Source organism: Monodelphis domestica, chromosome 2 (assembly GCF_027887165.1).
Source record: "Monodelphis domestica isolate mMonDom1 chromosome 2, mMonDom1.pri, whole genome shotgun sequence".
NCBI classification, from domain to species: domain Eukaryota; kingdom Metazoa; phylum Chordata; class Mammalia; order Didelphimorphia; family Didelphidae; genus Monodelphis; species Monodelphis domestica.
In genome coordinates, this window is record NC_077228.1 from 477555632 (window position 1) to 477699810 (window position 144179).

Below are 144179 nucleotides of genomic sequence, written 5' to 3' on the forward strand. Positions count from 1 at the left end.
AGTTCTGTTCAGTGAGTTCAAATTACTGGGGCCTGAATGAGTTACAATTCAGGGTAAAGAAAGAACTAGTGAGTATAATTGCTGAGTCATTGTCAGTGATAATGGAAAGTGGAGAATATGGAATTCATTTACCTACCAGTTATGTGATCTGAAATAGGTCATATAATCTCTCTCTCATTTGTTTCCTCATTTCATTCCATTTTATAAATGGAAATAAAAGCACCTACCTCACAAAGTTGTTGTAAAACTCAAATGAGGAAACACATAAAATACTTTTCAAAATAAAAATGCTAGCTCTTGTTGTTACTGATATTCCATAAAAGGAATCCATAGAATGACAAAAGGACCATTTACCAAAGAAAAGGAATGCCAAAGAAAATATTAATTGCCAGAAGAGAATAGAGAGAAATGGGCAGCTGTTGCAGCTGATGACTGTATTAGAGGGTTAATTTGGGTATAATGGAGAAAGAGTTGATGATCCCAAAAGTAGAAGGAGGGTGAGATGGATTCCTCCTCTTCAGTCTTCTTCAAATGTCTCTCCACTAACTCTGCCTTTACTCTCCTCTAATAACTGATTTAATGAGTGAACCTTTTCCCTTGGGGAAAGAGAGAGAAATCTGCTCTCTCCCCCTTCAATATGACAAGGAAGTCAATTTCTGATAACTGACAACTTTATTCTAACCAATGGTGGTTAGGGGGTAAGGTAAGAAAGATGTCTGCAGTTTGGAGTCTGTAGGAAAGAGGGGAAAGGAAGTCCTTGTCTGTCTAAAATATCTTTCCCTCCCTCCAGAATTGAGGGAATCAGGCTTGCCAGCCTGGTCTCCAAAAGGTTCAGGGTTTGTGACCCTGGTCTATCACAGCAGAGCCAATGTCCAGTCCCAGGGTGTCACAGGAGCTGTGTGAGATCTTGTTAGTTGCTTCTTATTCTTCTCAGGTTCTGCCACAATTCTTGGTATCTTTGGGGGGAAATGGTTAGGTTCAATGAGGGATTTTGAATAGCTTAGGAGAGAAATCTCTGATATGACTGTTACCTTAGCTGTTTCAAGATTGAGAGAGCAACTGCCTCTCCTTGGAATCTCCTCTTCCCTCAAGACTCCAAGCCTCCTCAACCATCCCCCACTGTGGATGGAAACCTTTGCATGTCTTCCAGGCTCTGTCCCTCAAAGTCTCTGGGTCATTCCTCTATCACATGACAAAGACCAGAGTCTGTGAGAAAATAACATTTAGAAAGTATTGAACAATTTAGAGAAACTACAACCTGGAATATCTTTAAAATTTGATTCAGATTGTTAAATTATCCAAAAATATACAAAGCTACCAATTCCCCTAAAGTCTATTTTGGAGTGAATGAACTCGAGGGTCATAAGACAAAAACTAGAGTATTATGTTTAGTTTGGGGCATGACCTTTTGTGAAGTATATGGTCAAATTGCAGAGTATCCAGATGAGAATGACCAAGGTGGTAAGATTGAACACAATTTCACAGGACAATCAAGTCAAGAACAAGCATTTTTAAGGATTTAATATGTTTTAGTCATTGTGCTAAGCACTGGAGATACAGACACAGATACAGATAAAAAAAGAGGAAAAAAAAGAGTCCCTGACCTCAAGGAGTTTACATTCTAACTCGGGAAAACAACATATAAAAAGATGTTGAGAACTAGAGGAACTGGGGAAAGAGAGAAGTAACCGGTGGGGCAATGGTGGCAAAATCTGGAGAATGAAGGGTGCTTGGCCTGGGCCCTTCTCCAAAATGGAAAGTCCAGAAATAACTCACCTTTGGGAAAAGGATCCTGCCAGAGCAGAGGCATGGTGGCAAAATCTGGAGAAATCTATCAAAGGAAAGCAGGATTTTTTACATTGAAGAATAGAAGACAGTGCAGATATGATTGGTATTTTTAAGAAGTTAAGGAATAGGAGCAGCTAGGTAGAGAGTCAGACTGGGAGATAGAAGGTCCTAGGGTCAAATCTGGCTTCAGATTTGAACTAGCTATGCAACTCTGGGCAAGTTATTTAACTTCCATTGCCTAGCCTAACATTCTTCTGCCTTGGGACTGATGATAAGTATTGATTTTAAGATGGAAGGTAATAGTTTAAAAGAAGGAAAAAAATAAGTTAAGGAATATTCATATGAAGGATTCAATATATGTATCAGGGGAAGATTGCAAAGAAACCTTTGAGATAGTATAGTCCAACCTCCTCATTGTACAGATGATGAAACTGAGGTCTAGAGAAGAGAAAATGTCTCTTTCCCAGAGTCACACATTTAGTAAGTAACAGAGCAGTAATTTAATCTCAGGTCTTCTGATAGCATATTTAGAAGCTCTTTTGATCATATCACCATTCCATATGATTTATTCTGCTTGGTCCAAGATGGTAGAATCAGAAGTAATGTGGAGAAAGTTACAGAGCAGCAGATTTCAGTTTTGTATAAAAAGAAACTTCTTAATTAGTAGAGCCATCCAAAGGCAGAATGATTTTCTTCAGAAGGTGGTAGGCTCCCCATCACCAGTGGTATTCAAATAGAGACTGAATGACTACCTGATGGTAATGTCAGAGACAGCTAGGTGACATGGTGGTTAGAGCATCTGATTTGGAATAAGAAAGCCTTGAGGTAAAATCCAGTCTCAGACACTAACTTTATGTGTGATTCTCCTTGTCTGTTCCTTTTGGGAGGGGCAAGTCACTTAATTTCTTTGCCTCAGTTTCCTCATTTATAGGGTGAAAATTTTAATAGCTCCCAGTTTCCAGGATTATTGTGAGAACAAAATGAAATAATATTCATAAGTGCTTTCCAAAAGATAAAGCATTATATAAATGTTAGTTATGATATCATTGTTATTGTAGATATACCCATTTGTGGGTTATGGACTAACTTAGATGGCAACCTGAGATCCTTTCCAAATCTATATTTCCACAATTCTTTGAATTATCTATTCATAAGTTTCCTTTATTCTTCTTTCTACTTTGTTTATAATGATAAATAATATTGATTACAATGTGCTCAACAGGGCCAAATTAGTACCAGTTTCTGGAGTATATCTCAAGTTTCTGGGGTTTTTCTCAAGATTCTGAATAGGGGTTCAAAACCATAATTCTGTCATGCCCAATTCTTTATGACACTGTGAACCTAACTGTCCACTGGGTTTTCTTGGCAAAGATCCTGGAGTGGTTCGCCATTTCCTTCTCCAGTGGATTAAGTCAGAGGTTGAATACTTGCCTAAGGTCAAAGAGTTAGGAAGTGTCTAAGGCTAGATTTGAACTCAAGTATTCCTGATTGCAGGTCCAGAGCTCTATGCACTGAGCCACATAAGTAAAGCGAACCCCAGTGATGCCATAGGTTGCCTCAGCATGAAGGAATGAATCATTCTGTTAAAATGTCTTTATTTCAGTGTTTGTAGTTTCATGTGTGGTTCTCTTCTTTTCCTTTCTTTTTTTTCCTATTTCAAAATGCTTGTTTTGGGGGGGATTGGTTAAGTTTATAATAACAAAAAAATTAAAACCATTAAAAAAATGGGTCACAAGAGTCTTCAAGGTCTTTCCTTCAAAGCAAGATTATACTTAAAACAGTTGTCTACCCTACTTTTATGTCAGACTTCAGTTACACTAGTTATGTCATCATCTACCCATATAGCAATGAGGGAAGTTGTTTTTTACTACCATCATTTCTTTGAAGAGAAATTATAAAGTTTTTATTAGGTTGAGAAAATTCTTACTTAAACTCCTCCTGTCGTTCCCTTGTAACTATTTATTACTACTTAATTCGAGGTAACAATTTGAATTAATCATATACTACTTAATCTGTCTAAAAAATATGTAGAGACTCCCAGTTAGAATAAACTGAACAAAAGGTCACCAATTTTTAGGAGTTTCAAAATAGTGAAATAGAATTTTTTTCAAATATGCAGCATTTTCCCCCTCAGGAAAACAGTTTCATGCATGCCATTCTCAGATTAATTTTCCTAAAATGCTACTTTAATCATATCCTTCTGTCGATGGTGTAGTTGATAGAGCACTGGGCCTAGAGTCAAGAAGACCTGAGTTCAAATTTGGCCTCAGATACCTACTAGCTATGTTACCCTGGGCAAGTCATTTAACATCTTTTTACCTCATTTTCCTCTTCTGTAAAAATGGGGATAATAGCACCTACTTCCCCTGATTATTGTGAGGATCAAACAAGATAATAATTGTAAAGCTCTTAACACAATGCCTAGTACAGAATAAACATTATATTATTGTTAATTATTATTACGATGGTTCAATATTGCCCACTACTAACACTCAAGCTCCTCTTTTTTATGCTTAAGGATCTCTACAATCATTTCCTGTTAACCCTATCCAAACTTATTTCCTACTACTCTACTTACACAAATCTCTACTTTGATGTAATAGACACATATTCAAATAAAATTACATTGGCCAAGAGGCTGAGGATTACCAGAGTGAATTTGATGAAGTGTCCAGAATTTCCAGTGGGATCGTATATCTATAATTCAGAGTGATTTCATCATAAGAGCCAACTGAGATAGCAAGGAAGAAGTAAACAGTGGAAATGTCAAAGGGTCTCGGCTCTTAGAATTGATCAAGAATGGAGTTGTGCCTTCTGGGCTGAGCAGAAATATTCCAGCAAAACCATGGAAATTGCTAGTCAGTCAATAAACATTTGTTAAGTACTAACTACATACTAAGCATTTAGCTAAATGGATAGGATATAATATGGGAAAGAAAGATAGTTCTTGCCCTCAAGAAGCTTATGATCTAATTGGTGAAAACATAAAGAGAGCTGAAATCCAACCGTCCCTCAGACATCATTTCCTTATCTATAAAATGGGAATAATAATAGCACCTACCTCCCAGGATTGTCATAAGAATAATATGAGATCATATTTGTAAGTGTTTTCCAAACCTTAACGCATAATATAAGTGTTAGCTATTATGTTGTTTAGAAAAATCCAAAAGAATGTAGCTGGATGAGATATGGCTTAGCTGGATGAGATATGGCTTTGCTGGTCACCTTCTTAAATGGAGGCTTTGGGAGGAGCTCATGGCTCTACCTTCTAATCAGAGGGACAGATAGTACTGATGAGGGCTGAGTTCTAAGAGATTCATCTTGCAGGATGATGAGCCTACAGATGATGAGGCTTCTGGGAGCATGATGGAGGTTAAAGAGGAGAGAGCAAAGGAATGCAGAGAGTGTGGGGAGAAAGTGATGACCAAGTGGACAATTATTCAAGAATGCTGAGATTTTATCTGGTTTGCAGGAAGGAACTTGGAATGGGAGAAGCTTCTTTCCCAAACTATGTTGGGAAAGAGAGGAGTCTAGGAGAATACTTGCAAACATCTGTTGTTTTACACATTTCTATTTCTGTTGCCATTAAATGTTTCTTATTGATTTAATGCTGCCATTTGGATTTCTGTTATCATGATGCTGTTATTCAACAAACTGTATATCAAGATCTGAGCCAAATGAGGTATGTTTTACCAGAAAATACCACCAACAATGTAAATCGAAGTGTATGAGATGGCTAATACACAGTCATCACAAGTCAAGCTCCCCTAACTGCTCCCTTATAGGACAGCTCATTCCCTGCTCAGTGTCTATTCATACTGATTCACTCTACTTCACAACACCCTTCTTCCTTTTCCTACCAATCTACATACTATTTTCATAATGGCAAATCAAGTCTCACCTCTCTGAAAAGCATTCCCTCACCACTCTCATGGACACTGACCTCACCCTTCTTTGGACTATTACAATCATATTAAACATCACAAAGTTGAGCATCTAGGATTTATTTTTCTCCCTGGAATCTAAAAGTTAAGTGGAAGGAAGGAAACAAGGATTTAATAGGCACTTACTATACTGTCATTCTTCAGTTTGTTTCCTATTCTTTTTTCTCTATTTTTATGTACATTATTTTAACTCTCCTAGTAGAATTATGTCTCTCTGTTCCCTTAAATATTATTGGTCTAGGGAGTATAATCAGATTCTAACTAACTTTTGATTGCTTTGTTATATAGATAATGAGGGGACTTGAAATTCTATATCCAATGAACACACCTAGAGAATAACAAAGAAACTCAATTATCCAACTGATAGCAAAACAGAAATCAGAGAAGGTATACAACTGAGTATACCAGACCCAAAATGAAGAGATCTCTCCCACTAGGATTGAGGTAACTCAGCTCAAGCAAGAGAGACAGAAAGAATTCTTGATCTCACCCAAAGAAAACTCTACAAAGTCTCTGAAGTAGCAAACTGGGGACTGAACCATAATGGAGACTGCCTGCTCCTCTCATGTCTTCTGAGTTGTTTTCTTCAGCAACCTTAAGTAAGGTTGGCCTCTTATATCTTCTCTTTCAAAAGGAGAAAACTCCTTCTTGAAGAGTCCCAGAAGAGGGACTGGCTGAAAAGTAAAGCTATCAACTCTCAGCTCTCACTAACTCTGCCCCTCCCCCCTTTCTCTCCACCAATAAGAAGTGTGTGTGTGTGTGTGTGTGTGTGTGTGTGTGTATACAAATGGACTTTGGAACAGATGTTACACCAAAAATCTGGGCATATTTATACAAATGGACTTTGGAACAGATGTTACACCAAAAATCTGGGCTTTGGCATCTCTCAATTTTTTTAAAAACCTTAAATCTATTCTATGAGATGAAAAGATGAAGCAAAACATGGTGTCAAAATCAAGACCAAGGACTTGGATCATTGTGTCAGCTACTGGTCCATGAGAATTCCTAAATCCATCATATAGAAATGAGGCCAATTAAAAACTGAAGAGGGCTTTGTCCTATATTTTTCCAAATCAATCAGACTAGTCAATCAGGACATAGTCCTCTAAGCATGTAGAATTTGCTCAGCTTGGTGCAAACTCAAGAAGGGATTAGGGAACCTGCTCCTGGAAATGTGTGATGGTTCATTTGTAATGTAGGGCCTCTCTCTACTTTAGAGCATGTATAGGTATTCTAGACTATTTCTTACTATTTTACTCTGTGATCAGTTAATGAATATTTATTAAGCACCTCCTGTGGTCCAGATCCTTGGGAATGCAAAGAAAGATAAAAGATGGACCACAAGGAGCTCACAATTTAATCACAAGATGCAAATTACTTTGTACAAATGAGCTATGTATAAGATAAATTGGAGGTAATCTCAGAGGGGAAGAACTAGTATGGGTGGTTGGTTTTTGTCCTTCATATTTGAAGAGGATCAAAATGACATTACTATGTTGGGGTCAATGTACCAGTAGCATATCTGAATGTGGTTGATCAGACCAATATGGGCTTGGAGATTACATAAACATTTGGGACGAAGATGTCCAAATTTGCATAACTCATGTTTCTTTTGAGTACCTGCAGTGCTGCTTTGCTCAGAGTATACCTTCTTTGATGCCAGTGTTTCTCATGTCTCATAATCCACACCAAAGTTCTTCAGAAAGACTTTTAAAGTGTCCTTTTATTGCTTCTTCTTCCATGTGAGTGCATGCCTTGTGTGAGTTCTCCCTAAATAGTCTTTTAAGAGATATTGGTTCCTGTAGAAGGTGGGAGCTAAGCTGGAACCTGAAGGAAGCCAGAGAAAGCAGTAAGTGAAGATGAGGAGTCATAAGTTTGGAAAAGTCATCACAGGTCCAGCAAAAGCAGACCATAGTAGAGTTTGCCACCGAGCTGAGCCTGCACAACCTTAAGGAGCCATCTCCTTGACTAGACTCATAACAGAGATATTGTGTTCTGCCAGCAAGGGAGCAACTTTTTCATCTGCTCATCTATATAGTATATATAGATGAGAACTAGATGAAAGGAATGCTTTGTAGCTGCCATATAAGATTTGTTATTGCTGTTTTTTAACACTTACTTTCCATCTTAGAATTAATACTGTGTATGGGTTCCAGGGTGGAAGGACTATAGGGGCTAGGCAACTGGTGTTAAGTGATTTGCCCAGGATCACACAACTAGGAAGTATCTGGGGTCATATTTGAACCCAGGACCTCCTGTCTTTGGACCTGGTTCTCAATCCACTAAGACACCTAGCCACCCCCTGTAATTTAAGTTTCATTCCACTCTCTCCAGAAACCAGGTAGCAGAGGAACTGTTGTCATCAGTCAATTGTGTCTGACTCTTTGTGAGCCTATTTGGGATTTTCTTGGCAAAGACATGGAGTAGTTTGCCATTTCCTCTAGCTCATTTGAAAGATGAGGAAACTGAAGCAGGGTTAAGTGACTTGGCCAGGGTCACAATTAGTTGTCTGAGGTCAGATATGAACTCAGAAAGCTGAGTCTTATTTGACTCTAAGCCCATCACTCTATCCACTGTGCCACCTAGCTGCCATATGCCTTGCATACAGTCAATGCTTAATAAATGCTCTATCTCTATATATTTCTTTCTCCATAAAATAAATGCTTTAAATTACAAAATACTCATAAGCAATGATAAATTTCTGTTTAAGGTGAAAAAAATGAAAGTGGAATTGCTTGAACAGACATCTTAGTTTCTCCCCAGAGATGTCACAAGAGCTGTCAAATTCCCAACAGCAAGTTACTCTAGAACTGGGCTGGCATCTTTCCAACCTTGGCACAGCACACTGAAGGCTGCCCTCTCCAATGCTATGTAGGTGCATGATCTCACACAGTATGGGGACAAAGAATCAGAGGCAACAAACAGCAGGTTATAGAAGTACAAGCTGCAAATTCAAAACAAAAGCTGGTTTCAGCCTAGAACAGTATGGCTTTGGAATTTAATAGTTCTATTAGTCAGTCTAAATATAATTCCTAAAGCTAGCATCCTTTAATACATAAGATGGAGAGGCAATATGTAAATGTGATCATTGGTTTTTTTTTCTTTTCCTTTCTTTTCTTTCTTTCTTTTCTTTCTTTCTTTTTTTTTTTTTGGCCCAAAGGACAGAAAACTGAGTGTTATTGAGAAATCTTGGAAATCTCTTTGCCTACTAAAATGTAACTTTAGTGAGCATCTCTTCTACATCATGTGGCAAAGTCAGAGTAAGAGGATGCCCCTCCCATGCCCCCATCTTAAGAGTTTTCTCCTGCCTGTTTTGTATTTGGAGACTGGTACACAAATTAGTCATGCAGTGTGTGTGGTACAATAGAAAGAGCTTGGGCTCTGGTGTCAGACGGCTGGTTTCTACTCTTTTGCTTCTGTTACACCCATGTGTATCTTGGGGAAATCATCTTAAAAAGAAAAGATTAGGCTCCATAGCTTCTGAGATTTTCTCCTAGCTTGTCCTCTCTCTCTCTCTCTCTCTCTCTCCTCGTCTGTGTCTGTCTCCTTTTTTCCTCCATTCTCTCTACCTCGTTTGTTACCCATCTCTGTCTTCTTTATCTCTTTCTCACCTGTCTCTTTCTCTCTCCTTTTCTCTCTGTCACTGCCTCACTCCCCAATGTTTCTGTTTTCTCCGACTCTATCTTCTTTGCCTTTCAGTCTCTTTTTTTCTGCCTCTCCTTTTTGTCTTTCTGCTCTGTCTCTTTCCTGTCTTTTGCTCTCCGTCTCCTCTGTATTTCTCTCCTCTCTCTTCTATCCTCTGTCTCTCCTTTTTGTGTTTCTCTCTATCTCTGTCTCTGTCTCACTCGTGACTCCTGGATTTTCTTTCCAAGTCCAGGGCGCTCCCAGGAACAGATGAGTGCAGGCGAGGGTGGGGACCAGGAACAGCACCAACAGAAAATGAAAAGCCAAAGGCAAAAAAAGGAAGTGGTTACAGAGGAAGCTTTTCTTTGGTTCCCCCTGCTATTTTTTTTTTTTATGTTCTATTATAACCCAAAGAGAGGCACGACACGCGACGTACAGAGTTACGGAAGGTTATTTTTCCCCAATCTAGGAGTCCGCCTGCGCCCAATTCCCTCTCTGCCCTTCCCCCTTCAACTCCCCCTCCCTCCTACCCTGGCCCGGCCCCGCCCCGTCCCGCCCCCGTGGCGTTGTCCCCTGCGGCCGCTTGGGGGCGTTGTCCGGGCCCAGTGAGAGGCGGCGGCGGCGGCGGCGGCTGAGGCTGAGGCGGCCAAAGAGCTGCACCAGCCTCGCTGTCCGCCCGCCTCCTTCTTTCCCTCTCTCCCTTCCTGCTCCGGGTGGCCGCGGCGGCGGCAGTTATTGGCGCTCGGAACGAGAGTCTGCACGCACACACGGGCAGGGTGGCCGTGGCCGCGCCGCGGGAACTCGGGGCGCCAGCTCGGCCCCTTTCCGCCGGAGCCCCGGGGCCAGGCGGAGTACCCCCTACGGGTGGGCGCCTCCCCGGGGCCCGTCCGCCCCGAGCGCCTCCGCAGCTCCAGCGGCCCGGGAGGCGGAGGCGAGGGGCGGCCGCTCCTCCTCCAGCCCCACTCCGGGCTCGAGGAGCTGGCAACCATGGGTCGGGGCTGAGAGGAGGATCCCGGGCGCTGAGGGGGCGCCTGAGCCGCCCCTGGCGCGCCCCCTCCCCGCCGACACCCCGCCTGGCTTCCCGGCGAATGGCTTTCATGATGATGAAGAAGAAGAAGTTCAAGTTTAAGGTGGACTTTGAGCTGGAGGAGCTCTCCTCGGTGCCCTTTGTCAACGGAATCCTCTTCTGCAAGATGCGGCTGCTGGACGGGGGCAGCTTCTGCGCCGAGTCTTCCAGGTGACCCCTCCCTTCCTCCCTGCTCCCACCCTTCATCCTCTCCTTCCTTTACTTCTTCCTTCCTTCCTTCCTTCTTTCCTTCCTTCCTTCCTTCTTTCCTTACTCCTTCCCTTCCTTGCTTGCTTGCTTCCCTCCCCTCCTTCGTTCCTTTCCTCCTTCCATCCCCCTCCTTCATTCCTCCCTTTCTCCTTCCGTTCTTTTCTTCCCTGATCCTTTTTCCTTTCCTTCCTTCCTTTTGTGGTTCTTTCCTCTCTCCTCCCTACCTTTCTCTTTTCCTACCTCCCGCTTCCCTCCTTGCTTCCTCTTCCCCTTCCTTTGCTCCTTCTTTCTTCCCTCCCTCTTTTCTTTCCTTTTTCCCTTCCTTCCATTCTTCCCTTTTCTGTTTTCCTTTCTTTCCTTCTCTTCTTTCCTGACTTCCTCCTTCCCTTCCTTTTTCTCCCTTCCTTTCTCTCTATCTTTCCTCCCTGATCCCTACCCTTTTTCCTTTCCTCCCTAACCTCTCTGCTTTCCTCCCACTCTTTCTTCTTGCTCTTTTCCCCTCCTTTCTCTCTCTGCTCCCTTCCTCACCCAATCTCCAGAGAGCCTCCTTCTCCCTTAGAAGCTGTTTTTATACACTTTTTTTGCTCCTTTTTTTCCAAGTCCTTTTCCAAGCTTATGCTCTCTCCTTTACAAGCAGCTACTTGTACTACCAAGAGAGATGCTTGTTATCCTTCTTCTTTCCTTGTCCTTCACCCAAGAGAGTTACATGATACAAAATCTCAATTACTGACCCTGGTGGTGGAATGGAAAACTGTTCCCGGAGTCAGGAGGACTTGAGTTCAAATATAGCCTCAGACCTTGACATTCAGACAGTGTGACCCTTGGCAAGTCACTTAATATTTGTTTGCCTCAATTTCCTGTAAAATGGGAATAATAACACACCTAACTGACATGAGAAAATATTTGGTGAAACACTGGACTTAGTGCCTGGCTGAAAGTAGGCACCATTTAAATGCTTATTACTTTCCCACCCACTCCACTTCTGTCAAAAGCACTCAGCAACTGAAATTCCCCTTTCCCTGGAGACCAGCTTGACATGAGTAGGTAGTCAATTTACCCAAGGCCCATGGAGTACATGGCATGTTTATGCATTATGTAGTAAAGTCAAAGCATGGTTCCCAACTTGATGGGGCTTGTAATGCTGTTTTCTGTTCCCCCTGCTTTAAAGTCTGCCTGGAAATCCAAAGGCCTGTCTAAACTTTGACCACTGGTAATAATCATAATTGAATTTTTGTGTTGTGTGTGTTTGGGTGGTATTGTGGATTTGTAAGCTCAGGAAATGTGAAAAACCCAGTCTATGTTTGAGTCAAAGATATCCTCACAGAAGTGGCAACAATTTTTATTGCATTCTTTTATCCTACAGCTACTTTTTAAATTATTCACTAATACTGATCAACTTTGAAAGGCTTTGAAAGGTTTATTAATAGAACTCTTTGAGTCTTTAGTCCTTTACAGTTCTGAATTTTCTATTTCCTAGACTTGTTGCATAGTGAGCCTAATCCTGTTGTGTGCTTTTAGAGAATGAACCATTATTATTTGATTGTGGGGTGGAGTGAAGCAATATGCTTTTAAAAGTCTGAAGAATTTCCAGATTTGAAAGAGATAGAGAAGCACCTAGTTGATAAATCAACCAACTGCCTAGGTGAGGTTTCTTTATTAGAAAACACTGTACTAAAGAATGAATCTTTGTTCTTCAGCTTGGGAAGAACAATTAACAGCAACTGTTTATTTTTCTTTAAACACTAGTCTTTTAAAGTCTTACTTTCTGTCTTAGAATCCATTGACTCTAAGGCAAAAGAGTGGTAAGGGCTATGTAATTGGGGTCAGGTGATTTGCCCTAGGTCACAGAGCTTAGAAGTTTCCAGGCCAGATTTAAACCCAAGTCTTCCTCACTGGCTCTCTATTCACTGTGCTACGTAGCAGAACACTGGGTTTGGTCCAAAAAGATTTAGTTTTCCTTTACTTGTAAAAATTTGTAGAATGGATGAAGAGCTGAACTTGAAGCTATGTAAGACCTGTATTTAAGTGCTCCTCACACATACTTATTGTGACTCTGGGCAAATCAATTAACCTCACAGTGTTCTAAGACTGAAGTATCTGACATGTGGCACTCTATACTTCCTCCTGCTACCCACATCCATCCAAGATACCTCTCTCTCTCCCTCTCCCCACCCCCCTCCCCTTTCATCCAGCTAGAAGAATAGGCTGTGCTGCCACCTTCTGGCTAAAGCTTGACAGTTTTAAACACACTTTCTTCCTAATCAGCTTATTTTTTTATGTTTACTACCCATATGACCTTGGGCAAGTCATTTGTCTACATTTGAATCATTAATAAAATGAAGGAATCAAATTAGATGTCATCTGAGATCTCTTCCAGTTCTAGATATATTATCTTTTATGATTATGCCTAGACACACACCCTCTCCATTTTTCCTTTGTGTGTTCTATTTTTAATTTGTCTTCAAAGATCAGTTTTTATTTTAACCTTAAGCAATCTCCTCTTCATGGAGGAAAACATATCTTCTTTCTATAGTGGAAAGAGGTCATGGTTTGGAGTCAGGACCTAGATTTAAATCTTGGTTCTGGTGTTTTGCTGCCTATGTGACCTGATGTAAGTCATCTGACTGTTGTCCAATTTTTAGTTTCCATATGTGCAAAATGGGTATTAAATAACAGAAGTATTTCTATTTGAATTCTATTAAGCAGTGGTCTCCTCTCCTAATTTTTGTCATGTTATCTTGAGAAAATATGATTTCTTTACCCCCTTTTAGAATTATTACAGAATAATTCCTAATTAAACCTGGTTTCCTAAAAAAAAAAGTACTGAAGTTAAGTCAAATATTTCTTATTTTATATTGTTCATTTTCTATTTCCTAGTGCTGCAACAAAATCATTTTTCTACTAATTTTAATTGCTAATATATAGTATTTCAGCTTTATCATAGATTAAATAGAATTTAAACTGGACTAGTCTAGAACCAAATCTTCATTTTTAGAATGATTTCTTTGGGGAAATGCTTTCAAAACTCTAAACAACCAATTTATAAGTGAATTTTTGAACATGGGTGTTGTACAATCACTGTACTCTGTACCTATCTTTGCATTTATAAAATTATTTTCTTTTTTTAATTTATGTAGAATATTTTTCTATGTTTACAAGATTCATGATTATCGCCCCCTTCTTCCCTCTCCTCCCAGAGCTGACAAGCAATTCCACTGTATCATTGTTAAAAAACTATTTCCATGTTATTCATATTTGCAGTAGAATGATCTTTTAAAGCCAATATCCCAATCTTATCCCCATCAAACCATGTGACCAACCATATGCTTTTCTTCTGCATTTCTACCCCCACAGTTCTTTCTCTGGATGTGGATAGTGTCTTGGGATTATCCTGGGTCATTGCATTGCTCCTGGTAGGAAAACCTGTTGCATTTGATTGTACCATAATGTATCAGTCTCTGTGTACAATGCTCTCCTGGTTCTATTTCTTTCGCTCTGTATCAATTCCTGGAGGTCTTTCCAGTTTACATGGAATTCCTCCAGTTCATCATTCTTTTTAGCATAATTAGTATTCCATCACCATCAGATACCACAATCTGTTCAGCCATTCCCCAATCAATAGACACCCCCTCATTTTCCAATTTTTTGCCACCACAAAGAATGTGGCTATGAATATTTTTATACAAGTCTTTTCCCTTATTATCTCTTTGTAGTACAAACCTAGCAGTGGTATGACTGGATCAATTGGCAGGTAGTCAAAAGACTTTTTAAAAAAGCCCTGTGGGCATAGTTCCAAATTGTCCTCCAGAATGATTGGATCATTTCACAACTCCACCAGCAATGCGTTAGTATCCCATTGCTGTCATATTAGCCAATCTGCTAGGTATGAGATGGTACCTCAGAGTTGTTTTAATTTGCATTCCTCTAATCAGGAGGGATTTAGAACACTTTTTCATGTTTTTGTTGATAGTTTTGATTTTTTCATGTGAAAACTGCCTATTCATATCCCTTGACCTTTTGTCAATTGGGGAATGGTTTAATTTTTTGTAAATTTGACTTAGTTCCTTATATATTTGGGAAATTAAACCTTTGTCAGAGAGTTTTGTTATAAAAAATTTTTCCAAGTTTGTTGCTTTCCTTCTAATTTTTGTTTGCATTGGTTTTGTTTGTACAAAACCTTTTTAATTTATGTAAACAAATCATTAATTTTACATTTTGTAAGTTCTTTATCTCTCACTTGGTCTTAAATTCCTTCCTTTCCCACAGATCTGACAGGTATACTAATCTATGTTCCCTAATTTATTTATGATTTCACTCTTTATATTTAAGTCATTTACCCATTTTGGATTTATCTTGGTATAAGGTGTGTAAGATGTTGATCTAAACCTATTTTTTTCCCATACTGTTTTCCAATTTTCCCAGCAGTTTTTGTCAAATGGTGAGTTCTTGTCCCAAAAGCTGAGATCTTTGGGTTTATCAAACACTTGCTTGCTGAGGTCATTTACAAGTCTATTCCATTGGTCCATCCTTCTGTCTCTTAGTCAGTACCATATTGTTTTGATGACCACTGCTTTATAGTATAGTTTAAGATCTGGTACTGCTAGACCCCCATCCTTCACTTTTTTTTTTCATTATTTCCCTTGATAGTCTCGGTCTTCTGTTCTTAGAACATTGTTTTCTACAAAGTATTGCAAGCAGGATAATTATCAGAAGTTTTTGATAAAATCAACAAATACTTATTAAGAATTGATTATATTCCAGGTACTTCTCTAAGAACTAGGGATACAGATAAAAGCAAAACCAGTTCCTGTCCTCCTAGAACCTACCTTCTAATCAGAGAGACAACATTTACATAATTATATATAATAGGATGCATTCCTAGAAGCTGGAAATTTAAGAGACAACTGTGCAGGGGTACCTCTTGAACTGATTCTTAAAGATAGCCCAGGATTTGAGGAGCCAATGATTATAATGGGGAGCATGGGGGACTGACAGTGCAAAGGCCTGGAAATGAGAGAAAAGGTGTTGTGTGTGACAAATAACAAGCAGGCCAGAGTCATGTTAAAAAATTAGAAATATACAATGGTGCCAGGTTGTGAAGGGATTTAAATGAGCAACAGAAGAATTTATATTTTCTCTAGTGGTAGCAGGTACACATTGAACTTTGATTGGGAGGTTGACATGATTAAGCCTAGGCTTAAGTGAATTTTCACTTTGGCAATGGAATGGATGAGTTGGAATGATGTGAGACTTGAGAAATTCCCAATTAGAAGACTATTGCAGTAGGCCACTCAAGAGGTGATGACTAGGTAAATAAAGAGAAGAGGATGAATACAAGAGATGTTGTAGAAAAAGAAATGAAAAGGTTTGGCAACTGAATGGAAATGTGGGATGATCTAGGGTGAGGATTTGAGGATGATAAGTGTGTTGGGACCCTGGATGAATGAAAAGATGGTGGTACCCTTCATAGGAATAGGTAAGTTTAGAAGAGAGGTGGTTTGGGAGAAAAGATTCTGTTTTGGAGTTTGAGATCCCTATGGAAAATCCACTTTGATAGAATGATAAAATACTTTTTAGAAACCAGCAAACAAAACATTTACTACACTCAGAAACTTAAATTTTTAATGGGGGAGGACAAAATAAGAGAGAGGAGCAGATTTTAAAAAGAGAGATTGGAAGAGGGATGACCAAAGTGTACTCACTTGGGAGCCTGTTGAAGGGATTTGGAGAAGATACCTGTAGGGATTGGCCCCTATAAAATAGGGCAAAAAGCTCAACTTTCCAATTTGGGTGGGGGGTGAAAGGAGGTTGATGGCCCACAGAGAGATTCTAAGACTGGTGAAATGAGGAGTAGGGACTATTACTCTTATGGGTGGCTAGAACTAGATAAATAGATGCAGTCATCTGCATAGACTACTAATCATCTGCCTAAAGATGATAGTTGTGCTTATAATCACTAGCAGGAGGGTTTAGCTGGAAAACTGAGGAGGGCCAGGGGGATTGGGAAACCCTGTCGATGAGAATGATATGAGCAGATACTTAGCAAAGAGGCTGGTAGAAGAACCACAAGGAACAGTGTCAGGAGAACTCAATGAGGAAAAAATACCTAGGAAGGAAGTGTGGTATTGCTGTAAAGTCAAGAAGGACAAGGACTGAGAAATGGCCATTTGGTTTGGCAGGTATGACAGTATTGGGTCACTTTGGAAAAAACAGTTTCATTTGAGGTCAGAAATATTGCAGAGGGTTTTGAAGAGTGAGCAGAAAGGAAGTAAAAGCATTGGGGTGTAGCTTACTCTTTCCAGTTTAGCTGAGAAAGGAAGGACAGCTACACAATAGTGGCTAGCAGACATGGTACTAATCTGGAATGAGCATTTTTTAAGGATAGGAGAGATGGTGGCATATTTAAGCAGCAGGAAAGGAAAGAGGAGATAGAGGACAGGGTTAATAATGGTGGAGACCATCTGCTGGGGAAGATAAAAAGCCAGAGGTACATGAAGAGGGCTGGACCAGAATAAAAGAGACTGTGGGGAGTGATGTCAGTGAAGTATTAGAGGAGAACACAAAAGGGCCATCTCAGGAAATGTCCTCCACCTTTTAGTGAAGTTCTAGAATGCATACAAACTGCTGTGTGAGGAGTTCACTCTCACCCCAGAATTTTGTCATATGAGCTCTATTCATCTCAGGCAAAGCTTTTACTGGAGTTATCAGGGAGAGGTGGCCTGAGCTGATGGAAGTGGAGCTGCCTTCCCTGGAGTACTGGGGGATAGGATATATATGTGTGTGTGTGTGTGTGTGTGTGTGTGTGTATATATTTTTTTTTATTTTAAACCCTTACCTTTTGGCTTAGAATCAATACTATGTATTGGTTCCAGGGCAGAAGAGTGTAAGGACTAGACGATGGGGTTACTTGCCCAGGGTCACACTAGGAAGTGTCTGAGGATTTGAACCTAGGACCTCCCATCTCTAGGCCCAACTCCCAATCCACTGAGCCACCCAACTGCCCCTGGATAGGATATTTATAGAGAAAAAGTCAAGGTCTACACAGGCAAGAACTAATGGAATTTCCCTGATGGCTGTTCATTGGAGGGAGCCAGGTGTCCAGAGAAGTACTGCTGGCCTTGGACTGGGCCTCAGGCCAATGTCATTTGGTGCCTGACTCTTGGTCCCAGCCCCCATAAAAACCAGCACTATGTAATTTCCCAGCTTGTGGGAATTACACAGTACTTTTAGTAAGCCTCAGTTTCCCCCTCAGTAAAATATGGCTAGTAATACTTCCTACTTTACAATGTTGTAGTGAGGAAAGTGCTTTACAAAACTTTAAAATGTTCTACATACTGGGGGCAGCTGGGTGGCTCAGTGGATTGAGAGTCAGACCGAAATGGGAGGTCCTGGGTTCAAATTTGACCTCAGACACTTCCTAGCTGTGTGACCCTGGGCAAGTCACTTAACCCCCATTGCCTAGCCCTTACCACTCTTCTGCCTTAGAACCAATACCCAGTATTGATTCTAAGATGGAAGGTGAAGGTTTAAAAAAAAAAAAAGAAAATGTTATACATACAAGTAGTAATTCTCCTTGTGTCACATTGTAGAGTCTGTAGTTCTATACATCCATCTGGGCTCTGAAACCCTAGTTCGAAAACTGAGAAAGCTTCTTTGGAATGGGCAGCAAGTGAATGGGGCTGCGCCAAAAGTTGTCAAAGCCATTCCTGTTGAAGTAGAGAATATTGGAGATGGAGGTGGATGAGGAAGGATTGGGGTTCTCTCTGAACCACTTCTGTCTCTTAAGCATGCCCTCCCCTGATCTCTGCCTGGTGGTAGTTGTAGATTTCAGCCTACTGAATATTTGAGTAGATCATTAAGTAGTACATTTCTAGGGGAGTTTCCTTGATTAAAATTACCTTGCAAGTATTTCCTTGATCCATGTAATGAATATTAGGTAATGCTAACTAATTTCAGAGGGTTATTTTTCTCCTAAAAAGATATATTTTCAAATATTATTAAGTATTAGTTCATATGAAAAATAAAGACGGAAAGGCATTTGTGATTTGGGGATTGATTTTTTTTTATAAGACTTATGATTTCATTGTTTTAAAGGGCCCCAGGTAAGGGAATTCCCTTTATTAATGCAGATCAACATCTGTTCTACAACTGAAATCCTAGAGAACTTCCTGAAAACATTGAAAAGTTACTCTAAGCAGTGCCCTTTTTAATGTCTCCTGGATTCAGGAAAAAGCAGGTGCAGTTAATTCATTTTTTCATGTTGATAACATATAGTTGAAAGGAAGCTTATAAGTAATTAATAGAAAGATGGCCTTGAAGAAAGGAATGCCAAGTCTCAAGTCCTGCCTCTAGTACATAATGGCTGATGGTGACCCATATCACCACCCAGTGCTCAAGACCAAGGGTATCAAATACCAAGAGAAAAGAAGGGGTACTTAATCTTACATAAGGATCCCTGGGGGTACTGTAACCTAGAAAAAATATTAATATGATCTGTTTATGCTCTGTTATATGTTTTATTTTGTTAAATATTTCTGAATTACATTTCACTCTGTTATGGGTGGGCCCTATGCTTGACACTTCTACTCTGGACCATTTTAGACCAGTGATGGTGAACCTTTTAGATATGAAGTGCCAGGCCCTTCCCCCACCTTACCACCACCACCCACTGAGTGCCATGCTGGGGGTCCCCAAGAGACCACATGCTATGCCCCCCCTTTATCCCACACAGGGGAGAGAGGAAGTACTCCCACTGGGCTGCTGGGAGGAGGAGTGGGGGATGTGAAAAAATTGTCATTAGGCATTATGGAGATGGGTAGGAAAGTAGTTCTGCCCAAGTCCTTCTCCCTTTCTAGTAACAAACCAGATTGGGGGGGGAGGTTAGCCATGTGCCCACAGAGAGTGCTCTGTCTGCCATCCTTGGCACCTGTGCCATAGGTTCACCATCACTGCTCTAGACTATAATTGCAAAGAAGGTTCTCTCCTTCATTGGTAGAAGTTTCCTCATCCTGGACATTCTTTATACCAATGAAATCATAAGTTTACCTCCTATCCTCTAACTTGCAATTATATAATCTAATAATTATGAGATTATATACGAATATAATTTAATGATCTTTCTCTTTTTTGCTCTTTTTATTTTATTTTATTTTTTGTTTTGTTTATTTTATTTTTATTTTACTTTTTTTGGTTACAGTACTCACTTTATTTCCCTCCCTCCCTCCCTTCCACCCACCCTTCTCGCAGCCGACGCATAATTTCATTGAGTATTACTTGTGTCCTTGATCAGACCCTATTTCATTCAATGATGTTGTTTGCACTAGGATGTTCATTTAGAGTCTACATCCCCAACCATATCCCTTCGACCCAGGTATTCAAGCAGTTGTTTTTCTTCCGTGCTTTTACTCCCACAGTGTTTCCTCTAAATGTGGATAGTGGTCCCTCTCTTAGATTCCTCCAGGTTGTTTAGGATCACTGCATTGCCACCAATGGAGAAGTCCATCACATTCGGCTGTACCACAGTGTATCAGTCTCTGTGTACAATGTTCCCCTGGCTCCGCTCCTCTCACCCTGCACCAATTCTTGGAGGCCGTTCCAGTCCCCATGGAACTACTCCACTGCACTATTCCTTTGAGCACAATAGTATTCCATCACCAACATATACCACAATTTGCTCAGCCATTCCCCAATTGAAGGGCAGCCCCTCATTTTCCAATTTTTTGCCACCACAAAGAGCACAGCTATGAACACTTCTCTACATGTCCTTTTCCTTATCCCAGCAGTGTTATGGCTGGATCAAAGGGCAGACAGTCTTTTAGTGTCCTTTGGGCATAGTTCCAAATTGCCCTCCAGAATGGTTGGATCAATTCACAACTCCACCAGCAATGAATTAATGTCCCAACTTTGCCACATCCCCTCCAGCATTCATTACTTTCCTTTGCTGTCATGTTAGCCAATCTGCTAGGTGTGAGGTGATACCTCAGAGTTGTTTTGATTTGTATTTCTCTGATTATTAGAGATTTAGAGCACTTTTTCATGTGCTTATTAATAGTTTTGATTTCTTTAACTGAAAATTGCCTATTCATGTGCCTTGCCCATTTATCAATTGGAGAATGGCTTGGTTTTTTGTACAACTGGTTTAGCTCTTTATAAATTTGAGTAATTAGACCTTTGTCAGAGGTTTTTGTAATCGAAGATTGTTTCCCAGTTTGTTATTTCCCTTCTGCATTAGTTTTTTGATGATCTTTCTAATAAATGGAAACATTATGTTAACCAACTATCTTCAGAGACAGTTTTTTAAAACCCCCACCTTCTGTCTTAGAATTGACACAAGTGTTGTTTCCAAGGCAGAAGAACAGTAAGTACTTGGCAATTAGGGTTAAATGATTTGCCCAGGGTCACACAGGAAGTGTTTGAATCTAGATTTGAACTCAGTTCCTCCCAACTCCAGGTCTGGCTTTCTTTCTACTGTGCTACCTAGCTGCCCCCAGATGTTTCTTTCTAAGTTTATTTATACTAGTTGAGGCTGTGGTTTGAAAAAAACATTTCACATTCATTTCTCTACCAGATTAATTGACGAATATCTCCATGGCCATTTTATGGGTCCCTGAGTTTTATGTAGCTTAGGGAAATGATGTCACACATATAGCTCCCAAGAAATCCACCTTATCCAGTCATAGTTGGACTAACAGATGGCCCACAGATGTAAAGGGTTGTATTGTTTCATACCGAGGTAAACAAAAGGAACTAGAACTTCTTATATTCATGCCAATCTAAAAAAGTAAGTAGGCCTCAGATTTCTTGGAATATATAGTCATGAATAGATGAGATAAAGTGTGAGCTGATTAATATTTAACAATCAGCTGGGGAAGAAGGAAAGAAGTCAAGAACACCTTTTTAAGTTTAATCTTCACTATTAACATTTTCTTCATTACTTTACATTTAGACAGTCAACAAATCAACAATAAATCAATTATTAATAAATCAAGCCCTGATTTGTAGTGCTTGACAATTTCCAGTGCTCATCTTGGAAAAATTAACTAGTAGCTCCAGCCAAAGTCTAAAACCGGCCAAAGACAAACTCTAGCACAACACTGAGAAAGTTAAATGAAAAAATGGGTAGTTGAATTGAATTTAGAGTTAAGAGCTATACTTAACAAATATTCATCAGTTACCCTAGGTTTCTCTATCTAGATATCCTCCCTCCTGAGTGTAGGGGCCTGATTAGAGATACTTTAGTGAGAGTTTTAGGAGTTATGTATTTTTTCAGGATCCCCTATTTGGGGGTTAAATTTTTGGTTTTTGTATTTTTGGTCTATTTATTTGCTAATGGTTAAAATATAATTCTTTTTAGCTTTCACGTGTAGCTGTGGTTAAGTACATGTGAGTTTGGGGAGTGTCCAGGAAGCTAATGTGCACATCTGTTTATTAGATCTTTTACTTTGTAAACAAGCTGTGGACCCTTTTCTTCTCCCTTCAGTGTTTTCCTTGTGAGGTTTTAACTCTGAATATTAAATGTTTTTAAAACTGTCTTCTAAGAGATGAACAGTAGGCAGATGTCAGCCATTTATGCCAAATACCTTCTGTTCATGCTACCATAGTTCTTTAGTAATCATATAAGAAATTAAAAATCCACAATTCATACTATCCTCTTCTAGCATAATAATATGTAAAAATGGCATACTTTTCTAAATGATACTCTATGAGAATTGGTTCAGATGAAATTATGTAATACAGTTGACTAGTTCTACAAAACTGATCTCTTTAGATTTACCCAGAGCCATTAGGTGTTAAAGCATATATGTACATATAAGGTGCATTAAATACATTAAACAGATGGTGACAAATTAATATCATTTATTTATGGTCACTTTAAAAGTGTTGGGGTTTTTTTGTTGTTGTTGTTTTTAATTTTGCTGAGTAACTTTAGTGGACTCCAAGGCTCCTTGCTCACAGATTGGAAGATTTTCTTGTTCGACCTCATCTTTTCTCTTTACTTAAAAGAAATAAACTTTCTTGATATCACATTCATTTATGAATATCTTTTTTCTCCATCACCAAATAAGCCCTTGAAACAAAGAATGACAGTAAGCAAAACCAATGAACACAGGACTACAACAATGTATGTAACATCTGTACTTTTAACCCTCCTCACCCCTTTACTGAAAGAAAAAGAGTTCCTCTCTCAACTCTTTTCTACAACTAAGCTGTTAAAGCAAGTTCTCTCATTTTACAGACATGGAAATTGTTTTATAGAGGACAAAACCAAATCTTAGAAAGGTAAAGTGAAGGGGCTTGCCCAAAGTCTTACAGTTAATTAGTAATTGGCAGGGCCAGGGCTTGGCTCACCTTTTATCAGAAATAGAGTACATCTTAAAGTTCTAGTCCATCTTTACATATTATTATGCTAGAACCTATAAAACTGCATTTTCCACTACTTAATTGAATTTGTTGTAGTTAACTAGCATAATGAGATCATGTGTTTTCTACATTATTATTCAGTCAGTTGTATAATTATGAATTGTGTATTTATATTCCTTTCTCTGTGTGTGCCTCATGATGGTCTTTATAGTGTTTCCTAGCCATCCTATCCAAGACCCAAGTCCAAATTAGCCATATTGGATATTAATTTCTCAGAAGCATATACCACCCAAAGGAGGTACTAATGTACTTTCAAATCATAACAGCATTGTAATAATAAATGTGATTAGCATATATTACATATTTGGTAAAACATTATATTGAATTAAATCAAAGAATTTTTTCAACATCAGTATTTTGAATAGGGCCAGCCTGGCTTTACTGAAAAAGAACACTTAGTACTGAAGTTAGTTATAATAGTCATAATCATCCTTATGATTGAATTTATCTTTTTCAATTTCTGGAGTAGTGATCCAGAAGAAGTAGCTTTTTATAATTAGATGAGTCTCCTTAATTATATCACTTGAATTGAACAGGAATTATAAAGTACCACTAAAACTAAACCAAGTGCACTTTCTATTATTTCCCAATTATGAATTGCATATAAGTTAAAGAACTGTAATTGTGAACTCTACTAGCAAAAATCTAAAAAAAAAAACAATGAACACAAAGAAAATAATTTCCATATACAAAAGTAGAATAGAAATAAGATATATGAAACCATAAATCTCTTATGTAAAATTTTCTTTTTTAAGTATTATAAATTCAATATGTCACTTTTTCAAACTGTCCTACTTTTTCAAACTGTCCTACTTGTATCCTACTGGCCTTCTGTTCTCTTCATCTTCATTTTTCAAAATGCTTCAGTAGCCCTTTTTTTGTTTCTTCTTTTTGGCAAAGACTGTCACTAGCTTTCCTCTCCCTTCCTATCCTCCCCCATGTAAAAAAATAAAAGAATAACTCCTCATAATAAATAAATATAATTAAACAAAACATATCCATAGATGTCCCATATTCAAAAATATGTCTTATTCTACATCATGAGTTGAGTATCCCTCTCTCAGTGAGTGAGTGACCTGCTTCTTTATTGGTCCTTTGGAATTGTGGTTAGTCATTGCATTGACCAGAATTCTTTAAGTCTTTCAAAGTTGTTTTTCTCTCTAATATAATAGTCATTGTATAAATTGCTCTCCTAGTTCTGCTCACTGATCAGTTCTTCCAAGTCTTCCTGGTTTTATCTGAAACTGTCCTTTTTGTTGTTTCTTATTGTGCAATAATATTCTATTTGGATACCATCATTCTTTTAGTTATTCCCTAACTGATGGGCACCCCTTTGTTTTCCTTTTTTTTCCCCTACATCAAAAATAGTTACTAGAAATATTTTTGTGTTTGTGGGTCTTTTTTCACTTTCTTTCATTTTTGGATTACAGAATGAGTAGTGGTATTATTGCTGGGGCAAAGAGTATGCACAGTTTAGTGACTTTCGCATCATAAAATTTTAAATTGTTATCCAGAATGGCTGTACAAATTATAACAAATAGTGTTGTGTACTTGTGTTCCAATAACCCTTTCAGTGTCATTTTCTCCTTTATCTTTCCCAATGATAGCTCTGAGATAGGACTCAGAGTTTTTGTGTTTCTTTAATGAGTGATTTGGAACATTATGACTATTGATAGTTTGAATTTCTTTCTTTGAGACTTAACCATTCATAACCTTTGATCATTAATATGGTAACAGTTAATTCTTAAAGGATCTTTCTTTGGATAGGAAATATGTCTTAGATTTTTCCCCCTTTCTATGACTTCTAAAGGCACATTTCCTAAGAAAACGGTGCATTTTTATATCAAAATGTTTTTTTAATCCTATATATATATGAGATCCTACTTGCTTTATGTCTTATTTTTCATATCACTTAATAAAAATTTAATGCATTCTCTTTCTGTATTTAAATCTAATACTTGGCTGCTTTGAAAAAATGGTCAGCTATTCAATTGCTACTTTTAAACAATGTCCCTTACAAAATGGCTTATATCCAAGAGTTATTTTGTCTTAATGAAAAGGATAATAAACCTGTAATACTGATTTTTGGACTTTAACATACTCATTTAATTTCATTTAACTGACTCATTACTGGAATATCTTCTAATTAAAATTTCATAATTTTCTTAGTTCAAAGGCAATCCATTTTAGAGTGAACTAGTGAATTCTGTAGCAATTTGAAAGGATTCCAAATTTTATGTTTTATTTATACTTTTTTTCTAGGCAAGCCCAGCCCTAGCTGAGTATGGTTTTACACTCTTCCCCCAGCTCCCTCTTTATTCTGCCTTCAAATATGTTTAGTAACCTATGGTCTAAAATTTCTATCTTTTGTCATTATTTAGGCAATACATTACTTCTGGAAAACACTTAAAATATTACCCTAGGACTTCATGATGGCTTCACTATTGTTTCTGACCTGGGGAGATAGGACCAAGAAAAAAAAAATCCTAAAAAAAATAAGTCCTGGTAGGACATTGGGAAAGACTGAGAAGAAATTTATCCTAGGGTTTGTTTAAATACACATTGACTTTTTGAATCAAATTGGTCAGCTGTTTAATTAAATTAACTCTGGTTAATTTGTCCAAGGTCACCCTAATTCTTATTGTGCCTTTCTCCACTTCATGTGAACTAATTATAGTCTATAAATTTTCTTAGAACTGCCCAGGGGACAGTCAGTAGATTCTGATTTGTCACCCATTTTCAGTACATGTGGGCTATAGACCTCCCCCTTTCAAGTGTAAATGGGGTATATATACTCTTCTGGTGATTTGTTAATCCCATCTTCACAATATATAGCTATAGCCATTAATAATAATGCCCAGCTCCCTTCCAGTTAGGATTATGCCAAAACTGACCTCTCCAGCAGGATTCCCTTACCAGAAGAAACCTTCCCTAAATTCCCAAGGAGACTTTTAAGATGACTATGAGATGCTCGCTATAGATGAGTTATCTTTCTAGTAGAATGTAAGGTCCTTGAGGGCAGGAACTGTGTCACTTTTGTGATCATATTCCTAGTACCTGGCAAGTAGTGATTGTTCTCTTCAAGTGTGTTTTAAAATATTTTTTAAAGTGAATGAGTTTAATCTTGAAGCAGGGTTTTGAAAAAATATTCTAGAAACCTGCCCCTTGAAGAGGATCATCCTAATAAGTATGCAAGTAATTGCATTTTCAAAGCAGCCAAAGGGAGCAGAAACCCTGTAGAAAAGGAGAGTCATAAGGTATTCACTCCCATAGTATGCCCTAATCTGTCTGTTTTGGCCAATAGAGCTAGATGACTAAGAAATGGAAATCACAGGGGAAAAAGAAATAGTTCTTTCTCTTGCAAATAAAGTTGTTTTGATCTTACTGGTTAATAGGATATAGTTACATATTTAATTCTTTAGTAGAGCAATTAGATCTAGGAAAACAATACATTAGAAGGAAATAGTTTACTTGTATTCTGGCTCCTTTTTTTTTTATTACCTATAGATAACATCCAAGTCTTATCCTTTAAAAGCCCTCACTATATTGCACTACCTCTTCTAATTATCTTCCCATATCTCCCCTCCCCCCATTCCCCTTTCTCAGCCAAACTTGTGTTTTATTTTGTTTTTTAATCCATACCTTATATCTTTCTGATACTACTTAGCGGTTTCAAGGCAGAAGAGCAATAAGGGCTATGCAATTGGAGTTAAGTGACTTGCACAGGATCACATAGGAAGTATATGAGACCAGATTTGAACCTGTGACCTCCCATCTCCAGGTCTGGCTTTCTATCAGCCAAACTCTTATGAAAAAGCTGTCCTCATTTGGTGCCTCTACTTCTCTTCCTTTCTTTTTAACTCCCTGCTGTTTGCTTTCTTTCCTCAATACTCAACTGAAACTGCTCTCCCCAAAGTTACCAGTGATCTCTGCATTGCCAGTTCTAATGGTCTCATCTCAGTTTTCATCCTTCTTGACCCTTCTGAAGCATTTGATCGTATTGGCCACCTCCTCCTAGTCTTTCTCTTCTTTGAGTGTTTGCAACATTGCTCTCTTGGCATTTCTCCTTTCCACATAACTGCCTCTCAGTCCCATTTGATGGTTGATCCTCACAATCCCAACATTGAGGATACCCATAGTTCCATGCTAGGCCTTATTCACTTTTCTCTACACATTCTCACTCTGGGCCCTCATTAACTAATTGGATTCAATTATGTTCTTTGTGCATATGACTCTCATATCCCTTTATCCAGCACTAGTATCTCTCCTGAGCAACATTGTTAACTTCCTGTTAAATATTTCAAAGTGGGCATGTTGTTGGTATCTCAAGCTGAACATGTCTCAAATTGTCATCTTTTCACACCCAAACTCACCCTTCTTCCATATTACTTCCTTATTACTTCAGCAAGCATCCCCAGACAGGTCACAACCTCAGTATCTGCCAGTGACTCTGCACTTCCAAACCCCCCCCCCCCAAATGTATTCAATTGAGCCTCCAAATCTTGCTTTTTTTCTTAATATCTCTCGCCTCAACTTCTTCTTCACTCACATAGCCACCACCTTAGTTTAGATGCTTATCCCTCTAACTATAACCACCTCCTTTTTGGTCTCCCTTACCTCAGGCATCTCTCCACCCCAAACATCCTCCACACATCCACACATCACAAAAGTGATTTTTTTAAAAACATAGATCTGATTATACACATATTTCTCTCTCCTCCTTCTCAATAGCCTCCATTAGCTCCCTGTTAGCCTCAAGAACAAATGTAAACTTTTAATCTTCTCACCAATATATCTCCAGTCCACGAGAGATATGGAAAGCATGCTTATTAAATTTGAAGGTGACAAGCTAGTAGTATAGGTTGCAACCACCAGATTCTGCCTTGCTGAGCTACAATAATGGATGAAATGTAATGAGAGTTAAAAGACAAATTTTACAAGTGCAAGATGATAAAGGACATTTCTCCACACAGCTATCAAAGTGATTTTCCTAGTGTGTAGGTCTGACCATGTCACTCCACTACTCAGTAAACTGTGATGACTCACTATTACCTCTAGGATCAAATATGTACACTCGCCTGTTTGGGATTTAAAGCCCCTCACCACCTAACTCCATCCTACTTTTCCATACTAATTACATATTAGTTCTTTTCATATATACTACAGTAAAGTCTAACTGATCTTCTGGCCACCCTTAAATGTGGCAGTCCATCTCCTGATCTTCCTGAAATACATTCTTTCCTCACTTAAGCCTCTGAGAATCCCTAGTTTCTTAAGACTCAGCGACAAAGTCTTTGTGATAACCCCTACCCGCCTCCTGTCACTCCCTCACCCCTAACTGCTAGCACCTTCTTCCAAAACTAAATGAATTTGCAAATTAGTATCTACTTCGAACTTTTAAAACATTATATAAATGCTAGCTATCATATGCATGTGTACATATGTTTACACATACTTTTTTTTAACCCTTACCTTCTGTCTTAGAATAGATACTGAGTATCAGTTCCAAGTCAGAAGAGCAGTAAAGACTAGGCAATTGAGATTAAGTGACTTGCCCAGAGTCACACAGCTAGAGGTCACATTTGAACCCAGGACCTCTCATCTTCAAGCTTGGCTGGCTGTCCACTGAACCCTCCCATATTTTTTATGTGTCCTCCAGTTAGAATGAAAGTTATTTGTGGGCTATTTGTTTTATCTTCATAGCTCCAGCAATTAGTACAGTGCCTGACACATAGTAGAAGCTTAATACATTCTTATTGATGAGGTAAAAATCTGTATCAAAACCAAATTTGCAGGAAAGAGTCCAGTATAAGACAATAGTGTATGTCTAAACTGGTATATGATATGGTAGCCTGCATTATTGGAGCCCAGTGACTAAAGAAGGAAGGTGATAGAGCATTTTTTTTTTAAACCCTTACCTTCTGTCTTAGAGTCAATACTGTGTTTGGCTCCAAGGCAGAAGAGTGGTAAGGGCTAGGCAATGGGGGTCAAGTGACTTGCCCAGGGTCACACAGCTGGGAAGTGTCTGAGGCCAGATTTGAACCCAGGACCTCCTGTCTCTAGGCCTGGCTCTCAATTCACTGAGCCACCCAGCTACTCCTGTGATAGAGAAGTTTTACTCTGCCCTGGCTATACTACATAAAGTGTATTTTGTTCAGTTCTGGGACTTACATTTTAGGAAGGCCATTTCCAAGATGGATTCCATCCTGGAGAGGAGAACTAGGATTAGTAATCTGACCAGGACATACAGTGGTGGGTTAAAGGAATGGAAAATCTTTAAACTAGAGAAAGTTATGTAAAGTTATGTGTTCAGATATCAGTGAAGTGGTTAGTGATTAGAAGAGTTAGAGATAGAGGACCAAATGAGGGAAAATTATTTTCCTGCCCACTCTGATATTCAGTGATTCAAATTAAGCATTTGCTAAGTGCCAGATTGTGCTAAGCACTGAGGAAATACAAAGAAAGGAATCGTATTTTTCTGCCCTCAACAGTTCACCATTTAAGGAGGGGAATAGCATGCAGATAAATTATATCAGGAAAGGCCTCTTGGAAAAGAGGGGATTTGAACTGTATGCTGAAGTAAGGAGGCAGAGGTAGGGAAGGAGAGTATTCTGGCACAGTGGGATACCCAACAACAAGAGACAGGAGGTGTAATATCATGTGGAAAGAGCAATAAGCAGGTCAGCCTCACTAGATTGTATAGTCTGTGAAGGAGAGTAAAGTTTAAGCCTGGAAAGGGAGGGAGGGAAAGAGGCTGTGGAGGACTTTCAGAGTCAAAGAAAGGGTTTTCTAGTTGATTTTGGAGTTATTGGGGACCTGCTGGACTTTGTCAAATAGGAAGGTGGCCTGGCCCTTTAGGAAGATCACTTTGGCAGTTTAGTGGAGGGTGGATTAAAAGAGAGATTGAGGCAGGGAAAAACTATTGCAAAAGTCTATGTTGTGAAGTGATAGAGACTTCCCCCAGGGTGATGGCCATGTCAGAGGAGAGAAATAACATGCTGGAGATGTTACAAAGAGAAAAGTGCTGACCTGGACCACAGATTGGATCTAGGGAGTGAAAGAGAGTGAGGAGTTGAAAACAATACCTAGATTATGAGCCTAGGTGACTGGGAAGGGGGCCAAACCCTCAACAGAAATAGGAAGGTTGGAAAGGGGAATATTTAAGATGGGAAAGATGATGAGTTCAATTTTGGAGTTTGAGATACTTCAAGGGCATTCAGTTCAAGAAGGGTAAAGACATTTTGTGACAGGGATCTGAAGCCCAGGAGAGAGATTAGGGCTTGATATATAGACCTGGTTAATAATTGAATCCACCGGGGCTGCGAGCAAGCAAGCTAATTTAGAGGAAGAAGAATAGGCCCAAGACAGACTTTTGGAATATATCTATGGTTAATGGACATGATCTGTGTCAAAAACCTAGAGGAAAGAATATCTAGAAAGAGAAGTGATGACAGTGGCTAAGGCTGAAAAGTGATTAAGAAGATCAAAGATTGAGAAAAGGGCACTAAATTTGTCAATTAAAAGATCAGTGGTAACTGGATAGAGAGAAGTTTTGGTAGAATGAGTCAGAAGCTGGGTTACAGAGTTCAGAAGCAATTAAGAATGAATCCTCTAATCCAGTACTCTTTCCACTACACTTCTTGCCTCTCTGACTTCAGCAATTAAATCTCAAAAAATTTAAAATAGAAAGTTTTTTTTACTGAAAGGAAAATTGGGTTCTAGACTGTTTTTTTAAAAAATCTTAATTCTTGACAGTCATGTTATTTTTAAAAGGTTGCACTACCTATTGAAATATAGTTATTGTTTTTTTCTTTATTCCAAGCTCTCATTGAAAAATATATTTTCACCAAGCTAACTATAAAATTACTTAGGAGTATTTTTTATGAAATTGCTCATTAGAACAATCCCTGTTTTGTTAGATTTTTTTTTGTTAAAATGTAGTTAGAATCCTAGATCAATAAACTACATATATTGAGACCTCAACTTAAAAAAGCTGAAAATGAAGAGATACTTTTTAAAAGGTCTGAAGGGGGTGGGGGGCACTGTGGGAGGGGATCCACAAATACTGTGGTAATGATAGAAGGGGGGAAGTATATATGCCTATTAGATTCTCATTTGACCTTTAAATCCTGATATTCTATAATGATTAGATTGTGAAACCCTGAGCTAAGCTTATGTCAAGTTGATTACCTAAATTATTCACCAAAAAATTGTGAATGAAGATATTCTTGGTTCCCAGACTTACACTGTGGACTACTCGGAGACCAAGGATTCACATGAACAAAAATAAAAAACATCCAATAAACCTGGGTCAAAGTAATATACAAGAAGGTAAAAAATATTGCAGCACTCTTCCAGGAGGTTCCCTGAAGTTTCAAGAATTCCCTAATAATCTCCTAAAGCTGTCTTTTATAGCCTCCTTGTACAAAGGGTCAACACCTGGTGACAAAGTTTAATCAAACCTAGGTCTGGTCAGATGCTTTTCATTTCACCATAGCCACTCGTTAAGCATGGGGCTGAATTTAAGCCTCTCTAGATATCAACGTCTCCTATATGTCCTTTCTCTTCACTCACAAAGCTTCCACCTATAATGGTTATTATTGTTGGAATTTTGACTAAGTAAGAGAGTTATTTAGAAAAAAAAAAGTGGTAGCCAACTATTTTCCCTAAGTCCGGAAAACTGTTAGCAGCTTTTAACAATTTTGTTTAATTGGAATGTTAGTAAAAAGAAGGAAATATGGAAGGGAAAGAGTTAAGGAGACTACCTAGCCTACCCTAAATGCTGATCTGGTGAAATGAAGCTGCTCCCAACAGAGCAACAGAGTTCCAATCTCCACGTGGGAATCCTAGTCACTCACTAGCAATCTGGGCAGGATCCAGGCAAGGTCTCAATGAAGAAAAACCCTCATGAGCTAAGCTCCCCAGGCAGCAGTGAACCCAACAAGAAAGTCCCTGATCCCAAGAAGCTCCAAAGCCAAAAGTCAAAGTCCCAAAATAAAAAACTACAGTTGAAAGGCCCAAAACTCCAAGTTGAAGTTGAAGTCCAAAAGCCCAAGGAACCATCCCCAAAAGAAGAATTCTAAAGGAGAAGTCCCTTGGACAGGGAGTTCAGGACTTTTTATAGTCCTTTTTCTGTGTCACTTCCTGCCCCTTCCTCACTTTATGGGAACCAATCACAGTCTTTCAATTTGCCTAGCACTGCTGGGGGAAGGGAGAGCACTGACCTCTGGAGTTGTCACCCACTCTAGCAAGTGACTTGCGAATTCCCATACTTAGTGACTGGTAAGGTACTAAGTAGGGGTACTTAAGTTTTTGGTTGATTAACTTAAAAGTTACTGATTAATAGACAAAGAGAGTTTGATTCACTCTTCACACACCTTAGTTCTGACTCTCATCACCTCTCACGTGAATTGATGTAATAGCCACCTCATTGTGGTTTCTTTGCTTCAAGTCTTGCCCCACTCATATCATTCATCCTCTCCACAGATGCCAAAGTATTTTCCTAAAGTGTAGGTTTAACTGTATCAGCCCTTTTACTCAGTCAACTCCAGTGGCTTGTTGTTGACTATAATTTCTATTTTTACACATAAGTAATACACAAATTATGAATAAATTAGTATACCCTTATTAGAAGTTGCATTTTCAAACTTTTTTACTAGTAAGACCATGCAATCACAAAAGTATGGATATTGTAGAGAGAAAACCAACCTCAGGGCCAAAAAGACCTGGGATCAGGTCCCACCTTTAGCAGACTAGCTGTGTAATTCTGGACAAGTCACTTTAGAGAGGCTTCAGTGATCTCTTTCCTAATTCAGAGGTGCAGAAAAGGTCCCCATCTGCACTAGCACAAAAGGTATCTCATCTGGGGTTCTGTACACCAATGTAATCACAAATATCAATGGGGGGAGCCTAAAATATTAGTAATATTTATATCACCTGGATAAATCAGAACACTTTTTATTCATCCATGTTCAAAACAAAAAGAGTTCAGGTTCAAGTAATTGTTTCAGCATCCTGTATCTCATGGCTAGTATATTACCAATCTATTCTTATTCATGTAAAATAAGATGAATCCCTGTAAAGTGAGTTTCTTTTCCATTCATATTAAGAACCATCTAGTTCTTAAAAATAAAATGTAGGTCAGCCAAGTCATTAATAAGCAAGTCTTTACATCTTTTTCATTTTCAGGGAAGGTATATTTTAAATTGGAAAATTTAACAAAGATATATCTTGTAAATTAATTATCTGAAACCTTTTTTAAAATGCAGTTATATTATCTTTACTTCGGAGTATAAATTGTAGGACCTTGCATTGATTTATTTAGAATACTTTTTAAAATTATCCACCAAATATGAAATTTTTCAGAAGTAATTTTTTGCTATAAATTTGTTTCACCTTTACTAATAACATTAGAAAAATTTCATATATGAAAATGGGTCTTGATCAATGACACATGTAAAACCCAGTGGAATTGGCTAAGGGAGAGGGGTAGAAGGAGAGGAGAGAAAGAACATAAATCATGTAACCATGGAAAATATTCAAAATTAATTGATTAAATAAAATTTTTTAAGAATAAAAAACATGAAAAATTTAAGTTTATTTTAACTTAAATAGCTCTCAAAGTACTTTGGCATAAGGAGGCAAGAGCTTTTCAGAATAATATAGAACTACCCTGTCCTGGCCCCATTTCATCTTACCTCTCAATTTCTTCATCTTTGAACTGTTAATAATATCTGACTCACAGGATTATGGTGAGGATAATGTGAAATTAAAGTTTGCAAAAAAATTTGCAAATCATAAAATTCTACATTAATTTTAAAATGGAAACTAATTAAATATTATTATTTTTAGCTACCAATACAGCACTTCAACTTTGCTCTTTTTTTAAAAAACTCTTACCTTCCACCTTAGAATCAATACTGTGTATTGGTTCTAAGGCAGAAGAACAGTAAGGATTAGGCAATGGGGGTTAAGTGACTTGCCCAGGGTCACACAGCTAGAAAATGTCTGAGGCCAGATTTAAACCCAGGACCTCCCATCTCTGGGTCTGGCTCTCAATCCACTGATCTGCTCATTTTTTTGTCTTGTACTTGCTTTATGGCCAACAGTCTACCGTTTTGCAGTCAAACATTCTTAATAATGTCTTGTATATTATAAAAGCTAATTGTAATATTAGCATTTTTTTAATTAGGAAAATAGATCTTAAAACAAATTGAATTCCATAGTGAGTGACAAGAGTAGGGGGAGGAGGAGAGAAAGAGAGAAAGGGAAAGGATGAGGAGAAGAAAAAAAGAGAGTGCATGATCAAGAGAGCTGGGAGGAATCTCAGAGTCCATCTAGTCACCCAGCCCTCTCATTTTATAGATGTAGAATTTGGAGCCCAAGGGGGATTGTGACATCTTCATCATCATGATCATTATCATCATCTTCATCAAATTGTGATTAAATCACAACCTCCCTCAGGTCCTAGTTTCCTCATCTAAAAATAATAATTATCATCATCATTATTCCAGTTGGCATTCACAGAATTTTAAGGTTTGCAAAGCACTTTACAAACCTCATTTGGCCCTCATAACAACTCTGTAAGGTAGGTGCCACTATTATCTTCATTTCACAGATGAGAAAACTGAGACTCTGGAGAGGTCTTGCCTAGGGTCATACAGCTAGTAAAGTATCTGAGTTGATATTTGAATCATGTCTTCTGACTCCAAGTCCAGCACTCTAGCCATTGTATCACATACTAAGCAGCAGAAATAGAATTTGAACCTAGGTGTTTTGACTCCAGAAATGTACATATGTCTGTATTTTTCAACTTTCCATTTAACATTTCCATTATAGGATAATGGTCCATATGATTTAGACCTGAAAGCAACCTTAGAAATCCTCTAGTCCAAACCTCTCATCTTATGAATGGGGAACCATAGCCCAGAGAGGGGAGAAGTACCTAGCCCAAGGTCATCCAGGTAGCTCTAAAATTTAATCATTCATCATAATAATGCTTTGAAATCAGTGATTTCCCGATTCCTGACCAGGCAGAACTAGATGTGTCAATCATGAGGACCAGCCTACTTAAGTTAGAGAAGGTTAACTTTAAGACAATGACATTTTAGGCAGCAACAGGTTAAAGCAAAGGCCATCTGCTTTGGTAAATGAAGCACCTACCCCAACAAAATCCAGATGACTGTAGTTAGCAAAAAAAATGATCTGGTTTTAGTAACAGGCTTGGCTACCAAGGCCTAATAAAGTACTAATAAATGTTGAACAGCCAACTATTCCACGCCCCCCCCCAAAATATATGTGACATTTTAAAAAATTTAATCTATATTGTTTAACATTTTCTCCATCACTTTCTTAAATCTAGACATTCAAAAGAATAATAAACCAAGACCTGACAATAGCATTTGCCAATTTCCAGGGTGCAGATGCTTACATTAAACATTTAGTAGTCTTCTTCTCAAAGGTACAAGTATCTATATAAAGAGGTGTTAAATCACTACCATACCATCAAATTATACTCCTTTCTATACTACCTTTATATACTATATATACTATATATATACTTTATATACTACTATACTAAACTACCATCAAATTATACTTCCCTAACTACCTTTTTTAAATTTTATATTCTTAGATTAGTAGAAAAGTCCCATTAAGGAATATTAACTTTGGAGCATATTTTGGTTCCAGAACATCAATATTAAACTAGAATTTTTGCCATTTATTTTTCTTAAATAATTTTCTACCACATATTTTAGGTTAGCTATAACAGATATGTCAGTTGCACATAGAACAAAATAGAAATATTTGTCAGGTCATTGAAGGATATTTCTTAGTGGTATGGCTAAAAGTATAATTCCATGGTTTCAGCGTATATATTCAATGCTGAATTATTTTTAGCTCTTTTTCTTGTGTTTCTTAAGAGATCCAGTTCCCCAAACCACATTTTTTTTATAAAAAGAAATCTATATTAACTGTGAAGAAAATAGAGCTTATTTAAATATCTAAATTGTCTCACTTTGTTAAAGGTTAAATTGAACTGGAATCATAAATTCTTGGTAAAGCATTAGAATTCATAAAAGCAGTTCTTTAATTAGGTCTGTTTTAAAAAAAAACCAATTCCTATTATCATCTGTATACTTAGATTATAATTTAAAATTCTGTTCCTTAATGAGATTGAGCATATTGCAAATTCATTGAATTCCCTGGAAATAATGACTCCATAAATGCCAGTCATCATTATTGTTGTTCAATGGTGAAATTACATTGGGATATCAAAATGTCCTTTCCAGAAGACTAGCTATTCACTGCTTACCAGACCCCACCACTCCATGCATTTTCACAAACTATGCCTGAAAGGTTTTCTTCCTTCCCCTCTGCCTCTTGGAATTGTGAGCCTTCTTCTAAATTGGCTCAGATACCACCTCCTACAATAAGCCCTTGCTGATCACCCATCTACAAATTTATTATGTATGTACATTGTATATAATTTGCATTGATTCATTTGCGTACTTGTTTCTCCCTGGAGAGCAGAAGGCAGTGATTAGTTTATATTTGTCTTTGTATTCCCACTGCCTTCACACAATGCCAGGCAGAGAGAGGGCATTTAAATGGTTATTGAATTGCTCATAACTAAACACAATACTTGGGGGGAAGGGGGCTGGATGATCTTTGAGGGCCCTTCCAGTACTCAATTGTCTGATCCTATACTGACCAGAGCAGAACAATTTCACAAAGTTGATCTCTAATTTAATTAGAATTCTTATGTTTATTTCACATTTACCATTAATTTGCAAACTTTGTAACAGTTTGTTTTATTGGTTGGTTACCATGGAAACAAACTCAGAAAAAGTATTTGGCAGCTGTGATCAAAGTCACATTAGTGCTTTCCCTTCTGTGACTCATCAGCTTCCTTTGAGTTTCAGTCACTTAACCACTTAAAAGAAACAAAGCAACAGAAAAAAAAAAGATTTAATAATGATAAAGGCAAGTGTTCCTAAAACAAATAGAATGATGTAGTTCTAGTACATCTACATCTAGTAGATGTAGTCCAAATGCCATATGCACTGAATACATTAGAAGGGGTCAATACTACTTCAGTCATTGTTCAAAGTACCAAAGATATCTCCCCAGCCTTTATTTTACATTATTTCACTTTTCCTTTTTAATGGGCTAGTTTTCATCTGCTTATGTTAATTACAGTACCAGAATATTGCTTTGCTGAATAGTCCATTGCTAAGATAAGAATATGAAAAAAAAAAATCAAAGAGAGTTGGATTTGGTGTTAAAAGACTAGGACTTCAGTTCCCTTACTTTTAAAATAAGGGAATCAGGTTAGAAAACCTTGATATTTTAAGCAGACAGGATCACTTATTTTATTTTCTCCATTCATCTCTTGTCTTATCCTTTCTAGTAGAGTTGTGAATGAGAAGAAATGGCTAAAAGGCCATTGGAAAAATATCTCTACATACAGAATAAATCCAAGGGACAATATCAGATATTGGTTTAAAACATTCTTCTTAAACTCTTTATCAGTTTAAAATTGGAGTGGATAGGCTAGAGTGCTAGACTTGGTATGAAGGGAATATCATCAACTTAACTTAATATCATCAACCTAAACTGGTAAATTTAGGGCATGATCTTGTGGTTAGCTTGTGAAATAATAGAGAAATCACTAAATTAAGAGTAGGAAACCTGGAATCTTCTCTATTTGGTTAATATTAATTTGTATGTACAGTACTATAGCATAATACATACATTTAAGTTTATGAATTCTGCTATAAGATCTAGCACAGAATCATGATTACCCTGGCACACAGACTGTCAACACAATGACTATTTCTTCCTTTCTCCCCCTCCCTCCCCCCCACAATCACCATGGTTGTTGAGCCAAACTTGATATAAAAATTTAAGTTCTGGAATCCAGGGCATCTGTGAAAATTTCTGGGACTTTCTATGTCCTTGTCCTGTTCTTTTTCTTAACAACCTTCTACCTTATCCCTATTCTCTATCTCTCAATCTTTTGCATAGCCCCTGCCACACACTAGAGAGAGGTTCCACAAAAAACTATGATATATCCCGTTATTCAGCTTTGGTAGTGTGAGAAGTATGTTCAGTCTGAGCACTGGTGAACCAGGTCCTGTACATGTAGAAGAAGATGGCAGGAGCATAAAGTAGGAGTGCTACTTGTTTTGAATTTCAGCTTTGGAAAAAAAAAAGTTGTTTACAAAATTTTACTTCTCATTCAGATTTTCAGTCTTCCTAACTTTGGCATTTGGATTTGGATGAGGACTTTCCCTCTTAAATTAGAAGATATTTGAGTACAATGGAATGGATAGAGTAGAATGCTGGACTTGGTATCAAGAGAACCTAGGTTTGAGTCTTGCCTCAGACACTTAATAGCACTGTGACTCTGGCAAGCCAGTTAACTGGTATTAGTCCTAGTTTCCTCATCTGTAAAGTAAGGATAATGATAACATTTATTTCATGGGATTGTTGTGAGGATCAAAATGATATTATAAATCTTCATATATACCAAAGTATCTTCACTTTTCCTTATAGCACAGAATCAGAAACAAAGTAGATGCCCATCCATTGGACAAAGGATAAACAAATTGTGGTAAATGAATGTAATGAAATGTTACTAGGCTGTAAGAAATTATGTGTGTGATGAATACTGAGATTTGTAAACTGGACCTAAAGCATCTGGTTTTTGTCCCAACACTGAACCTGAATAGGGTGCCGCATTAGGTTGCCCCTAATATAGGTTTGCTTAACTAAGTGGTATTTGAGCCCAAGTTTCTCTGTCACTGACACAGTACTATGTCATGCTGCCTTTTATCTATAACTTATAGTCTATAGTTAGACAGGTGACTGGGTACTGAGGTTGAGTATTTGCCCATGGTCATAGAGACAATAGGGTTAGAGGCAGGACTTGACTCCAGCCCTGACTCAGTTCCTTAGAAAAACACATCTGGTCAGTAGCACAGGGTATGAGTGACTCACATGGTCTTGGGCATTCACCAAGTCTGAAAGACCCAGGCTCCATTTATGTGGGACTTTGTTTGCCTTTAGTGACTAACTGCATCAAAGGAAAGATTCTTAGACTGACTTATGCTGCTGGTGGCCCTACTATACTTTCAGAAGCAAACCTAGATGTAGTAAAAATATACTATTTACAAACTGTGCCTCCTTCCATATTCCAAGGAGAATTCTAAAAGTCTTCCACAAACCTTGATAGGACCACTCACATCAAGGTGTCTCATTTGATAAAATGGTCCCAGAGTTTCTAGGGGAATGGAATGGAGGAGGGGACAGAATATAACTAAATTTATTTCAGTAAATCATAACTATATATGAAGTAACTATGTATACAAATTGGGGTATTTAACTGTATCCTTTTTTTTCCTTTGGATAGTAAAAATATTTCAATGGAAATAAATTTCCAAAACAGAATTTTTGGAACAAGAACATTAATTTGTATTTTTTTCCTTTTCCATTATTTTCTAAAAACCTTAGTTGCCTATTCAGTATCACTTATCAGATTAAAGTACAAGGGTACAATTTTTTTTAAAACACATATCATTTATAGTAATTAACTGGTTCTTTTGTCTCTTCCCCCTTCCCCAGAGAGGTGGTGCAAGCAAACTGTGTTCACTGGAGAAAGAAGTTCTCATTTATGTGCAAAATGAGTGCGAGTGCTGCTACAGGCATTCTGGATCCTTGCATCTACAGGGTCTCTGTGAGGAAGGTAAAAATAGCACACAATTTATCCCTTTTACAGGTCATAATTATTTCCGTAGTAATTGTCTTTGTACAGTTATTGCTATGCTTTTTCTCTTTTGTTATACCTATGATGTAATTGGGCTTCTCGTGATTGTAATTATAATTTGCTACAGAAATACAGTAAATTTGAAGAAAAATGAAAAAGTGAGAAATGTAAGCACAAGGCAAGAACCCTGTCTCATTAGCATGTATATCTTATTACTAATGATATTGCATTATATTGGGAATTAAACAAAAGATAAGCTGGAAATATACATAAAGAATATATAAATATATGCACATAATGTAAATATTTGCTATTATAATAGTACTTTTCAGAAGACCAAAAAAAAAAAAACCCAGATTCATCTAATTAAGCCTTAAATTAGCTAGGATGCTCTACTCTTTTATGTTAGATCAAGAGAGATGCATTTTAGCCTTCTTAATTAGTCTTTTGAATAAAGGCAGCATTCATTTTCTTTCACTCAGGGAACCAAATTTTCTTTTTAAAACAAGATAACTGGAAAGTCAGAAGATCAGTATTCAGGGCCTGCTTCTACTAGTTACTAGCTATGTAAAGCTATGACATCATTCATCTATCCTAAGACTCAGTTACCTCATCTGTAAAATTAGGGGAATATTTCCTTCCATAACTAATTCATGGTATTGTGGAGAGGATCAAATGAGATAATTTGTGTGAAAACACTTTGTAAATTTTAAGTATTATATTCTTTTTGATAGTCATATTTTAGTACTAGATCAAAAGTGCAGTTTCAACCAGTAAAATTAGGGTTTTATAAACCCATTATTGAAATCAGACTTAAAATAATCTCTCCTTCTTGAAATGAATAATTATTTACCTAACTGTTGTTTAAGCATTTTTTAAAAATAGAATTTTAAGCAAACTTTTAAAGAGGTGCTGGGCATCTCCCCCCCAAAAAACCCAAAACCTCACAAATAGGAAAACTATCATTAAAGTATAGGCAGAAGATGAGGAACTTGCATATGCTCTTAGATTCAGTCATTATGTTGATAGGTTTTCTTGTTATTTCTTAAAAGGAAAGAGTTATTTAAGAGGAATATCCTCTCTACCATGTTATACTGTGTTTACTTAATTTATTCTGTGTTAAGATACAGTGCATTATAGTTTTAGTTGTAGGGCAAGTGCAGGAGAAAGAGGTCAGATTTTCCTGTGCATAAAGATTTACCCAAATACACAGAGGAATCATTCTAAATTATCTAAATCATGAATCATCCAGTAGATGGTTTGTAGTCACTGCTTTGTGTTGTATTCATTATTTTGTTTGGTGTTTGCTTTAAGTTTAGTTCAACAAACATTTGTTAACAATAACTTGTAACCTTGCTCTATTCTTTTTATGTACAGCATATACATTTCTATAAACCCTCTTACAAAGGCCTACAGTGGATTTTTTAAAATGTCCTTAAATAATTACCTTAATTTTCAGGGGTTCATCAGACCCTTTCCAACTGCTTATCTTCAAGTGGTTATGTTTCCAACTAGGCTATGAAGACTACACACAATGAAACCTTAATTGACAAAAATAGCCAAAGAGGAATGTTACAGTTAATGATTAACCAGAAACCCCTTTTTTGTTGTAACCTTTGTCATAGAACTTTTAAAAAATGCATTAGTACTTTTTTGCTTATTTTAAAAAGTAGACTATAACAAACATGGTTTTTTTCCTTGCATATTCCTACAAGGGTCTAGAAAATCTCATTATACTTCTTTCTTTGATTAAGCCCTTACTTTCAGTTTTTCCATGGTATTTTCATCTTTCTCATTCAAGTTGAATCCTGGGGAAATTCTGGTTAACTAAGGTTCACATACCACAAATGGACACCCACATTTTATTCATGTGATTGCCATCTTCATTCCCCATACACCCACAGAAACCCCTGCTGCATGTGGCATTTGTACTCTCAAATATTTTGTTTGCAAATAAAGCCCAGGATGGTGTTTGGTAATTGTATTATGAAATATGAATACAAATGACAGTGATTTCTTTGACATATATCTTACAGCTTTAATAAACAATTACTTTATGGTTGTATTTTGTGTCTTTGGCAGGAATTAAAAGGTGGAAAGGCTTATGCAAAGGTAAACATATATTCTCTAAAGTAACATTTTTTTTAATTGTTTATTCCTTATTGCTGGTTGTAGACCTGAAATTTAAGTAATTCAGGATGCAATTTATATCAACTACTTATGCCACTTGCTGATTGAAGACTCAGACATAATAGCATAAACGAATGGAGTCATAAAGAAATTAAATACAAGAGAGTTCCATAAATATAGATGAAATTGGTTGAAATCTAATAACTTTCATGAGAGCAATGTGGATCTATCACATGGATACTCTGTACATGAACTTTAAAGTGAAATATTCAGCCTTCCCCGTTGTAAGGCCCATTTTCTTGAAACTCCAGCTTCTGGAACCTGGCTAGTTCTGGTATATGTAATGCAAACAAATCTAGTCCTGTGTTAGCATGCCTCCAATGGATACATGTAATCATCTGTGAATCCTTGAGCTGTGGGAATGATAACATGATTATCATGCACATAACTCCCTCAGACCTCAAACATTTCTGGAGCCCTACACCAGATCCCAGAAGTGCAATGGGTTTAGCCTTTGGTAATCCCCTTTGAGTGATATCACAGTGTAACATGATTCAAAGATAGATTATGCCTATAATTTAATGTGTGAAACCAAAGGAGAATATATCACCCTCTCAAGTTATTCTTTATCTTTCCTCCCCCTTTCAGGTAGATACCTAGAAAGAGTTATCTGTGCTTATTGTTCTCACTTCCTGTCCTCTCACTACTTTCTCAACCCTTTGTAGTCTAGTTTCCACCCTCTGCTCCACTGAAACTGCTCTCTCCAAAGTGAACAGTGGTTTCTCAATTGCAAACTTAGTGGCCTTTTCTGTCCTCATTCTTGATCTCCTTGCAACAGTTAATGCTGTTTATCACACTTTTTCTTTTCTGGGTTTTCCTGTCATTGATTCTCTTCATTCTCTTTCTGCTTAGCTAAGCATTCTTTTTTAGGTTCCTTTGCTGTAATATTTTCCATATCATTTTTTCCACATATTCTTCCCCCTCCCCACAACTAAGTATACTTCAGTACTCTGCCCTAGGCCCTCTTCTGTTTTCTTTCTACTCTATTTTGTGATCTCATCAACTCCTGTTGGTTTAATTATTATTTATAGGTAGATGATTATCTGTATCTATATCTAGCCCTAGTCTCTCTCCTGGGTTCTATTCCCACATCACCAAGTGGCTAACCCATAGCCATTTCAAGCTCTCACATGTAATGTTGATAAAGATAAATTGATTATCTTTCCCCCTTCTGAATTTCCCTTTTACTCTTGTGGTATTGCTGCTTTACAGGTTTATAACCTCAGTTTCCTCACTGCCCCATACCTGATACATCTTATCATTTCTGCGTACACAATATCTATCACATCTGTCCTTTTTTCACTCAAATAACCTTGACCATTGTTTAGACCCTGTCACCTCTCATGTGGACTATTGCAGTAGTCTCTTAGCTGGTCTTTCTGTATATCTCAGTCCTTCCTCCAGACAGCTGCCAAGGTGATTTCCTTAACATAAGTTTGACCACATCCCTCTTCTACTTAATAAATTTCAGCTTCTTCCCATTTTGCCTTGAGGACTAACTGCAGACTCCTCTGTTTGGCATTTAGTGCTGCTGCCACCTGGCACAAACCTACTTTTCTAGCCTTATTACACATTACTCCCTTTCCCATAATTTATAGTCTAGCCAGATTGGCCTGATCACTGTTCCTCATACATGAGATTCTAACTCCTTTTTCCATGCCTTTGCATTGACTGTCCCTTGGGCTTAGAGTCCATTCTCTCCTTTTCTCTAACACTCAATCTCTAGTCTTTTCAAGTTAAGACGACATGAAGCCTTTCTTCATCCTTTCAACTGCTGATGCCTTACAAAATCACCTTGTATATATTTTGCACACTTGTGTATGTTGTCTATGTTGTCTCCCCATATAGAATGTAAACTCCTTGTGGTAGACTTTGTCATTGTTTCCTTAGTCCCTAGCATAGTGTCTGGAACATAGTATAGTTTTAAATAAATGGTTATTGATTAATCACGTACTGTGACCAAAGTTCCATATAGCCTGAAAGCTTATTTTGTCCTTTGCTGGACCAGTTTTGTACCACCAAGGGGCCACTAAAACAATACTTCACTTTGTAAATGGAATCTTACTACTATTTTTAATGGTTCACGTGTCTTAAAATAGTAATACTGGTGAAAATGTATATTAATAATAGATGTTAGTTTGTATTCTTAATTTTTCTTAAACATTCTAATTATAACAAGTGTTTAACTTTTGAGGATGCAATATTTTCACTATAAGAAGTCAACTTTTGTGGGACAGCCAGGTGGCTCAATAGATTGAGAGCCAGGCCCAGAGATGGGAGGTCCTGGGTTCAAATCTGACCTCAGATATTTCTTGGCTTTGTGACCCTGGGCAAGTCACTTAACCCCCATTGCCTAGCCTTTACCTTTCTTCTGCCTTGGAACCAATAGATAGTATTGATTCTAAGGCAGAAGGTAAGGGTTTTTGTTTTGTTTTGAAGATAAACTTTTATGTCTTTTGACATAAAACCACAACAGCAGAGAAAAATATTATGTGGGCTAGATAATGATTACAACAGAGAAGAAGGAGTATAGTCTAGGAACAAAATGAGAGAAAGCAAAGTTGGAGTGAGTTTCTGGTTGACAGCAGAGACTGAGTATGAGACCAAACCAATCTATCAGGGACTTTGTAGAAGGAACAGGGGTGCTTTCAACTGCTGTAAACTGAGAGGGAACTGGGAAGATTGTCAGAATAACACATCTTATAGTTGGTGACAGTAGAGAAGTCGTACCAGGTAAACTATATGCACCACTTGAATGGTCACGGTTCCTAAGTGGAAGGTGATCACTGTGCCATCTCAAGCTGGGCACCAACAGGCAATGGTAAAATGTGAAATTCACATGGAACAGAGATCAGGAAATATTGGGGGGGAAATCAGTTTGTGTCTGCCTGGGATTAATTAACTTTCCGGACTGGAAAGTAAGAGTGTATAAAGGCAAAAGCAACAGTCTAAGAGTCAGGAGGCCTAGGGTCTGGGCCTATCTTCAATCATTTACTAGTCATGTGGAGTAGGGATAGTAACTGGGCCTATGAAAATATTGGCATGGAGAAATCCCTCAACTTTCTCTGCATCATCAGCTTAGAGAGTTGCTTAGAGAGTTACTTAGAGGACTGAGAAGCTAAGACCTTTGTGACCGCTTTGTCATTCAGCTGGCCTTGGGGCCAACTCTTTATCTGCTCTGCCATTTGCTCTCTTTCTCTGACTTTGGCAAATCACTTCTCTGCTCTATGCCTCTGGAATGTCATTTAAAAATTAGGATGTGGAAGGTCTTCAAAAGTTATATAAAATGGTTTCTATACAAGCATAACTTCTTTCACAAACAAATTCATTCATTAGCAAAATATTATGGTAAACAAATAGAGTAGTGCTTCTAAATATTCTACTAATATTTTCCCTTTTTCTTCATAGCTGGGCTTTGCAGATCTAAACCTAGCAGAGTTTGCTGGATCAGGAAATACCACTCGTCGCTGTTTACTAGAAGGTTATGATACCAAAAATACAAGACAAGATAATTCTATTCTTAAAGTAAGCAAATTTCTTCAAATGGAAATGAATGTAGTTTTTAACCTTTTTAGTAAGTGTAAGTGATGCTTTCAAGTAATAGCCAACATCAAGGTAAAAAGAAGGGTAGTCAGTGGCCTTCATAATCCAAGATATAGCTTGACTTCCACAATGCCACACTACTACTTCTTTGAGGGTTTTAGGAGTGAGACATAGCCAAAGAAAAACTCACAGAACCAAGACAAAACAAAAAAGAAAATCTAGTCAACTATTGAAGCATTTACCAGTTCTGGATTTCTAAGAAAAGATAGAAGCTGGCACAAAGATAATGGAAAAACCTAGAACAAGTCACTGATGTAGACAGAAGCAACTAATGTTCACTTAGTGAACCTCATGTTCCTCATTTGGTACCATAACTATATGGAAAGAGATCATTACCACTTAAAAGATCACTTCTGGGAATGGTGGAGATATTACCACTGGCCATTCCAAAGTGCCTACAGCCCCTTAAGGGTTAATTATTTAGCATCTATAATAGACATATAAATGAGGTTATCTATTTTGAATTATCCTCATGAGGTCCATGTGCTTTAATAGATATCATAGTGGCATATAGAAGTAATCTAATTTCCTTTCTATTGTTGACAAGCACTTCTAGGAGCCTGGTAGTCATACAATCCATAAACATTTTGCCAAGGAACTGAAGACCTATACAAAGTAATTGAGGAGACTTGAGTGATTTCAGTAAAACCGTCTCCAATTGGTCCATGCCACATTAGCTTTCACCAGGTAAACATTATACCCCTGAAGTCTCAGGGTTATCTGTCTGCATAGTGCCTCCACGTTAATAAGTGGCATTTTCTTTGTGCCAGCTTCTGCCTTTTCTTAGAAATCCAGAAAGGCCAAACACTTTGTAAAGAGACCAGCTGTCTCTTAGAATGTAGGAAACCTCTGTACTTGCAAACTTAAGTGGAGGAACATACAGAAATACTCATCTTGTAAATAAATGTTCATATTTTATGAAAATAGAGTAACAAATGTTGATTAATGTCACAATAAAAACATAAGCAAGCTTAATGGGAAATTTTATCTATGAAGGAGCTAAACATTTTGGTCAAAATATCTTCAATTTTTATTAAAACTGAAAAAAAAAAGATCAAGAGTAATATCTGAAGGAGAAATGTTATGGGGAAAAGAATCAAAGAAGTCCAGCCTACTTCCCAGTGGATGAATCCCCTCTACAGCATCCCTGAAATGAAAGCTAAGCTTTGCTTAAATATCTCCAACGACAGGAACTCCCTAACACACAAAGACCATTTAATTTAAAGGGAAAGAGAGTGGGATTTTGACTAATGTGAGAAAGTTCCAGTGTGAAATTTCCTTTATTTATGTGGGTTGACAGTTCATCCGTAACCATTTTAAAGGGTTGCTTTAGGCACAGAAAAGTTAATTAACTTTACCTGTGGTCACACAACTAATATATCAGAGGCAGCACTTGAACCCAGGATTTCCTGAACCCAAGTCCAATGCTTTTTAATTAATTTAATTACATTTTTCATTTCATTTTTTAAATTTTATTTAATCAATTTAGAATATGTTTCCTTGGTTACAAGAGTCATGTTCTTTTCCTCCCCTCCCCCCAGCCCTTCCCATAGCCAACATGCAATTCCACTGGGTTTTTACATGTGTCCTTGATCAAAACCTATTTCCATATTGTTATGTTTGCACTAGGATGATCATTTAGAGTCTATATCCCCAATTCATTTCATTTTTAATGGATATAATTGTCCTTAATTTTGAACCAAAAAGTGATCCTTCATACCTACTACTCTTTAGCTTCAAGAGGTAAAACGAGGAACACAAAAAATTGGTTTACTGTTATCTGACAGATTTTCAAGTAGTTGCAAAATAGCTATCAGGTCTTCTCTTTTCTAGGCTAAACTTCCTAACTTTCTTCAATCGTTTCTTATGTGGCATGATTAACATAGTTTTCTCGGAAGGACTATGTTAGACATCTTTCATTTTATCCATTCCCTTCTTACAATATGTAACCAGAACTGAAGATGATATTTGTCAGTAGAAAGTTACCTATTGTTATTCAGTCATTTTTCAATCGTGTCCAACTCTTCATGATCCCTTTTGGGGTTTTCTTGTCAAAGATACTGGAATGGTTTGCTGTTTTCTCCTCCAGCTCATTTACAGATGAAGAACCTGAGGCAAGCAGGGTTAAGTGACTTGGCCACAGTCATAGTGCCTGAGATGTATTTGAACTAAGGAAGATGAGTCTAACTGACTGCAGACCCAGCACTTCATCCACTGTGCCACCATGCTACCTAATTTCCTATAGCCTCCATCTATCCGTATACACTTTTAGATTGTAAACTCTCTGAGGACAGAGATTATCTTTGTTTTTATTTGTATCCCTAGTGAATAGCACAGTGCCTAGTACTAGTTTCTTAAGAAATGTTTATCGGCCAATGGATAAACAGAAGCTGTAGTCAACATACCAGCTTCAATGCTAACCTTAAATTCCTCCAATTAGGGTTGATAGAAAAGTCCAAAAGCAGTGTAACTGGAGGGAAATAAGGAGAAAATTGTGCTGGATCAACTTCCTCAATAAAGATCCTGGAGACTGGTCCTGCCCTTCAGTTAGAGGGGCATATGTGAGAGTTTGGCAGGAGGATATTTCCCAATGAGTTTCCTCCAGGTTAGGAAGGCATGATGAAGAGGCACAAAGAAGTTCAAAAGTGGCATATCTGGTAGGAAATGGGGAGGAGTGGTGCCAAGTCCCCTCCTTAAACAGAGGCCTAGAGCCCATGACCCTAACTTCTAATCAGACTTTTTGTTTTTGGTTTGTCTGATAGCATGATTACAACTGCTACTTTTTTTTTTTCACCTGATCAAAGAGCAAATTTTGTTCCAGCTTCTCATTTTTATTCTGTGTATGACTTTACATTTTAGATGTGTTTCTTAGAAACAATCAGTTATGAAGTTTTGTTTTCTTATCTAATGTTTAAGGCATGTACTTACAAATGAAAGCATTGACTCAGCTAGATCACTGAAAGATTTACTGATGAATTACCTGTCTTTGTATTTTCCTCTCCACTCCATTCTCTAGATCTGTTAGCCTTTTAACATTAAATTTCATATTTATCAATACTAGAATATAAAAGCATTAATTTAAATTGGCTTAGTGTCATGAACATAATTTAGTGAAGCTCTCTGCATATTATACTTTTTTAAGATTTATTTTTTTTTCATTCTTAGGTCTTGATAAGCATGCAGCTCATGTCTGGTGATCCCTGTTTTAAAACGTAAGTTTATGCATAATACGTGCTTTGGGATTTCTGTTGAATGATGAATGGTATATCTAAAGTTAATACTTCAATTTTTATCATGTATACAGCTCAGAAAAATTTAAGGAATATTTAAAATCTTCCTGGAAACTCACTTTAAAAAATAATTTTATTTATTGCTCTCAATTTCCCCCAAATTATATTGAGCTGATTGGTCTTTTTTTTTTTCTTTTCAAAATGTTTTCCTTTGAGTCTTCATTCTTTTGATGAAGTTTTTTTTTTTTTTTTTTAACCCTTCCTAAGTACAGAAGAGTGGCAAGGGCTAGGCATTTAGGGTTAAATGACTTGCTCAGAGTCACACAGCTAAGAAGTATCTGAGGCCAGATTTGAACCTATCTCCCATTTCCAGGCCACTAAGCCACCTTGCTGCCCCTTGATGAAGTTTTTCAATCTAAACATGGATATGAATCCCAGAGGACCTTATAATTGGTTTTCAAATATTTAGTAATGTGACCAAAGGAATTAGATTTTACATTTAGTTCTGTAGGAGAGTACTAGGACCAGTGAAAGTATTTACATTGTATCTCTGAAATATATTTTATAGATCCATATACTGTTTAATGTTTGAAAGATGATTCTGATAATAAGAGCTATTTGAAAGTGAAATGGACTGCTTTGTGAATAAATGTGATAGTTGACACATAAGAATGCATGAAACTAAATTAAATTCATCCATTTTTTTAAGCACTTACTGTATAACAGGCATTGTGCTAAACACCAGAGATAGAAAGACTGCCCTTGTCCTCTAGGAGCTTACATTCTAATAGAAGACAACAAATACAAAACGAAATGCACAGGGTTACAAAGGAAATTAATTATATTGAAATGCAGTTAATTCACAGACCTCAGGTGAAGAGGCCCTGGTTCTGGGCAAACTCATGAGGAAATGATGGCCAGGAAGGAGCCTAAAGCAATGCACAATGACTGAAATCACTGAGCAAATTGCCACTGCCTTTCTAAGAATGGTGATTGATGTCAGTTTAAAGATGTCTTTTGAATTGAGTGGTCTTTCTTTACCCATCAGTGGGAGTTTTGAAGCAGAGACTGAGTTGCTATTTTTGGAAGGGATTCCTAAGTGAAGTAGCAAGTTAAACTAGGTAATTTCTGAGGTCCATTTCAAATAGGTGTGGGTTCCATCTGTAGATCCAGACCAAGGGGTTTTAACCTTTTTTGGGTCATGGAACCCTTAGCAGTCTGGTGAGACCAATGGACTCCATCTTATAGTAATGTTTTAAAGTACTTAAAATACAAAGGCCAACAAAAGAAGCCAATTTTATAGAAATATAGTTATTGGAATATTACTGTAAAAAACAAGTCCTAAGAACCCCTGGTCTAGACATATGCTTCTCTATACACTTAGTTACTTAAATTTTAAAGAAGTTAATATGATTCCAAGATAAGAGAAATGTTTACTTAGGAATGCTTATAGTATATATTTAAAGAGATAGTATAGTCAAGTGTATAAAGAGCCTCTTTTAAAGCCTAGAAGACCTAGCTTGAAGTCCTGTATCTAATACTACTAAGTGACCTGGTCAGGACAAGTAGTTTTTTAAGCTCTCGATGCCCCCTACCAACTCTCTTAAGTGTATAAGTTGTAGAAGAGTTATTGTTTGACAGGGATAGTTTCTTCATTGAAATTTCTCTTCCCTTACCAATGAAATCCCAGATCTGGACTTTCCACCATTCCACCCAATCCCAGGCAAAATGTATACTACATAGCTTTCCTATACTTTGATTGAGTTGTGATTTCATTGATAAAATAATAATAGTAGTAGTAAATATTTGTATAGTGCCTACTTTGTGCCAGGTACTATGCTAAATGGCAGGCAAGTGTTATCTCATTTTATTCTCATAACCCTGAGAGATAGGTGCTGTTCTTCCCATTTTACAGATGAGTAAACTGTCAGACCGCCAGTAAGATGCTTCTACCAGTACAAATCATAACCATATTTATTCAGTACAGTTCTTGAATCACATTTCTTTATGTCTTCCATAGAGGATAATAGTGCTAGAGACCTTTTTGGATCCAAATATAGCACTAAAGATGTCCATCCCTTATGCCTCACCGCATGACCAGACCAGCTTTTTTTTTCAATCATACATGTTCTCATTGAGATATCTTCCATTACTACTTAATGCATGTCTTACTATTTAAAAACTGATAGTTATTTGTCTACGTATTTTATCTTCTTGCTGGAATTATAAGATCCATGAGGGTCATACTTTGACTTACTTAAATTTTATTTTACCCTGCTTCTGTTATAGTGCTCTGTACACCACAGGAGTCTAATACATACATCAGTTGCCTTGTGTGAGAATTTGTACATCAGAGTCTTAAAAATCTGTTTCTTTTTATCTCCATTTATTTTGTTTGAATTCACAATTAACCAATTTAGTCCTAATTTCCAGGCACCTGAGTTCATAACATCGTAAGCACTGTTGTCTCCTGCCTCTCCTGTACCCTGTGCTTCGTTTTGATTCCCAGCTCTTGTCCATTCCCCCAATACTGTCCTGTGCATCCCTCCTCATCTGTCTGCTTCTCTGAGTAAATGGCATTTTTTTCCTTTCTCCACTAGAATTTATGCTCCTTCAGTACAGGAGCTGCTTTTTTTTCTCTTTGTCTCTGCATTCCCATTGCTTGCACCTATTAAGTTATTTTGATTGAATTCAACTCATATTTATTAAGCAATTTTTTCAAACATTTCCCAGTCTAAAGATCATTCTCTTTGGCAGACAAAAAGCAGTTGAATAGTTCTGAGCCTTAGAGCTATAATCAGGAAAAACTTAGGTTCCTATTTTCCCTCTGATACCTACCAGTGCCATGTAAGGCTCTGGACACCTGACTCAGTGTTATTGTGAAAATCAAATGAAAGCAATGTATGGAAAATGATTTGCACACTTTAATTCTTTGCATAAAGGCTAATTGTTATCATCATCCCATCTACCCTGAAAGTTTATACTTTCTTTGATCTTCAGCTTGCTCCCAACATGATTTTTTATAACCCTTCTTCATTATCCTTAGCATTTATCACAACCCTTGACTGACATTTTTATAGCACCCATTCACTTTTATATAGTTATATAGCCACCTTTACTTAATTGCTTTTGCTTTCATCATCTGTGTATGCCTAAAAAAAAACACCCTACCTTCTATCTTAGAAGTGATACTAAATATTGGTTCCAAGGCAGAAGAGTTGTATGAGCTAGGCAATTAGAGTTAAATGACTTGCCCAGGGTCACTTAGCTAGAAAGTATCTGAGGTCACATTTGAACACAGGACCTCCTGGCTCTAAGCCTGGCTCTGAGCCACTGAGCTGCTTCTTGGGTATGCCTTTTTAGAAACAAATTTGTCAGTGAAATCCCTTTTGAAGCCCTTAGTTCCTCCTTATTATCCAGAATCCATATGACCAAAGTCCCCCTCATTGCAGTCACTTTTCAAATAGATAAGGGGAGGTTGAGGGAGAGGGAGAGAAGAAAAAATGAAAAGGAAAGAGTGGAGGAGAGATGAAGACAAGAGAAGTCCAGAGGAGAGGGGAAGGGAAGAGAGAAGAAAAAAGAAAACAAACCATGGAAGATTAGGAGTTGTCAGAATATTGTTTTAGGGTTAAACAAAAACCTCTGCAACCTAACTTTTCCCCACTTTCAGCTTTCTGGGAAGTAGAAAAAAAGGATAGATGGTTAAGTAATATTTAGATATAGGGTTAATAGAAACATTTATAAAATTGAAGGCAGGGAAGATTTGGAACCCTGAAATGGAGACTGAAAGAAAACCAGTGGCAGTTGAGGAGCAAGGACTTCTGGAAGGAAAAACTGGACCAGAGAAAGTTCTGAGGAGCCTCTTCTCTTCTGGACTGAGACTTGGGCTTATGAGGACTTGGTTTGGGGTGCTGAAAAATCACCAAAACCACCTGAGAAGATCCTGCTTCTTCCTTCAAACCTATACCTGATCTCCCTCCAAACACATTTCTCCTACTTCCCTCAACCTGAAGAAAGGACATCTCAGAACCCTGAAAGGGGCTGTGGACTCTCACAGAAGAGCATATCCCCCTTGCCTTTCCTTGCCTTCTTGAACTTATTTCTTTGTAGTACTCTTAGGCCAAGGGACAAATAAGTTAATAGCAAAGGTTATTTTAGCTGGGAAGGGACAGAGATGTCTGAGCAGTATTGCCTGTCTTTCAGATCACAGACCATGTAGGATCCTAACAGGGCTGCCCATTCTCTCTCTCCTCATCCTGTTTACCTGAAATCCAACAATATGTACTTTAAAGCAGTCAGATACCCATTTTAGCCTCTCAACAATATTGGAAAGATGACTTCAAGAAACTAGTGTCAGGTCTCACAAAGAGTGCCCGAGGCCTTTCCCTCAGAGAGCCCTGCCTGGGGCTTGCCTCTAAAGCCTTTGTGAGGGGAAGGCACTGAAATGGTCCACAAAGGTAGCTGACAGGGAGCTTGTCACTAAATCCCCTTCAGCCACTTCCTTTGGGGAAAGCCTGTGGTAACACAGGGAAAAGGGAGGGAGGCAGTAGATTCACTCTTATTAGCTTGGGCTCCCTCCACCTGTTCCTGTTTCTATAACCCTCTCAGTGAAGTGAACCCTTTATTACCATTCAAGACATATCCATTTTTACAGTAGCATAAGAGTTAGTATTGCAGAAAAGCTTCATCACATCCAAATTGTTTCTACCACTTAGTTTCTCTTTCCTGTCAAATAAGCTTTTTCAGATACTCTGCAAAACCTAATTCACAGAATTTCTACTTTGTACTTTTATATACATGTTCATTTTCAAGAGGAAAGTTTTCATTTAAACATTTATTAACCACCCACCTATGTGCAGAATGTCATGCTAAGTTTTTCAGCCCTGACGAGTATTCAGAATTTACTGGCAGGTTCCTGCCTTCATTTAGAGTTTAAAAGGATATATAATAACATAAATGTATATAATATAAAATAATATCTAACAAGTGCCTAAGAAGGGTAGAAGATACTGTTGAAGTCCAAAGTGGGGTAGGTTGGAAACTACTAGGGACATCAGGAAATTCTATTCAATTCGACAAAATTTTTAACCACTTACTATTTACAGTTCTCTGTACTACTAGAAGCTAATAAGACTTTATATGGGAGGTTACATTGAAGAACAATAGCTTTCTAACAAGTTTGTTTCATAGGGGAATTCCAGTATTTGAGAATGCTGTGAATAAAGGTAAATAGTCAAAGCAAGTATGGGGTGTGTAGTATGAGGCCAAGTACTAGTTTGGCTTGCAGCTCAGATAAGTATGTGGACTGAGTACAATGTTAGATAAAGCCAGAACCAGACCAGAGAAGAGAGGGTATTAAAGGTTTTAAGTTTGTTTATCTTCCTTTTTTCTTCCCTTCTCTTCTCTAAAATATATAAAGAATACTACTAAGTGATGAATGGTGTTAAGATTCTCTTAGTTAATAATAATTAGGAATTACACCATGCATTAAGATATGCAAAACATTTTACAGGTGTTCCCATTTAATCCTGAAAATAACCCTATGAGGGGCAGGTAGGTGGCTCAGTGAATAGAGAGACAAGCCTGGAGTCAGGAAGACCTGAGTTCAAATGTGACCCCAGATGCTTATTAGCTATGTGACCCTGTTTCAGTTTCCATCTGAAAAATGAAGATAGTAATAGCACCTACCTACCTAAGATGTGAGAATCAAGTAATAGTCATTATAAAGTGCTTAGCACAGTGCTTGGCATATAGTAAGTGCTATATAAATGTTAACTATTATGATTATGATGTTTGGGGTGCTATTGTTCCCATTTTACAGATGGAAGAAACCAAGTCACCCAGTTTTTCAAAGCCTCAGTTTTCTCAGTTATTGAATAGAAATAATGCTATTTAGCTGACAAAACTGATAGGAGAATCAAAAAAATAGTGTGTGTGAAAGCAACATACAAACTTTAAAGTATTACCACCAATGTAAATAAGATATCCTTATCACATAGCACTGTTTTCCTCCTTTAAAATTCTATTCTCTTGAAAAGATCTCAGCTTCTAAAAAGTTTAGAATCAGAAAACTCAAATTAAGCTTTTTCTTTCAAATTATGTTTGATCTAAAATTGTTTTGCCACCATATTGGCAATCTAAGCAAACTTCCCTTTTTTCTCTGAAGCTAGATTTACTTTGTTGATGGGATATGGGTCACCCTCTTCTATTTATCAATTATAGATTTGACCCTCAGAAACCAAGTCTGGTTTGGTTTAGTTTGATTTTGTTGAGGAGAGAAAGGAAAGATGGGATTCTTTCTCCTAGTTCCTGCACTGCTGTGGTTACTCTTTAACTAGTTGTAAGATGAGGTGTTGTCTGTCAAGTAGTTGTGAGGAGGCAAATGGTTCCAGGGCTATGGCCATACAAAGAACACCAGATAGCCACAATTGTTAATATTCTTATCCCATCTCCCTTTAGCAAAGTAGAAATTGATGATGTATGTCATATAAAAACTATTTTTCTTATGTTGCATTCTTACTTTCCCACTTTTGACATAGATAAACTTGAGGATTTCCATATCAGATATGCTTCAACTCCATTTAAAATAGAAATAAACATTAGTTAGCTGAGCTTTATATTATTTCAGTAATATTCTTAAGATTATAGTAAGTTGGTTTGCAGTAATTAGAATGAAAATATTTTATAAAAAATATGAAAAAAGAAGTGAATTTTTTTCTAAAGTAAATTTGTTGGAGCTACTAACTGTACTTCAAGGAGCCATACATACATAATTCTAATCTTTAAAAGTAATGGTAAGCATGAGCCTCGTGCATGAAAGAACAGACTGCATTTAGAAATAGTAGTAAATAGAATCATTGCTAAAAATTGTGTCTATAATTAAGGTAATGTTTTTGGCACCAACTACAGGTATAATTTGCTACTTGCCACATAATACATAAATGTTAGTATAATGAAATACTATTGTTTAATATACTATTTGGAGCATAGACATTTACTAGTGTAAAAATCACTAGTCTATAGTGAAATGTCTCATTTTGTTCTCTCTGTAAATTTGCTGTAGATTTTAGAGAATTTGAAATAAGACAAAAATTTGTATTCTATACTTGGATGGACCTGTGACTTCATCAGTGTGGGTACTCCCTCATTTCAATACAGATCTCTTAGTTCATCCTATGTGATTTGTCCTCCTTTAAACCTTTCATGGTGGTTGTCCTGATGTGCTGAAGATCTTTCTGTCTCTTGACATTGTAAGGATACCAGATGGTGTGGATGTCCTTAAGTTACCTCTAATTGCATATCTAGCCAGGGTTTTTCCCAATCATACATGTTTATAATGGCATTCTTTATTCTGATCAGATATATAACTTGCCCATTTTAATCAGTATTAAGAACAGAGATTTTAAAATCAAATTCTTTTATAAACTATTTTTTATTTTCTACAGAATCGTTCTACAAATATATGACTATAATTATACCTTATGTTTTACTGTTTCTTATTCTACTGAGTGATAATTTGCCAAGTCAATCCCTCAATTCCTGTTACCACTCAAAATCTCAGTATGTTGTGATTTCAATAGTTGTAATCGATAATATTTTGAGGGTATATTTTGATGGATACTAGATAATGAATGGATCAGGTAGTTATCTTCTTTTTGCCTAACCTCCTCCCTTCTGTACCTCCCTCTTCAGAAGCCTTTCATCCTCCTCTCCCGCCTTCTTCAGTCTCCTTCAAGTCACTCAGTGTGAGCTGTGAGGTTTCAGTGAAATAGTTCTTAATCTTCTTTGTCAAACAAGGGGTTTATTTGGGGAAGACAGGACAAGGGTGGAGGATAGAGCTAAGAGGGGTAGGATATCCCTATTCTCTACAATGAGTGTTAGGTTGGAGGATATTGAGAGAAATAGCAGTTCAGTCATTAGCATGAAACAGAGCCAGTCAGAGAGAGATATAAGGACTATTGTCCTTTTCTTCTGCCTTCAAATCAGCCAAGCTTGATTATCCCAAGTCCCAGAGATAAAACCAGCTTCTTCCTTCACATCAGCCAGAAAGCCCAAAGACCTTCCAAAACCAAGTCCAGAAAAAAATAGTCAAGCCGTTGGCTCTTGCCTCCAACTGTTTCCCAGTCACATTCCAAAAGGAACCTTCCTTTGATTGACAGATGACCCATCTCCAGCTTCTGTCCTTTGCATGCATGCCTCTTCCACATAGTAGGTTATGTTTTATTCTCATAGTTCCATGTTATCAAATATCTCAGTGTTATTTTGTTTCCAAAAATAATGAAGTGGACTTTCTCTTTGTAACCTTTTTGTTTCAGTGCTTATATGTTTCTAGGTACTAAAATGTTAAGAACCAAAAAAAGAGAATTAAAAATAAACATCTTAGAAAGGGTATCATAAGATATATACGAAAAAATTAATAACTCATTCAAATTCAGGACCAAAGACTGAATTAAACTCTGTCTTCAATTAATAGATTCATACATCAAAGTGCCACATTTTTTCCTACTTAGTTTCTTTATGGATTCCTGTTGGTTTTTGAGTGATTTTATTAGTGATGAGCTAGCTTTGTGTAGTTCAAGAATCTAGGAAATTTTCTTGAAGGATTTATAATCAGTCATTGTTAAAACTGGGATTAGATCCCAAGTTTTCTGACTGTCAGCTCTGATATTCTCTGTAAAATCATGCTGCCTCACTGAAAATGTTTTCTTTTCCTATTTTGATCTTGAAAATAATGAATAGAGCAATTTGGTGACTGCCATTTTATATGTCATTTTCTGAAAGACTGATAGGGAAATAAAATTTCCCTTTCCATGAATTGGAAAATAAAAATATTTTATCTATACTATGCTTGATGCCTAGGAAAACAAAACAAAATAAAAAGAATTATTAAAATGCCTATCAAAGATACTATGAATCATGGTACCTGCATGCCATGAGTAGTCAAGAATGTAGTTTTCTGTAATGAAAAGTGATTCGTTTACATAATCTTTGGAAACACATGATCTCAAGAGACGTCAGGCAGTTGAATTATATTCTGGAAACTCATGAGGTTTTTTTTTTTTGAGTCATAAGATTTATTGATATGCCTTTTATATTGATAACAGTGAGCAATTCCAGAGGCTTTCTAAATGAGTCAAAATTTATTCCAACTCTTTTTTTGCCATCTCTTAACACAGGATTCATTCAAATCAAGTTCCCCACTAGATCTGACATAGATTTCCATGACTTTTCAGACCTAGTGTCTGGTTCTTTTTTTGGAAGAGACCCTTTCTGTCTTTTGGACAGATTTGGCCTAGATTTGAATGTAAATCTCACCTGTCTCCACATCCAGCACTATGTACGATTTTTAATAATAGTCAAAAGAGAGGGGAAAGAAAATAGGTTCAGTCAAGTGAGCAGAGCAAAGAGAGACAGAGACTCACACGTGCAGCACTTTACCAAAAGCACAAGCTCCAAAAAGAGCCCCACATTGTGGGTCTCAGCCAAATTTATCTCCTAAGCATTCTTATGTAAAATGAGGTCATAGCTTAAAAGGATGCTGGGAATGTAGCTCAGGTGTTGCAAATTTTCCATCTGCACAACTACTAGACCACAACCTATTCCTTTTATAGAATAAGAAACTTGAACCCACAAAGCCACTTGACTTGTCTAAAGTCATACAGGTATTAGGTAGCAGAGCTGGGATGTTAATTCAGGCCCTTTGACTCTGCCTTATACCGTACACTGCTGCCAGATGTGTTCTATTGATCTAAAGTGGAGCCACCAGCACTCTGAGACAGAGAATGTCTTGAACAGTTCCTCCCAATAGACTCATTTGGCAAAACCACAGCATTACCCCTTGAGCTTCCCAAGACAGGGAAGTGTAACTTTGATCAGAGAGAGCAAGACTATCTAAAACCCTGTTACTACCTCTGTTTAACCCATAGAAGTATGTAGCTAGGCTAATCAGGCATTTTCTTTTTTTCTAATCAAATATTATTTTTTTTCAATTACACATAGAAACAATTTTTGATAATTCTTTTCTGACATTTTGTGGCACAGATTCAGAGCGAGATAGTAGCATACCTAAGCATTTATCTAGTCCAAGAAATTAAGAAGCTGAGGCCCAAAGAGGTAAAGTGATTCATCCATGGCCTCAGACAGTGAACAAAACTCAACCCAGTGGTTGTCCACCATCGTGCTACTTGTTTTCAGATGTTTTAAATATTTGTAAACCTTCATTCTATGCATCACTATAAGGGAGAGCTACAGCCAAGAGATGAGAGTCAAAAGATGGAAGATGTCAGCCTGTCATGAGATAGATTTTCCAATGATTGGCCTCCACATACTTGATATGTTATTGATAAAGTAGACTATTCTGTGACCACACACTGGATTTTCCAACCTCTTTGCCTTTGTTGAGCCCATTACCTATGCTTAGAATGGCTTCCTTCCCCCTCTTCATTGACTGAATTCCTATCCATCCTTTAAAACCCAACTCAGACACCACCTGTTTAATGAACAGCCTTTGTTAATTCCCTCAGTCAACCCATGTGGTGTTTTGGTTTGTAACTCTTTAATATACTTTTTATGTAATATTATATATTATAACTGTGTTTTATACCTTGTAAGAATACAAACTCCATAAAAGCAGACGCCATTTCTCATCTGACTTTAGTGCCTCCCTTATCACCCAACACAGTGCTTTGCATACAGTTTTAAGGAATTAAAGTATGGGTTTGACTAAAATATGAGAATTTTAAGATAATGCTATGGTCGCCATTTTTAAATTAATGCAGCCCAAGTCAAAATGACTTTTAGCAGCTTTTATTTACAAAAAAGGTAGAGAGAGTGAAAGTAGAGAAATTAAAGAGAGGGTAGAGTAAGAAGTCTAGTTTATCACCCTAAATGTTGCTCTGGTCCTCTGCTCAACCCACACTGGGCTGGTTAAACCCTCAGCCAGAGGACTTGGTATTGAATTAAGCAAGGGTTCAACCCATGAGGCCTCCAAGAAGGAGAGGCCTCTACAGAACTAATCTCTCCAGAAGCCAAGAAAGGAAGGTCATCTTTTCACTCACCAGGAAAAGATCCAAAAGGAGAGGATCCAGGAGCAGTCTTACCAGAAGCAGTTCAAGAGCTACAATCCCAGTACAAGTTCTTCCAACCTGAAAATTCAGGACAAAGACCTCTTGCACAGGAAGTTCATCATCTTTTATAGTCTTTTTTTACATTACTTCCTGTCCCTTCTTCCACTTTATGAGCACCAATTTCAGTCTTTAAATTTGCTTAGCACTGCCCAAGGGGTGGTCAGTCTGCTTCTAGAGTTGTCACCCACTTTAGTAAATGGTTTGGGGACCTCCCCTACTTAGTGTTAAATAAGGGTGCCTACCTTTTGGTTTGATTAAATTTAAAAGTAGGCCAGGGGAGAGCTAGTCCCATCTTCACAAATAGGTAGTTACACTTTTGTGTGTGGTATTAGAGTTACTGAAAACTAGACCAAACTCTTTTAAAGACTCCAAAGTGCCCAAGTACTTAATTTACTACTTGATTCTGTATTAGGAACATAGTAGAAGGGATTTCTGCATTGGCTGGGAAGTGAAATAAAATGGCTAGTAAGTTCTCTCCAAATTCGCAGTTTCTATAGTTTCAAAAGATAGTTGAAGACTCAATTTTAATACATACAAAACTGAAACAAGCATCCTCCCTAAAAAACCCAGTTTCCCCAATTTCCCTGGCCTTTTGCAAAATTTACTATAGTCATTTTAATGAGTTTTGCAAGTTCATTATTCAGGCAATGTTTTATTTCCTCTTGCATACTTTACTTGTAATTAGGTCCTAGTACTGGGCACTGGATCTTATCTTCTCCCATCTTCTCTAGTAGATTGAAACTTTAATAATCTCTACCTCATGCCTTCAATTTCTCCTTAATCTTATTTACTGTCTTCTTCAAACACACCCAGGACATCCTTACCCTTAAAAAAAATCTTACCTTGTTCTTGACCTTACTGTCCCATAAAGTTTTCATCCTACAATCTCTCTTCCCTTTCTAAGCCAAACCTCCCACCTCTGCAACACTTGGTATTAACACTAGCAACTCATTGCCTATTCTCATACATTGCCGAAAATGGCTTAGACTTATTTCCCCTAATAAAGCATAATCTCCTTGAAAGCCAGAACCATGTCTTTTTTTTTTCATATCCCCCCTTTGTCCCTCAAGAACAATGTTAGATGTATAGTATATTTGTCTATATACTTGCTCTGTAGCCACAGCCTTAGGAGGCTCAGGTCAGTTTTGGAGATGACTGTCATTTTGACAAGTATTTAGCAGCCATTTGTTTAATACTTGCTATGTACCACCCCACTGTGGTGAATTAAAAAAAAACAAACACGACACTGTGTCATCAAAAAAGGTCACAGTGTAGTTAGATAGATAAGAACATGAGGACAAATACACCCGTCAGCACAAAGAAGTACAGAAATACCAAGTGAGTGGCACAAGGAATAAGTTCTCTAGTTCAGGGAGGGAGGCAACTTTCAGATGGCATGATGAGAGAAGGGTTTAAGGAGAAACAGGTACATAAGTTGGGTTTTGAAAGATAGAAATGATTTAAATAGAAAGGAGAAGGTGAGCATATTGAGAGGGAAACTCCTTGTTTAGAGGCAGGAAGGAAAATGGTATTACTAAGAAACAATGAATGAGCCAACACAGCTGGAATGGATGTTGCGTGTAAGAAAATAGTGGAAAATAACATTGGAAAGGTAAGTTGGATCCAGACTGTAGATGGATTTCAATGTAAGCCTAAGAAATTTAGATACTTTTTTTGGTAAGCAATGGGGGAGGGGGGGGGGCTTAAGCAATACGTTTTAGATCAGAGGAGCAGAAGGGAATAATGACAGTATTAGAGTTGTGTATGTTACAGTTGGACATGTACAGTGGAGGCCTGGAGAGATCAAGCCTAGAGATATTAATTTGGGATTTATCCTCAAAAGACATTGATATTTGAAGGAATGGGTTAGATTTATCACAGAGAGAGCACTGAGAGAAATGGGGGGCAAGCAGAAGAAGATGAATCCATGATGAAGAAAGTGTTGAAATGGGGGAGCAAATGACAATACTGATAGCACACATTTACTTAGTATTTTAAGGTTTGTGAAGAGTTTGGCTCACAACAACCCTATAAGGTAAAAATATATATTTTTCCATTTTACAGATAAGAAAATTTGTGGGACAGAGATTAAATAGTTGGCCCATGATCAACTAACTAATAAATCTCAAAGATGAGATTCAAACTCAGGTTTCCTGACTCTACTTTCAATATTCTGATTTTCTAATAATGGAAGACATTTTACATATGTGTATATATATATGATGTTTATATATAAACATATGGTAATTTCCATGTGTAAAGAGACATTTTTATATTCACATACCTAGTATTTTATGAAGTTCTTAACATGCATAATTCATTTAATCTGCACAGCAACCCTGAATGGTAAAATATACCCATTTTAAATGCAAAGGATATAATATCAATAATGAGAGAAACAAAATAGTGATTGTCATGGAAAACAAAAAAGAAAAAAGTTTTAACAAGCAGAGGTTAGTCAATGATATCTGTTATAGAGAGTCTCAGGATAATGAATATTGAGACAAAGTCACTTATTTTGAAAGTAGGAGGCCAATGGTCTTAACAAAACAAGTTCAGTACTATGGTAGAAGTGGAAGAAAGATTATAGGATATTAAGGAAAGAATTGTTTGTTTTTGAAGCAAAGTGAGCAGAAGTAGACCACATACAGAAAGGTTAGTAATACAAGGAAAGAGAAGTCAGACTGTAGTTATAGGGGATCATTTCCAGTGAATATCTGTTGGAGAATAAGAACCACAGAATGAATGAAAAAGCATTTTATTAATAAGTTAATATGTGCCTGAGAGAGAGGCTGATCTTGAAGTCAAATATATGTAAGAATAAAATGAGAATTCATGTCTGACTTAGATCTTCTTGGTGAAACATGAGGCCAAAATATTTGCCAAGAAAATTGAAGACCAATGGAGGAAAGTATGCCGGAGACTGAAGTATGCTGCTAAATCGTCAGCAAAATATTACTAATACTAAGGCATCTTAATTTTCTATCAGTCAAATAACAGAATAAGGTTGCCCTTTCATTTGGAAGGGGGGAAAAGCCTCTAATATGTTATATCTGAAAGAGATTATAAGGAACCTATTGGTCCAATAAAACTAATTGTTGGAGAAGATCTCAGAGGCCATTCAATCCAAGCTATATCTAAACAGGAATCCCCTCTAAAGAGATTCAACAAGTATCTATTCATCCAGTCAGCAAGTAAGCTCTTAATTTGTATCAAGTATTGTGCTAAGAACTGGGGTGACAAAAAGCAAAAACAGCCCCTTACATTCCAATGGGGAGCCAAAAGACCTAAAAACAAAATATGTACATAGGGTGGATATAAAGTAGCTTAGAAGAGGATTGAGAAAGATTTACTGCAGAAGGTGATTTTTGAGCTGAGTCTTAAAGGAAATCTGGGATTCTAAAAGGCAAAGGTGAGTAGAGGAAACATTTCAAGTATTGATGGCAGTAGAAAGACAGACATACAGGAGCACCCTGAGTAAAGAACAGCAATTTAGACCAATGTTGTTGGATCCTAGATTATATGGAGGGAAGGAATGTGCAGAGCTGCTGTGAAGAGCTAAAGGGACAAGTTTATTTTTAGGGTTACAGAGAGCCATTAGAATTTACTAAATAGAGGAGTAACATGGCAAGACCTGAAAATCACTTTGCCATTAGTTTGGAAAATAAGTTGAAATGCATAGAGATTTGATGAAGACAGTTGTAATTAAAGAGGTAATAAGGGCCTAAACTACATGGTGGTCGTGAGAGTAAAGAGAAGGGGACAATTGGAGAGATGCTATAGAAATAAAAACAAGAATTTGGCAATCAGATGTGTAGGGTAAATGAGAGTGAAGAGCTAATGATGGCACTAACATTACAAAGTTGATGGTACCTTCAACAGTAATAGGGAAATGCAGAAGGGTGATAGATTGAATGAGTTCTGTTTTAGACATGTTTAGTTTGCAGTGCCCATGGGATTTGGTGATGTTCCAAGCAAATAGAAAAGAAACTAAGGCAAATAAAACTAAAATTCTTCTTACAGTATCAGAGGAATATTAAACAGACAATAGTAAATATTAGGGGAAAAGTTAGAATTAGCCAATGCTTCTAGGTTGGGGAGAACATTTGGAAAAGACATATGATCTAAAATAATATTCCAGGCTCATATATAAATATTGAGCCTATGAATGTTTATTTACAGACCTCCATCCACATCTATGTATATACCGATTGCTGGTGAATCTGAATCTCTACATGAGGATCGGAAGGGTGGAGAGACTCTCAAAATCCATCTTGGGTTGTCAGGTATGGCTTTAACTTCCTATAGTCTCTTTTTTTGTATTATTGTTCTATTTGATTCTCCTACCCCTTCCAAATTATTTCATTTTTTACCCCATATATATTCTCTCTTCTAAAAAATATAAAAGTCAAAGCAGAATAAGTCAAATATAAACTTTGGGCATATAAGAAAATTTGTAATTAATTCCATACCACTAGTCTATCATTTCTCTCCTAAGATACAGAAGGCATGTTTAACCTTATATTTCTCAAATCAGACCATTGGAATTCTGAAGTCATTCAGTGTTGAGGGGTTTTCTACATAATTGTGGTCATTGTTCAGTTCATATAAGTCCTCTTAAGTTTCCCAAAGTCATTTATAGTTATAATTTCTTTTGGTATGATAATATTCTATTAATTTATAATATTCATATTATCTTATAGCATTTATAATATAATTTATAATATTCTACTAATATATCACAATTTTTTCAGCTATTCCCCAATCTATGGGTGCTCAGTTTATTTATAGTTTTTTTGCTATTACAGAAAGCACCGCTATAAAATAGTTTTGCATGTATAAGACTTTTCTTTCTGTATTTGGTCTTTTGGGAAGTATATGCCTAATAATGCTATCATTGAATCAAGAGTATGTATGGTTTCTTTCTATAAAACATTATTACTTCAGGTTATAATAAATAGCTTTAAATGGATGGTATCCTTTAAATGAATTAACAAAATACAATAGAATTCTTATTAAGCAAAGCTCTGTAAGTCAAAGTTTCATTTTCTCCCATATTTCCTGTTATAAACTTTTCATTGCTGATTCAAATCTAGAAAAGATTATCAGTTTTTAAAAAATAGGATTAGCTGGGAAGAAGGAAAAGGGGAGAATCTACTTGACTAAGAGGAAAAAAAGGAGGGAAGATATAAATACCTAGATGAAAGCAAGAGAGAACTAATAAAACTCTAAAAGGAAAGGAGTAACAAGAAGAAAGAACTAAAGTTAGATAAGGCAAAGAGAGTCAGTGATAACAGGACAACCTTTAAAAAAAGAGTAATATAATAATATTAGTATATAATATAATATAATATAATATAAAAATAATAATAAGAGTAATAATACTGTTTTTACACACCTCATGTTTGGGAACTTTTTCAACATATTTATCAATTTTTGCTGAATTTTTTTCCACTCTAAAAAATACTATTTGTCATATGAGATGGTTCTCTGAGATTGAAAGAGAACTATGTGGGATGCTATGGTGATGTAAGAAACAGAAAATATTTCCCAATTGGCAAATGGTCAAAAAATATGAACAGGGGGGCAGCTGAGTAACTCAGTGGATTGAGAGCCAGGCCTAGAGATGGGAGGTCCTGGGTTCAAATCTGGCCTCAGACACTTCCCAGCTGTGTGATCCTGGGCAAGTCACTTGACCCCCATTGCCTAGCCCTTACCACTCTTCTGCCTTGGAGCCAATACACAGTATTGACTCCAAGATGGAAGGTAAGGGTTTTTATTATTAAAAATATATATATATATATATATATGAACAGGCAGTTTTTGACTGAAGAAATCAAAGCCATATGTAGGCATATGAAAAAATTCTCTAAATCAAACTGATTAGAGAAATTCAGATTAAAATAGTTTTGAGGTATCATCTCATGGCTATCAGACTGGCTAAAATGATAAAAGAGCAAAATGACAAATGTTGGAAGGGATGTGGAAAAATGGGGACACTAATACATTGTTGGTGGAACTGTGAACTAACCGATCCAACCATTTTGGAGAACAATTTGGAATTATGCCCAGAGTCATAAAACACTATATTCACTTAGACCCAGCAATACCACTTTTGGGTCTGGTTTCCCAAGATGATCAAGAAAAAAGGAAAAGAACTTATATGTTCCAAAATATTTATAGCAGCTATCTTTGTGGTGACAAAGAACTGAAAATGAGAGAATACCCATCAACTGGGGAATAGCTGAACTAATTGTAATATATGATTGCAATGGAATACTACTACACTGTAAGAAATGGTGAGCAGGTTAATTTTTTTTTAACTTGGAAATACTTACATGAAATAATGGTGTGACATGAGTAGAACCAAAAGAACATTATATACAGCTACAGAATTAATATTTGAAGAGAAACCTTTGAATGTTCACATTCAGAAAAAGAACTGATCGATAGAAACACAAAAGACATAATGTATATACATATTGTTTTTATCAGTTGAAATTATAAGAGTAAAAAAATGATGTAGTCATTATTTAGAAGTTAACCCTTAAGTCACAAGATAATAGCTCTAATAGCTTTATTATAGTAAGATAAAGATAGTAAGAAAGGGAAATATAGAAAGGAGGTAAAGAATTATCCCATAGTCTATGTCAGAATCTCAGCCTCAGAAACAACCCCACCCCCACTTCGTGCCAAGTCTCACTTTATATGCTGTTCCCTTCACCCACCAGCTCTCCTATATCAGCCCCCAGGAACCAATCACAATTCCTCAATTAGCCTGGTACCACCAAAAGCGGCAGTGCCTGTGGGACCAATTCCCTGGTTGCTGATTGACCCAAATTCAAAACAAATGAAAATGAAGTCTAAATTGCTGATTGATTAAATCAAAATATAAATTCCCTTCTCACAAACCCCACCCTCCACCCCCTGTGATTCTGTTAGGAGATGAGCAAGTTGAAATCTCCTCAATTGAAGGTTTTGGGAGATTAACATGCCTACTCTCCCCAATGAATCATTTCATAACAAAAATATATCTCTAAGGATTCTCCCACTAAAGTAAATAAAGCATTGCCCTTTCTAAGGGGAAATTACAGCAACCTGGGAATAGGAAATAAAAAAGAAAGAAAACAAAAACAATAATTAATAGACACATTGCCAAAAAAGCCAATTGGGGGCATTCCTCTTTGGTATAAGAATTTACATTTAGAATAAATGTGTTCAACCCCCTTCAGTTCAGTTCATTCTGGATCTCTTGATACAGCATGTGGTTTCCACAGGCATCTCCATGGCACTGAAATTAAATTAAAGAAATTAAATTTAAGAGTTTGACTATGAGAATTCTAAAATAATATTATGGTCACCAATTTAAAGATATTATAATTTAAGTCAAAAATGACCTTAGTAGCTTTATTTACAAAGAGGTAGAAAGAGTGAAAATGGAAAAAGGTAACTAAATAAACAGGTTTTAACAAGCCTACTAGCCCTTTTCTAATGAAGTGAGACTCAGCCCCGCAGAGGTTTCCTCATGTCTAGTGGTGTCTTCAGCTACTCACTCACCCAAGATGAAGTCCTCCAACACCAAAGTCTAAAGGAGAAGATCCAAAAGCAGTCCTAGAGACAAGGTCCCAAATCGAAGCTGAAGTCCCAGTCCAAAGCCACCTCCAAGAGCCAAGTCACCAGTCAAAGCTCCCTGGACTGGAAGTTCAAGACTTTTTATGGTCCTTTTTCCATGTCACTTCCTCTGCTTTATGGGAACCAATTGCAATCTTTCAATTTGATTAGCACTGCCCAGGGGTTGGTCAGTCACCTCTAGAGTTGTCATCTACTTTTAGGAAGTGACTTTCAAGCACTCTTACTTAGTATTAGGTAGGGGTGCTTAAGTTTTTGACTGATTAACTTTAAAATTGCTGACCGATAGACAAAGTTTGATTCACTCTTCACAGCACCCTCTTCAAAAAATTTGCCTTCCCAATTCAAGGCACTGGCAAGTCTCTTCTCCTAAAATTCCTCCAAAAGATTTTCAAACTCAATTTTAGGACAATCATACAATTAGAACCATACAGGTGCAAGAAAGGGAGGGTGGTGAGGAGATGCCTGGAAACTAATTTTTTACAGTATTAGAAAAAAAATTTAGGCAACATAACAATAAAAACTTATAGAGGGTGGAGATACTTTTCATGCCTTTCACAATTATATATAGTTGGAAGAGTTATTAACCAAAATATGGAAAGAGGTGATCATAAAAAATAAAATAATTTTAATTACATAAAATTGAAGGTTTTACATAAATAAAATCAATGTAAGTGAGAAGTAAAATAGTTAATGAGAGGAAATCATAGCAAAAAAAATCAGTTATATCATTATTAAAACCCTCGTAGACACCCAAAGAGAATGTCAACCTAGGCAAAAATCAGACCAACTAGATGATTAGTAAATAAAATGAGACACTTATTTAGAGTTGAAGAATTACAATTCAGGGCAACATGTTGCCTTATTCAGACAATGATGACTGGGGAAGTAAGGGAAAAAGGATTTTTAAAGAACATAGCCATGGGAAACAGCAGGAGGATGTGTAGTTTGGCTACCCAGAGCAGCAAAGCTTCAGGAAGGGAGTATTGAAGGTATAGAGGGGTAACAAAAACAAATCACAGACATGACCTTGCAGTTAGAATCTGTTGGGATATGTAGGGATCTTCTTGGGGACAGTTAGAAACTGCTGATCAGAGCAGCATAGGAACCCACAGTTTCTGAGGGGTTGACAATCAGAGGCAGGGAGAAATCAATCAATAATCATTTATTAGGCAGAGATAAGATGGTAGAATAGCAGAAGGAAGTACAGCTAAGCTCTATTTTACAACTGGGATGTATGGGATGTTCCGGGAGGACTAGCCCCTCTGGCCTGAGGGCTTACCAAGCTCTTTTCAAGTCTTCTCATTCACCTTTGGTGGCCACCTGTCATCCAGTTCTTATCTGTAGCTCCAAGAAGCTATAGCATGGGCAGTGGGCACACTCCAGCAAAATTGCCTTGGGAGTTTGAGGATAGCCACCAGGGAGTTAGGGAGACCCAAACATGAGAAGACTTCCCCAGTGGAATGGACAAATAAGAATAATTTGTTCCAGTAGTCATGAAGGGATCTGAAGCAGGTGCTGCAGAGCACTTAGAACTTGATCAGGTATCAAAGATGCCAAAGTCCCAGACCAGTCATCCTAACTTTTGCCTTGCCACTAGACTTGGAAGACTCTGGAAGAAAGTGAAGCTGGTGACTGTGTGATTCTGCTTTACTTGCATGTGCAAGTTGAGACATCATCCCATGGTGTCTTTGGTCTTCTTCAAAAACAAAGGATGAACAACAGCATCCTCACAGCTCCTCCAAACTGATCTAGAAAATGTACCAGACTGAGTCATAATTGGTAAATCCAAGAGGGAAAAAACATAGCAAATCATTTTTTCTGCCCTCAGTCTACATGGGGGAAAAGAATCAGAGGGCATATGGCCTAGCTAGCAGCATGCCATGCAGAGCATTCCACCTTGGGGAAATGTGCACAGGGCAAGAAGTCCCAGATCTAACATAGAGGTGCTTAACCTCCTAAAGAGCTCAAGAATAGGTGCCACCTGGAAACTCTAGGATTCACTATCCAGTTCTGGATCACATCTAGGGTAGAGCAGAGAGGAATAAAGGTGGTTGGCCAGGGTCATGGGCAGAAGGCTCTGTACTAAACAATCAGCGTTTGTGGAATGGAGCATAATCTGAGTTCTAGCTCCCAGTCTAAAACACACAGTTAAATAACCAGGACAGGAACAAAATTCCAAAGGGGAGCCAATTACTCTGAACCAGTAGAGCTTTCAAGTGACTGAAGTCAAGCTACATTTTCAATTCAGCAAACATATACTGAGAGCCTACTATGTTCTAGGCACTGTACTAAGTCCTGAATAGTCTTCCATCAGAAGCAAGCCCACAGGTGTGTTTTTCACATCAAAACCCAGGTCAGAAACTTGCAAAGCTCAGACCAGGGGGCAGCAATCAAATTTTGCTTGGATGAAACTCTTTTGGGAACACTGCAAGTTTGCAGGTCTATAGCCTCAGTTGTCCCCAAAATCTTGGAATCACAACTCAATACTGCTTCCCAAGAAAACAACAGCAAGAATTCAGGAAGACACAAGGTCAGCTCAGACATTCCCTCCAGAAATGAACAGAGTCTGGCCTCATATAAAGTAGGCTGAAAGAATGAGTAAACAAAAAAGGATTCCATTAAAGAAAAAACTTGGAGATATAAACAATTCTTGATTTAAAGTCTGCAAAGAACAAAATTATTTTAAAATATCCATAAGCAAAGAAAAACGTAGTTTCAGCACAAGTTACACTAAAATTCCTAGAAAAGTCAGTATGAGTTAAAACATGTTTTTAATAAATGAAACGAGAAGGGGGAAAATGGAAAGGAAATGAGAACTATTAAAGAATCAGGAAGGAAATTAAGAACTTGGTATAAGAGGTACAACACCCATTCCAAGTAACAAATTATCTGGAAATTAGAATGGACTGAATAGAATATGATGACTGCATGGGAAAATAAGAAATATTAAATCAAAATGACAACTTTAAAGGTAGAAGAAAATGTAAGGATTTTTAATCAGAACAGTTAATATGGGAAACATGATTCAAGAGAGATAATTTGAGAAATATCACACTATCATGAATGCCATGACCAATTAAAACAGTTTAGACATTATATTCAAGAAATCATAAAACTGTCCAGAGCTATTAGAACCAAAGATCAAAGTGGAAATAGAAAGAATCCACTTCTCACCTCCAAATAAAAACTCCCAGGTACAGCATAGTCAAAATTCAGAGCTTCTAGGTCAAAGAAAAAAGTACTAAAAGCAGGCAGAAAGAAAGAATTCAAGTACCAAGAAATCACAATGAGTATCACACACAATTTAGTAACTACCATTATTAAGGATCAGAGAGCCTGGAATACAGTATTCTGAAATGAATAGGAGATAGGCTTATAGCCAAGAAAAATTTACCCAGCAAAACTGATTATGATCAGACAGGGGACATGGGGAGGGCAAAATGGAGCTTTAATGAAATAGAGGACTTCCAAGCTTTCCTCATGGGAAGACCAGAGCCCCATAGAAACTTTGAAGTTTAAACACAAAAGTCAAAAGAAGCATAAAAAGGTAAATAAACATGACCAAACAATCAAAAAGATAAACCATTTTTTAAACCCTTACCTTCTATCTTGGAATCAATACTGTGTATTGGTTCCAAGGCAAAAGAGTGGTAAGGGCTAGGCAATGGGGGTCAAGTGACTTGCCCAGGGTCACACAGATGGGAAGTGTCTGAGGCCAGATTTGAACCTAGGACCTCCATCTCTAGACCTGGCTCTCAATCCACTGAGCCACCCAGCTGCCCCCAAGATGAACTATTTTTGTTTTTATATGGGGAAATATGAGGCCCTTCACAGCTCTCAGTATGATGGGACATAGAGGGACATAATTAGACAGAGGACCTGGGAATGAATCTATATGTTTTGATGATCTTAAAAGAATGCAGAGGAAAAATAAGAGGGATGAACATGGTAGGGGGGAAAAAGGATGAGAGAAACTTATCTCCCATAATTAAATTAGGCACGTAGAAGTCTCTACAATAAAAGGTAGGTGGAACCAGTGATGGATGAACCTCACTTTCATCTGAACTGGTCAAAGAAGGGGAAAATACATCAAAGTTTGGTATAGAAATACATATCACTCATCAAGGAAACAACAGGGAAGAGAGGTGGAAAGGGGAGGGGTTAAGAGAAAGATTAAGGAAGGGATTAATTTAAAGCAAAACAAGCTATGTACATACAAAAAATGTATGGCAGCTCTTTTTGCAGTAGCAAAGACTTGAAAACTGAGTGGGTGCCCATCACTCGGGGAATGGGAAAACAAGTTATAGTAAGGGGTAGCAAGGTTGTTACTAAGACAGAAAGTAAGGTGTTTTTTTTTTTAAGTTATACTATATGAATGTGATAGAATGTTATTGTACCATAAGAAAAAATAAAAGGAGAGATTTCAGAAAAATCTTGGAAGACTTGTATAAATTAATGTAGCATGAAGTGAGCAGAACTTTGAGAACAACTTATACTATAATACTATTGTAAAGGTAAACAAACTTTGAAACAACTTAGAAACTCTGATCAATACAAATATAAACCATAATTCTTGATAGAAAACATGCAACTCCCCTCCTGATAGAGAAGTAACAGTCTCAGTATAGAGTGAGACTCTTTTGAACATGATCAATATAGGAATTTGTTTTGATTAACTGTACATGTTTGTAACAGGAGTTTTGTTTTTCTCAAGGGCAGAGAGTGAAAGAAAGTTGTTAGAGGAAAAGAAGAAAAAGTTTTTTGGTTAAAAAATAAAATTTAATTTTTTAAAAATCAAGCATTTATTAAATTCTTAACCGAAACATTGAGCCCCATATGTACAAAAAATTTCCATAGCAACACTTAGTTGCAGCAAAAGAACAAATTATGAAATTAATGTAATGGAATATATCATAAGAAATGATGGAAGGGACAAATCCAGAAAACCCTGGAAAGATTTCTATGAATTAGTACATAGTAAAGTGATCAGAACTACAAAAAAAATATGTAATGACTATAATAGTATAAAGGAAAACAACTTTGAAAGACATAAGAATTGACCAATGAACAATTAATTGTAACTCCAGAATGAAGATGATGAGGTATGCCTCCCATCTTTTGCTACAACAACTACTTGTGCCAAATGAGACTTAACATTTTCAGACTCAGAAGGTAGCAGGACACTCAGACAAACAAGGAAGCATGAGTACTACCATGTTAAGTTTAATATCTACTTTAAAAAAAACTAAATGGATAGTTATGATTTCATGTACAATCCTCTTCTTTTATTCTTGTTCTGTATGTGGAAATGTTCAGGCTTGCTGATGTTTGTCAAGTGTCTTGCTCTGGTGCTATATATGCAAAAGGTACCTCTCCTGCTATTTTGCCTCCTTTGACGTTCCACAGTTGCATGATTCAATTCTGTAGGTTTTCTTTTCCCTACCACATGCTCCTGAAATTTCTCCCACCCTGCTGTCATCAAACTGGTCTTCAATCATGACTCCATATTCACTTGTGCAAAGTCTTAATGACAGCCAGAATCTGCCAGAAGTTAGAAGCTTAATGGGATTAATGGCTAAAAGAATGCAGATGATATCCCTTGTGACTCCTTATTCAAATAGTAGTATACCAAGATATAAAACGATATAAACCAAGATGTAAAAAAGATAAAAAAATAGATGGGGTGGAGGGATTGTTATTTTAATAATGGCTAACATTTATATAGTGATTTAAAGTTTCCAACATATTTTATATTTTAACCAAATTTTCAAAGATTCAGGTATATATCACACATGACTTGGGCTATATTAGATTAGCCTTATGGGGGGGAGGGGGGTGTCAGAGTTACCAAACCAATAGATCAGTGAAATTCTCTAGATAATAATTTGCCTAGGTTTTAGCTAGGTGTTTGATAATCGAATGCTATTCTTGTGGAGAAGATTAAGAGATAAATGTGGGCAATTAGATGGGTTTCAGGATCAGCAGAATGTCTAGACTTAGAGATGTTCCATGCCAGCTAGGAAAGAGGTGTTCAGTAGAATAATATTCTATTGATCAGTGGTTAGCCCTTTGCTGTTTACTATTTTCTATCAGTGATTTGTATAAATACACAGAAAATCCTTATAAAATAATATTTAAATCCTTATCAAATCTGAGGATGGCACAAAACTGTAAAAGATAGCAAACATACTAAATGAGAAGATCCAGAAGACTCTGCAAGCTAAAAAAAATGACCTAAATCTTTTAAGATGAGAATTAATGGAGAGAAATTTAAATTCTTATGTTCAAATTCCAGAATTAAACTTCACAAGTATGAGAATAATTGGAGAGAATTTCTGGGAAAGACCTAAGAGTTTCTAGTGCACCAAAATCACTTTTGTGATATAACAGCCAAAAAAGCTAATATACTTTTGGCTGGTATTAAGAACAACTGAATTTTCAGGAATAAAAAGGTAATGGGTCTACTGTACTCTGCCCTGATCCAGAGTATTGTGTATAGTTCTGGACACCACATTTTAGAGAAAACACAAGCTAAAGAGCAAGACCTTGAGTTCATTTCATCACAGAATAATTGATTGAAGGAACTGAGGATATTTAACTTGGAGAAGGGAAGAATTGAAGCCTAGCAAGACAGTCTAGCTGTTTTAAAGATTTAAAAGATTCAGATGGAAGAGGTATTAGATTGGTTTTTCTCACCCTGGAAACCTCTGGACACATCCTGGATGACCATCTAAGTGTATTATAGAGGGAATGTTTCTTTGTGTAAGCTTCTGGATTGGACTAGATGAGCCCATCTAGTATCAAAATTCTATGGTCCCATGATACAAGAGGGTATGGCCATTGACCTATATAGCCATCATGTCAGTAATAGTAATGACAATAATTAATATTAATAACAAATTAAATAGCAACATTAATAACATATTGCAGATCTTTCGGCAAAGAGTGCTTCTGTTCCAGATGAACTTGGTGCCTGTGGACACTCCAGAACATCAAGCTATGCAAGCCAGCAATCAAAAGTATCAGGTAGAAGTTAATAATGAAGTTAAATTCTTTAAGTACTAATTGCTGCAAAATGATTTAAACTTTACTGTCATATAGAATATTGCATTATAGGCTGTTCTTGATAATAGCATTGTAACCAGTTTAATTTTCAACTGATAGGTTATAGTACATGTCACTCCAGGTCATCCAGTTTCTCTGACCTCTGCCATAAGAGAAATGCTTCAGTAGGAAGTACATCAACAGGAATTGAAAGTATCCTGGAGCCAAGTGATGATACTGAACCAAAAGTTGATCTTAATCCTGATGTACCTATTAAACAAGATGGGGATGAATCATCAGAAAAACTCAACAGGTATGTTTTTGGGTCTCTGGTTAGAATACATTATTTTTTATATCATGGAAAAGAAAAAAGGGGAAAGTTTTAATACTTAAAAACTTATAAATTTTAGTAAACATATAAATTAGTAAAACATAAATTTTAGTAAAATAATACTTAATTTTCAAAGGCACCCTGTGAAGCAAGATTCTGTGGAATCCCAACTAAAACGTGTTGATGCTACCAGAGTGGATGCAGATGATATTGTGGAAAAAATATTGCAAAGTCAAGACTTCAGCTTGGACTCCAGTGCAGAAGGTATGCATAGAATTAAACAATTGATAAATTTTGGAGATCATCAATTAGCAGAGGAGATTCAATGGCATAAACAGATTGTGGCATTTAATTTTAAGAGAAACCAATAAGTTCTCTGTTCTAATTCCAGGACGACTTGCTTACTTCTTTCTCAATGTATATTTGAAACTTAACAATTACTAGACTTTTTTTTGAAATCCTTACCTTCCATCTTGGAATCAATACTGTGTATTGGTTCCAAGGAAGAGTGGTAAGGGCTAGGCAATGGGGTCCAAGTGACTTGCTCAGGGTCACACAGCTGGAAAGTGTCTGAGGTCAGGTTTGAACCCAGGACCTCCTGCCTCTAGGCCTGGCTCTCAATACCCACCTGCCCCCTACTAGACTTTTGTTAAAAGCAAAGGATATATTTATAACGAATTTTTTCTTTTTTTTTTTTTAAAGCAAATGACAACCTCTGGGTTGGTCTGCATTTATATCTGTTTCTTCACTATGAATTGTTTTGAATTTCTACAACAGATTTCTTTTTTTATTATTCCATTGAGAAACTATACATCAAAATAAGCAAGGCACTGTTGGAATTGATAAGTCCTGGGGATGTGCTGTTTAAACAAAACTCAACAAAAGGATATTTCTTTCCTACCATCCTTTTAATATTTGAAGATGTATCTATCACTTTCTTAAGTGTCATAGTTATATATTATATATACTGTCTATACATATTACTGTGTATACTGTATTACTATTTATTGAAATTTTTATTGTGCCTGAGAAAACATAAATATCATTCGAAATTCACTAAGTTTTCATTATTTAAGTGATTGATTTTTGTCTCTACAAAGAAACAAACTTATGGTGGAGGTTCACAGATATTTATTTTTCCATCATTGAGTTAATAAAAAACCTTAGACAAGTTGACAAGAAAGCTAACAGAATATTTCACTTCGAAATATAATTTGAAATTTTGAAATATATTTCTAAAATTAAGAAAACTAAAATTCAGAATTAAGTTTATCCATGGCCATTATACTACTTGAAAATCATATGGTTTTTATTTTGATTTTTAGAAGAAGGACTGAGGCTGTTTGTGGGTCCAGGAGGGAGTACATCTTTTGGCAGTCATCACCTTCCAAATAGGTAAGTAGTCTAAACAGATTCTTAAAGAAATTAAGTGTTGCATACTATTAGAAAAAAAACATTAAGCTTGAAAGCAAAAGAGCCAGGTTCTGTTTGAAAAAGGCACTGTCATTTACTGACTATGTAACCTGGGAAAAGTTACCTTCCTTAAATTTCAGTTTCCTCATCTGAAAATGAGAGATACTCATGGCTTCCTGAACTGTTTTAAGGATCAAAAAAGTATTTTAAATACTTTGTAAACTTTATGGGGCAAAACTTTTCATAACTACAACAGAAAGGTTGCAAATTTTTAAGTGAACCAAGATTTGAGAATGCAAACATTATTTTAAAATAAGATAATTCTAAAGCTAGAAGGAACCCCAGAAGTCAACTGTCCAACCTCTATGATACATACAAATGCATCCTAGGACCCCTTCCCTATAAATGATCATTCAATCTACATTAGAAAAATTCTAGTGACAGAATTCCTCTTTTCCCAAAGCAATTCATTATACTTTTGGACAATTCTAATTCATACTTGAGCTAAATTTTGCCTTCTCACTTCTGACTTTAGACCTAGTTCTGTGCTTTAGGGAGTAACCTTCCAATATTTGAAAACTACTATCATATTCCCCACAAGTCTCTTTTTTAGACTAAATATCTTCAGTCCCTTTAGCCAGTTATCATAGTTTCAAGTTAGCTTACCACCCTCAGTAACAGAGCTAGCAGTTTTGGTGCCCAGGGCAAGCGATACAAAGCAAAACCTGTAAAACTCAAATTAACTGTGAAGGAAAAGACCCCAAATCAGGGGCCCTCTCATGTGAAAAGAATGACCCTCAAAATCAGAGCCCTGATGAAAGAGATCCCAAGATACCACTCCTCCCTTCAAGAAGAGAAACAGAGCCTAGAAAATTGTCTCCTGTTAAGAAAGACCCCTAGACTGCCAAACTACTACTAGGAAGATTACCGCCCCCATAGGAACCCATCTGGTATGTAGGTATATAGCTTGGAGGAGGGAAAGAAAAGCTCAAGAAGTTTGTCATAAAATCATAGATTTAGAGATAGAAAACCCTATAGGTTATCTAGTCCTTGTTTTTTATTGATGAGAAGACTGAGACCCAGACAGTGATTAGTCCAATAAGCATCATCTGGTAGTTTTCTAGTATTAACTAATTATTCTTGCTAATTCGTTTCACTGATTTCAAATATAAATATAAATTTTATAGAAATATAAGATGATCTTTTAATGTCACTTTAAATTTTTTGCACCTTCTGAATTCCAGGACACAGTAGGAAAGCATTGGTTGTCCTGACCTAGTTTCACCTTTCATGGTCAACCACTTAAAGATACACTGTAAATTGTTATTGATCTTCCTAAAACATAGTTCCCAAATTCTATACAACAGAGGTGGCAGGCATATAACTGGATTATGGTCCAAGTACAACCCAAACCAAATTAAAATGTACATGGGAAATAATTAACAAAATAAATAAAAATGCAACAAAGCACAGATAACATTTATTTGTAGTTTTCTAAGTCATGATATGACCCAAAAGGTCCTCATGTATGGTTTAACTAAGGCCCTTGTTTCTATTTTAATTTGGTACCTCTGGCATATAACATTCCAGAAGTGATTTCACCAAAGAGAGAATACAATAGAACTGTCACCAGTATTGTTATGGACATTTTTTAACGTAGCCTATGATTTCAGAAATTTTTTTTACTGTTATTGCCTTACATTGAGTTTATAGTCCATTTATACCCTGTGTGGATGAATTGGTGGCACATGTGCTAGAGCATGCTGAAGCATGCTGGAGGGGGCTGCTCCCCTCCCCCTCTCCACACATAACCTGAAGACATTTTTTCCATCAGCCACCTCTCTGCCCAGCAGTCTAATGGGAGAGCTTCCTCCCTCCCCTATCTGGGGTAAGGTGGGAGATGGGGGGAATCATGTGTGCATGAAGGTCTTCATTTGGCCACTCGCTCTCTAAAAAGTTCACCATCACTGACCTGTACCCTCAATGTTTTGGAGGGGTTTTTTTGTTGTTGTTTTTAAATATGAAGGGCACCAGTTTTAGAATATAAACTCATATACAGAAAAATGGTTGCAGATTTTGAACAGTGTTGACTCAAAACAGAAATACTGGGAAAAACAATAAATACAAAGAAAGCCTGACAAGAGAAACAAATAAATTATCCCTAGAGTATTAAAATGAATTTGGAACATAAAATACAAGAAGAAATGGAAAAGACTTTATAATTTTTTATCCAAATTATTACCCAAAATAGGTGCCTGAGAAAATATCAATATCTATCAACTTTCCCATTGCCTACTTCACCAATTTTATAAGAATAAATAAAAAAATAAGAAAAAATAAGAATAATACATATACTCACACACATCCATGGTATCTTTGAAGGGAACAAGCAGGCTTTTATGAGAGACATTCCATAATAGATTACATATTTATAATTATACAAATGACTAAACGATAGAGATAATCCAAATGATATTATTCCCCTCCCCTGTTCCTTCCATTATTACAGTCTCTAGTGAAGGGATGGCTCACTCCTCACCAACACCAGCCTCTCTCCCTATATCTTTGATCCTGTGATTTTGTATCTCTTCCAACAGATTGTCCCTATTACTGTCCTCTTCTTAATCTAGATCTCTCCCTAGTTTCCTCCTCTGCTGCCTACAAACATGCCCAAGTGTCCTTCATCCTTCACTACCCTCCATACACCTTCCTTTCTTTCTTAGCCAAACTCTTTGAAAAAGCACCTGTACTTAATGCCTCAATTTCTCCTACTCTCTTTTAAATTTTCTGGAATGTGACTTCTAAACTCATCATTTAACTTAAATTACTCTCTCCAAAGTTACTTATGATCTTGTAATTGCCCATTGTAATGGCTTTAATCTTCATTCTTCTCCACCTTTATGCAATATGTGATACTCTTGACCACTGTCTCCTGGACGCTTCTGAACTTTCACAACATGCTGCTTTTTCTTGATTCTCCTCTGTCAAATTCAATGTGTTGGTGAGATGTCTAGATGGAATTGTCTTTCAAGCAGTTGAAGATGTAGGGTTGGAGTTGAGTTCAGGGCTTAAGAGACTGACCTGGGAGTCCTCTGCCTAGGCAGGTGAAAACTGAAGCCCAGGAAATTATTTGGAGAGGAGAGAATCTGAGGACAGAGCCTTGGGGAATGCCCACTCTTCTTCCAGAAGAAATGAAAACCTTCCTTAATCAGTAAACAATTACTAAATGTCCACTGTGTGCTAGGCACTATGCTAAGGGTTGGGGTTGCAAAAGAAGGCAAAAGACAGTCCCTTCCTTCAAGAGTCTTAAAAATCTAAAGATGATTTGTACTTTGTTCAGGATCCAGGATGTAAGAAGTGGAGAAGGTCCTTAGATCAACTAATATAATTCTCATTTTAGGAAACAGAAAATTGAGGTCCAGAGATACCAAAGATAGCATGGCATAGTGTTTAGAGCCCTATCAGGATTTGGAGTCAGGAAGATCTGGGTTCAAATTCTGTCCCAGTTACTAATTGCAGTACCTTGGGCAAGTCACTTAACTGCTCCCTGCCTAGTTCCTCATCTATAATATGAAAGAATTAGACTTAGTAGCCCCTAAGGTCCCTTCCATGATCCTATGATTGTCATAAGGTAATAATAATAATAATAAACCCCTCACATTTCCAACCCAACCTCAGTGTCACGAGGAAGTGAGTAAAAAGATTTAATGTGCCCTGACAACTTGACAGAAGCCCTGGAACCCTGGCCAGTTTGGGCTCTGGTTCACCCTCAGCATTGTCCTACAACTATCATAGACAGAGCAGCAGAGGATTTCAGGCTGACCTTACTTCAAACATGTGATGATCAGCTTGACAGATGATGGAAGATGAAGTTGTGTTCTATTAAGTTCTGGTTCCACAGAGGTACCGCCCATCAGAACAGATCAGGGATACCAATATCCCACTTGGCAAATCACAAATGCACATAAAATGAACTGAAGACATGAATATTTTCATTATGCATCAGTACTAGATTATAACAAAATTAGAAACATCTTAGCAACCATAGGCAAGAGTTTTACACTGCTTTTAGGCAACAGCACCAGAGTCTGAAATGATTTTGAAAAGGAAATGGGCATGCTTAAACCAGAACTCTGGAAAACCCTTTTTTGAATTTGATGGCATGAAAGCAGCTGTTAATATCATAATAAATGCCTTCTTTCATGGTATTTGACAGAAAATATGAAAATATTTCAAGATTTATAAAGAGCAGCTTATGTGCCACAGTAAGAATGATAGAAGGAAAAATGGAGCTATCCAGGAATGAACAAGGCATGAACAGGCATAAAACATTGTCCTGGCAAAAAAAAGAAAAAAAGAAAAACAATATTGGGATAACAAGGAAAAGGATTTTGGTTGAATAGGCTAAAAGGCTTACTGATGGGGGCAGCTAGGTGAGAGCCAGGCCCAGAGATGAGAGGTATCCGGGTTCAAATCTGGCCTCAGATACTTCCTGGGCAGGTCACTTAGCCCCTTTGCCAGTTCTTACTGCTCTTCAGCCTTGGGACCAATGCTCAATATGGAATCTACAATGAAAGGTAAGGATTATAAAAAAACTTACTGGCATTCTGAAATAAAACTAAATTAAAAAAAAAATTTAAGTCATTAGTATCTATTCAATACCATGCTTAAATCTTTCAGAATTGTAAAATGGACCATCACAGATTTGGAAAGTAGCTAACAAAAACCTACACAATATTAACAAAACAAAATACCCCATCCCCCTAAAGCAGATGCAAAAAGATGAACACTTCCATGCTTTGTTTGTGTAAAGAATATACATCAAGTATTATTACATCTCCATTTTACCAATAAGGATACAGGCTCAGAAAAGTAAATTGACTTGCCGGTGCTCACAGAAATGAGTAAGAAATAGAACCGGCATTCCCACACCAGTGTTTTCCCACCATGCCCCACTGCTGTTCCTGTGGCAGGGTATAACCATGTTTGAAGACAGCATGATGTAGTGGAAGGATGCTATATTTGGAACCAAAGGACCTGAGTTCAATCCTGGCTCTGTTCCTTCTGTGTGACTCTGAGCAAGTCTCTTAATCTCACTGGGCCTCAGTTGTGAAATAATGTTCTAGGTGACCTTTAAAGATTCCCCCTCTGATCCTATCTTCTTAAGACTTTTTTCAGAACTATGGAAGATGGTTTGGAAGAAGAAAGCAAGGGGAAAGCAGCTACCTAGCCTGCTCCCACAGTAGTCTGAGACTGTCTGATCCTGGAAATAGGGTGGTGGAAATTGATAACAATTTAAACCCATGAATGTTTTGTTTTCATGAAATCTTTAAGTATTATGTGAAAATTATGAAAACCCATTGTGAAGAGAGCAATATCTTATTCCTTTCCCCCATAGAGATTAGCCTGACTTTTCCTTAAAAAGTATTGAATCAGGAGGAAGCTAGGTGGCTCAGTGGATTGAAAGCCAGGTCCGGAAATGGCAAGTCCTGGATTCAAATCTGGACTCAGACACTTCCTAGCTGTGTGACCCTGGGCAAGTCACTTGACCCCCATTGCCTAGCCCTTACCACTCTTCTGCCTTGGAGCCAATACATAGTATTGATTCTAAGATGGAAGGTAAGGATTAAAAAAAAAAAACTATTGAAGCATCCCCTGTGATTGGTTGACTCAGGGGACCAGGGGACCAGGAGCTCAGACTTGTGACAGTACTTATTCCCCCTGAGTGTTGTTTTCTCATAGATTTGGATGTAGTTCAATCAGCTGAAGGTGTCCTCAGTGTTGAATATCTTGCACCTGCTCTAGGTTAAGTGAATTCCTTCTTTTTTAACTACTAAATGATTAACAAGTATTTAGTTTTGTTCTCTAATATCAAACCTAAACTACCAGGGACTGGCCCTTCCAGGTACCCCCCAAAGCACATGGAATATGGAAGGGTTTTTTTTTGTTTGTTGGGTTTGGGTTTTAACCATTATTTCCTGATAAAAATTCCCTGATTATTTAGCCATGATTCCCTGATAAAATCCCAAACAATTGGCTCTAGACTTGATTCTTGTTTCTGTATGATTTTTTCAGAGTGGGATCTGGTGCATATGAGCAAGTCGTGATCAAACGCTAACATGGAGCTTTCCTGTGGATTTCAGAGTTGATCATTGGGTTTCTTTCCCCAAACTCCTGTGAGAAAATGCACAGAAGATGATGAATTGGATTCTTCTTTGAAAAGGAAAACGAACATTGGTTTGTCTTGTTCATCTCAAAGTGCCTCTTGTGCCATGAAAGGACCCTTCAGCATGGTAGTACAAGGCATCATTACACACGAGGGCCATGTGTGGGCAAAAGTTGCAAATGTACATATTAGTGAAATACTTGCTTTTTACCTAGAAAACATCCTATCTTGGGAAGGAGAAAAAGAATGCTATATATTTTAAGTGTCGTTTCTATATGTACATTCACAATCAGTGATCATTACTATATTTGGAATTTGGCTGTAAGAAGTTCCTCTTTTTAACTGACAAACATTTGTGAATCCAATTTATAAATTATTCCTATATTAATACAGTTTTTTTCAAGGAACTCTTCCTATATACTACCTATAATATCACTACCAAATTGTCATCACTTTTCCAGGCAGTACTTAATTTAAAATATGGATTTATGCTTTTAGGGGGAAAATGCTTCTCTGATCTAAAAATACCTTTTTGTTATTAGGTCTAAATTTATCAAACATAAATATGCCTTCAGTACTCAGGAACAGGTACATAAAAATTAAGTTAAGTAATTAGGATTGGCACCATCAAATGGAATTCTTGTATAAAATATTGCTCCTGTTTGCTAATAGCTATGGAAAAGCTATGGGCACTGCCACTCTGGAATTGTTTCCAAATAAGCTTTTAAGTTTAACATCCAATATATTAGGCCACCAGAAGTCACCTTGACCCAGCCAGGAGTTCATTTATCTCACAGAATGATGGAATCTACTGTTTTAGGTACAAAAATCTGTCATCTCAGTGGAGCCTGGATGGCCTTTGGCCCTAAAGTTCAGCTCTATGTGAGCCTAGAAAATGAATCCAACATGGCACAGCATAAAGCAAAGCAGACCAGCCACTGCTCGGCATTGATGACATGGATGTGTTTCTTCTATCAGCTCTCTGTGGTCAGGTATTATTTTTCCTTAAAATGCCCAAAGGTGCCTTGAGAAAAAAGAGGCTAAGGAGAACCACATCAAAGAATACAGAGACTATGCAGCCAACTTCCACTTAATTATGGGATATGAGTCATTTCTAATGGGCACAGGGGGAGCAGTTGACACTGCAGTATACATGTTAGAACTTCACCTTTTTCATTCTGGGTCATTTAATCACTGTAACAAAATGTTAATTCTTGATGCGTAATTCCAAGCCTCTTAACTCTCAGACCTGACATGCTATGTTCAAGAAAGGCATTGCATTAAAATGTCTGGAAATAGAATTTTTTAGCAAAACTATTTTCATTATTTAGACTAAATTAGGGAGCAATTATAATATTTATTTAAATGAAAGCCATTTTTAATATTCAAGTTTTATTTTTAACATACTATATAGAGGTTTAGAACAGTTATAATAGCAAATGTTGGGACTTAACTGTTTTTCTGATGTTCCATTGTTTCATATATGTATTCTTTGGCGCATTGCTATTTTTAAATGTAGGACTTGAGCTGGAGGGGGTTGGGGGTGGGAGAGGGTAGGCAGATGGAACTAGGCTTGTGATTTCATTAGTTTAGGAAATTCTTGGAATCAATATTCATCCTGCCAAAGCATATTAAAATAAAGGGAAGGTAATATTTATTGAAGAATACTTAGAATGATAACAGTTTGGGTTACCAGAATCATTATTTAGAAATTCTTTTGGAGAAGCAATCATTGAGAATTAATGAAAAAAAGCTTATTTTAAAGGAGATAAAAAGTTATTTGCAAACACTTAATACAGACTGCCCCATATATTATAGAAATCATTGTAAAAAATAAAGGACAATTTTAATAGAGAGCCAAAAATATTGTTTTAAAAAGAACTATTTCTTAATGGCATAACACTGAGAAACATATTTTTCTATTACCCAAATATTGTTTCTAGGTTATATTTTTTATTGGAGTTACAAATGTTGGCTTTGTTGTATGAAGATGAGAGCCAGAATGTGTTTCCATAGTGCAATACTATTTTAAAATAACAATAGTGTGGAGAGAAATGGAAAAACTAAAAATCATATTTTTATTTTAAAAATATAATAGCTATCAGTAAATCTTGCTCTTAGAACTGTCAAATACAAAGTTGAAAAAATGTTTTAGTGAATATAAGCATTAATTAGGAGAGGGAGAAAGCACTTGTAAGGAAGTGCCTTTAGAATATGAATTCAATGACAGACTATTACATCATTTTATTTCTCTTTCATCTTCCATTAGTATTGCATTCATGGAGTTTTTAAAAAAAACTTTCTCCAGTATTGGTATAAATTTTGTATTATTTAATGTTTTGATTAAACAGCTGCATTCCCTTTCTAGTTTTATTCACCTAGAGCTCCGGTTGCCTCAGAACATCATAGTAGTCAAGTATTTTTGAAGTCACAAGTTTAACTTTATTCTAACTTACAATTAGAAAATCTAATTATAAGAATTATTTGCAGTTTTAATAGATTTTTAAACATACAAGAAAAATTCAAATACTTAGAACCAAAGAAGTTTTAAAAATCTGAAAGAGGGAAATAATGTTTTTCTTTTTTTCTGATTCTGTCCCAAAGAAGAGCATTAGGATATTCTTAAGGAATATAATTATATCTTAAAATATTGGGGCAAAGCATCAGTAAAGATGAGGGGAAAAACTATAAGGATATGTTTCAGAGGAATGTATCTGTAGATGTCAGTCTGAATGCCCATTTTCACAAGGCCAAGTATGGTTCCCCCAAATCAGAAAAGATCTGAAAAAACACATGGAATACTCTTTCTAATCTGGCAAAGTTTCTAGCAGGACAGAATGGACCCCAAACACTAATGCCTCTCAGTTGAGCTCATTCCAAGGAAACACCAACAATAATATTAATACCCAAACTGGTTTCCTCTAAGAATGCTTTGCTTTTATGTACTAGGAGAAGCAAGCACAGAGGACAGTAAAATCAAAGATTTAGAGTTGGACAGAACCTTAAAGTTCAGTTACATCATTTTACAGATGAGGAAACCAAAGTCCAAGAGGTTGTGGCATCATCAAGGTCACACACTCAGCATCTGAACCAGGTCCTCTGGCTCCAAGAATACCAGAAGCCTTTAAATTTAACCTAATAGTAGCTTAAATGGAGTAAACATCCCAGCAGACTCCAGTGAAAACACACTCAAATAAGCTAACATTGAATGTCTTCCAGATGGTCAGTGAAATAATCTGGATTTAATTACAAACATTTGAGTCAATGTGGTGTTAGTAAAACAGAATAGGAGTCAGGAGACAGAGAGGTTTTTAATCCTGGCCTTGCAAATCATCTTCCTCTCTGGGTATCAGTTTGTGTGTAAAATGAATAACTGGACAAAGAGGCCTCTGAGGTTTGAGATTCAAATATCTATTTTGAATTTCCTTTGTTGCAAAACTTGGTAACCATGTTCAAAGCTGATAAGGTACTGAACAATTTAGTGCAGATTGTTCTTACTGACTAGTTTAAAGAGCTCTGAAGCAGTTCTGATTATGTAATAACGCTGAAGTATGAGGCTTCCAGAATACAGTAATACCACTCTCATTGATGAGATGCTATTGGAGTTTATCTCTTTCTGAGAAGGTTTTTTCACATAGTTCTTTAAGTCTGACATGATCTTTATAGCAACTAGTGATTGTTCCCTGCCATCAAGGAATGATAACATTGTCCATTACTCTTTCTATGGGATGGTGCTTCATGTGTAAAGTCTCTAATTTGATTATGATTTTCTTCTGCCCTAACATTTTTCTAGATACAGTGTATAACTCAATAGTTTAGTAGAGGAAGAAGAAGCACCTCTATTCAATGTGAATTTTTGTTTATTCAGTTAACAAAATCATTGTTAGTTGTTCATTCTTGACAAGAAATTCCTAGCCTCTTACTCTCAGATCTGACACAGTGTCCATGAAAGGTTTGCAGGTACAATGTACCTACATTATGAGTAATTAAATAAAGCAGTCTATTAAAACATTTAAAATGCACTAATGAAATGGACATATAGAAAAACCTACCTTAAGAGACCACCCCAAGAATATTCCCTAATTTTGGAATTTTCCTATTTAAGATGGCATGGTAAGCATTAAATATTTATTTGGCTGGTCAGCCAGTTTCCTTAAAGTCCAAAACTGGCAAAGGCCTTATACTTTGTTTCCAGATTTCTGTGGTTATCTTCTATTATAAAAACCCAGAAATAATCTTGCCAATTTTGGTGGAATTTACATGAGAAGGCACTTTGTACCTATTCCATTTGGTTAATTCTTTGGAAATCAATACAGTGAGCATCCCCTTCCTCTTGAAGGTTGGTTCAGTCTGTGGAAAGAAACACACAGACGAACCCAAAGAGGTAGATGTGTTTTATTGATTGTGAAAAATTTCATCAATAAATATATATATATGTGTGTGTATTTTTATGAAGTGAATCCATAAGTATTCTGCTGTGATACTTGGAGAATGACCTTCATATTTAAATATCATACTCTTTTGCTTAAACTATACAATGACAAATTCAGGAAAATGTAATTTTTTAAGCTGATTTTTTTTTATTGTAAAGTATTTGTAATAATGTAAAAGTAAGTCTTACAAATGTTCAATAAAAATCATGTCTTAAAGTTTGGATATATTAATATAGATAGAAAGAGTGGGAGATATTCCCTCTTTACCTCAGAAAGTTGGAAAATGAAGGATTCTACATTTACAGATCTAAGTATGTCTTCCTCTCTAAAGTTTTCCTTGTGTTTCACTAGAGAAAATTTATAGAAAATAATTGTTACCAATTTCATTTTACTTCTTTATATCGCTGCCCTCGCGAAATCATCCTACCTAGTTTTATCTATAAATACTTGACCTATGATTTCATTGGCAATAGGGAATTCCTAGATGGGGAAGCTCCTTCTACATTGCAGATCAGCACCTTTTCTATAACCTAGTCTTAGTTTCCTAAAAGCCTAAGAGCTTACTTAATCAGGGGTCCATACTGGTAGTTTCCAGGCCAGTTTTTCTCCAGTGCTGCTTGATAATCAGTGCAAGATCCCTCCCATTGTAATATACAGCAGGAGTGACTTTCTCTGCTCCGTTATTGGGTCAGTATCCTATCCTCACCCTGAACATGTTCTATGGCTGCCATAATTTGTTGATGGATCATGCACACATTATCTGAGGTGATGCTGTTAATACCCTATTGGGCATAACCAGCAGCTCCTGACTGTTGCCCATCGCTGTGAATGGGCCTATATCCAAGAGAACTGGAAGATGAGGCAGGAAAGCTGCCCATTTCAGTGAGCTACAAGGATGAATAGAGATGGCTTCCAGCATCTTTCAAGGTGACATCTTTATAAGAGCATATCCAATGCCAGGTTTCTTTTGGATTTCCAGTGAAGGGAAGGGGATTTCTCTGCCCTCTCTTCTCAGACAACAGTGGTAACAATGTCAGCAAGAACATAGGCCAGACTCGACTGAAGCCAAGAAAAAAGGATTCATTGCCCTATTTATTTAGTAGAGAAAAATAGGGTATTTGATGGGATTCATTAGGTCCTTTCTTGTGATCCAATGAATTTTAAAATCAAGAAAATTAAAATGTTAAAAGTAGAAAGGAACCAAAAAATCTCAGGGTTGGAAGGGACCTGCAACCCATAGCTGAACAGGAATCCATCCCAATCATCCTCCTCCTCCACTTGAAGTTGTTTAGGGAAGGAGAAACCACTATCTTTCAGAGCATTTAACCTTTGAACTACTCTACTTCTTGGGAAAATTCCCCTACATTAAAACTTTCCTCTGCAGTTTTTATCAGTTATTCCTAATTCTGTCCTTTTTTGGAGCTAAGCAAACAAGGCTAATCTTTCTTCCATATGGTGGATTCATTGAAACTTCCCTGGTAACAGGAAAACTGTTGAGCAAATGACCTACAAAATGACCGCATATAATTACAAATATGTGGAATGTTAAATCGAGTTACTGAATGTAGATGAGTCCCATCTCTCTACTTAAAGAAGTTTTAATATCTGTTCTCAAGGGAAGAGATTTTTTCCTTAAAATCCATTGTAGTTTAAATTCTTTTTAGCACATTAGTCATTCTGTGTATTCTCCTGGTTCTGCTTCCTTCATTCAGCATACTGAATGTAACAAATAGACCAGAAGCATCACTACATACACATATATATTTTTTAAGTAGGTCAGTGGAATATAATAAAGTATACCTTCATCCCCCATTAACACAAACAAAAGCCCAGACCTTTCAGATTAAATCAAAAGCAGAGGAACAAACACTTGGTCACTTTAGGAAAACTCAAGTGTTATGATCATTGGATAAAGACATGATACAACACAGACAATATCTTATGATTGGTTGAAAGGATAAGGGGAAAATTTTTTTAATTAAAAAAGAATAAGACACCTTTGAGCTTATCTGCAATACAATAAGCCAGTTTAAAATGGCATATTTGCAACTGTAGGTCAATGAATGGTGATTGAATTTGAAAGTTAAGAATTCCTGAAGAGTTGCATGCCAGAAGCTAAGATGGCAGCATAAGGGATGCTCAGCTCACCCAAACCCACCAAACAAACACACAAAAATAGAAAATAAAGCAAAACAATGCAAAGTAGGAAAGACATGACTCACTGGGGTGAGAGGGAAGAGTAGCCCAGTGTGTGCTGCTAGAAGGGAATCTGCAGAACACCAGCTCAGAGGCCTCCACCTGCCTGAAGGCAGTAATGTACCAACAGGGGCGCAGCTGGACTGAGGCAACAAAACCGTGAACGGGGAGCAGCACAAGACCAGTCCTATAAAAGCCTGGGATAAGGAACCTTCAGAGCTGGGAACAGCCTACATAGAATCTAAGGCAACAAAACAAGTGAAGGGGAGAGGGGAGTGGCTCAATGCCAGCTCTGTCTGCTTCCACATGGTCTAAGGCAAAGAAAAAGTAGAGCTAGGAATAGCCCTAGGAGTTGCCAAACAGCCTGAGGCAATGAAATAGCAGGTCCAGGAGCAGCACTATGCTTCCAAATAACCTGAGGCAACGAAACAGTAGAGTGGAGGAGCAACCAACATAAGAGATAGCAGAGAAACTGAAAGCCGCAACCAACATAAGAGATAGCAGAGAAACTGAAAGCAAGGGGGAAAGAATCCAGCTGGATAAAACTGTTGCAAGCTTCCCAAGAAGCCAGCCAGGCATACCCCAAGCATTGGAGAAGGCTACACTGAAAGCTTGGGACAGTGCTCCCTCCACCCCTGGAGAAGAGCTGAACCTCAACAGACAGACAAGGTAAAGGGGGGACGGGGGTAGGAGATAACTAGAAAAATTTCCAAAAGAACCACTGAAGAAAACACTTCCTTAAGGACTAGAAATGGGTCAAGTGAAACAAAGGCCAAAAAATCCACTGAAGAAAACTTCTGAAAGACTGGAATGAGCCAAATGAAAAAGGAAACACAAAAGCCCAAGGAAGAAAATGACTTCCTAAAAATTAAAATTGAGCAAATGGAAGCTCCATAAGGCATCGGGAAACAAGACAAAATCAAAAGAATGAAAAAAAAGAAGAAAATCTGAAATATCTCACTAGAAAAACAACTCCTGGAAAATAGATCCAGGAGGGATAATCTAAGAATCTTCAGAATACCTTAAAGCTATGATAAAAAAAAAAAATCTGGACACCATATGCAAGTAATCATGAAGAGAACATTTGCTTTGATATCCTCAAATGAGGAGAAAATAGAAAGTAAAAGAGTCCACTTGGGGGCAGCTGGGTAGCACAGTGGATTGAGAGCCAGGCCTAGAGACTGGAGGTCCTAGATTCAAATCTGGCCTCGGATACTTCCCAGCTGTGTGACCCTGGGCAAGTCACTTGGCCCCCATTGCCTAGCCCTTACCACTCTTCTGCCTTGGAGTCAATACTGTGTATTGACTCCAAGACGAAAGGTAAGGGTTTAAAAAAAAGTCCACTTATCACCTACTGAAAAAGATCCTATGATAAAACATCTCAGGACTATTACAACAAAATTTAAAAATTCCCAACTAAGGAAAAAGTACGGTAAGCAGCCAGAAGGAAATAATTCAAATGTGCTATATTCAGAGCCACATCTGGAGCCATAGCTCACCACACAAATATGGTACTGATATTTGAACCAGGAAAGGCTAAAGCAGAGAAATAAAGCTATACAACAATCACCCTAATGAATATTGATGCAAAGAATTCCTGAGAAGAAATTGCCCTTGTAGGGAAATGTTGATGAGAGGGAGGTAAAGAGGAATCTGCTTCCTTCTCTTCCTCCTCCTGTCACTTGACCTTGACCAGGTGACAACTTTGTGAAATTTGTTAAGTCAGAAAATTTAAAGTTCCCACAGATGTCAGCAGCAGTGTCCCTAGAGTGGCTGATGGCAGCATCTGCTTCAAGAATTAATGGTTAGACTGAGGACAAACCAGATACACTGAGTAAAAGCAGCTTTAGGTCTCTTCAAGAGCAAGATGGGTTTAACTTTAAAGAGCTCCTGTGACCAAAGTTCCTGGTCAGTAGGAGGCCTTTTCTCCTATGAATCTTCATAAAGCCCCCATTTGTGCCTTTGAGAGTCAGTACTCATGAAGAGTCCTACAAGAAAATTAAATCCACTTTCTCCTGAAACCTTGTGTGTGCAAGGGGAAGGTGTGCCCATGGTTCAGAATAGATGTTTTTTTGTAACAACTATCCCTGCTATATATGCTTAGTAAATACCTTTTCCTTTTTTATGTTATTTTTTCCCAATTGCATGTAAAAATAATTTTAACATTCTTTTCTTTTACATTTTGAGTTCCAAATTCTCCCCTTTTTCTGAAATAGCAAGCAATTTTATGTTATACATACTATCCTGAAAAAAAAAATTTATATATTTATGTTGTGAAAGCAGGCAAAAAAATAAAAAACCCCACCAAAAAATTAAGTGAAAAACAGTATGCTTTGATTTGCATTCTAGCTCTACATTCTTTTTCTAGAAATGGATAACATTTTTCATCATAAATCCTTTTAAAGTATCTTGGATCCTTGTATTGCTGAGAGCCCAAGCGCAGTTTAGGGCTGCCACTTTTTTATTTGACCATTTCTGAATTTAGACAAATGAGTTTCTATCCCTAGACCTGTATGTCCAGGATTAGAAGTGATCTTGTCTGTTCAAAAGTTTTGAAGATCTGATCAGTTTGGAACAGAAGTGCTACAGACAGAAGTCTCCAGCAATTATTCTAGAGTTCATTGGAAAGAATGACGACCACCAAGAATGGCCCCAAGTCCAGCCATTTCAATAGAAAACAGGTACTCAGAGTTGTTTTGACAGTGTAGATATGAAGTTAATGGAAAGTATATGATTAGCAGTACCACAGACCATTTTATGTCCTTGTGAGGTTTAAGTATCTACCTTCCAGCAGAATCTAACAATATTCAATTCAGTTTGTCATTCTGTATGCCAGCTTTTGTGTTTAACATTTTCTTCATGTATTAGAACAAATTAATTACCTTTTCCACATCTGATTTATATTACAATACTTTAGAGGGGAAACCTAAACATGAGCCATAACTTTTGTAAACTTGTCTTTATGGTACTGAGTTGGGAGTTCAACAATCAGATTGTAGTTTCCCTCTCCAATCTATTATCCACAGATCTACAATCTTCCCCAAGTGCAAGTCTGACCACATTATTCACCTCCTCAAGAATCTTCAGTGGTTCCTTATTGCCTCTGGACTAAATACAATCTCCTTTCATTGTCATTCAAAACTTTCACAACAAGGCTCCAGACTGCCTTTCCAAACATTTATTATTCCACTATTTTATATTACAACTAAAACTGGTTTACTCACTCTTCCCTCTGAGCAGGCCTATATCCCTTCACCTCAGCCTTTTAGAATTCTTAGCTTTCAAAATTGAACTTGTCCTATGGGTAATCTTTTCTGATTTCCATCCTCTTTCTTGTTAGTCTTCTGTCCTTCCTCAAATTATCTTATTTACTGATATTTACAAGTGGTACTCCTCAAAAGACTAAGCTCCTAGATGACAAGATTTTGTCTTTATATCCTCAGCACACGCCTTGCATCTAGTAGGTATAAATTATTTGAAATGATACTGGTTCTATTTGGTACTAGAGTATAATATCAGAAAAGATAGGTAGAAAATACAAAGGATAAGTTTTAGATTTGATACGCAGAAAAACATCCCAACAATCAGCTGTTCAAAAGTAGAAGATCCCTTAAAAGGCAGGGCTCCCCTCACTGGAACTTACAAAATGTTGTTTTTCAAATTACTTTTCAACTCAGAATCTTCATGAAATGTTAGGCAACTGAAGTTTCCAGAATCCTTGAGGAACCTACTTGTTCATATAGTCCTGGATGATAGTTCTGATTTCCACTTGTCAATTTAAATATTACTTCCTGACCAAACAGGTAAATTCAAGTCATTTTACAACATTTTAATAAACATAGGAAGATTTTTCATATCACACAAAGCCTTGACTTTCCTATTCTGACATTTTGTCTTCTGGCTACTCTTGGTTTTCAGCTTTGACTTAGCAGTCTCTGGTTTCTGATATCGCATTTGTTTCTATGCCTACAAACCACAATCAAGGTATGTAAGGCAATTGTTGATTGCCAATCACTAATACTCTCTGGTTGTAAGGTACTAGAAAATGAAGGAATCCCTGTTGTAACTGATGCAAAGACAATGTGGCTAAGTGTTTAGAGCTGGTCTTGGAGCCAGGAAGGCCGGGATTCGACTCTCATGTCTGACACATGCAGATGAAATGTTCCCACAGTGTTTCCTCTTCAGTAAAGACAGGTCCAATCCATATCCCTTTTCAATATAGTTCTGGTAACACAAATACAAAAAAAAATAGGGAGACAAATCAAGATGCCTTGGAGTAGAGATGAAAGCTTTTAAAGGTGGTGGGAGGGTGGGGAAAGGAAGAGTGTATTGGGAAGAAATACCACTTCCTAAAGATGGATTCCCTTTACAAGAAGAATATTCACTTTGCTATTCATTCCATCTAAGACTTTGAGAGTTCAACACCATAACATTTCTTCCTCCCCCTATATATACTACAGCTCCTTTCACATGCATAAAAAATTTACTATTTCCTGAATCCATAATTCCCTATCTATTCATCTCATGCATTACTTCCTCAGCTTCCGTAATCAAATACATCATCTTGTTCTGTTTTACAATATATGCATGTTCATTTTTAAATTCATGAATAGGATTCCCTTTAGCTCCAGAGAAGACAAAACAAAAAGGGAAAAATATATCAGGCCTTTGCAGGCACAAGTGGAAAGAAGGCAAAGCAAAGAAGTAGCTGACAAGTCCTCCAGCCATGTTGCCAAATCACTTTGTCTTGAGTAAACTTAGTATCTATCCTAAGAGTTCCAAAGGAAAAAAATGTCTCTCACTAGGGAATTTTTGCTAGTAATGCTTAGCACAGAAGGGCATAATCTGTCCCCATGACAGGTGCTTCTACTCACTTGTTTCTGTTAAAGAAGGTCAGACTAAGGAAGTTTGAACCAGAGGTGTCAAATCAAGAACCAAATTAAAATGTCACTAGGACATATTTGACAAAATAAATATGCAATAAAATATGAAAAATTATAATATGTGGTCTTTTCTAAGTAAGTATGTAACCTCCAGGGATCCTCATGTATGATTTAATGGTTCCATTTGACACCACTGGTTTACAACATCAAGAATTTAAATTTAACCAAAAACACTAAACTGATAAAAATTGTCCTAAGATTCCCACAGGAGAAAAAAAACAGCAAAGCCCATTAAAAAGTTTAATTCCCTAAATTTGTGAAAACAACAACAATGGCTCAGTAATGATCTTTGGGGTCTTCCCCATTAAAGCCACCACCGTTATGCTCCTTCCCATTTAGTGATCCAAATCATAGTCATCCCCATCATTGTCATTCAAATCACAGTCCTCTTCATCGACAATGTTAATCATGACAGAAGAACCATCACTGCTTAGTGTTACTTCATCAGCAATTAGCATTTTTAACGTCTCACGGTCACCACACAGGTGTTTTATTTTGGGGAAAGAGAAAAGCCTTTCCAGAGGTACATAAAATACATTTTCAATACAGAATGGCTTAGGGGTCTCCTCAGTAGGGTCATTTTTGAACTCATCACATTCAGGCTGGACATATTCAGGCTCATCACAACCATCACTATCATTCTTCATCTTGAGACTCTCTAGTAGATCTCTCTTCATTTTTAAGATGTAAGAAAAAACTTCATTGGACACTGCCTTCCGAAGGTACTTCTCTTCCTTCAGGCTTGGATATATCACTGTACCAACCTATAGGGAATAAAGAGCAATTTCAGAGACTATTTTCAAAACAAAAGATGTTCTTCAAAAACATATACACAAACACATATACAAATAATCAAGAAAAAAAGAAACCAAGTCATGGCAAAATCTCACTACAAAATGACTCTACTCTAGAGGGAGAAAAAAGAAGGCATATGAAATTATTAGTTGGAGCTTGTTCTCCTGAAGTTTATGAGGGCTATTCTATTCAACAAATATTTATTAAGCACTTGTAATGCATTTATTTCAGACTGTCTTTTTGCACTGATAGGCACTATGGCTACAAAGACAAAAATCACAACATTCTCTTCCCTCAAGTTTACATTCTAGTGAAAGGAGGTGGAAAACTGTAAAGTGAACTGTAAAACTGTATACAAAGTATATCAATTTGTGGGAGTGAGAACAACATAGAGCCAACATAGGAACCTGCACCTGACCTAAAACTTGAAGGAAGCTCAGAATTCTAAAGACAAAGAGGTGGTGCAGTTGATAAAGCACTAGACCTGAGATTAGAAGACCTAAATTCAAATCTGGCCTCAGATACTTACTAGCTGTGAGAGTCCCTGGCCAAGTCACTTAACTCCATTTGCCTCAGTTTTCTCATCTTTAAAATGAGCTGGAGAAGGAAACAGCAACTCCAGTATCTTTGCCAAAACTCCAAATGAGGTAATAAATAGGCAGACATGACTGAAATGACTAAACAACAAAAAGAATTCTGAGAAACTGGAAAGAAGGGAATGTATTCCATATATGGAGGACAACCTGAGCAAAGACATGAAACAGAAAATAAAATGTAGGAAGGTAAGTGGGCTGGAATCTAGTATAAAGGAGAATAACATATAAGGCTGGAAAGGAAGTGCTGAAGATACCAAATAATAAATATAAAAACATTCCCTGCCCTCAATAAATTAGCGATATTCTACTTTCTAGAGGTCATTCTAAAATACAAGAAGTAAATTTATGTGGTACAAATTGATATTATATCTGGAATAACCCAATTATGCAGACTAACTAAATTGAAAGACTCATTTAGTTTTTAAAATCTATTAGAAAAGAATGGGAAAAGAAAGGATATTTTCTTCAGAATATTTTTTATCCTGACACCTATAGTAATAAGTCACATGTTTTTAATGTACACTTTGTGCATAGAGAAGTGAAGTTTAAAAGTGTTAATCTTTCGAAAGAATGTTTTTATTACACATAGATATAATTTCTATTACTCATTTTCTGACATTTTGCAATCCATTTTTTCTCCCTCCCTCCATCCCTCCCCAAATTCCTCTTCAAGAGAGCAGGCAGGGGGCAGCTGGGTAGCTCAGTGGATTGAGAGCCAGGCCTAGAGACGGAAGGTCCTAGGTTCAAATTTGGCCTCAGACACTTGTGTGACCCTGGGCAAGTCACTTGACCCCCATTGCCTAGCCCTTACCACTCTTCTGCCTTGGAGCCATTGGCTCCAAGACAGAAGGTAAGGGCTTAAAAAAAAAAAAAGCAGGCAACATGATACAGGTTATATGTGATTGATATATATACATATGCATATATATATTTCCATGATTGTCATGTGAAACAAGACAAATGTCACTTATATAAGGGAAAAAAAACTTATAAAGGAAATAAAGTGAAAAGTGATATGCTTCAATCTGCCTTCTGCCTCCTAAGATAGTGGATAGTCTTTTTCATCATGAGTCCCCTGGAGTTGTCTTGGAGCAATTGTCATTGCTGACAATAGTCAAGTCATTCATAGATGATCATCATTGCTATTCCTGTGTACAATGTTCTCCTGGTTCTACTCACTTCATTTTGCATCACTTCATGTAAATCTTTCCAGGTTTTATTGTGATAATATTGTTTGTCATTTCTTATGGAACAATAGTATCCCATTATAATCATATACAACTTATTCAGCCATTTCCCCAATTGATGGACAACGTTTCGGTTTCCAATTCATTGCTATTACAAAAAGACTTGCTAAAAATATTTTTTTTACATGTAAGTAAGAAGAGTTTTTCAAAAACACGGGATCATTGAACCAAGTCTAGGTAATAAAGATAACAAGAAAGACTGGCAAAAACCTACATGCCCAACAATAGGAGTGATGATTTAAACGATGATTTAGTGATGTTATGGACTAACAATTAACACTTATATAGTGTTTTAAAGTGTTTTATATCTTTTATCTCACTTTATCTTCACATAGAATAATAATTCACAAATAATAAGTAAGAACTGTAAAGTACTCTTCTTATACCCATTTAATGATAAGGAAACTGAAGCTAAGGGAGAGTAACGTTCCCTGGGCTCGCTGAACTAGTAAGAGAGGACTTGACTACAGTTGTTCCTGACTCCCAACCTAGCACCATATTCACTTGGACACTTCTCTGCCTACTATAATACAATTAAGAAGATCAATTATGAGCAATATTAAGAATTCTAAATGAACCTTTATAAAATAACACAAAGCAGGAAAAGCAGAAGCAAAATAGAGAATTAACTAAAATTCACTTTTTTAAAATGTAAAATGTCATAAAATACTTAATGTTGTTATTATGACAAATTTTAAATCTTAAAAATAAGAAAAAATGAATAGTAGTGAAACAAGAATAGATGAGTATACTTTGCATTCAACTCCTGCCTTCTCCTGATCTGGCTTCCAGCCTCCTTGAACTGCCTATGGCTTTTGATATTGCTGAGGGCCTCCTCATTGATATACTCTTCTTTCTTACTCTGTGATACTACTCTCTCTTTGTCTAATGACTCCTCAATTTATTCTGCTGAAATATCTATATTCCACCTGCTAAGTGTGGGTACTGTCCCCAACAAGGCTCTGCCCTGATTACTCCCAAATGTATCTCAAGCTCAACATATATAAAAAAGAATTCCCTGTGTTTATCCCTTAAACCTGCCTCTCCCTCTAGGTTCTCTGTTTCTTGAAGATACCATTATGCTACTAGTCACCCAAGATTCATAATGTTAGGGTTGTCCTTAACTCTTTCCTCTTCCTGACCCATCAGCCCCCAATCCAAACAGTTATCAAGCCTCACCATTCTACCACCTCAACATCTCTCATATTCATTGCCTTTTATTTTACTCAAATTCAGAAGGTCCATATCTCTACTTGTTTGGACTATTACAATTGGGCTACTGCAAAATACTCCTAACTTGCCTCAAGTATCTCCCATCATATATGTAAGTACTGCCTTCCCTATTAAGAGTGTAAGTTCACTGAGGGCAGGGCCTGCCGTTTTTGTCTTTGTAACATCACTGTCTACTACAGGGCCTGTTGCACAGAAGGCATTTAATAAATACTTGTTGGTAACTGTTAGCTAATTTTACAGTCTAGGCTAACAGGATAGCACTGGGTTATAGTAAAAAAATTAAATTGCTTCTCATCATAACTAAGTCTTTTCAGCTTCCCTAGGCTTGTTTTACCATTCCCTGCTCTAGTTAGCAAGAAATCCAAAATCTGATTCAGGTATCAGGCAAATGATACAGGAAAAACTATACATAGCAACTTCCTGTATATCATTTCTATTACAAGAGGCTCAACTTTTCTATCAAAAATGCAGCTGAGGAAATTATCCTATCACCAAGTTGAGGGAATAACACCCAATCTTGCAAGTCTCTAAGTCTGTAGGACTATCTCATACAAAGATCATTAGTAAGTTTATAGTTCATCTTATGGGTCTAGGAAATACTTACTTTTGTATGAGTACATTCTGTTGTTTTTTCACTGTGTAGAGATTCATCAGTGTTGGGTATATTTTTGACAAAGACCCCTATCTGAGTACAGAATCCAACAGCCTCAGCTCCAGGTGGTGGTTCCCCTAATCCAGTAAATTCCACAGAATAACCATAATGTCTTGCTGCATCTAAAGCCCTGAAAGGAAAGAGACAAATTGTCTCTTTTAAGTTATGTACTTGAAGTTTTAAAATTAGATCAAGTTATATTACATTTTATAAGACTAATCAAAAGAAATTTGTACCTGAAAGAGCTTCATTTTTCAAGTGAGCAAAGTTGTTTTTTGCTTTTTTTTTTTAAAGGAAAAATATCTGAAAATTTTATTTAGTCTATTTAGAATATTTTTCCTTGGTTACAGGAATTATGTTCTTTCCCTCCTCTCTGCCTACCCCCTCCCATAGCCAATGTGCAATTCCATTGGGTTTTATATGTGTCCTTGATCAAAACCTATTTCCATATTATTGATGTTTGCACTAGGGTGATCACTTAGAATCTATATCCCCAATCATATCCCCCTCAACCCATGTAATCAAGCAGTTGTTTTTCTTCTGTGTTTCTACTCCCACAGTTCTTCCTCTAGATGTGGATAGCATTCTTTCTCATAAATCCCTCCGAATTGTTCTGGATCATTGCATTGCTACTAGTAAAGAAGTCCATTACGTTAGATTGTACCACAGTGTATCAGTCTCCATATATAATGTTCTCCTGGTTCTGCTCCTTTCACTCTGCATCAATTCCTGGAGGTCTTTCCAGTTCACATGGAATTCCTCCACTTTATTATGCCTTTGAGCACAATAGTATTCCAGCACCAACAGATACCATAATTTGTTCAGCCATTCCCCAATTGGAGGGCATTCCCTCATTTTCCTTTTTTTTACCACCACAAAGCGCAGCTATGAATATTCTTGTACAAGTCTTTTTCCTTATTATCTCTTTGGGGTATAAACCCAGCAGTGCTATGGCTGGATCAGAGGGCAGACAGTCTTTAAGCTTCTTTTAAGCATAGTTCCAAATTGCCCTCAAGAATAGTTGGTTCAATTCACAACTCCACAAGTAATGCCTTAATGTCCCAATTTTGCCACATCCCCTCCAACATTCTACCTTCCTTTGCTATCATGTTAACCAATCTGCTAGGTGTGAGGTGGTACCTCAAAATTGTTTTGATTTGCATTTCAAGTGAGTAAAGTTTTAAAAAGCTAAACAGATATATAACCAAACACATATGGTATAGATATTTTAAGACATGCCAATAAAATTATACAATGCTTCAAAGTGCAAATTTTTCAAAAATAATGTTTTACTATTCAACTTGGAGATCAGAGGCTAATGGTATTGAGCTGATGGCTCAGTAGCATCATTAACTATAAATCAATTCACACTAACAGAGGAGGAGATGGTGTATAACAAAACATAATGTCAATCCACATTTTATATTTGGCTTTAAAATGCAATAGGTAACACAGGCTCACTCACTTAAGCAAACACAAAGGTCTAAGAGAAGCCCTAAACAATATTGTCCAAAAAGCCTAATTTCTCTTCAGTACTCCAACTTCTCCTCTCTTGGACCTTCTGGTATAGCAGAAAATTATGGACTTGGAGTAAAAAGACATGGGTTTCCCATATCTCTTATTTACTAGCTACATGGCCAGAACAAGTTACTAAACCATTTGGAACCTGAGTCTTCAGATGTCTGAAAATGAGACTAATACTTATATGTCTCCCTCACAGTTGTTTTGAGGAAATAAGCTTTTAAATGCTATGTAAGTATAAGTTTTTGTTACTCCTGTAGAACTTGTTATTCTTTTTCCAGTCTTAACTAGACCCAGAGACTCACCAGTACCTTCACATATTCTCTGTGTTCACTCTTTATCAGAGATTCCTCAGTAAAGAATTTTATAACAGTCATTCATTTCTTAGTATGAATAGAAGCTTATATGTTTCCTCTAATTTACAGAATTTTTTACAGAAAATTTACAGTTTAATCATATTTCAAGTTGTCAAATAAAAGTCTTTGTTCTGGCATCAGTTAATTCTTGTAGTTGGCAACATAACCCCTGACCAGACATCCCAAGACAACCATAGACATGAATACGAAGAAATCTGGCTTTCCTGAGGCATGTATCTAGATATGAAGACAGATCCATCAAAACCAAGAGCTAATATTCACTTAAGGTGAATCCTCCTTCCTCATTTCTATCTTTAAAAATCCTTGCTTTCTTTCAAAATTCATCTTTGTCTCCACCAACATGTTTCTTTCCTCAAATTAACTCATATTTTCCAACACATATGATATATCCTTCTAATTGAAAATAAATACCTGGAGGGTATGGGCTCTTTTGTTTCTATTCTTGTGCCCCCACAGAATCCAGTCCAGGGCCTTGAACACACTTTGATGGATCTATGATCTTATCAATGTAGGTGCCCCCTCTGACCCTGCAGATTCCAACCCATCAAAATCTTCTGTTTCTTGAACAGGTCTTCCCATAAATTGACAGATTTACGTTCTATGGGTCTTTGTCTAAATCTCAACATTGGGTACAAATGGAGCACAATGTCTAGACAAACTACTGGTTATCTCTTACTATGGCCAGCCTACTTCTCTTTCTTGGTACATATTTCTTTGAGAATATGTTGTAGAACTAGAAGAACTGTGTATTCATTGGCAACATGATATATAGCTTACTCATATCTACATGTCTCTCCACTGTCCTTCAAAGGTGACCTGAACCTTGAAATCTTTGGATATTGTGGTATGCTGCCATACTTGGTAGTCATATCACATCACCAGAATATTAATGCTAAAAAGATGGGCCTTTTTTTCATTAAAAGCACAGTGCAATTTCTCCATATGCAAGCCAGTCTATTTTCTTCTTTAGTCCTGTACTTCTAAAGTGTCTATTCATTATATATTCACATAAAAGGACCAGAATTATGGGCTGTCAGTCCAAAAGCCTAACAGTTATAAGGATCAAAATTAATGGTTGGACAATAATTTTATGAAATTATGTGGTCACCAATATTTATTATATCTCAAGTCAGAAATTTATTTACAAAATAGAGAGGAAACAATATAGTAGAGAAATGTGAAGGGGATAGAAAAGTTATCTATTCTATCTTAATCTAGGCAGAGCTTTCAACCAGGAAGGCTGGTAGTGAATAATCGTGCAGCCTCCTCCAAATGGAAGCTAGTCTCTCCAGAAATTAGGAAAGGACTCATCCTTTCACTGACCCCACAAAGTAGTCCAGGAGTCAGAGTCCAAGTTGAAGTCAAGCTCCAAGCCCATGATCCAAGCCACAGAATTCAAGGCTTTTTATGGTGATTTCTTGTGCCTGCCCCTGTTCACAGGGGCCAATCACAGTTTCCAAATTGTCTAGTACTGCCCAAGGGACAGTGTTTGTGGGAACCAGTTCTCACCTTCTGGAGGGGTGAGTATTCATCAAAAGGGTTAACAGGTTCCTGGCTGATTGAATTTCTGAGGGTGTAAACTGATCATAGGATTCACAAGTTTGGGACTGAATTAAAAGGGTGGAGCTCTCTAAGTAAATGACTTATGAGTTCTCTAATTACCTTGCGAGCTTCTCACCTAGTAGTAAGTAGGGTGTTCAATCTTTTCTTGTTTCAATTCAAAAGTAGACAAAGAAGAGTTAATCCTGTCCTCACAATCTAAGTAGGGGTACTTAAGTTAGTGTTAACTCAAAATAGGCAAAGGGAATAAAGGATTCCCTTTCACAAGTATAAACTCAGAGAGAACAAAGAATTCCCTTTTACACAGTCTAGATGACAGGAATTTTTTGTCTTATGGGACGTTCTTTGTGTGGGTAGTAAGGCTCCACTTAGGAAAAAAGGTTTGCAGTATTCCAGAGATTCAAGTCATCACAACATTATACACACACGCACACACAAAAAGATATCTAGAGGACCTTATCATCTATAAACATATTCTGTCAGTAATGTTGTCTATGGCAATGGTAAAGGACATGCTCTTGCAAGCATATCACCCTGTTATTATTATAGAGTTTAACTGGACACTTAATATGCACACCCAAAAGAGTTATGATTTCTTCAAACAAAACTGCAATTGATTGTGTATGTACTTAAGTTACTTCATTCAACAGCAAAATATCAATCAACAGGCATTTATTAAGTAGTGTCCTGTGCTGAGCAGGGCACAGAGAAACTCCCTGTTGAGAGCCTCCCTCTCTATCAAATGACAAACCTATAAGTAAGTAACTGATTCCTAGGAAAATTCCCAAGGCACAGAAACTAATCAGCATGCTCACTATCACTCAAGTCAAAATGAGACTGGAAAACTGGCTCTTTCCCATTCCAAGTCCAGGACTCTATACAACACACCAGAGGCATAATAATCTGTCTGCAACCTACAACACTCCTGAGTATAGACTGAACCAAATTAAGATGGGAGAAATGTTTCCCAAACAAATTAAAATACAGTAAAACATAGATAATACTACATTTTAAACTCAATTATGCAACCCAGAAGGATCTTGATATTCAGTTTAGGGACCCTCAGATTTCTATTTGAGTTTGATACCACTGTACTATACTTCATACTTTAATAAATGTAAATAAATTGAAAAATTTTAACTGAATCAGTAATTTAATTAATATAAGGAACTTTTGATGAGAAAACTCCCTTCTATCAAAGCAAACCAGCATCTAATATGCTCTTAGAAAGTGACCTGTGACAGCATAAAGTCAATCACTTACCCAGGGTGTGACAAGGAAATCACTTTAAAAGACTGATATATATTAATTTAAGGTCGCCAAGGAATTCAGCTATGTAATTCCTAAATGAAAACTCAAGTCAGCCGTCAACCTTTTATAGAGTTTAATTACAAACAGAAGGAAGAAAGGAATTAGAGATAGAGAGAGAGGGAGGGAGAGAAGGGAATAGGGCTTAAATACCCCTTCTGTTCAGGCTGGGCCAAAAGGCCCAAGCCCTTAGATAGCTGGGGCAAAGAAAGGAGATCAGTCCCTATTACTCACGTGACCAAAATGGAGAAACAGTCTCAAGGGCCTCCACCTCCAGCTTCCTTCAGAGCAAGCTTCTCAGAGCACCTCTCCAACCACTCAGAGCCAAAACTCTCCAACCACCCCCCTCAGTCCTCAGACCCCTCCCCTCTATCTTTAAGGAAAACATCCAAGTTCCCTCCCCTCAGTTCTCACATCTACCAATCACTGTCCATCATTTTCCCTGTGCCAATAGTGGCTCTAGCTTAACCCAGGACCGCCCAGAGGTCTGTGGCTTTGCACATGTCTGTTGAAGGTCATATTCTCAAATAATTAAATCTTGATCTTTTGCTACAGCCCTTCCTAAATCCTGTTACCCTGAGTAGGGTAGAGATTGGAATAATTAAATTTTGATCTATGCTGCAGCCCTTCCTAAATCCTGTTAGGACTGAGTAGGGTGGAGATTGCAATTTCCAAGACCTGGTTCTGTCATTCCAAGTATCTCCATTGTATCAATTCTAAAATCAATCATGACTCAAAGAAATTCCTGTTCTATGCTTAAGCATAGGTCAAAGCCCTTTCCATTGTTCAGCAAAAGGTTTCTGTCCTAAAGTAATCTTAAGAAGGGAGGAGGAGGAACCTCCCATGCCAATGGGGTTCACATTCCAATAGAGTTCCCACTCTCAATAGGAAATTTTTCAAGTATGAAATTTCCCAATGGTGAAATTTCCAACATTTATAAGTCTAAGAAATTTTAAGGTTTACAAGGGTCACATGACCAGTACATGTAAGAAGGAGGCCTTGAATCTAGATCTGACTTCAAAGCCACTACACCACTGCTGTCTCAAGGGGGAAATGTGAAGGAATCCATGTATTGGAGGCATGAAAGAAAGAAATTAAGGGAGAAATAGAAAAGCTATCATGGTGGAAGTATATTAAAGAACAGTCCACAAAGCTTATGATTAGTTTCCTGAATCTTAGATATTCTTATAGCAGTAATGGAGAGTAAGAATTATGTGGACACTGGCTGGCATGCACTATTAAAAGTAGAAGTAGCTGATAAATATTAAGCATGCCTACATGATCACTTTTCAAAAAAAATACTTAAGTGACAGAGGGTAAAGAGACTGCAGTTCTGGGCTTGCTTCTGATCTTGAAGGACTAGATGCTAGATTATGTAGTTAAAGATGTAGAACCCCAATGACAACTCTCATGAAGTTTTGTTACAGCTAAAAAGGGAGAAGCCTGGGCATAGTCCATGGTGCACCTAGACTAAAAACAGATTTGAATATTTCAAAAAATAGGTAGGATCCCACTGTCTGCAGTTCTGCAGGGGAAGATGACCCAAGAGGGATGGAATAGTCCCTAAGGAATTCTCACAAGTTATTTCAATGATAAGCAAGATGGAAATAGGAAATTCATCAACCGAATTACAATTTTTTTTCCCAAAAGACAAACATGAAACTGATCATCAATTCAAAAATCCAGATAAGGATTTCTAAGGCCCAGAATGAGGTGGGGGTAAGCAATGGATGTTGAAGACAAAAAAAAAATGGTCTTCCTTAATAAAGCTATATTATCAAGAGGAAAAAAGACTCAAAGAAGGTATATATCCACAGGAAGTAGGGGAAGAAAGGAATGGAATGACAAGATAAAAGAGAAAATTATTCAACTCTTATTTTTTATAGATACTTCTCAAAAGTCTTCCAGGACCCCTGGAGGCTGTGTGAATAGATATGGAAACACTTCTGGAGAAGTTAATGAAAGAATTTTAGAAAGATGACTGAGACAGGGAAAATGGCATGGGGCTTCAAAGCCTTTTGACAGTGTTGTGAACCTTGAAAGTTCCTCTCCCTCATATCAACATTATGATTGGAGGTACAAAAGCCACAATGCTGATAAAGCTACAGGAGGCTGGAAGAAGAGAATAAGGGTGACTTCTGATGTTTGTGGGGGTTTTTGCAGTTTGATGCTTCTTTGATCCCACAGAATTTACTATAATACAAAGTAATGCTCCCATTTAGATCAGTCAGTATTTTTCACTTTAGTAGGAGCTCAAGCACAACTGGTTTTGAGTGGATGCTAACCTTGATGTGCCACAAACTAAATGAGAAAGCTTTCAAGGAGTTCAAAATTGAAAGAAGGACCATGGGCTATGCTTTACCCTCCTCAACATGGCTTTCCTAAACTCTCTTCCTCAGGCCTTATAAACAATCCCTTTCTTTCTCAGGGGACTAAACAGGTCTCCTATTTTAGAAAAGAAATTGAAGCTATCTTAAGCTCTTTCTCCCTGCTCTCTACCTCCTTCTATATCATATTGTTTCTTCCTTTATTTGATAAAACAATGGTTTTTCTCCTAGTAAGGCTAAACCTTCTAATTATATCCCAAGTTCTCTTCATCTCCTCCAAGACCTTTCATCTTTAAAAATCCCATATCTTTTTCCCAGCTAAATACTTCAAAAGAGTCATCTACTCTTATTGCCCTGATCTTTATCTCAGGCTCTTTCTGCAGTCTCTTGCAGTCTAGTCTGGCTTTTGACCTACCTAAAACTGCTTTCTCCAAGAGTTCCATGGGCCCTCTTAGTTGCCTTTTCTCAGTTCTCAATGTTTCCACAGTTGCTTTGATTTTCTCTTCCTTCTGGCAACTGTTCTTTCTCTTAAACTTTATGATACTGCTCTCTGCTGGTCTCCTCATGCCTGACAACTTCTTTTTATAGTCTCCTGGGTTTTTTAAATGGACCCTAAATTCAATGAGCCAAAAGCCATCTAACACAATCCTGGACATGCTACACTAAAGCAGAGGTTCCAGGAATAAGTGTGGGACTTTGCCCAGCTCAGATGAAGCTGGAATATTATTTCATTCTGGGCATTGAATCTTGGGAAGGACACTAATAGGTACAAAAAGGTGCAAAGGGTGGTAACAAAGATAGCAGAAGGCCTCAACTATGTGCCCAATGAGGACTGGTTGAAAAAACTGGGGATGCCAAACCTACAGAAGACTGAGGAGGAATACTATCTTCATATTTTTTTATGTGGAAGATGGATTGGGTGTGCTCTGTTTAGCTTCAGAAGGCAAAAGAAGGAGCTACCAAAAAAACATTTATACTTCATGTAAAGAGAAATTTCTTAACATTAAAGTGGAATAGGCTGCCCCCTTAATGAAAGTCTTTGGACAAGGACTGGCCACTGGGTAGCCTATGGGAATGCTCAAGAGATGATCCTTTTTTTCCAGGAACAAATTAAACTTCATGACCACTAAGAATCCTTCTCATTCTAAAATTAAATAAATATATAATATTTTTGGTGTTTCATCCATCTCCCACCTCAGCTAGCAAGAGTCATTTCTCAATGGCTTATCCTGGGCTATTTTCTCTACATTTCCTTTAGAGATTTCATTAGCTCTAATGACTTAAATTATTTCTAAGTGACCCTGCCACCAAAATACATGACACTACCTACTCTGTTACAAGTAGAGCACCAGACCTGGAGTCAGGAAGATGAAAGTTCCAATCTAGCCTCAGAACCTTCCTAGCTATGTAAGTAAGTAACTGGCCTATAGTCACATAGCTAGGAAGGTCTATTCACCTCAGCTTTTCACCTGACACATTAAAGAAGGAAGTGGCAAACCACTCTAATATTGCCAAGAAACACCCCCTGGCCTCCATGGGATCATATAGTCAGACACAACTGAACAATAACACTCTATTAACAGGTCAGTTTGGCTCAGACACTTAATCCCTCCCTGTAAAGGGCATCCTAGACAATAAAGAAATTAAGAGGCACTAAACAATTTAGAGGAATCTGGTCAAAGAAAATGAAAATCAAATTTGTTGAATAGGGAGAAGCCAGAAGATCAGAAGAAAAAATAAGTAATAATAAAATGTAATCTACAAACTACTTATAAAGAGTTATAGCAAGTATAAAGGGCAAAAAGAGTATCTATACATAGATAACTCCCAAATACACACACACACACACACACACATATATATATATATATATATATATATATATATATATATATATATAACCCAAACTACTTTTGAACTCTAGATCCATATGACTGCCTGCTAAATATCTAAATGTCCCAAAGGTACCTCAAAAGGACCAAAAGAGAACTCAAGCTTTCTCTTCCTCTAAACTTTTCTTACACCATCCTTTCCTCATTTTCTAAATCCAACAAGTTGCCAAGCCTTTTCATCAATTTTACTTCCACATTTCTCATAACTTACCACTCCTAAGGCTACAACAATTATTTAAGTTTTCCCTGCCTCTTATATGAACTTATTCCAATATCCTTCTAATAGATCTCTTCAAACGAGTCTTCGCACTACTGCCAAAATAATCTCCCTAAAATGTGGACCAACCATGCCCCTCACCTGTTCATGATCCTTCAGGAAAATTCTACTAAGATAAAGTATAAAGTCCTCAATTTGCTATTTAGAGCTATGCGTCATCTGGCTAGAGCCTACCTTCCTATTTATTTGATATAGCATGCTTGGTATATAATTGTTTGCATGTTATCTCCCCCATTTAATTGTGCATTCCTTGAGGACAAGGGCTTTTCTGAGTCCTCAGGATTTTGTACTATGCCTACTACATAGTAGGTGCCTGATAAATACTAATTGATATGTTCTAGCAAAATTGACCTGGTTGACATTATTGAACTACGTATTCCACCTCCTCACATCTTACAATGATTTTCTTCGCTCCTAGAATATACTCCCTATTCACCATTATTTCTCAGATCCTCTATCCAACCCTCAAAACCTTCCCTTCAGCTAGCACTCTCTCCTTCCTCAGGCTAAGGCCTCTAGGCCAGTGTCAAGTGATGATGATGTCTGCCCTGGGAGCCAAGGTTCTTTAAGACACTCAACAGAAATGCTGTATCACACGCAAGAGAAATATCCTGAGGACTCCAACAAAAGGTCTCCAGGAGTCGAGTTACCCTTTTGCTACATATACTCTTGACTCCCAAGGTTCTGGTGGAAGACTGTGTCCCAGGCTTTTTGAGGAGGATGTTTGTACAAACTGCTCTTACTACACCACCTTAGTAAGTAACTCTCTCTAAAAGCTAATTAAAACCAGCTAAATAACTGATATGAAGATTTCCTCAACCCATAACGGATGCCATTATAATCAACATATAGGCTATGCTCTGGGAAGCTGAGACTAAAATGTGTATTATGCTTTAAAAAATATAATGGCAAACTGAAGAGGTCCTATAGAATTGGAAACTGACAAATGTCTCAACTGTCAAAACTAAGGGAGAAAATAGTAAATAGGTCAAACTAGAGACCAGCAAGCATGACTGACCTCTGGCAAAATTCTAGAATGCATGTAAGTGATGGGATGAGTATTTAGAAAGTCATAATTTCTTAGAGCCAGAGCCAGCATACTTAGAGCCATCTTGGTCACACTAAGAATCTCATCTCCTTTTCTGACATGTTATTAGACGTGGTAAGTCAGAGAACTGCAGGAGATATAGTACGTCTAGATTTTAACAGAACACTTAACTTAAAAAAAAGATATATTTATATCTGCTTTTTCACTGAACCCTAAAAACCCTGGGCCTTTTCCATCTAACTTGGAGCTGAAACCTTCTATGCATATTGTTTCCCCCAACTGTCTTTGAGAGCAATTGTCTTCTTTTTGATTTGTATTCCCAGCACTTAATACAAGGCAAACATTTAATAAAAGCTTTTTATTCTATAATTTAACATACACTTTAACATATAAAGAACTAAATTTTATTACTTTAACCTCAACTGTGAAAATTATTCACAAAACTTACCAACTTTGAAATTGTGTTCTGTCCCATTCAAACTTGTGATCTGGATGTCGGAATACTGTCTTTCCTGAAAATAAGGGATTAAATTCAGAATTCGGTGTGCTGATAATAACTGTGGTTGGAGACAAGAATCCAAATATTGCTTCTGGGAATTGGGCCAACTCTTTGGCTTCTAGATGTTCTATTCTGAAAATGTTAAAATACAATGAATTAAAATATAGTATTGATTCTTTAAAGTACCTTTTCTAAATCAGTTAATAAAAACTATATCTGGTTTGACATTGATCTCTTTTTAAATGTCTATAATGACTAATATTTATAATATCTATAGTACTATATTAGTCTTTACAACAAAATTTAGTCATCAAGTCAAAAAGCATCAGAGAGTATGCTGTTCTCTTTATTTTTTTTCCACCTACTATTTCGCTTATGAGCCTTATACTTTCTGCCCTAGATGTTGTATGAGACATATTTTAGAGACATGGAACTCCTAAACTAGCAGAGTACATATGCAGGCAGCTAATAGAGATACCAAAAAATTCCCACATATCCATGGTAAGATTTTACCATTCCTGGGTTGGAGAAGAACAAGTATTAAGGGAAGTTTCATGCAAGGGGTAGCTTCTGACTTGGATTTTAAAGGTTGGCAGAAATTTAATCAACCAAAAAGCATGTATTAATTCCTTACTTTGCACCAGGCCCTGTGCAATATGCTAGGGATGCAGAAATAAAAAATAAACAATGGCTGCCCTCACAAAGTTTACATTCTGTGGGTAAAGAGGAAGAGGAAGGACATTCTAAAAATAAAGTGGGAGTGAACAAAAACATGAAGGCTGGCAGTCATAAGATATGTGGGACCAGAAAATAATTCAATTTGACTAGAAAATTCCCTTCTTTTACATTTCCCATTTCCCCTCAGTTCAGATATATACAAAATACTTGGGATATTATAGTACTACAAATAAGATCATCAGAAATTAAATCCAGAGTTAAATCAAGGGACTATTTTGTACAATGCACATTTTGATACTATGTTTGGTGCCATAAATTTTAAGAGTCTTGGTTATTGGATCACATATATTGAGATGTAAGGCACTTGGGAGGTCACCTAGTTAAAGCATCTCATTTTATAGATGAGAAAACTGAGACTGAGAGGTTAACTAATTTGTCCAAGGTCACAAAGGAAGTGAGCATCCAAGATGAAATTTGAACCCAAGTCCTCTGACTCTAATTAGTGCTCTTTCTATTGTACCTTTTTTATTCACAAGGAGAATTCACAAGGGGAAAAAACAAGATGGACAAACCCCAAAATGATAAAAATGTCTAAAAATAAAGTTGAGGAAAAATGATAAAGTATATTTTTTCTATTTAAATATATACATATATGTGTGTATATGTTATATGTGTATGCATGTATGTATGTGTATATATATATATATATATATATATATATATATATATATATATATATATAGCCATGGCTGTGATTACCAATTAGAGAAGAATAAGAGGCAGACTGATAAGCTGAGAAGGCTTCCAAAGAAAGTGGATTTGAAATCTAGAATTGCCAGAAAAGATGTAAACAACAGCACTTGGTGAATTACCCCCACAACTTACAGGACAGTGTCAGGGCAGAACTAAAGGGAAAGGAAGCTCATGACAATGAAGTCCAATGAGCCACATATCAGGAATGAGTGGTTCTGTAAGAAGGAGGATAAAGGGGTAAATCAGGTGTTCCTCAAAGCAGAGCAATATGTGGAAGGGAAGTGGTTGGAATTTCCTCAAACAAAAATGCCCTTTGTTTTTATTTCAACTGTTGTTTACATGAAATAATAAAAATATCACCACCTAAATTATTTTTTGTGTGTATAAATGAAAAAATAAAAGATGGAACTGGAAAAAGCCTCATCAACTTCATATTTATAAGAAGACCTAAAGAAAAAGTAACTAATTACATTCTTTGGGTTTATCTAACACCTCATTTCTGAAAATATAACAAAAACTAATTTTTTAAAGTGCTCTAGAGGGCACTTGCATTATTGAAAAAGCAGGTGTCAAAGGTGGAGCCAAGAGTAGAAGCACAGAAAGCTGGAACTGCTCTGAGAATCCTTTCCACTCATATAGTGCCTCAGAATGAATACTGGAGTAACAGAACCCACAAGGGGATGGAATGAAACAACTCTCCTACAGAAAACAACTTGAAAGGTCGACTGAGAGGGTCTATTTCACTGAGGTGAGAGGGGAGCACAGCTGGCAGCAAAGCTATGCCTAGGAGTACAAGCTGCTAACCTACTGCTCCAGGTTCTGAAGCTGAGCACAAGCCAACTTCAAGACTCTGAGACCCTACCTAAGCCAACAGCAGAGTACTCTACGCTTACCCCTTGAAGTTCCAAGCCCTAGGCACAAGCCTGCAGTGAGGCCCCAAGCCCTAGTACAAGGCAGTCCATGATACCTAACCCATTCAAACCAAAGGGGAGGCCCAGAGCCACTTCCCAAGCCTGAAATAAGTCCCCAAGCTCCATTACAGAGCAGTCCATAGTGCACCTGACTGGTGAAGCTCAGAGTGAGGCTCCAATCCCCTGCTCAAATCTGCAGTGAAGGCCCAAACCCCACCACAAACCCAGCACAAAGCAGTTCACAGTGCACTAGGAAAATAAGCAAATGAAAAAAAACAAAAACCACCACCACCACCACCACCACCACACACACACAACATCTAACCATAGAAAATTATGAAAAAAAGGAAGAACAAGGCACAGATTCAGAAGGGGGAAGTGAGATCAAAGCAGCCACAAAACTTCAAAGAAAAATGGAAATTGGTCTCAGGTTCTAGAAGAGCTCAAAAAATAATTCAATAAACATTTACTAAGTGCACACCATGTGCAGGCACTATACTAAGCATCAGGGCTAAAAAAAGGACAAATGACAGACTCTCCTTTGATCATCTTCCTTAAGCAAGTTCTAGATTCATACTATATAAATCTATTACCCAACTAGATCTCAGTGGCTGTTACCTATAGACACTCAAAACCTTCTTCCCTGTTCAAAGAGTTCAATACTCAGTGACACTCTGTTCTTGCAATTCCTTTAACAAGAAATTCTATGCCTTTTCCCTGGCTGGAATACATCTCCACCTCTTAGCTTCTCTGGTTTCCTTCAAGTCCCAGTTAGAATCCCATCTTCTACAAGAAGCCTTCTCTAATCTCCTTTAACTCTAGTACCTCCCTTCCAATTTATCGTGCATATAGTTTGTTTGTACATAACTTGCATGTTGTTCCCCCCATTAGACTGTGAAATCTTCAGAATGGGACTGTCATTTGCCTTTTTTCAGCCCCAGAGCTTTCTATAGCACCTGGCACATGTTGTACACTTAGTAAATGTTTATTGACTGACTTCTCAACTCTTGCCCTCATACTAGGAGACTTCTATATATTATGATACCCCTTCGAATACCCAACTTTCTAGTTCCTTAATCTATCCAATTCCCAAAACATAATTCTCCATTCTACCTTAAGCTACATCTTTTACCTTACCATTATCTTCCATAAACTTCTATTTCCCTGTTCACATACTCTTAAATTCCTTTATCCAGTCATCATCTTTCATCATTCCATTTTCACTTAGTTTACATGAACCCTAATTCTGTGCTTCCTCCTCAAAGTGATTTCTTTTCCCTCTATTCCTCAGTTCTTTCCCAGGCTCCTGCACTGGCCAAACTCTCCTTTCACTCCTTGGTGAATCAACTCAATCCTACACTATCTTCTACTCTCCATCTTCTTGTCCCCCCATTCTATCACGGATCCTATCTAGACAAACCCCAATATGAGATGACTCCCATCTTGTCTCCTTTGCTATTTAATATAATAGCTGGAGGAAATAATAAAACTCTGCTGACTGGGGCCACTACAAACTCATATTATCTAAAGTGTCTGGGCCCTAACTGCAGGAATGCAAAGATTCTATTTCCTCCTAATAGATTCTCTGTGCCACTTTTCATGTCAATTATTCCAAAAGTTCTAGTCTCTCCTTAGGCATTACACTGTACCCTTCCTCCCATCTTCTCAGGTGAGGACTTCATCTCACTAGTACACTGAAGGAGACCATTCACCAAACCTACCTCTTTATCTCACATCAGACATTCTAGTTTCAGATGAAGAAATGATTCTCTTTGCCAAGACCAATTCCTTTAACAAACCTCTGACCTCTCCAGCAAACAGCCCCTACTATTATTCTCCATCCCCATTCTTCAGTCTCTCTCATCTACTCACTCATCCTCTGATGTCTACAAATGTTCCCAAGTCTCCTCCATCCTTCAAATTAAAAAAAAAAAATTAAGCCCTTGCTTGGCAAATCTCCACTAATTATTGTCCTATATCCCCTTACAGAGCTAAACTTATCCAGAAAGCAAAATACAACTGGTGCTTTTGATACTACACAGAAAAAAAAAAAGAATAGGCAGTCAACAAGCATGAGTGGTTAAGTAACTTGTGCAAAGTTACACAGCTAGTAGTGTCTGAGGCAGGTTTTAGACTCAGGTCTTCCCAATTCCTATTCCAACTCTATCCCCTGTGCCAATGGGCTCTTTAGGAAGTAATCTCCTTCCCATTCATATAGAGGCCAGATGATCATGTATCAAATAGATTGTAGGCAGGATCTTTTTTCTGGGTATGGGTTGAACTAGATGGTCATAAAAGTCCTTTCCAATTCACGAATTCTCTTAATATCAACAAAGAATGCAAGTCTCCTTATGTTATGCCACATTTCTTTTTTTTTTTAATTACTAAACAAGGTCCTGTGGTTACATCTAAGCCACAGTTCTAATGCTAATAAAAAAAAACAAAGTAGGGCTTTTTAAAGGCATTTTGGGGAAAAGAGAATCAAAGGAGAGAGAGGAAAATGATGATAGAGAAGACTGAGCAACTTAATTCTTACTTTGTTTTTTTCCTTCTGCCAAAAAAGGGATCTGGAGACAAGGAACAACAATGTAGCTAATCAAGGAGTAAAGAGATAATAGGAGCACCTGTCATCAATAAATTCAAGTCACCAGGACTGGAGAATATTGCCCTGGAGACCTCATAATCAGTAGCTGCAATGTAAGTTGCAATTAGTGATCTTTAAAGGGCCACAGAGAATCTGAGAAGCATCTCAACAAAGGAGGGTCAATGTTACCTTGATTAAAAAAGAAAAGATAAAACATGGCTAATATGGAAATGTTTTGCATGACTGTATATGTATAAACTATATCAAATTGCCTGCTGCCTCAGGAAAGGGAAGAGAAGGAGGGAGGGAGAGAATTTGAAATTCAAATTTTTAAAAATTGAATGTTAAAAGTTTTACATGTAATGGGGGGAAAAAAGTTTAAAGGAAAAAGTAGACCTTCAGAACCAGAGGCCAATAAGCTTGATTTAAATTCTTGTCAAAATTTTCCCATAAAGAAAAATTTAACATCTGTATTACAAGCCCTATTAACTTCAACTAGGTGTAGAACGTGAAAGGGTTAGGGGTTTTTTTGCCTTCAACCAAACAAAAATTTTCATGTATGAACCATTAACCATATTTTACAGTTAACAACTCTAATTTTCCACATATTAGTCAACCAATAAGCATTTATCAAATTTTACTAAACATGTCAGGCATAGTGCTAAGCATTTAATAAAGTAAAAATTAGTTCCTGTCCTCAACAAGAGTATACTTTAACGGGGAAAACTATTAGTCTCTATTACTGCTCCTTTAAATGTTAATAACTTCAATGTTACTCTCTCTTTCAAAGTAAAGTTAGTTGGGTCAAAAGAATTATAAACATAATAAATGCCACCAATAAGAATCTAGAGCATTTCTCCTCCAAGATGCAATTTACACACCCTTTGAAAAATGATTCTCAGAATACTGTAATGTTTTATCAAGGCCTTTTTAAACAATTGTCATTCCTCAATTCCACTTCTTCCCTAACCGAACTCTCTTGGAACCATGTAGTACAGTTAAATGATGCCCTGATCATGTCTAGTAAGTAGCACATGCCTCAATTCTGCATCTGTAGTCTCTTCCCTCTCAGTAAGAAGGAGGTATTTTCATCAGTCCTCTAGAGTCAAAATTTGTTTTTGCCTTGATCTGGGTTTTGAGGTCTTTTAATTATGTTTTCTTTGACATGTGTAGTCATCATGTATGTTGTTCCCTTGGCTCTGCCACACATGGTATACACTTACTCTCTGTTGGTTGACCCAACTGGTTGGTCTCAGATGGATTTAGGTGGTACACCACTCTCTAGGAGGTCACCATTGCATTTACATGAGTAAAAAATAGGGCTTAGAGGTAATTTAGAATATGTGATTTTCCCTTTATTTCCCACTAATTTATTCAGAAAAATTCTTTAATTAGTGTCACAGAATACCTGTCATAGTAATAATACTCACAGTTCTATACATGTTATCAAGTCAAATCCAAGGAGGCAAGGATCTTTTTCCACCACAGAGCCATGATATAAGGTAATAGTTAAAGGTCTTTCCCTGGGATCTAGATAGTCTCCAGCACCTGTATGTAACCTATAACTGTAAAAGCATAATTTTAAGAGTGACTAAAGGTGCTCTGATGCCCATAATCATTAAGTCAAAGCTCCACCAGGCCTTCAAGATGAAGGAATTTGACTCCCAAAGAACTAGTCATACTAACCTTATCTGAGAATCAAACTGTAGCATAAACTATAAAAACTCTAATGGCAAAATAGGAAAAGTTAATAGAAGAGAAACCATGCATATTATGCCACAGCACTCCTTGGCCTACAGATAACATCCTCTGAGATAACACAGATAATCATACCCTCCATAGAAATAGCCTGAGAGCTGATATTACAATAAACCTGAAGTTTAAAAGTACAAAATATCTGTAGTGAATATGTCTTCCTACTTCATGCTACATTTATTATATACATGTATACATGTATATATACAATATACATTTATTTATATAGTCATTTAAAGTTTACACAGGGTTTTATATGTGTTAACTCATTTGATATTATCAGACGAGATCATTAAACAAAATTATTTCTGCAGTTTTGTCAGCAAATTTTGTATGATCTTAATATACACATAAGAAATATCTAATGTGACAACCAAGACAAATGTTTTGTTTGGTCTTTATTTTGCTATCAACTCTAAATCTCTAATTATATGATTTTATATTCTCAATATTATGTCAATTGTGTATTTGAAGATGTGGTTCATACCTGCATGCATTTTCATCTACAATGATAGAGTATAATTAAATAATAGAGAACAAAATGGACTGGAATTTTAAAAAACAGTCTAATTCACTAAGGGTCATTTTATTGGCCTAAGAATAGTAATTTCTTTTTCTAGTTATGGTTATCACACAAATAACATGTGTTTTTTTTTTCCTTTTTAAAAAACACAATCCAACCAAGCTCAATATGGGCACTCACACTCACTCTCTCTCTCTCTCTCTCTCTCTCTCTCTCCCTCTCATCTTATTCACTGGTTTTGAGTAAGACTATTTCTTCAATCATCCCAACCTTTTCAAGCTCAAAATTTACAAAATTAAACAATCATGTTAAGTCTTCTATGATACTCATTGATCTAAAAATAAAGATCCTTTAGGGAAAAAAATTTCAAATACAATATTACATGTTCCGTGTTAATATGTTCTCATCAATATCCAGTCCAGCAAGCACCTCTATGGACTCATGATATTTTAGCCTCCATAAAAGCTTACAGTTGGCACATCCCAAATCTGCAACCTATAAATAAAATGGAAAAGATAATAACCACATACTATCTCAAAAGATATTTCATATCAGATATTTTATCACAAAAATATGCTCAAGCATGAATTTAGGAGGTTCCTGGAAATAAGAACAGAATAAATTAGTTACATGAAAAGGCAGCATGGTGCATGGGGATATGGCTGGACTTACAGCCAGGTGTGGAAGACAACATTCCCTTGCTCTGACATAGACAAATTGTGTGGCTACAAGTAAGTCACTTAACCTCTGGGTCCCAGACAACTCTAAATCTATCAGTTCTTCCCTCTATTGAAGCAAATCAGTTCTGAACCACCTCTCCCCTAGATAATGACACTGTTTTAAACCTAGTGAGGTCAAATAATTTTTAAAAACTGAATAAAATAAGAAAATGGGCCATAGCATCAGGAAAAAAAACCACAGGTATTTTTAAACATTTCATTGAATGACTCAATAAATATTTCCTTGGTTTTATAGAGTACCTTCTGTGGTGACAAACTTCCATGAACAACAAAAAAGATCTTAATAGAATAACTAATTTGAGCCTTCCATGTAAACAGAATCAATGTATCAATGTATTACACTTATATTATTACTTTGTAGATAGTTTAATATACTGTAGTTTCTTAAGTAGAAACCTAACCACCCTACTGTAAAAATACTATCAGTCTCACAGTAATGGCTCTTCCTAGTCTTTAGAAACATCTAAGTTAAAGGAATGCAAATCATTCTAGAGTCCTAAAAGAGCCATGGCATCAGCTGATCAAAACCTAACCCCAAAGGCTAGAGTATGTCCTTAGTGCCACCTTAAGACCACACTATAAACTAAAACATTCAAAGAAAGTAACTGCCTTTTGAAGATGAGATAAATTCTGACAATGTCTGTCATGTACCTAGTTCACTACTAATTCCTTCATCTGGAATAAACCACACATTTAATAGAAGCTCCCACATAGCTGTTTTCTCCACAAGATAGAGGTAGTTAAGTATAAGCTTAGGAGAAATGCAAAGATTCTAAACTCTATATAATTCTCCACTAGATATCTAAAAGCTCCAACTTTTTTCCTAACCTTAACTTTCTATCTTAGTATCAACTCTAAGCAAAAGGGCAAGGGGTTGACTTGCCCAGGGTCACACAGCTAGGGTATCTGAGGCCAAATTTGAAACCAGGTAAGGCACTCTATCCATCTGCTACCTAGCTGCCCCTTCCATCTTCTTTACTTAAGGGTCTGATATCTGTTAAAAAGCACACTAACAAAATCCTAGAAAAGATGTACATATTGATATCATTTCATCACCTTCCCACTCACTTCTTCTCCTTTCACTATTCGATTAAAATTGCTTTCTCCAAGATTACCAAGAAATCTCAATTGCCAAGTCCAGTGGCTTTTTTTTTCCATATTCACCTTCTTCACTCAATGCTGATGCTCCCTACCCCTAATATTCTCTTTTCCTGGTGACCTCATAAACTTTGCTCTCTCCCAGTTCTCTTCTTACTTGTCTGATTATGCCTAAGTCTCCTTTACAGGATCATCACACATCTCCTGCCCCCTTTTCATGTGATTGTTGGATGTTCTTCTTCACTGGTGTCAAACTCAAATAGAAACCAAGCCACTAAATTAGACATAAGGATGTCTACTGGCTGCCTGTTGACTTGGTCTCAAAAGGTAAAATTAGCTATAGTTTATTAAGATTTTATTTTTAATTTCCCAATTACATTTTAACCAGGTTCTGACCTTGCTAGGGAGTACAGTGAACTGTGTGTTTGACATCTATACTTTTCTTCATTCTCTATATTTTCTCCTGGGGGGTAGGAGATGGGGAGGAAAGAATCTCATTAGCTACCAGAGTATAATCATCTTTTTTGCAGATGAATTCCAAACTTATATAACCAACCTAATGTTCAACAGGCATCTCAAATACATCCTATCTAAAATTGAACTCTTCTTTCTACTTCTCCCCCCCATTTCCCTAATTTCCCATTTTTTTAGGAATTCAAGTTCTAAACTTTGGAATCATCCTTGATTCTTCCATCTATTTCCATTCCCACTGCCAGTAAGTTGCTAAGTCTTATTTATTTTTACTTCAGCAACAGTTTTTTCATCCCTCACCTTTGCGCACGCGCACACACACACAGCCACCATCATAATTCAGGCCCTTTGTGAAAGGCTACTGAAATCTCCTCCCACCTTGTTCTCTCTTTAGGATATACACTACAAAATATTGAGATGTTCTTGGACTAATCTGAATGAGAAATCTTTATCAGTTTTTAATTATCAATTCTGAAACAATGTCCAACACTGAAATCTTTTTAAAAAATCATTCTTATCAAAGGCCCGCTCAATCTAAAGGGAAAGTTCCAGTTAATCGAGGAAGAACTGGTCCCTAAAATGATTCACGATCAGACTAAGAGTGAGAACAAGGTTTTAATTAATGTATCTGAAAGAAGTATCTCATGAATTTATCTTTGACCACCTTGAAAGAGTGGTTAAAGAATAAATGAATGGTTTTAAGAAAGACTTTCTAGTATGCATTGAAAGCTTAAGTGACTTTTATTAAAGTTCTGTTTGATGAGCAAAATGTTAACTAAGCTTTCACCAAAAGTCTGCCACTATCTTTTATCTTTTTTGGAGAATTTTGCCATTGTTTGGGAATACTGTTAAATACTGAGTGAAAATATGCTTGAAAGGTCCTTAAAAGTAGAATGAATTTCTGTTCCACTAAAGTTTATTAAGCAGAGATATCTAGAATTAGAATTTAATTAATACATTTCTCTGTCAGAGAACCCATATTAAACCCATATTACAGCATTTTTCTTCCATATTCTTATCATTTTCTTTTCTATATTATTATAGTGGCCCCTAATTGGTCTCTCTGCTTCCAGTCTCTCCCCTCTACAAGTCATGATCCAGAAAGCTGACAAATGAATTATTCTTGTACCATATCACATTCCTGCTTAAGAATCCAAAATGCCTCTGGACTGAAATACAAACTCCTCTGTGTGGCATTTAAAGTCCTTCACAATCTGGCTCCAGGCCATATTCCTAGAATTTTTCCCTTCACACTATATTCTAGCCAAATTCACCTACCTACTATTTCCTGCACACAACATTCTACCTCCTGCCTTTTGCACAAGGTCCTCCTTGGCCAACATGCTCTTTTTTTTACCACTATCTCTTGAAGTCTCTGCCTTCCTTAAAACTTCAGCTCCCTGACCACTTTCTTTATAAGGTCTATTCTGATTCTATCTCCTCCATTAATATTCTCACCATGTCCCTCAAAAATGCTGTTTTAGAGAAAAGGGACAGCTTAGGTAGCTCAGTAGATAGAAAGCCAAGCTAAAGATGGAGGTCCTGGATTCAAATCTGACCTCAGACACTCCCTAGCTGTGTGGGCAAGTCACTTAACCCCTATTGCCTAGCCCTTACATAACTCTACTGCTTTAGAGCTAATACACAGTATTGATTCTAAGATGGAAGGTAAGGGTATTAAATATATAAATATATATTATTTGAGATATATTTTGCATTTATACATCTGTAGCCATGTTGCTTTGCCTCAGTAGAAGGTAAGTTCCTCAAAGGCAAAAGCTATTTCCTTTTTGCATTTCCATGGTCCAGTGTAGATCCTGGTACATAGCAGACAAAGAATAAACGCTTACTGAATTGAATCAAAAGATCCAAGAATACAAGTCAGTTACAGGATAGAAAGGCAAACAAGAGACACTAGCTTCCTCAAGAAAAAGAACAAAGAGGTGCTGAGAAGAATCTGGGCAAAGCAGAGAAAAAAGAAAGTTAGCTGATCACCACCCATGCACATTGCACATTCAGGAATACTATTTTAAGATGTCTATTGCAAGTCTTGTTTATTATGAACAAAGCTGCACTTATTAAACACAACTTTTTAAAACAAGTCAATTTCAACAGAAAGATAGGTAAATGGAATTTTAGTATAGGATTTGATTAAGTACAATAGGCTCTAATCTATGACAGTTTTACTACATTGACAATGCAATTGTGTATCAAATGCCTCAACCAATCCTAAATGCTATTAAATAAAAATCTAATTTTATTTATATTGGATAAATGCTTAATTCAGTTAAATAAGCCTACCAACTTAAAAGCATTCCCTCAATACAGAAAAACCAAGTTGATTAAATTTTGGCCAAACTCTCTAAAGATGTTGAAACTGCAACATACTCGACTCAACTCAAACCTTTTCATGCACCTTTGTTCCAAGTGTTGTGCTAGGCCTGAGAGATACAAAGACAGAAAAAAACAACATTCAGTTAAATATAACAGTATTTTCTTTGGCTCCTCCCACCCACTCACCCATTTCTGAGATATTTTCTGAAAAAATCCTTCTTTATATGTTTGAACATATTGAAAACAATGAAATAGCAACCAACCTTTTGAGGTTTGTGTTTCCGTACAAAATCTAAAACAAACTTATGGCGCTGTTCAGATAACGAAGGTGTGAATTTAATATTCTCCTTTACTTGAACTCCTTGAACATCTGAATCAACCATAACGTCACTCTAAAAAAAAAATAAAGTTTCTCTAAATAATGGCTAATTTTTTTAACCCTTCCCTCAGATGACTCCTAATTATATATATTTTTTAAACCAGCTATATTATACCCACATACATGCCATTATTGGAAAGGGTTTCCCAAGAGTTTTAGTGCATTTTAAAGCTATTTTTAAAAGCTAGCTCTTTAAAGCTAAATTTATGGGACAACTCATATTATACTAAATAATCCTTGTTTTCCATTATAGAATCAATATTGTGCATTGGTTCCATGGCAGATCAGTAAGAGCTAGGCAACAGGGGTTAAGTGACTTGCCCCCCCAATCCCCGCCCTCTTTTATACTTTCTCAGCTGTTGTTAGTCCTTCATTTTTGAAGAGGCACAGTGACTACAATTAGTGATGTCTCAAGTTGCATGTGGGTTGATTTTAAGACAGAGTTGCACAAAGTCAGCCTCATTCTCCCTTCTAGAGAAATCAAAGTCCAGCAGCAAGGGGGTAGGTAGGTGGGTCTGTAGATTGAGAACCAGGCCCAGAGATAGAAGCCATAAATTGACCTCAAAACATACTTCCTAGCTGTGTGATCCTGGGCGAGTCACTTAATGCCCACTGCCTAGCTCTTACTGCTCTTTTGCCTTAGAATAATAAATACTGTGTATCAGTTCCAAAGGCAGAAAGTAAGGGTTTAAAAAAAGTCCAGTAGCAAGACAAAAAATCAGGACTGGCAATTGCCATGGATACCATGGATGACCTTGGGGTAGAAATTCCCCTAGCTGAACAGATTTAACACCTGTGGGCTATCCTCAAACTGGGTTAGCTCTGAGATAGCATGGTAGCCTATGCAGATGCTACAGCTTCTTGGAACCATAGGTGAAGAGTTGCATGAAGGTGGACACCAAAAGGTGGATGAGTAACCCTGAAAAGAGGTGCTAGTCCTCCCTGAACACCCTATATACCCCACTCTGTAGATGAAATGATTCAGAAAAAATTCCTAGCCTTAAAATTAGAGGACAAAGATTCAAATCCAAGGATTGAAATGAATTTGGTAACTCTTAGAAGTATCTCCTAACCTCTCTAGGTCTTGTTTCTTTAAAGCAAAAAAGAACTGATCAACTTCTAACAAAGTTCCTTCTAGAACTAATTCTTAGTATTTTACATTCTGTCAAAGAACTTTTCTAGTACAGAAAAACCTAAAATAACAATTACTAGTAAATATTAATTCTGTCCAGAGTGTCCATGTGATTTTTTAAAATCGCTGTATCTTCCAAAGATATGTAGAATTGTTTTTTCTCAAGTTTCTTAAAATTCAATTTGTTGATTTATTAGTTTAAAATCAAATATTTTTTCAGCCTAGCCAATGCACTTTTTCTATAACACACAGTTCTCATTTACCTGGTTTACAAGCCTAAAAATGATAGATTTACGAAATCTGATAGATTTCATCAGTTTTCTCTTTTTTCATGAAAATCTATATCGTATTGCATTTTATCTAAACATACTATCCTTTGGTTCAAAAAAGTGAATTCTATGACAATGAGGGTACTGCTTTTTAAATTTGTGACTTCTGAGTCAATGTACTTAAATGATGCTTACTATAAAGTTTTATATTTAATTTAGGTTTACCAAACAATAAAAACTCAGTAGAATGACCTGGTCCTTGAACTTTTCCATAATAATTGTTCTTAACCTCTACCTTCTGTCTTAAGAATCAACACTATCAATTCCAAGGCAGAAGGGCAAGGCAATTGGGGACAAGCGACTTGTCCACGATCAAGTCACATTGCTAGAAAGTGTTGGAGGCCAGATTTAAATCCAAGAACTCCTGACTCTATCCACTTAGTCCCAAATCTGCCCCCATAATTTTTAAAACCTATGTATTGTTAAGCAAAATCCCAGTGGAAGAAGCCTCTATATTCAACTCTCATTAATGGTATAATGTCATCAGAAGCTAGTCAAGAAATTGAGAAGGAAATTAAAACTCAATGAAAGGGGACTTGGGGTGGGAAGGATGGTTTAGATCTTACAACTTCTGAGCAGTTCACTGATCATTCTAACTGAAAAGAAGCAATCAAGATGTAAAATAACAAACTGTAATCTGTGCAAAAGGTGTTCCTTTCACCAACCTATTTTGAAAAAAATGAGCATCGCTACCATTGGCCCTTACAATGCCAATCTTATATCTTTTTCAGATTTTTCCCTTTAAAACAGTATGACCTATCCATGAACTAAAACAGTGCATTAGTTTTCTCTCCTGTAATATTAGCTTTAGAAGGAATCTTGAAGGCCAACCACTCCAACTACTTCATTTTACCAAGGAAAAAAATTAAAAGCAGTTTATGCAAAGCCCCAAAGGCAATTTCCTAACTGATCTTATGAATAGTCTTTTAAAAAAACTGGCATAGTCATGTCAATCCACTGGCTTAATTCTGTAACTTTTGAGCACTGACCTCCATTTAAGTTGTACAGTTCTTATAAACTCAGGAACTACTTTTTACTGTTATCGTAAGCGTAAGCCCAAGAATAGGTTCACCTAATGGAGCAAGTAGTGCTCCTCTTCTACTCCACACCTAGGCTTCGGGCCTGCCTGCCTCTCACATGGGGCATGCCAGGTCCTGATTCACCTCTCTTGAGGAAGGTAGTGCCCCGCGGGGACCGAAGTTCATGCCCCCCTACCCGGCAGGTCCCGGAGCTTCCAGGTTCCCCCTGCAGGTGTCCAATGGCCTCTCTCCGGGCCGGCCTTTCCAGGCTAGGAGGCTCACCCGCCCCAGCCTGCTGCTGCTCCCGATGCCACTAATGCTACCTACTTCCGGCTTCCTGCCCCCACCACGCCCACTTCCGGTGTATCTCAGAGGCCCGCAAACCACGCGGTTTAGCTGAGCCTAGGCATGCCCAGGTGTCCAGCCCTCACAGCTCTGCTCCCTACCGCCCACAGAGATAAGGAGCCGGTGTGGGCCCAGAGACCCCTGGGGGCGGCCTAAGCCATATAGGTAATGAACTCGATAGAGCTTACCTGCTTTGTGCTTCTAGGCAACCCGGGAAGGAGGGACAGCTGTAAATGGGCTGGGGCCGAGGCAGAGGCGAGGCACGGGGACACAGTCAGTCCACAGCCCTCGCTGGAAAGCCATGAGAAAAGGTGTGCAAGATCCCTGTTCAGCTTTCACTCAGGCAACTAAATAATATTTTGTTGGGACCTACTATGTACCAAGAAAGGCAAAAAAACCTGTCCCTGCCCACAAGGTGCTCACCCTCTAAAATGGACTGCCAGCAAGTGAATCCAAACAAGATAGAGATGGTGTGAACTGCGTTTGGTCTCAGGGAACGCCCCACGGACAAGGAGAAGGGGGGAAAAGATTCTTGCAGAGAGGAGGCAAGGAAGCCCATAGGGAAATTTATTCCAGCCTTGTTAAAATCAGTTGAAATTCTGCGGTCCTTTAAGGGCCTACTATAGACAGAAGATACAAACGAGGACACATTTGTCACCTTGGTCCTCATGGAGCTTATGATAATAGTTTAGTTTTATGGCTTTTTTAAGGTTTGCCCAGTATTGATCTCTAGTTCTCTGCCCCAGATGACTTCTGGGTGATCAGAACTGACCCAGCTTGATGTCTTTGCTCTTTCCCTCAGGCCTTCTTGAATGTTACACAGCCCCTTCCCTCAATATCCTTTCCTTGTCGCCTCCCCTACGCCCTCTGTTCTCAGTTCTCTGGCCCAGCACTAGCAGTTCAGAGCCTGTTTTCCCAGTTACACTTCAGAGCTTTGCAGTGCTGGTGCTTCAGGGTTACAACTCCCTGCAGACTTTTGTGCCAGATTGGATGTTGAAGCCCAAGTAAATTTCTATGGCCTATACTCTGAACAATGCAATGGTCTAGGACAATTCTGAAGGACTGAAAGAGGAGGAATGCTATCCACCAGAGAAAGAACTATTGGAGTCTGATGGATGCAGAGCAAAGCATACTATCTTTCACATCTGTGTATTTATGGTTTTATTTGGGGGTTAGTTTTGTATGAATGTGCTCTTACAACAATGACCAATAAGGGAGTGTGTTTTGCATGACAGTATACATATGGCCCAGATCAAATTGCTTACCCTCTCCAAGTGGGAGGAGAGAGGGAGATGATTTGGATCTTATACTTTTGGAAAATGTATGTTGAAAATTATTATACATATAATTGGGAAAATAAAATATCTTTGAATTTTTTAAATGTTTAGGTTTGGAGAGCACTCCAGGTTTTCACTGAGAGACAATGTGATCTAGGTTCATGTGTGAATTTTAATCTATTATTTCTTCATTATGAGGGTCTCCACATTTGTTACAGCTTTCACCATATTATTAAATAATTTTAAGTCTATTCTATCCTAGGGTCTGCTAGTCATTCTCAGTGCTGGTAATGTGGAAGGTTAGTGAGAGGTGCTGAGTGAACTCAGTCAGTGAACATTATCATTTCATGAGTTTGGGTATTGTTTGGTTTTAACATTGTTTTGGATTCTGGGTGCCCTAGATCATGAAGATAGATGAAGTTACTTTATCTTTGGCAGATGGTTTCTGTTTTGGAGAAGTTTGAGAGGTCATGGAGATCAGCAAAAATATTTAGTCCCCCATCTCTTATTTACTTTACCTAGAATAACTGTCTCTTTTACTTCACATAACCACTACTCTAGTGTAAACTTACATCACTTCTTACCTGGACAATTGTAATATTCTACTCATTGATTTCCTTGCCTCAAATCTCTCCCCTTCAATCCATCTTCCATATATCTGCCAGATTTTTTTAGACAGTGACACTCTCTTCCTCAAAAAGTTCCAGAAGCTCCCAATTTCCACTAGAATCAAAGTTCCTCTTTAAAACAAACAAACAAAAACAACCTTCAAGACCTGGTCTCAACTTCCCTTTCTAGACTTATTACATATTAATAATAGCTAGTGTTTATAGGTGATGCTGTGGATAAAATGCTGGGCCTGGAGTCAGGAAGCCCTGAGTTAAAATTTGGCTTCAAACACTAGCTGTGTTCCTCTGGGCAAGTCGCCTAACCCTGTTTGCCTCATTTACTCATCTGTCAAAGCTGGAGAAGGAAATAGCAAACCACTCCAGTTTATTTGCCAAGGAAACTCCAAAGAACGGCACTAAGAATCAGACAATGCTGAAACAACTGAACAGCAACAAAAGCTTTTATATAAATGCATTAAGGTTTGTAAAACCTTATCTCATTTTATTCACACTACAATACTGATAGATATTATCATCCTCATTTTATAGATGAGGAAACTGAGGCAAAGAGAGATTAAGTGATTTGCCCAGTGGTAAATGCCTGAAGCCAAATTTGAATTTAAGTCTTCCTGACTCCAGGTGGAGCACTTTATCTACTCGGTCCCCTGGCATCACTGTTATTCTCTTCTTCCTAGCACCACTATGGTATAACCCAGTGATGGAGGACCTTTTTGGACTTTTTAGGGACCCCATGCCAAGCCAAACCCCCCAGACTGTATGCCACTGTGTACCCCTCATTGTGTGCCCCCAAAATCTCTGCATGCAGGGGGAGGGACTGAGCTCCATGGGGAGGTTCCAGTACCCCATAACCTTCCCTTGCCTTTGGAGGGTGAGGCCAAGCAACCAGCCCTGGGCCAGCTGCACCCTTCTGCTCTAGGGGCTTGAGGGATGTGGCCCCTGCCACTGCTCCACTGAGGGAGGCTGGGGGGCAGGGCCATACCAGGGGCTGAGCTGAGCTCATCTGAGCTCAGCCCCTGTGATGGTGGAGAGAGGCCAGAATGTCCCACTCCCTCCATTAGGGGGCAGGGCCAGGCTCCCAGCTGGCCAAGCCAGGGGCCTAGGTGTGCCCACAGAAAGGTCTCTCTGCCATATTTGGCATGTGTCCCATAGGTTCCTTACTATGGGTATAGCAAAACAAATCCTGTCCCTTCCAGGAAGGCACTTCTACCTCACCTCCCCCTCTTCAATTTCCTTGTTATCTTCAAAATTGCTCAAGTGCCATCTTTGGCCCCCTCTACATTTACCCCATATTTATTTTGAATATACTCATTATAGACTTATTATCTCCCCAAGAATATAACATTCTTAGATACAGCAATTGTTCCATTTATCTCTGTGTCCCTAGCATTTAGCATTGTGAATGGCACAAAATAGCACCTAAGAAATGCTTGTTTCTCTTCTGCTGCCTCAAATGAGGATAATCATTCCCCAGTGTCTTTGCAGTAGTGAGAAGTTTGTGAAACTCTTGTTCCTGACTTACTTTTTGGGGAATACTCAAAATCACTATGCTTAAGGTCCCAATCCAGAAACCCAAAGCATGTTCTATGTTCAGTAACAGCTAACTCATAATAGTCTCAAACTCTAATGCTACCCTTCTGAGAATTTCCATATTTATAGCCCCAGGAATAACTCTTGGACCTCCCCTTCTCTCAAATTGCTTTGAGAAAACAAAAGATAATAAGGAAAACCTTGTTCCCCCTTATGTAAAAAGGGAGCCAAAACACTTCTGAAGAGCTGGAACAGCTAGCATAGCAAATTGCTGTGCTAGAAAGGTTTGGAATGTTTGGTTGATTTTTTTCCCCCTCTCCTTATAAGTACTCATCATTCTGAATATTTAGAACTCCTGGTTGAGGAAATCTGTGGCATTAGCCGTTTTTTTTTTTTCCTGGCAAACAGTCTTAAAACTTGATCACCCAACAGAAACCTTAATTATGCACATGTAGGAAAGGGTAGACACCCATTTGCTTCTTCCCCTTTAGAAGTGCCTTCTTAAGATCCTGGGGCTAAGGAGTGAACCAAAGGTAAATTCTCCTTAAAATTTGAATAAGATTATTCAAATCACCTAAGGCTAGCTGCTACAAATACTATCAGTCCGTCTCACCTAGGGCAGCACTTTGAACAATTCCTGAAGCAAAATCCAGGAGAATGGGACTCAGATTTTCCTAATGAGTTTCAGAAGAGAACAAAGAGCAAGACTGCATTTTTTTTTATCATGATTGCAGATGTAAGCCCCCCCCACCCCCACTTAAGGGCCTTTTCACTTTCTCATTTTGTGAGAGGCCAAGAGAAAGAATCAGCCGGAAGGAAAATACCAAAAAGAACCAAGGTCTGTAAAGTTGGAGATGTCTCTTGTCCCTGCTGCAGTTCCTTCACCTATAAAACCTGTGGGGTAGGACTAGATTTTTTGTAAGTTCTAAACTAGCTGCAGCATTGTATGAATCTTTGATTGTAGTATTAAGTGGGGTGAAGTTAAAGTTGTTTGAAAATAGTTAAAGAAATAACTCTTTAGAAGAGAAGCAGATAAATGGTTTTTAAAAAATCTTTGCAGCATGTTTCTTCAATAAAGCACTCCTTTCTAAAGCATATAGGGAACTGATTCAAATTTATAAAAATAAAAGCCATCCCTGGATTAATAAATGGTCAAAGGATATGAACAAGCAGTTTTCAGAGGAAGAAATCCAGGCTATCTAGCCATATTTTAAAAAATGGTCCAAATAATTAATAGTTAGAGAAATGCAAGACTACCCTATGCTCACCTTTGCACTGAAATCATCAAATGTTATGTTAATTTAATTTGGAGAATATTATTGGGTCTATGTAGCTAGGTGGCTTGGAGTCAGAAAGACCTGAGTACACATCTAGCCCAAGATGCTTAACTGTGTGATCCTGGGCACTTAACCCCATTTGCCTCAGTTTCTCCACCTGCAAAATGAACTAGATTGAAGGAAATGGCAAACCACTCAAGTATTTTTGTGCTACCTCCTGCTCTATCAGGCCTAGATAGAGTTCTTTGACTGGGGAGGAGCAACTGACATTAGGCTGTAGGAATTACAGAAAGAGGAAGGAAGAGATGAGGAGCCAAAATAATGTTTGGAAAAAGTGCTCTCTTCTATGGCCCAGCTCAAGTTTTTTATTAGGAGCATCATTACATTTTGAACACCTGGTGAATATCAGTGGTGGACAGGGGAAACAATACAGATGGTCAATTCAAAGGAATATTTTTGAGTTACAAAAGTCCTGATAAAAGACAGAATTGCTAAATTCTTATTACTGGTAAAGTTCATACATTTTATGGCTATGAGACTGGAAACAATTCGTTGAGGAGAGGGGAGATGGTTTTTTTGAACCTAGGTCAGGTGTGCCTTTGTATATGCTAACTCCAAGGATGTCTAAGATGCTAATTAGAAATGCTAATAAAAATACTTGCAGATTAGGCCAACCATCATGAATTGCCAATTTATTCCTTCTGGCCAATGAACAGATTTTTTAAAAAAACTTAAATTATCCCCCAAATTCATTGAGATGGTTATGACTTGGTTAACTTGTGAAGTTTCATGATGTTGCCATGAATAGAGAATTGCTTTGGCAGGAATCTCTTCTTTTTACTGAATCTTTTGCCTTTGCCTAGATTCAGTATGACAACTTCATTTTATTCATGGTACTTCATTCCTAGGGGTTCCTACATTTTACCAAGAAAACTCCAAATGGAATCACTAAAAGTAAGACACAACTGAACAACATACCATTTCTTTAGCTCTTCATTCTGTCCAACAGACATTGGCACGTATTGACCTATAGACTGTGATTACCTTTTATGGTCATCCTTTGGTTCATGTTCATCCAAGAACACTATGAGGCAAGATGACCAAATGTTACATGCAATATGCTTGTTGCCTTTGTTTGCAGTTAAACTAATTCTATCCAAGTAAAAAAGCTTTTATTAAGCCTTTGCTATATGCCAAGCACTGTGCTAACTGCTAGTTACTAAAACAAAGACAAAAAGAAAATTGCTTTATTTTTCTCTCCCAGTAGGATCTAAGAGCTATTGTTCTATTTAGCTGCAACTTCTTTATATAGTCTGGTTTCACTTGCAAGATTTACATGATTTAGTTCCCACAGTAACATGCCCACTTATTGGTCATTGTACAATGATTTCACACTTAGTATAAAAATATAGCTAATGTTTAAGTCTAAAAATAATGTGATTTTTAGCACCTTATGTCCCATTTCCCACTATTCTCCCACTGTTATTGCAGAAGAGAACCACATGGGATTGAAGGCCATTTTTAATTTTAACTTTTCTCTCATGTTATTTATATACCATTGGGAGAAAAAAAAAAACCCTTAATATGGCCTCACCTGTATGATATTTCCTGCTACTTCCTAACTGCCCATTCAAAACAAGCTTGTCTCTTTTAATATGCTCTAAGATGCAATGAGGCAACCTTGTTTTCTTTCCGTTTCTTATTTTCTCTTGTATGGAATGTCTCATCCTCCTTCACACTACTCCAAAAAAGTCCACTGATCTTTCAAAGGACTTGATCAAAACTCCTCCAATTTCTTCCATGAAACATTTTATAAAACCTGAAACCTTCATTGCTTTTTCACTTCTCTGAATTCCTTTTGCACCTATCAAAAAGATTCCATGTTGACAACACCCAAAGAAGTGTGTCAGAAAAAGCGAATTTGACGAAAAGTACCAATTGCAAAGTTCTGTGTGGATTACTATAGTAGTCATCTGTGTTTCAAGAGCAACCTGTAATGCTATATACTTATATGTTACAGAAGAAAAGAGATTGAAGGAGGAATAGTATATGCTATTTTATCTTCTGCCATATGGTTTTTTACCAAGTTTGGTTCCATTAAAGTCAATATTTATAACTGGCCACTTTGTGCAAAGCACTGAACTGGGTAACTGTTAAGAAGACAGAGATGAAAAGACATGGTCTCCACCCTTCCAATTAAAAACTATAAAAACTATCAAATTATCCTTGGATGTTTCAGTGATTAGGGAAATCATTAGGAAGTGGAAGAAAAAAAAACAGGAGAAAAAGGGTACTAAAATAATGATGACAGTGATGATGATAGCTAATATTTACATAATATTTTAAGGTTTCCCAAGTGCTTTATATTGTCTGCTTTTATCCTCACAGCAATTCTAAGAAATATGTACTATTATTATTCCCATTTTACAGATGAAATAACTGAGGCAGATTTACGTAGGGTCACAAATTTGGTGTCTGAGGAAGTTTATGAGCAATTATTTACACCACCAAGTTATAAAGAATCATCCAACTTCATGAACCATGAACTATGGAAAAAAGAGTTGGTGAGTTGGTATGGTGAGCTGACCTCTTGAGTTGTGATTAAGAAAACAATAGGTCCTTCACTTAGAATGTGTAAATAGAGCAGGTGGCTTATACAATAGACTGTGTGAATTTAGGTATATGTGTATGTTATTGAACTGAACTAAGAATATGATTTGTATTATTTGCATTTTAAGATTTCAAGGGAGGAAGTTTGAAGGGTTTTGGAATATGGAAAGTTTAGGTGCTGTAGCTAGTGGGGTTCAAGCTCCAGCAAAGACTTCAAATCCAAGCCCAAACTCTTCAAGATATTAGAAATTGAGCCTCAGATAGTGATTATGGGCTGAATCTCAGTGTTGATCCCCATAGAAAGCCGCCATGGTCTCCAAAGTTGATAAATCTGAATAGATTTGGAAAAATTCTCATAGGCTTAATTTTTTATTTGTATTAAAAATTTTGGCTTTAATCCTTTTAGGAAAATTCATTCCAAGATTTGGTGAGCTACAATATCTAAAGACTAAACTATACCCACTTAAAGAATACTTGCTCCTTAACTGTCCTGGGGCTCTAAGGTTCTAGGGTCTTTTTCTAAACTCTTAATCCCTTTTGCCCTCCTAAGTAGTGGAGTAAGCAGGAGTAAGTCATCAAGGTTGTTTTTCCATTATTATTTTTTAAACCCTTACTGTTCTAAGGCAGAAGAGCAGTAAAGCCTAGGCAACTGGAGTTAAGTGGCTTGCCCAGGCTATACAGTTAGGAAAGGTCTGAGGCCACATTTGAACCCAGGAGCTCCCATCTCCAGGTCTAGTTCTCCCCACTCAGCTATCTAGCTGTCCCCATCATTTTTCAAATGGGACTAATGTCTTGACTTGCTTTATGAATTGGATTTAAGTGAGGAGGACTTGCTCACTCTTCCAGACAAAAGTCAAGATTCCTGGAAATATCCTCAGATGCAGTGAATCACCTTGGCATCTTCTACATCTGATCATGTTCTAAGTCCACCACAATGCCTACTTCAGCCACTTTCATGGCTTTTGGAATTTCTTCTCATCTTCCCATTCTGACAGAGGAAGTCTTCAGATGCTTGAGTCAGACTCACTAATGAGTCTGAGGCCTGTCTGTTACCTTTGTTAACTTGGAAATAACACAAAACTATTAAATAGTCAGAAAAAACAAGTCTTTAATCAGGATAGGGATAAGTCCAGTATTTAATTCTTTATTCAGAGTCTGGCACCACAACTTTTTCAGGGTATAAACCCTGGACTCTGGGGATGTTATCCCTGAGAGTGCCACCATGCTAGATGACAACTCCAAGGAACAAAAGAATTTGGGGAAGCTATATACCATTTGGGGGAAAACCAGGGGCAGGGAAAGATGATTGACTGATATCACTATAGCTACAAAGAAAATGGTAGTGTTCAAGCTTCACAGGTTACAATCAAGCTTGGGAAAGGAATCATAGCAAAAGGCTAGGGTGTAAGGAAAGGGTCCTTAGCATATGCTTAGTCCCACTCTAATAGGATTGTCATTCCCTAGAGGGTCCCCCACTCAGTCTGACACCTGGGATAGTCTCGGATTCCCTTCTGGGTAGAATCCCATGGGAACAGGGAACAAATACAAACTTTGGGGTCTCCAACCTATAAGCTAGTCCTGAAACTTGGGGTTCATCAGATCTCACTAGGCCACAAGTTTAGGATTCCTAGATTCCATGTTGACACCTTCAGCCTGCTTTAGCTAGTCTGCTGAGATAGTTATATAGGGGAGCGGTTGCTACACATGCTATAGCTTCTTGGAGCCATAGAATGAGTTGGAACGGATAAGAGGTGGACAGCAAAGGGAGATGAGCAGCCCTGAAAGGGGCTCAGAAAACCCTCACACCAGAGGTGCTAGTCCTCCCTAAATATTCCATATACCCCAAGCCAGATGCTTGGGACAAGGGGATTCATTGTCATAACTATAGGCATAGCTACCTTTTGAACCCTTTATATGTATGCATGGTAAGTAAATGCTAAAGATAAAGGCTTTGGGCTCACCCTACTGCATTTTTCAATTGGGAAGGAGCTGACCTACTTTTTCATTAAAATGTCTAATGTCATTGATAGCCAATCAGAAGAAGGAACACCTGAGATTTTGCTGGGTCTCTGGTCTGAGACAGGCCATTGACCCAATTTATTGGTTTTGACTGGTCAGTCATTTTTCCTTTGCATGTGACTCTTCATGACCCTATTTGGAGTTTTCTTCACAGAGATACTGAAGTAGTTTGCCATTTCCTTCTCCAACTCATTTTACAAATGAAGAAACTAAGGGAGAAAGGGTTAAGTAATTTGCCCTGAGTCAAATAGCTAGTGTTTGAGGCTTGATTTAACTCAGGAAGAGGAGTCTGGTAATTTACTGGATATGTGAGATGAAGAGTTAAGAGATGGATTGTGAACCCAGAAGAGTAGGAGGATGGTATAGAAGAGGAAAATTCATAAGAGGGGAGGAAGGACTGGAGGCCCTTGGAGGAAGAGGTAGAAAATAAGAAAATGAGTTCTGATTTTTACATTTTTTAATAAAATTTTCAAAATACATGTAGAAACAATTGTTAACATTCATCTTCTAAAATTTTGAGTTTCGAATTCTCTCCCCTCTCCTTGCTAAAGCAATCAATTTGATATAGATTATCTACTCATTTCACTCTTCATTATCCCATCTATTTCAAGTTTTTTAAAAAAAAATTAACCTGCTCATTGTTTCTAATAGTGCAATAGTATTCCATCACAATCAGATCCCACAATTTTTTAGCCATTCCCCAATTGATGGATATCCACTTGTTTTCCAGTTCTTTGCTACCACAAAGAGAGGTGCTATAAATTGGAACATGCAGATTTTTTTCTTTTTTCCCCTGTCTTCCTTGAGAAAGAGTCCCAGCAATACTAAGGATACATAGTTTTATAGCTCTCTTAAGTGTATTTCTAAATTACTCTCCAAAATTGTTGGATCAAACCACAGTTTTATCAACAGCATATTAGAGAGCTTTCTCCACTGTACAACAGTGAATCAGTTTAATATTCCTTAAAAATGAAACCTTTATCAGAGAAATTTACAACAAAGTTTTTCCAATTACCTGCTTCTAATTTTAGTTGTATTAGTTTTGTTTGTGCAAAAAAAGATTTAATTTTATGTATCCAAATTGTCCATTTTACCTTCTGTGAATCTCTCTATTCCTTGATTTGTCATGAATTCTTCTTCTATGCTCATCTGAGGCAGAATATGAATACAGGTCTTCTTGATTTCTTTCAGCAGTCTGTCCTCTATGCCAACTTCCAGTTATGGGGTCTCACCCTACCAAGTCTTAGTGATAATTATTAATCTGTTAAGTTTGTCCTTATGTTTCAAGTTATCTAGTTCACTTTGCTTGTTACCCATACTTTGAATATCTTATATCCACATTTATGGGCTATGTATTTTATTTCTGGATCTTTTCTTGTATTTTAGGTAGTATTAATTACTGGTTATCTCTATTACTATTCTTCCTGTGTTTAGTATGCAATTAGGTGGCACAATGGATAAAGTGCCAGGCCTGCAGTCAAGAAGACCTGAATTCAAATCTGGATTCAGACACTGACTTGTGATATGACCCTGGACAAGTCATTTAACCCTATTTGCTTCTGTTTCTTATCTGTAGAATGAGTTGGGAGATGGAAATAGCAAGCCGCTTCAGTATCTTTGCCAGGAAAACCACAAATAGGCTCACAAAGAGTCAGACACAACTGAAATGACTGAAAAACAACAGCAATTATTAAAATGGTACAACAGCATAGGTGGTATAACTTATGACTATAGCATACTCTCTCAAAGGGAGAGTATAGGGAAAAGTGGATTCAAGTTTAGATAGCATATAGAGCAAAAGAGTAACTCATTGACTCCTTGTTGCTTAAAAGTCCTTTTCTCTTCCCTATCTACTGTTCAGGAAGTTCCCCTTAAGCATGGAGGATCTACCTTTTATGTGTTCATAGCTCCTGCCACAGATATTGCTGCCAGCTGATCAGGAGATGCTGTTCTGTACAATCACAGAAAGTCCACAGTTCTCTAAGTCCTTCTAAGCTAGAATGCCCTTCTTGGGGATGGGGGAATGACTAGGCCTTAAGACTGTCCTTTCTTCTAAGGCATTTCAAAAGGGATATACTAGAAAACTATTGATTCCAATTCTATAATTTAATCCCTTTTCCACTTACTTGATAATTTATTATCCCTTGGCATATCTAAGTTTTCTCTGATTATTAGGACTGTCTAACATCACTTTACTTTATCCTGAGGCTTTCAAAAACTTTTCATATTTAGTCTAGGGTCTTTTAATTAATTGTCTGATTAAGACTTGCCTTCATCTAGTTAAGATTTCAGAACTAAAATGAGGTTTAAACCCCACCCTTACATAAATAAGGTTTATTGATTGAAGATTCTAGGGTCCATTAGTCCCCAGTGTGAGATTACCAGCAAAGATTTAGCTTGTACATATTCCCTATGTAAGTTTTACTTTACAAAGGTCATGGTCTAGTTCGGTGTATTTCTCTCTCTCTCTCAACCCCCCATCCCCTTCCCAAGGTCTCCCTTTGAATTGATATTAAATTACCAGTTCCAAGGCAAAAGAGTGGTAAGGGCTAAGCAACTTGCCCAGGTCACACAGCTGGAAAGTGTCTGAGGACAGATTTGAATCCAGGTCCTTCCAACTATAGGCCTGGCTCTCTATCCTACCTGCCAGCCCCCAGTTTTATGTATTTCAAAGTCAAATCATGACAATAAATATGCATTAATTGCCTATGTGCCAAAAATGGTTCAAGTATTAAGGTTGCAAAGGCAAAAGAAAAAAAAATCCCATCCCTGCCCTCCAGGAGATCACAGTCTAATGGGAGAAACAACATAGAAACAACTATGTATAAACAAAATAATATATGGAATAAATTGGAAATAATCCCTGGGGGAAGGGACTAGTATTAAGAATTATGAGAAAAGGCTTCTTTAAGAAGCTGGGATTTTACCCTCCTTAGAGATATGCAAATTAAAACAATTCTGAGGTACCACCTTACTCCCTATCAGACTAGCCAATATGGCAGCAAAGGAAAGTTATAAATGTTGGAGGGGATGTGGCAAAATTGGGATGCTAATATACTGCTCCTGAAGTTGTAAATTGGTCCAACCATTCTGGAGGGCAATTTGGAACTATGTGCAAAGGCCTTTAAAGGGATACCTACCCTTTGACCCAGCCATATCACTGCTGGGGGGTGGTTTGTAGCCCAGAGATAAGGAAAAAAAAAAACTTGTACAAAAGTATTTATAGCCACGCTCTTTGTGGTAGCAAATAATTGGAAAATTAGGGGGTGTACATTAATTGGGGAAAGGCTCAATAAATTGTGGTATAGGCTGGTGATGGAATATTATTGTGCTGAAAGGAATAAAGAACTGGAAGAATTCCATGTGAACTGGAATGACCTCCAGGAATTGATGCAGAGTGAAACGAGCAGAACCAAGAGAACACTGTACACAGAGACTGATACATTATGACACAATTGAATATAATAGACTTTTCTACTAGCAGCAATGCAATGACCCAGAACAATTCAGAGGAACTTGTGAGAAAGATTGTTGTCCACATCCAGAAAAAGAACTGTGGATACACGAATGCATTAGAAAAATGTGATCTATCATGTAATGTGATGGGGATATGATTAGGGTTTTGATATTAAAGGATCGCTCTGCTGCAGATACGAATAACACAGAAATGGATTTTGAACAATGATACATGTATAACTCAGTGGAACTGCTTGTTGGCTTTAGGAGGAGGAAGGAGAAGGTGGGGATCATGAATCATGTAAACATGGAAAAATATTCTAAATAAAAAAGAAAAGAAAAAAAATTTTTTAAGTAGCTGCATAAACTTTTAAAAAAAAGGAAGAAGCTGGGATTTTAGCTGAGACTTGAAGGACATCAAAAAACAGATGGGATGAGAGAGGGCATCCCTGGAAAAGTGGACAACCAATGAAAAGACAGTCAGGAACTCGGTACAGAGACTCAGAATACATATGATTGATCACGTTGTTTGATAGGGATATGATTAGGGTTTTGATGTTAAAAGATCACTCTACTGCAAATATGAATAACATGAAAATAGTTTTTGAACAATACATGTATAACCCAATGGAACTGCTTGTCAGCTCTGGGAGAGGGGAGGAAAGGGGGGTTATGAATCATGTAAGCATGGAAAAATATTCTAAATAAATTTTTTTTAAAAGACAGGGAATGAAATATCTTGTCTGATAAATATCATTAGCAAAGAGGCTAATGTCACTAGAACATGGGTGGAGGGGAAGCAAAATTTAAGAATGGAAAGGTAGAAGGGAGTCTGGTTGTAAAAAGATTCTCATACCAACTGGATTATATACTTGATTCTGCAAGTATTATTGAAAGGGGTAGGTGAAAGGTGAGGTGGTCAGACTTACCCTTTAGAAAGATCAACTTGACTGCGGGGGGAAGAGTTCAAATAATACTAGAGATTTTTAAGTAAAATTTGGTTACTTTGGACTTTGCTAATTAGCACTTTAAGATATTCTTTTCAGGGGCTGTCTTAATGTTTCCCTTTCCTCCTTTATGCAAAGAAGAACTTGCACAGGGTAGAAAGGACTTCAGGGAAGAAGTTTTAAGCTGCTTTCAGAGAGCAAACTATTTTTAACTGGGGTCCCTTAGTACTATCAGCTACATGTAAATATTTGTGCAAATTACAAACCATTTTGTTGATTTCCATAAAGCAGATAACCTAAGGAATTCGACTTTGCAACATTTTTTTATCAGCTTTGGCACCTTTTTCTTTAAAAGTTATTCACTTATCAGTCATTTGGGTTTAACTAATTTGATTTTCAAATAGTGGAGTAGGCAGAAACTAGGGTGGTGTACGGTGCACATGAATTCCTTTCTAGAAGGCTTTGGGGACTCATCAATTGCCCTCCGTCCTCCTTCCTGGCCTCCCCCCCCAAAAAAAAGTGGAGTAAAAAAAACAACCTAATTACTTTTTCCACATTGAGGCAAGGCCTCTCTTCACGGAAGAGGTGAAAAAACTCGAGAAGTGGCCGTGGCCGAGGCCTCGACCAGCTGGAAGGGCCCAAGGACCCGAGTTCGGGTACTTACTCCCTGTGGGGCCTGCATCTCGAGTCTTCCCTCTCCCAGGCTGTAAGACCGACCCTAATTATCTCCTCCGCTCGGGGAAAAATCTAGTTCTGGGTCCAGGACTAGAGGGGACATTTCTCGACATTCAGAAGGCTCTCACCCCTCAAAAACATCAGACACAGGGGCGATCTTCTAGCAGTGGGAAACAACCCGAGCCCCCAGCAAATACTGAAGATCCCAACAGTTCCAAGAGAAGCTCGGGAGGGGGAGTCTCACCAGGCGAACCTTTCTCCCACCCCCCTAGAGGCCTTTGATTGGTCCCGAAGTTGACTTGGAACGCCGGTACGTGGCTACGTCACTTCCGCTAGGGCTGCCATCTTGTTCCCAGGGGCAGTTGGCGGAAGAGATCGTGCTCCCCGGTCGCCTGCTTGCCTTGTTCCGGGAGTTGCTCTGGCCCGCGTCCCAGTTCCCAGCTTCTGCGTGGGGTTCCCTCCCCCAGTCCCCCCTTACCCCGCCTTGGCCGGGGCGGAACAGCGAGGGGGCCCCCCGCTCCTGCCGCCGGCGTTCCATGGAGTAGGGTCCCGGACCGTTGTGCCGAGGAGCGAGAGCGAGCGGCCGAGCTTCGCCGCGCCCCCACTCCCTCCTCCCCCTCCCTTCCTGCTGCTCCTTCCTGCCCTCCCCCCCACCTTCCGCTGCAACATGGCGAACAACAGCCCGGCGCTGACAGGCAGCAACTCGCAGCCGCCGCCGCAGCACCAGGCGGCCGCGGCCGCGGCCCAGCAGCAACAGCAGCAGTGCGGCGGCGGCGGCGGCACCATCAAGCCCGCCGCCTCGGGCAAGCAGGGCAACGTGCTGCCGCTGTGGGGCAACGAGAAGACCATGAACCTGAACCCCATGATCCTGACCAACATCCTGTCGTCGCCCTACTTTAAGGTGCAGCTCTACGAGCTCAAGACCTACCACGAGGTGGTGGACGAGATCTACTTCAAGGTACGGGGCTCCGAGGCCCGGGCCGGGGGCCGAGGCCCGGAGGTCAGCGCCGCCCGGGCGCCGGGCCGGACTGGGGGAGGAGAGTGCGGGACCCGGCCAGGCTGGGCTTGGCCGCGGCCCGGGCGGCTGCCCCACTTCCCTCCCCTCCCGCCCCGCCGGCCGGCGGCTCTCGTGGCTGCGGCCGCCGCCGGGGCGGGGTCGGGCAGAGGCTGCTCGCCCGCTCATCCTCTCCTCGATTCAGGCTTTGGGGCCTGGACTACCTTCCTCCGCCTGCCTCCTCCCCCAACCCCCAGCCTGCCCCCGGACCCGGTATCCGGGTAACGCTGATCCCCGCCGGGGGTGGAGGAGGAGGAGGGAGGGGGTGGGGGGAGTAACTCGATCCTCCACTTAACTGCTCTCAATTATTCCTTTTGACGCGGAGCCGCGGCGCGCCGACTCGGCTCTGATCTTGCTCACCCCGGGCCCGTGGGCGTACCGACCCCCGTTTGGGCCCCCACCTCGGGTTCTCCCGGAGCCTCGTAGCTAACCTGGACGTGGGGACTAGTCAGAGTCGAGGGGTGGGGGGTAAGGGCAGGGCAGGAGGCCTGAAAATGTACCCTGGAGGAGCCGAAATCGCAGGGGGCACGTGAAGCACCCCCTGCGTGTAGTTGAGGAGGTAGTAAGGGATCCGCTGGGCCCTGGGCTTCAGCGGCAGGGTCGGTGCTGGCTTGGCTGTGCTGGGGCGATAACCTGGCGCCTCCTCACTGCACTCTTGTCTCAGTTCTTGTTTCGTTAGCAGGATTGACTCAGTCTTGCAGCGAGGCTCGGAGCAGCCCAGGGTCGCAGGTAGAGGTATGCACTATTAATCATCCTCAATCGCCTTAAATGCATTTCCCCGGCTAAATGAACAAATAATTAGATTGGTTTGCGTGACCACTGATTTGGGTTCTTCTTGCCCTCGAGAGTTAGGCCTACTTACCCATAGCTGTGCCTCTTTTTTTTTAAGGCTAGATATATACCATATGCCATCTAGAAAATAACTTCCAGGCTTCCTGATGCTATAGCATATTTAAAAAAAAAAGCAGACTTCTAAAATATTTTTAAGACTGTTAGTATATTTTACTTAAGTGACATATAAAGTCATTTTTAGACCATAATCTACTAGAAATGTGTGATTAGCAGGACATTTCTATTGGTCTTGGAGATGATTTAATAAAGATTTTAATTTTATTAGTTTTTTCACTTGGTAAGTGCTGCAAAGGCAATAGTTATTTGACTTTTTCAGAGATTAATGTGTTGAGGGACACATGTCCAGCTTTAGGGAGATGAGTTTGTTTGCAGGGGTGATTTTGTTCTCTTTGAGAATAATCTTTACTAGTCTGTTATGAATTTAATTACAGTTTTATAAGCCAGTACTTAAAAAAACATTTACAGGGTAGGCAGCTTTTCCAATATGGTTATTACTGGAATAGTTTGGGAAATACATGTATGATTTTTTTCTTCATTTATGACACCATTGTAATTTTTTAAATTGAAAATTGGGTCATGGCATTACTTTGTATCCTCATTTTGCTAAAGAATTTTTGCACATGTATGTGCTAATAATAATAGGCATGATTTATATAAAGGGTGAAGGATGAGATGGATAGATACAGGCTGTATGTTTTAGTAGTAAATCCCAAAGATTCACTCTTGATTTGAAAATTCATTTATAAAATTGAAAGTGTGTATAGCTATCAAAGATCCTAATAAAATGATCTCTGAAACAGACTTCAAGGTGTAATAGAACTTACACTGGACATGCTTACCAAACTGATCAGTATTTAACTGAATCTCAACATTCTTTGGACAGGATAAAATATTTGCACATTGGAAAAGGGAAATGAAAAAGTGAGCGGAATGTTGTAATAGAAAGATCACTGGATTTGACATAAAGCTGAATGTTGGTGATCCCTCTACCACCAACTAGCTTTGTGACCTTGAGCAAGTCACCTAACCTTTCTTGACCTGTTTTCTTGTCTATGAAGAAGAGATCATCAATCCACCTCTTCCTACTCCCAACCCACACCCCCCAGGACCCTTCCAGTTCAGAAGTTCTATAAAAGTAGTTCTAAGTGCCTTATGACAATAAATATTGGTGATAGGTTTATATTGATCAACTACAGATATAGGTTCTTTAAGACAAAGTCACTGAAAAAAAATATTTTAAACGGTAATGATGGGTAAAAACATAGTACTTAGGATTGACTTTAATATGTTTAAAAAAAAAAAACAGCAGCAGCCTTTGAAGTACAATGTGAGAAAAATACTTCTTAACCTACCTAAGAAATGTCTTGGTGGCTATATTAAAGCTAACATTCTCTCTTTCCATTCTTGGTAGAGAAGATACATTTACAGGTTATCTGCAGTAGTAAAAGTGCTATGACATTGTTAAGAGTAATAGTGTGACCAAAAATGAGTCCCATTACTTTATGATGTGGAATTAAATTTTTTTTTAATCAAACCTAGACTAAATTGTCATAGAATATATTTAGTGAAGCTTAGAAAGCAGTGTGATGTAAAGAGTGATAGATTTGGATTCAGAAGATCTCACTTCAAACCCTGCCTCCGTTACTACCTATATGACCTACCTGTATGACCTTGGGTGAATTACTTAAATTCTTTGAACCTCAATTTCTGTATTGGTGAAATGACTAGGTGACTTCTAACAGAGGGGGGAGGTCCCTTACCAGTCTTTTATTGATGATCCTGTTAATTAAACCTACTAGCCTTTACTTCATACAAAGCCCAAAGTATATGTTTTTTCTAAAATTTGCTTATATTTTTATATACATTAATACTCTCTTCTTGTTGATAGTTTAAAATGACATGTCTTTGTGCTTTGTAGTAAAACCAGGGTTTCATTTTTAAGTAAAAGATTTGCTTTGAAGCAGATATACCCATAACAGTACAATTCTACATTGCATTCCTAAAATGAGATCTTTTTGAAAAGAAAAAATTAGTGTAGGTAAACACTGAAAACTAACACTTGATTATAGATTATATTCAGCTCTGTACAAGGTGAATTGTGAAAGAAATTAATGGCCTTTATCTGGAACTGGAATGTAAATTTTCACACATTTTTGTGATTTTATAGTGTGGTTGGTAACAGCCTGACATTGAATACAGGTTTTTTGGGGGGCCAGGGGGGGATAGGGAGGGAGTTGGTTGGTTGGTTTTTTTCATGTGTACTTTTGTTCCAATGAGAGCTAATTTAATTTAACTGTCGTTACTTTGAGGGGTCTTTGTGACTCTGAAATAATAACTTACTTGAAATCAGTCTTGGGGAGAATGTTGTATGGTCATATACGTGGTGATTTCGACTTAGTAGTTTTAAGAACAGAAATCGTTATCAACCACAAAATTTTGGTTATATCAATCATCCTTCTTCCAGGCTAGAGATATTAATCTCTACAGGCATAAAAATGAAGCATTTTATGCTTTTACTGCTACCCTACATTAAACATTCTTGCCCCATATATGGCATGTTAGTGTTAACAAAATTGTTGTAACAATTTTAAGCTATTTTTGTAAAGTCTGAATTTTATTTAAGAGAGTTGTTTTGGTATTCTTTTAAAAATCAAACTTTTTTCAGATATGGTATGGTATCCATAGCTATGAGAGAAAAAAAATTTTGCCCTAATGTAGATATGGTTTCCAAAGACATTTGGAAGAGCTTCTATGTTAATAGTTTTGGTTTTCTTTTATCAGACATTTAAGCTTAAAGAATAAATGTTGTGGTAGTTAACCTTCTTGGTATTTCCAGGTCACACATGTTGAGCCGTGGGAAAAAGGAAGCAGAAAAACAGCAGGCCAGACAGGGATGTGCGGAGGGGTAAGTAGAAGTACGTGCATTCTTAAGTTTTTCTGTGTCTGGTGACAGATTTTAAGTTTATGTATTACAAGTATAATATAGACTTTTATATCATTTAGACAAACAGTTGACACATTTAGGTAGCAAATCTTAGAATTGAAAAAAGATGAATTCAGATAACCAGTAGGGTCAGAAAATTATAGTATTACTCTTCCTCCCTCTTGGATTTTTTTTCTGCTAATATTGATACTTGCCATTATTATCTAGACCAGGGACTCTTCACCTTTTTTGTCTCATTGACCCCTTTGGCAGTCTGGTAAAACATATGGACCCTTCTCAGAGTAAGAGAATTTATTGTCCACATTCATCAATGAAAGAAATTCCAAATTTAGAAAGTAATAAAACAAAGATATAAATTTTTTCCTCCTAAATTCCTAAAACTCCTGAAATCTAGCCAAG

At 37.5% G+C, this 144179-nt stretch overlaps 3 protein-coding genes across 9 annotated transcripts in view; 2 read left to right on the plus strand and 1 right to left on the minus strand.

The window, feature by feature from the left end:
• The first annotated feature begins 10439 nt into the window (after positions 1 to 10439).
• Positions 10440 to 87207, plus strand: EEIG2 (EEIG family member 2). 4 transcript variants are annotated; one of them, XM_001381882.5, is made up of 11 exons: positions 10440 to 10593; positions 39682 to 39802; positions 41906 to 41935; positions 45422 to 45538; positions 48782 to 48828; positions 64155 to 64258; positions 74535 to 74630; positions 74769 to 74961; positions 75116 to 75243; positions 76305 to 76374; positions 82468 to 87207. In XM_001381882.5, the coding sequence occupies exons 1-11, from the start codon at positions 10445 to 10447 to the stop codon at positions 82508 to 82510; spliced, it is 1098 nt and encodes a 365-aa protein (XP_001381919.2). In that variant the 5' UTR covers positions 10440 to 10444; the 3' UTR covers positions 82511 to 87207. The 4 variants fall into 4 exon arrangements, with proteins under 4 accessions (XP_001381919.2, XP_056675137.1, XP_056675136.1 ...); XM_056819159.1 differs by lacking the exon at positions 45422 to 45538; XM_056819158.1 differs by lacking the exon at positions 41906 to 41935.
• Positions 87208 to 94356: 7149 nt separating this feature from the next.
• HENMT1 (HEN methyltransferase 1) lies at positions 94357 to 124580 on the minus strand. Of its 4 annotated transcripts, none has more exons than XM_007485061.3 (7): positions 124313 to 124580; positions 121573 to 121701; positions 117049 to 117161; positions 115819 to 115953; positions 109412 to 109594; positions 98606 to 98783; positions 94357 to 94894 (listed from the first exon to the last, which is right to left on the minus strand). In XM_007485061.3, exons 1-7 carry the CDS (start codon positions 124352 to 124354, stop codon positions 94466 to 94468), a joined length of 1209 nt encoding a protein of 402 aa, XP_007485123.1. In that variant the 5' UTR covers positions 124355 to 124580; the 3' UTR covers positions 94357 to 94465. The 4 variants fall into 4 exon arrangements, with proteins under 4 accessions (XP_007485123.1, XP_001381921.2, XP_007485125.1 ...); XM_001381884.3 differs by having other exon boundaries at positions 124139 to 124579; XM_007485063.2 differs by having other exon boundaries at positions 124222 to 124578.
• A 14681-nt stretch (positions 124581 to 139261) lies between these two features.
• PRPF38B (pre-mRNA processing factor 38B) overlaps positions 139262 to 144179 on the plus strand; it is a 10154-nt gene continuing 5236 nt past the window's right edge. The window contains exons 1-2 of the mRNA XM_001372340.4: positions 139262 to 139888; positions 143673 to 143741. Coding sequence (XP_001372377.1) covers positions 139598 to 139888; positions 143673 to 143741 — 360 coding nt within the window. The 5' untranslated portion in view covers positions 139262 to 139597. The remainder of the gene's footprint in view (positions 139889 to 143672; positions 143742 to 144179) is intronic.

Excerpts from the sequence above, each read along its gene's own strand:
- EEIG2 (XM_001381882.5), top strand. The coding sequence starts at position 10,445 with ATGGCTTTCATGATGATGAAGAAGAAGAAGTTCAAGTTTAAGGTGGAC. Across the intron at positions 64,259-74,534 it reads AATCCATCTTGGGTTGTCAG|ATCTTTCGGCAAAGAGTGCT; the intron begins GTATGGCTTTAA and ends AACATATTGCAG. Across the intron at positions 75,244-76,304 it reads CTTGGACTCCAGTGCAGAAG|AAGAAGGACTGAGGCTGTTT; the intron begins GTATGCATAGAA and ends TTTGATTTTTAG.
- HENMT1 (XM_007485061.3), bottom strand. The coding sequence starts at position 124,354 with ATGAACTTCGGTCCCCGCGGGGCACTACCTTCCTCAAGAGAG. Across the intron at positions 121,702-124,312 it reads CACTACCTTCCTCAAGAGAG|AGTGACGTTATGGTTGATTC; the intron begins GTGAATCAGGAC and ends TTTTTTTTTTAG. Across the intron at positions 94,895-98,605 it reads CAGAATGTACTCATACAAAA|GTTGGTACAGTGATATATCC; the intron begins GTAAGTATTTCC and ends TATTCCCTATAG.